The following is a 117,276-nucleotide window of genomic DNA, read 5'->3' on the forward strand; positions in this document are numbered from 1 at the left end:
AAGGTTTTCTTTTTTACCTACATTACCCTTTTGGTATTTGTGAAGTTGCAAATTACAGTATAAAGCGAATCAACCCATGAAGGGTATAATATCAATTATAGTGTGTTTGTGTGTGTGTGTCTATTGAGTTTTACATTAACATTCTGTTCTTGTCTAAAAATGAGGAGGGGGAAGATAAAAATCTTAATGAACAGAAATCTGCAATGATTTCCATAATTTTCTTCTTTAAGACATAATGTCTGTGAGTGCCCTGGTCTGGCTAGAGAGATCACAAAACCCCAATGGATTCTATCTTTTTACTGCAACTCAATGAAAGGCTTTGGCAGTGGCGTAGAGCTTCAACCCTTAATAAGCAAGTCAAGAGGCCTATCCATCATGCTTTAAAGGGTGTTTAATAGTAGGATAAGTTTGTGTATTTGCCCTGAAACTCTTAATTGAAATTGTTAACATTATTTACAAGTGTCAAGCAGCTATAATGATTAGAATCTGCATCACCCACTTAAATCATTAATCTGGAAATTTCTTTTTCTCAAGTACAGATCACTGGAAAAACTGTTGGACCCCCTCTAAATACACAGTCTTTTATACACTTCATTTATTGAGAGTGTTCCAGATCACAAAGATAATGCCTATTTATTTCCATATGTCAGTGGCTACTGAAAGAAGGGAAAAAGACGGTGGGAGGAGGCAAGTGACAGATATTCTATAGAGCTAATACTGTGTTAAAGTGATTTCTTATAAATGTGTCCTTTTAAAGACATTGATACAATTCTCATCTTATTTATGCAGGGCAAGTCAATATAAGTAGATTTTTTGCAACTGCTTTACTGTGTCAATTTGAAACTTCTGCCTACATATCAATGTTTCTGTTTTTCAACCACTGTTCTACCATTCTTAAATTTATGGTTAAAGAATGTCAAATATTTTGCACATGGTGAAATGCACTAAACTTCAGATGCATTTCTGTGCAGTACTTCCCCAGTAAATGAAATGAAGATGCAACTAAAATGACTTGGTATGTATGAAGTTAATGTGCCAATCTTTCAAATTAATCAATAAGAAACAATAAAAGCTTTGAAAATATATGTCACAACTATATAACATAAGACTCCCAGTTTTGAATAAATATGTTTCTGCAAATTTTCTTTGGAGAAAAAGCTTTAAAAGCACCACTCCATTAAACCTATGCATGATTTTTGTCTGCTCTGGAGTAGTGGTATTTTAACCAAAAATTTAAAATCCAGCATATTAAATTGAAGGTTTGAGTATTCTTCCCTTATTTGAAATCAGCTGATCTAAAGCATGGAATATGCAAGAACTGAGCACCAGGAGTGGTAATGCTGTAAGAAGAAGAAATACCGTATTTTTCGCACCATAAAATGCACTTTTCCCCCACAAAACAGGGGGGTGGAAAGTCTGTGCGTCTTATGGAGCGAAGAAAACAGATTATATTTTCCTGTTTTCTTCTCCTAAAAAATTGGTGCGTCTTATGGAAAGGTGCGTCTTATGGAGCGAAAAATACGGTACATGTTTGCCATACCATGTGACCTTGACCCTCAGATTCCACTAGGATGCATGTATCACTATTAAGTACAATGCTTTCTGTATACCCTGTTTCCCCAAAAACAAGACAGGGTCTTGTATTATTTTTTGCTCCAAAAACACATTAGGGATTATTTTCAGGGGATGCTTTATTTTTTTCATGTACAATCTACGTTTATTCAAATACAGTCACGTCATCTTCTGGTTCCCGCACAATGTTGGAGGGTGGGGTTTCATTTAAGCGGGGCTTATTGTTGGGGTAGGTCTTACATTATTTTCAGGGGATGCTTTTTTTCCATGTACAATCTACATTTATTCAAATACAGTCGCCTCATCTTCTGATTGCTGCACAATGGTGGAGGGTGGGGTTTCCCTTAGTAATTTAGGGGGCGGCGCTCATCCCCGTTTCCAAGCCGTAGAGCCAGCGTTTGTCCGAAGACAATCTTCTGTGGTCACATGACCAGTGCGACTCAGACACGGAACGCTGTTACCTTCCCACCGAAGTGGTCCCTATTTATCTACTTGCATTTGCATGCTTTCGAACCGCTAGGTTGGCGGGAGCTGGGACAAGCGACGGGCGCTCACTCCATTGCGTGGATTTGATCTTACGACTGCTTGGTCTTCTGACCCTGCAGCACAGGCTTCTGCGGTTTAGCCCACAGCGCCACCACGTCCCCGTGGGGTTTCCCTTAGCTGGGGCTTATTTTGGGGGTTGGGCTTATATTACAAGCATCCTGAAAAATCATACTAGGGCTTATTTTCAGGTTAGGTCTTATTTTCAGGGAAACAGGGTAGATTGATGGCAGAAATGTTGTATGTTATCCTACAAGCTTGAGAGCAATTAATGAATTAGAAATTAATTAATTGGACTTTTTTCAGTGAAAAAATTATTAAATGAGGATAATGCATTTAAACATGCTAGGAATGTTCGAATTTTCCAGAGTTTTCTCATGTGATTAGAATTAAATTAAGTTGCTATCCTCCAGCAAAGGCAATCTGGGCATAGATCACTTTTACACTGTGGCCTACTGGTCAAAGCACAGCAGGTGAGGCCAATCTGATCTACCTCTCATTCCATCCCTCACATTTCATCCATCTGGAAATGTGGCCTGATTATAGAAGGGCAACACACACTCTTCACTGGATAAGAGCTCAGAAACTACTGATCACTTGTGTGAATTTACTGGGGCAATGAGTTTACAGTACTGTATTATATGCACTGTCATTAAAAGAGAGAAAACAACTCTTGATATGCTATAGCACAGACCATAATTCTGTTCTAGTAATACAGTCTTTAACTCTCTGAGCAACCTGCCATACCAACATGACTGTGTCCTTGGGATATTCCCCACACCCATTGCTTGATATCAGTTGTTCCCAGCCTTGGGTAACCTGGATGTTCTTGGACTGCAATTCCCAGAAGTCTTTGCTACCAGCTGTGCTGGCTGGGGTTTCTGAGAGTTGCAGTCCAAGAACACCTATCTGGCTTACCCATGTTCTCCATGGTTGATGTCAAAAAAAGCTACATATGGAAGCGACATGTCTCAAGACACTGCAAGTGAGTGTGCATTTGTTCAAAAACCCGATGCATTCTAATCCAACAATGTTGTAAGACCTTCTTCAAGGGGAAAAGCCATCTACAGAAATTGCTGGTGTATCTTCTCCTTACTGGCAGAACTAAATGGCTCTGTCCATTTCTAATCGTCAGTAACTACATGCTGCAAAGACTTAATTGGTCAAAAGAGTGGGCTTGGTTATTTTTTTCTGGTCTGCTAAACTTTGATGTTTTAGAAGTGATTTGTTATTAGAAGGGGCACTGAGTGGCTGCAAAGAAGACCTTGTTGACAATGCCAATGCTATGTTCTAACATGCTGACAAGCATCCAAAACTAATGGGCATCAAATCTGTTATAAATTCAGCAGGATCATCTTCATTTAAAGATAATGTGCAAAAATGTGAACAAAGCACATTTACTGTTATTTGCCATTTAGTCACAACAAGCCTTTTGGCACGTAGAGGTAAGGTTCACAGATATAAAACCAAGGCTTAACAATGCAGGAAATACGGCACTTGATTAGCTGAGCCACAGGAGTTTATTTTCACCATCCTCTCCCATTTATTGTGCAATATCTGACCAAAGGAAGCCAGGAAAATTGAAAGAAATCCATAAATAGGAAGCAAGGTCGCCTCCCTTCTTACATCCAAGTGACTCTGAGCTTTGCTGCAAGGCAGACATTGACCAAAGCTGGTAGACTATGTGTGGTGGTTAAAATCATGACTAGAATGATCAAGAAAGCTCAAGGCTTTGCACAATTAACATGCCTCCTTGGAACATGAAGCTATTGGGCAAAAGGACAATTTCACCCTTCCCAGAAAGAGACAAAGGCATACATATGGCTGCTGAAACAAAGGGAAAAGCTTGATTTGAATTGGTACCCTTAAGTCTACAGTTGTGAGCCAAAAAAATGTAATTCTGTATGAGACGCATAGTCATGACTTTTGAGTGGGCTGTAATCTATTAATTACAATTAAAAGACAGTTTTCATGCACTGTTGTTATGGCACCCTTCAATAAAGGCCTCTGTACGCAGCACAGCTGTTTCATTAGTACAAGGTTATTTTACTCAAAATCAACCTGTACAGGAACTCTTTATTTAAAACAGGGTGGCCAGCTTTGGTGTATCTGGCAGCCAATTTTCCCTCCCCAGGAATCTCCAGGAGTGCGCAGCCTAACCAAGAGGAAAAAATTAACTTGGAAGTGCCTAGAAGTCTACTTTCAGTTCTGAGAAAAATGTTAAATGATGTAGTGAGGTCCTGTGTCTTGTTTAAAAGGCAAGTTGGTATTCCTGAAAGCTTCTGGAAACCGAAATTCACTGCCCCTCCCTTCCCCCCCCAACAAAAAAGAAGGTCAGGTGAGACCAGGGGGCACAGAATCAAATTTGGGAAAGGGTGCACTTTGTTCAATTTAAAAGGATGGGATTATTCAAATAACAAGCGAATACTGTGCTTTAAACTACCATTTCAATATATTATGCCAATTCGTAGTTCAACAATACACACATATATTATGGATTATGCTACCTGAAAGAGGTGACACTCTGACCCAGCTGTTAAGTGGGAAAGTGAGAAGTCAGTTTTTGGTTGTCCATATTACACACATGGGCATCGTTCTTGCGATCTAACAAGAAATCATACATGAATGTTTTCTATATTGATCTTACAAATGACTCAACTCTGAAATACACAGAGCTCACCTCTGCCTGCAGGGACATTTCCCACTCCAACCCAGCAAGCTTCACTCCAATGCAAGAAACAGTTCTGGCCTACAATTGCTGCCATACACAGATCCATCCTCTCTGCTGAAATAAATGGAGGAAGCTCCATGTGTGCAAGAAGGTCCGGGTGGTCAGAGGTCCTGGAGCAGAGTTTTGATCAGTCAATAACAAGTAGTACCGGTTTTATTATGTCTCAAGTCCATAACTAAAAGCAGCGGTTGCAGATAAACTCCTGTTGAGTTCAGTATCTGTAATGATTGTGGGCGAGCTCTTGACTTACAATGAGTGGAACCTCTAAATGCCCATAGAACTCTGTTGGTCTTGCAGTTTGTAAGTGCTCATAACCTATCGCTTTCTCAAGAAACAGAACTATTTTCTCCTTTTAATAATAACTTATTTGAGTTTTCAAGTCTTAGCTACGGAAAATCTGCACCATTTCTTTCTGGCCATTTTTGTATAATGCCTATATGGTGCATGCTTTAAAAAATAAAAACAAAACATCCACAATCTGCCATGTCTCCAAGATTCTCCACAACCTCCGCAAACAAGAGGAGGCCTTAAAGTGCATTAGGTAGCTGTATATTTGCCAAGCTACAAAAGGATGCCAAAATTACACCTTTGCTCTCAACAGGGTACACATAAATCCATCAAATGGTAGTTGCAACCAAATCCCACTAATGAAAACTAATGGACCCAACGAATTTCACTGGTTCATAGGCTGGGTTTCCATTACTTTAGCATTATGATGGCCATTTCCATCTGGTTACTTCTCATACAGCTCTCGTATTCTCTGTAAGGGGGAAATGCGCAGAATCTAAAGAGAAGCAGGTATGCCAGAGAGTTACAATAGTTACACAGTTGGCCTAGGGCTAGAGAGAGCTAGACTGAAATTGCAGCCAGCCACTAAGTTCACCAAGTGGCCCTTGGCCACTCAGGTCTGAACCATTTTGTTTGGGTGCTATAAGGATAATACAATGGGGAGCATAGAATCTATAGTGTCAATCCTGAGCTACCTTTGAATGAGGGGATATGTAATGCTATAAAAAAAACTGGAGAGGGGGAGAGGGGTTAACAGAGGTCCTGTACACTCTCTCCACCATATATAGTTTCTTAACTATCTAGAAAATGTTGCGGAAAAGCAACAGTTGTACTGCTACAATAACATAGATGACTCCAAAGGCCCACTTGAGTCCTTCTGTTAACAATATGCACAGCTGTCCTACAAGCACAACTCTCCAGTGATGGCAGGGCTCCCACTGTGAAAACAACTTCATGGCACAAAACTCCCCCGCATGAACGGAGAAAGTGGGAGAAGGCTGGAGGAGAATTATGAAGAGGCGCTAGCTATTCAAGACTGAGCATTCCCTTGAGAGCATCTGGATGGAAACTGAAGTGATAAATGCATGGAATAACAAAGCAAACTGAAGCCATCGCAGCTAACTTTTGCTGGACCGTGCCCAGCTTCCTTGTTTATGTCAGTGTCATATTTACTTTTAACACAGAGGATTGTCGAAAATTTTCACTCCTCTAGAAAATGTGCATGCCTACAGGATAAAGTGAGAAAGTGAGAGCTCGTTGGCATCCTTCGTTTCTTTCTACAGCAATTCAGCTGGAGCTCTAACCAGAGCTCCACACAAATGCCACTGGAGCACATGGCGCATGCCGCCCACCCAGTGGTGCTTCCTAGATTGTCCCCTAAATTCATAGGTTACACAAGTGAATAGAGCCTAGAGCAGCCAAAGAATGTAGCTCAATTCCAGCTTTAGACATCACCACAAAAATGCACGTAGTTTGCCTTAAAAAATATCTGATGCTTGTTGTGCTGTTCTGCTCAAATGTTCAGCTCCAAGGAGCATGCTGTTCATTTTCGTCAAGACATGAGTACTAAGCTACGATAAATAAAATATACATTACTGAACAATTCAGGGTTCTTTCGTAACCACATCTACATTTAAAAATTCACCATCTTTTTTCAAATATGTGAGAAAATGTAGTAGTCTAAACATGAAGATTCCAAAGTAAAATTTTCATTACCTTGCACAAGCCCGACAATAAAATGAGAAGCTCTGAATCGGAGAGCCCAGCTTCCCACAGTTTGACAGGTAGGCAGCTATTTTTTTTAAGTATTTTCTATCAAAAGACCATTTGATTTTTTTCCCCTCTGTTAAATTTTACTTTTTACACTTTCTTGTGCAATGGCCACAGCCACTTTAGCTCGAAAGAAGAAATAAAACATTAACAACAGTCTGTCCCCTTACCTCCAATGAGGAGAAGGAAAAAAAGTGGTTCCAGAGAATCCAGTTAAAATAGTGTGTATTTAAATAAGAGATTCAGCCCTAAAATAATTTAAACAGGTACCGTTTCCATGACAGACGATTTGATACACTCTTCATGCAGTCTGCTCTTTTCTGAAAGGCTGAGTGCGTTCTCCACGGGGTGCTCTGGGAGGTGACTGCCCCCGTTCAAAGCAGAAACAAATCCATCTGGAGAAGGACTTTTCAAGTAGGAGGGAAGGTCCACTTGGGAATGTCTTGGCCTATGCTCAGAGTATAAACTATGACATGGAACAGCGTTCTCGCTTTCTGAAGATGAGCAGCAGACGATGACAGATGGGTTTGAAGAAGGATAAAGGGGGCTGCTGTAGCTTTCCTCTGATTGCCGCGTATAGTCAACAAACTGTTCCGAAGCTGCACTGTAAGGCACCAGAGCAAGATTACCATTCTTAACAGTATCCCTTTCGGAGTAAGTCTCACGAAGCTGATTAGGAGTGCCCGGGCTGTGGTTGTCTATTTGGTAATAAAGTGACGATGTATTGGTGTAGTAAGGGGATGCCTTTGCATGGCTTTCATGCATGGTGGCGCTATCAGAATAGCAAAGGACAGAAGGAAGAGCTTGGACTATGTCGGCATGAGTACCCAATCCTTCCACAAATTCATCCACTTTTTCTTCTTCATCCTCATCCTCATCATCTTCCTCCTCCTCCTCTTCTTCTTCTTCCTCCTCCTCTTCCTCCTCTTCATCTTCATCTGTTTCACTGGGTGCCAAACTCTGGGTGCTAGAATCCGTAACTCCACTACAAAAGCTACTCGCATCTTCCTCTTCCTCTTCCTCCTCCCCCGGACAGCCCAAATCGTCAGCAGATGGCAAGTGCATCACAGGACCCCGAGGTTCTGCTTCCATTTCAAAGCCGTCTGGAACAGCATATTCAAGCGGGTGGGTGGTGGGGCCCATTGCACTGCTGTGAGCACTCAACTCGCTGTGGCAACCATTTAGCGCAGAAACTTGCTGCTCTCTGCTTTTCTCCAACTCAAGCTTCATTATGGTGTGCAAAAAGTGAGTCCGAACACGAATGGGGTTAAATTCAATTCTACCTGCTGTATTGCTACATCCCTCTTTAGTGCAACCGCATGGGAAAGACATACGATCCACCTTTAGAAAAGAGACCATGGATTAACTTGTGGGGTCAGAAGAATGTTAGCAAGATGCAAAATGGACAATAAAACAAAGATGTTTATCTAGGAACAGGGTCTTGGAAATCTGACTGGCGGGTGCTCTCATTCATGCATTCATATAAATGATCACTGGTCAACACCAAACATTTATCTGCCTGAAATAAATCCAGAGCAGAGAGGTCATTGGAAAGAATGGCTTTTAAAATTAAAAGCTCTGTTAAAGGGCCAAATCATACCAGTCATCATCTTAGCAACTGGAAGGTGATAAAATGTTACCGTCTTCAAAGAAGCATTCCTGCCATGTAGGTGGGTGAGCACAGCCAACCTGCAGAACAACCCAACTGTTTACTTCCCAGTGACCAACCACCAAATAAAGCTAATTTGCAACTTCTGAACTCATGGAAACCTCCTGCTAGAAAAAGCAGTGCCCTTTCCTTCTTAGGGAAGTTCTCCTTCTAATTGTGAAATTGTTATCTCATACAGTTTGGTCCAAAGACACTGAAAGGATTACAGACATAGGACAGCCAACTGCTTATCTTTAACAAATAATGAGTACGCTCTTTTTTGAAACTTGAATTCCCATTCCTTGCCCTACTGGGTCTAAGTGCAGTTCTGTGATCTAAGCACTATACAGTATTCTTAAATACACTGCTGTTGACCTATTGTTGTTAACCTAACCCAAAGGAGGAGCAATTCCTAACCATCAGAATTGCTAGCTGGAGGCGTTTAGGACTGGGACACAGTTGCAGAGCAGCTTTACCATTAAGGGCATCCACGGAAAATTCTACAGAAGAATTCCACATACGGGAGAAAGATGGGGGCCCAAGGGATCCAAAGCTCCTTGTTTTTAACCCCCAAGAGGCTTCTGCTTCAGAATCCTCAACCACAAGTGGCACGGCTAATCCCTCTCTACCCCCCAACTCAGTCATTTTCAATGGGGAGAGGCATTCATAATGACAACAGGCTGCTGAATTGAAATAGCCCAGTAAAGCTGGCATCTATCTCCTAAACCAAAGAAATATTTATTTTGGTTTAGGGTGTGTGTGTGTGTGTGTGTGTGTGTGTGTGTGTGTGTGTGTGTGTGTGTGTGTGTGTGTGTGTGTGTGTGTGTGTGTGTGTGTGTGTGTGTGTGTGTGTGTGTGTGTGTGTGTGTGTGTGTGTACACACACACACACACACACACAGAGTACATATACATACACACACACACACACACACACACACACATATAAAGAAGGCAAGAAAATTGTGGCACTTTAAAGACTAACTGCTATATTTTAAGGTGAGCTTAATATTCAGATGAGTGCAGGTTGAGGATGTTGCTGGGACTGGGAAGCTACCCTCCTACTTGTCTGTCTACCTGTCTACTCATCTATGTCGCTAAGCTCTCACCTGGCATTTTATGCCTGCAAGGCTACAAGTACAGGTTTCCGGGTCACAGAAGACTCGACAGTCACATCCACAGTCCTCCCTCGAAAGGCGGATGGCTCGCAGCTCGTGTTTTTCTTCCACGTCAATCTTCTTGACTCCGGAGGCTCTTAAGAGGGCCCTTCGCTTTTTTGTTGGCAGAGGTTGCAGAAAGAAGTACTCGTCCACCTCTGTGTTGTCGAGATCTATATCGTCATCAGAAATGTCATCCAATGTCAAAGTGTTTGCTTCCTCAGATTCCACGGTGCCATTTTTAGTCATCTGTAATAGACAAGACAGCAAAGAAGTGTCAGAGCTACATGGAGAAGTACAGGCATTCTTGGCTTTAAAAAATCTCTGAAAGAAACAAAGCCGCCTACTTGGAGTTGGAAAAAAAAAGCAGCAGCAAAAGGCCTGTTGCTTATATAAGGCCCATAGCACTTAAAGCACTCTCTGAGCGGTTGTACAACTATACAGTCTACACATTGCACCACCACCCCACAAGCTGGGTACTCAATTTCCTGACATCAGAAGGATGGAAAACTGAGTCAACCTCGAGCCAGCTACCTGAGATTGAATCTGGGTTGTGAGCAGAGTTTTGGCTGCAGTGCTGCAGTTTAACCACTGCACTCCACCATGCATGTATAGTGTTTCTTATTTAAATGGATCCCAAATAGGTTTACAGACACAATATATAGGTAAAGATTAAGGTTCCCCTTCACAATTTGTCCAGTTGTGTCCGACTCTAGGGGGCGGTGCTCATCTGTTTCCAACCCATAGAGCTAGCATTTGTCCGAAGGCAATCTTCCGTGGTCCAGCGTGACTAGACACGGAACGCCGTTTACCTTCCCACCATGATGGTGCCTATTTATCTACTTGCATTTTGCATGCTTTTGAACTGCTAGGTTGGCGGGAGCTGGGACAAGTGACGGGAGCTCACTCCGTCGCGTGGATTTGATCTTATGACTGCAGGTCTTCTGACCTTGCAACACAGGGGCTTCTGCAGTTTAACCTGCAGTGCCACCACAATATATACAAGCCAATAAATCCCATTAGGCTGGGGATTGTCAGAGCAAAACCTCTTCCATAAGTGCATCTCATGCACTAGGCTGGGGTCTGGCCTACAACTGGGGGAGATCATTCCATTGTGTGAGGACCACCATGGGAGAAACCTATCTCTCTGCCACGGTCCAGCAGACATCCATAAAATTATAATATTGAAAGCAGGGCCTTTCCTGGCGGTTATGGTGAGGCAGCAGGAGTTTTGTGTGGGGAAAAGATTCTTTGGCATCCTGGCATTGTGTTGAAGCTCTGCTTCTGAACAACCCTTTGAACCTGGTTCTTCAGCGAAGATTGTATGAACGTGTCACACATGGGCTTCGTAATTTCATAAACACATACACTCTTCAACCTGAAAATGGAGAGCCCCCCCCCCAATTTATATAGTCCATGGTATGTTGACTCAGAGATAGTTCTGTCAGTTGTATATGTATACACAGACATTCCATTGGAAGGGTCACAGAAACTACTGCACTTTTTCTAGTCTGCAATTGTTTTCCATTCTGGAGCCAGATAAGTTTATTTGACAGTTATGCTCTCAAGGGCAGCCACAGAAAGTCCACAGGTTTCCCACTGGCAAACACAAATAAAATATAGTGGGATTTGGTGAATGAAATGAAAAGCTTGCATATTAAACTCAGTCCTCTCAAATGTCAGTGCTTATAAAGTAAAAACATAGGAACAATGTAACAGCAGTCTCAGAGAACCCTAAAAGATCTTTCTAGCATGGGATTAAGGTGACAGAACCCCTCACACAACCCAGTGAGTATGTGCAGAGAATGCTGACAGGCTCTCTCTCTCTCTCTGTGTATGTATGTGTAATAAGAGTATCCTGCACAAAAAGCACATTAGACTGCAGCACTGGGATAACTAGACTATGCCAGACATGTTTCTTTGATTTTTCAAGAGTCAGAAACTCTTTCCATGACTAAACATCTTCAGTACTACCCTTGTATTGCCATCAAAACATACATAAAATACTTTCAATTCAAACCAGAAACAGACTGAAATTCATGTTAGAGAGAGGTGACTAAGGCTGTCATTCAGGTTTGTAAAATTAAGCTTCAGAAGGAATCCTACGCTTAATTCCTGAAGACCAATCACTCACCAAAGCAAGCTAATCAGCATATTCCTGGAGGTGAGAGAGGCTCCTAATTTGGCATTCAGATTAATCCTTTTATTAATTAAGGATTTTCTCCTAATTATGAGTTATTTATAATGTCTGTTTTAGCTTCACGGATGATCCAGCAAGGTGTTTTTTTCCACATGCCACACATTATGCACTCAGTAGGGGAGTTCCCAAATCATCCATGGTAAGCGAGAGATTATAAAATGACTAACTTGGAACAGCCCCTTTCATAACAACTTTGCTTCTAGCATTACCAAGTGGGTGACTCCAAGGGATATATACAGCCCACTCTGCTGTTCACTGTGACAGCACTGCTTCTTCTAGAATGGGATACAGTGTTTGTTTGTTTGTTTGTTTGTCTGTCTGTAATACAGCTTTCCAATTCCTGACTGGCCATACCCGCTGGTGGAAGGTGTAGCCCAAGGCCTAAAGCCATGGAGGACCCATAAATTCACTTGCCAAAAGGTGAGCCAACATTTATGTAAATCCCACTGATGAATGGGTCTACTCTAGTTGGCACTACCAACTGGATTCAGCCCTCCCACCAATAACTTCTCCAAAATAAGTCCAGGGACAAACTTGGAATCATTTCTGATCATATTCCATTTGAAAAGCATTTCCAAAATTAGCGTTTCTTCTTTTACCACCACCACCACCACTAATACTACTACTTTTTCTTCAACCAAGCATGCCTCTGTAGATGTTACTCCATATTACCCTGTTTCAGAGCAAGCGAGAGCCTACTTCCTTAAAGAAAAAGAGAGGTCAAAATCACTATCTTGAGAACATTTGATGCCTAGCCCACTTGTTCTGTCCTATTTATATTCTGATCAAACTGGGGGCTTCAATGGACTGGAACAAATTCCCATCATTTCTGCCTAGCAGGAAGGAAGCTGTCCCCTTAAAGAGCTCAGGTGGAACCCTATTTAAAAAATTGGATGTGTTAATGTGAGAAGACAGGAAGATGCCAGCTTGTTTGAAGAAACTCAGCGGCAGCCATATCAGAAGCAGAGACAGATCCTTGCCAAGGACATAAAGTACCAATTCCACTGTTTGTGCCTTCTGATCCTGCAGTGGGAATGACAGGGGACCCATTGTTTCATTTTTACCTTGAGTTTTAAAGAGTTCAACTTCTCTTCCCTGAGATGCTCTCGTAACATCTCTTGGTGAAGCCTTTCCTGTTCCATCGCAAACTCCCCAAGGGTGTATTGTCGCACGCTGTTGTGGCGAGTGGACATGCCAAGGGTGCTCCCTCCTTGGCTGGGGACACTCGTGAACCCTTGCCGTCTTGTAAAGTAGTACACAGTGACACAGTTGAAATGGACATTTTTTGTCCTCTTCCGCTTCTCTTGTTTCAGAATCGAGGATGCTAGAAGAAAAGCAAGGGATACACATCAGCAAAGCTATTCTCCTCATTTCACAGATTCTTAGACCACAATCTGTCCTCTAGGCTAGCTTGCTTTAAGGCTCTTCTGCACAGGAAATGGGGTGGTGGCGGTAGGAATGGATCAATGGGGGTGGGTAGGAAGGAACAACAAGCAGCTGTTTAAACCAATGTCGTGTTTCTTTAAAAAAAAAAAAACACCAAAAAATCAGGTACAGTACTGAAAACTCTAAAAAGAAAACAAAGGGACTGAGTGAATGCATGTAAAAATAACTAAAAACATCACATATTCTTAAGTGGGAACAAAATCTATGTTGCCTTTTAGGCTGGTCCGAAGAGTTAGCAAAAAAATTGTTGTAGGTTTTCTAGGCTATTTAGCCGTGTTCTGGAGGTTTTTCTTCCTAACATTTCACCAATCTCTGTGGTTGGCATCTTCAGAGGACAGACAAAGTTCTAGCTCCTGTCCTCTGAAGATGCCAGGCACAGAGACTGGCGAAACATTAGGAAGAAAAACCTCCAGAGCATGGCCAAACAGCCCGGAAAACCCACAACAACCCTTCGAGAATACATGGTTAGCAAAAAGCTCGGTCACACATCCACCATCATTACATATACAGTATTCCCTTGAATAACCATTCATTTGTAAATTGCCTTCATGTAATACCATGTTTGCAGGGAAATGTGCAGATAGGAGAGCACTTAATATAGAGTTTGACCTTTGTTAGCTGCTTCACTTGAATTCACTGTAATCAAAAGATAAATTGCTGGGTTTTAGGGTTATACACAGACCAAGCTCATTTACACATACATACGTTTGACAAAACGAACCACAAAGAAACGCTTGCTGCCATTACATCACGTCAGATATCCTATTGATTATCCCCTCATCAGATAAGAACATAACAAGCAGGCTTGACCACTAAATCACATACTGACAGAGGTCACAAATGATGTTGTTTCTGATATGCAGATGGAGGAGACAGAACCAATCATATGGAATCAGCCCTAGGGATTAATTTAAGCATCAAAATATAGCAGCAGCAAAGAAAGCGACAGGGATGGGGGTGAGGAGACATATCTAAACCGGACCACCGTGCCTTTCTTTGCACCATTAGGAGAAACAGGATCTTTCTTTACGCACCTGAGAATTGGGTAAAGGTCTATAAAACCAGGAGGTGCAATTTGGGGGGTAACTTAAGAGCCAGCAATATCCATGTTAGAATGTAAGTGCTGATCAGCCAACATCCCAAAGCCATATCATGGTACTGAATGCAAGAACCACAGGGTTTGCTCCTGAACGACTCTGGATTAATTACCTAGAATAAGGCCAATTCAGGGCCAGTCCCACTCTTAGGCAAAGTGACCACCTCCGAAAACAGTATGCTCGGAGCAACAAATTACACTGTTCCTACATTTGGAGCCCCCTGGTCCCAGGACTACCACTTGGACTGCTGCCACCAATAGCATGCAACCTCACTCGTGTGACTCCCATGTTGCTGCTGCCACAGCCATTCGTGTGACTGCACGGTCTCCTCTGGCTACCACTGTCCCTCCTCCACTAGCATAGTGGCTCGAAATGGTTTAGCAGTATATCAGTATATCAATATAGCGCAAAACCTGTTATCATTACATTACACCTCACTGAAAGTAACGATTTTTGGAGGCACAGGGTCACACACATACACCCCAAAATAGTTCTATATCTATTTCAGGCTACCATTGCACAGAGCTCTTGAGTCAACCTCCTTTTCAACAAACATGTAGGCTTGAAACGGTTCAGCTTATGTCAGCATAGGGAACCACCTTAATCCCCATCAAAGCCATTATTATGTTTAAAATACATTTTTCAGATACAGTGGACCCTTGACTTACAGACGGCTTGACTTACAGACTTTTTGAGTTACAGACGTCTCTGGCCGCAAAATTTAGGTTTGACTTGCAGACTGAGATTTGACTTACAGACCAGAAAAAAACCAAAATGGAACAAAAACGGCCTGTTACGGGATTAATCGGTTTTCAATGCACTGTAGGTCAATGGAGACTTGACTTACAGACTTTTTGACTTGAGAACCGCCTTCCAATACGGATTAAGTTCTCAAGTCAAGACCCCACTGTATGTGGTTTTCCCCCAGTTGTTACTGTACATGTATTTTTTGCTTCCACTGTTGATTCAAAATCCTACCCCTGCCTCCTCAAAACTTAAATAGCCGTTATATTGCTGAAATGACTTATGAATATATCAGTAGAACACAAACACCTTTAGTGAATATATGACTGCCCACTGATCTAGCATTAGAACCGTTACAGATCCTTTAAAAAAAGTAAAAGGATCAGTTTAGTGGCAGTGCAAACCAATAGGAAGGAAGAAGCAAAAGCGTCCTCTTTCATACCAAGCCTCACTGTAGACCTCTTGGTCTATGTTCTCAAGATACACACACACCAATGTTCTAGAGGGATGGAAAAATTGTTCACGCAACACAGTTCCAAACAAACATAAAAAGCAAGGGGAAACGAGTAAAATAAGCTTAACTGCTTATCTAGAACAGTGGTTCTTAACCTTTTTGAAAGAAACGCCCCCTTGAGCCATTGAGGAAGTTATCATCGCCCCCCTCCCCATGGTGATTTTATTTATTTATTTATTTATTTATTTATTTATTTATTTATTTATTTATTTATTTATTTATTTATTTATTTATTTGTTTGTTTGTTTGTTTGTTTGTTTGTTTATTTATTTATTTAAGACACTTAAATCCAATGACCCCTGAAAACAAAATTCAATTCCAAGAAAATGAAATGCCCCCCAAAAGTAACATTTAATAATTTAGTTGCAAGCGAATTTTAAGACGCAAAAAGAAATACAGTATAAAAAGGGCATAAAAACAAATCGCAATACAGGAACTAAAAATTTCAAGACAAAAACTCTGGAACTAAATTAAGATTGGAGGAAAATATATTTTCATGCACACTGTAAAAAGGCTGCAGCCATCTTCACAGGTTTGGCTTGCTCCAGCGCCCCCCTACCGCCCCCCTTCTGCTCCAGCGCCCCCACACCGCCCCTTTTCGTTCTACTGCCCCCCCTGAAAAATGGAATTGCCCCCTGGGGGGCATTATCGCCCACGTTAAGAACCACTGATCCAGAAGACACTTGCCCTGGGAAGAAAGACCTGTTTTCACTGGTCAGATTATCACAGGTTGTCTCTTATGGCGCACCTTCAACATGCATCAGCCCACCTCCATGATGTGTTAGAATAGTGGCCCCCAAGCTTTTCCCAACCGCAGACTGGTGGGGGGGTGTTCACTCAAGGAGGCGGGGATGCACTCACTCACATGCGCAGGGGGCATGCTTGTCAGGGCGGGGGTTGGGGACCCCTGTGTTAGAACACACTGGAACAGCTAGCATGTGAGCAAGTAATGCTAACAGTCTAGACGAGGCCACCACAAAGTCAAGTTATTAAACAAACAGAAAATGAACCACCTTTGTCTTGTACATCCCTTTGTCCCTTCATCCGCTGCCTGCTAATGGGACATGTACTACAACTGTTACAACAGAAACCAACCCACTAGAGGCATGGTTTCCCCCCATCTCTCATGTCATTGATATTCTAGGACATCCTTAAGTCAACGAAAGGCTCCTTTCAGTAATGCCTACTTAGTATCACCACTTACACATCATCCACACACAAAAAAGACAAAAGGGGAGAAAGATTTGCATAAAACATGAAGATTTACAAATATTGGCTGGTAGTTGAAATGGAACTATATAATCTCTATGGGACACGCTGTAACCAAGCAGCTGAGGTGCCTGCCCAATACTGGTGGGCAACTTTTGCTGTAAAAATTATGGTTCCTTGGTGTTGTATTTGGACTAGATAGTTTATCAACGTGAGAAGGAGGTCTTCAAATAGGAGAATATCCTCTGTTCCACCTTCAAATAAAGGTCTGTCCTTTAAGCACACCCACCCACCATGTTTTGAAATAGGACCACATGTTTCAATGTTCTCTTTAAATACCACACTCTTTAGAGCTATCCAGAGATGGCTCATCTTGGAAAGTGATGTGCCTTTGCTTATTCCCCACAGGAGCAAGTTGCAGTTGGCCTGCAGCGCAAAAGTATGAGCCACACACAGAGAGGAGCTGCTTGATTCCTAAAGAGAGGGCAGCCGTCTGCTTGTTCCACTGGAAAACAGCAGTCAGATGCTGAGAAAACTAGATGATGAATTATGGCTGCATGATTCAAATGCGATAGCTGCACAGGTATGAGGGGCAAAGGAATGTAACTATCAGAAAAAAAGGGAGGACCGAAAAGATCGGTAAAGATGCTGACAGTCTTTGTAACACAGAGCCATACTTTTTAACAGCAGGTGTGCAATAGGAGGCCCACTGCTGGCTGAAACTCTTTCAGGCAATTAGTCTTTGGCCTTCAGCCCCTTCTGCCTGCCACACCTCCACAGGGAGTGATATCCAGTGTGCACGGGCAGGTTTAAACCCATTAGGTTATGGAGGGAAAGGTTTTCTGATTGCTCTGTAAAAGAATTCACAGAGATCAATATATATCAGAAAGCCACAGTTGCCAAGCTAGGAGGTGAGGAATGTGGCAGATCTTCAGAAGCTGCCGGGGGCTCCTCAAGGAGAGGATGCTCAGAGGTGGGTAAATGCCCTGAAGACTCATCTCCACTCCGAGGCATTCGTCTAACCCAGCAATGGCGACCCTATGGCCAAACCTGAGCAGGCGCCTGCAGCCGCAGTGCTGGCACTTCAACAGGCGGTGGGCCAGGATCCAGAGCAGCTGGCGATGGTAGCAGATCCAGAGTGGGGTCTCAAGGCACCTCCGTGCCTGGGATTCCCCCTTCCTCCGCCACTTCCAGTTCCGCCACTGCAGTCCATCACCCACTGTTTTTTTCCCCCCGGGTTTGGGCACTCGGGCCCAAAAAGGTTCGCCGTCACTGATCTAACTCATCATCCCTATCATTTGTTCTAGGGAAGGAGAAAGGTGCTGCTTTGCGTATGGTTGCGTATAATTTATCTGCAAGACACACAGAATCTTCTACAGGAAAGAAGTAATATATATTTTAAAAATCCAAAACCCCCAACATAATCGTAACAATATCACCACCATCGTCATCATAAACAGCAGCAGCAGCATCAACAACTGCCATTTCCACGAATCTCTCCTAGGAGTTTGTATGTATTCTCAGGCAACAAAAAGGTACTAAGGCCCAACCAGTAGGTCTCCAACCAGCTCCCTGAGCAAACCTGAGTGTCCAACCTTGGACATCTTCCAGACTTCTCTGCAACATATACTGTAAATGTTTCATGGCAGATACTAAGAAACTCCTTGTCAGAATAGGAAGAGGGCCCTTAAAGGCAGGAAGGGTGAAGACTGCAAACAGCACAAGAATCCCTTCAGAAAAATTCAGCATCACAGCCTCAAATATCAGTGTATGAAATTTCTACTCCTCTTTGGCCCCTTCAGCACCTCAGTTCCCTGTGATGCGTCTCTAGAGAGTACAGCATGGACAGGAAAGATGCTCTAGATACTGACAAATCACAGTTTCCAAAAACTCCCTTCCTCCCTCCCTCCTACTGTGTGACGAGAGCTACCTGGGTGACTTAACAGTATTAAAACTTTAGCTTTAAAGCTTTAAAACAGTGTATTAAAACAAAATTTAAAACAAGACCAAGAACCATTTTTCAAAAAGAACATGACTGATTACATCTAAATGCATGTGGAACAAAACAAAACAAAAAAGAAAAGAAAATAACATCCTGCCTGGAATTAAATAAAGATCACACTATGTGCATGCCCCCCCCCCGGCTGCTCCCAGACCTTCCACGTCACTGCCTTCCATATCTGGATCCACCAGTGCAGACCGAGCATGCTTCTCAACAACAGTATTTTTTTTAAACTCGAGTCCATTTGTAAAACAGGAAAATTATGAATGGGAAAATAAAGCTTCTCTTCTAAACTGGAACCAAACACAGTTTATTTACTTGTCCCTTTACTTACTTCTCCCAGCTCCGTCCTTGTCAAACCATCTCCTGTCCCTCCATTAACTGCAAGGCCCGCTTGAGATATGCTAAAGAAGGGGGGTCGCAAAAAGGATGGTTCATATTTATGCTTGGCTGTTTGAAAGGGGGAGCTACCCCTCCTTCCCTCTCCTTCTGCTAGAACGGGGTGGGTGGGGTTTGAGATGGGAGGTCATCTCCCAACGACTGAGCCAGGCCAAAGGGTTTTCGGGTTGAACCTCTTCTTGGCCCTCACTCTTGCAGCTCCTTCTTCTTCTCTCACCTCTCTTTGTCATCCCAAAAAAGAGGGCTTGTGGGGTGGTTTTGGAACTCTGAACGCAACCAGCTCCCCAGTCCCAGGGTCCTCATGTTCCACACACTCCAAGCCCTATAGAACAGGGGTCATCAACCCCCGGTCCGCGGCCCGGTGCCGGTCCGTGGGCTAGCCGGAACTGGGCCGCGGACATGGATCTCCACCCCCCCACTCGCCCACCCAGGGGGCGTGTCGCGCTTGCAGAAGGGCGAATTGAGATCCGGTGGAGGCAGCGGCGGTCACTAGCCTTGATTCCTCACCTTCCCTGCAACCAGCGGCGGCTCAGCCTCTGCACCTACCAGCAGGTGGGGTGGACTGAGTGTGCCTGGCAGCAGTCGCTGTTCCCTGCCATACTGCCTGGCCCCCAGCCGCAAGGAGCTGAGCTGCCGTCAGTTGCAGGGAAGGCAAGGAGTTCAGGCACACTTGCCTAAGAACAAGTGTTGTTCAAGAAAGACCTGTCTTCTGCAGAAACATACATGGAACAGGGCTGCAAGGGAAGGGTTGAAATATCTGCCTGCCACAGTAACGGACCGTGCCTGGCAGGTATTGTGGTTGTTCTGGATTCCAGGTCTCAAGGATGACAAGGTTCATGGGGAAGCATTTGCATCTTGTTTTCCTAGAACCTGGTCTTTACTGAAGGAAAAAGGTGCTCTCCTTTCCTTCCCAGTTGCTCCCAGACAGCCTTGTCATACATGCCAGATGAGGCTTGTCAGAGTGCTCTGGGGGCTGCCCAGGGGAAGTGAGCAGTCTCCTTTCCTTGAGTCTTGTGTGATTACTTTTTTTGCTGCCATCTCTGCAAGGGAGGAGGAGGGAAAGAAAGAGCTCAGTCAAAGAGAGCAACAAAGGAGATAGAGCCAGGAATGGAGAAATGGTTTGTTCTCCTTGCCCCATCCCTTTGCCACAGTAGAGTCAGTGTGACTGAAGGACATGACACCTTTTCTGGTAAGCCCCCGCAGACACTTCTGTGACGGGCTAGCCACCCACCCAGCCAGAAGCCAGGAGGAGGAAGCAGGCCTTGACATCCCACTGCCGCTCCAGGGCTGCCACCTCGGCGGCGTACTCAGCAAAAAGGGTTCGGAAGCCCTTGTCCTGGAAGGCCTGGCTCAGGCGCACTGCCTGTCAGCTCGAGGTCCTCCAGGATCGTGCGGGCCACCATGTCAAAGGTGCCTCCCCTCCACTCAAGGCTGGGTTTGCCCAAGAGGTAGGCGTGTCATGCACGTGCACGAGGGGCGTGTCATGCTTGCACACAATCTTGACACGCCCCTCTGCAAGCACAACATGCCCACCTCCAAGCATGACAGCAAACCTGTAAGGGCGGGGTGACCCCGCCCCCCCCAACCGGTCCACACACAGAGCCTGCATGCCCCAACCGGTCCCCGGTCCGAAAAACGTTGGGGACCACTGCTATAGAATATCCATTATCTTCAGCTGAACATAATGTGTATTGTACTAATCTAAACAAACAATGGTTAAAGCAGGGACCACTGTGATGACCTCCGCCTTTCCCATGAACCGGAGCAATTGGGAGGGTTGTGAGGTCTCAGTTTCAAGAAACTACTTTCTACGTCTCAGACTTTGGCCCCGAAACATCAGGAAATGAAATACTGCCATCGTGGCAGCTGACATTTTGGTGTTCATTCTCAGGATTTCCAAACATGCCCTTCAGAAACACCTTTCTCCTCCCCCACCATTATTTTGCAGGCATTAGAGCCGCCGCCGCAGCAGTTACTCTTGCTGCTAGAATTTTACATCCGTCTGAGAGACTGTCAGAAAGACTCCACTGAACTCGCTCCGCTGTGCTCAAGGGCCCACCCTGCAGCACTCCAAACGTTGGTCCCCTGCAACATCGCATGAGCCTGCCCTTAGGCTTCAGGCCTTGGCCCTAAAAACCCAGAGAATGGATTGTTACCCACCTGGCAACCCTAGCAACCAGCGCTCCTTCAGAGGTAGGGCCAAGACGCTCACTCCCGACCACAGCGAACGTCTAGGCACATTGCCCGAATCGGAAGCACCCACAAGCTACAGACCTGGTGCATCAGAGAAGTGAACCCTTCGGTCCAGAAAAAGCTACACTCACAATCACGACTTAGCTTGCTTACTGTCACATAACACCTCCCTACGGCCTGAACTGAGCCTCAGCCTGCTTGCGCAAATCCAAGACATAACTAAAGATGTAACAACAGCTCTACATAAAATTAGTACAAAAGTATACTGATCTTCATATATATTATTTTGAAACTTCCAAGACAGGTAAAATTCTGTTCTTTTGTGCAAAGAACTGAAATCCCTTCCTAAGTCAGTATACTGCTGCCATAAGGCTTTCTTGCAACAGGAAGCAGATTTCTTTTTAATATATAGGTTTCATTTATACCTCCAGGTGGCCTGTTTCATTAGCTTCATAAATAACTGAGTACAATGTCTCAGAGGGACTGTATTACTTTATGGGCATTATTTCATGGCTTTTTATTTTTAATTGCAACCTGGAATAGTGTTATTATATCTCTGCCCCAATTCAGCAAGGGACTACCATGTGAGGAAACAGGTTTCTTAGTGCACAGATGTGTCCATGTTACTGTTAAGAGTGAGAAATTCATCCTCAGAGTGACTTTTAATATCCCCTTGTGAGGCAGATTCTCTATTATGAATGGCTCCACAATTTGCAGAGATGAAGTCATTCTGATTAATTACCAGGCAAGTTGGGAGCACAGGAATTTTAAGCAAACACACAGAGAGAGAGAGAGCACAGGACATGCTTGGAACATGACAACTGCCTCCCTACATAAAAAAGCCTGAGGGTGGCCTTTCTCTAGAGAGAACTGGGCTCTTGAACATGCACAAGGTCCTTGCAATTCCACCACAAGGTTCAACATGATGCTACTACACATGGTCTGTGTATGCATGTAAGTTGCATGCTTAAACTCTGCTCCTCTGACATATCTGGTCATTAATGCAGCTTTATCTCTAGATTTTGTAGTCCCTTCATATCAGTGAAGAATGTTAAAAGAAACACTGAGAGCAAACTTCTCACTCTCACTCACTAGCAACATAGAGCCACATCATCCATGTACTCAGAAGCCTGGGTCCTTCCATGCTTGATTCCATGGTGAACTTCTCTCTCTCTCTCTCTCTCTCTCTCTCCCCATACCTATTAAAATTGTCCTTTAATAGCCTGTCCATATAATTTGGCCAACTTTGCAACTAGGGGTGCCACTATACATCAAAGTAGTCCTGGTTTTGTGTTGGGTTTGGCACAATTGAAATCAAATTTAAAATCTCCAGTTATACGACCTATAGCTAAGCTTGCATATTTTTTGGCCAAGAAGTAGGTTTTTTTAAATGCTCACTTGGCTGTTATTTTGAATCCATTCTGGTTGCACTTTAAAATAGTTTCTGTGGGGTTTGCCAAATACAATGGGCTTTGGATTACAGGATATGCTGCCATTCAAACTCTTCCCTCCTCCCCCATCTGTTTCTATTTTAGCACTTAATCAATCTAGCACTATGCCATTTCAAAACTGAATATTAAAAATTAAATATTAAAAGCACAATTTACTAGATATGATTCTTAAAGGGCAGAGGAAAGAGTTGTAAGAGTAGTTGTCTTGTAGGTTGCTGATGCTTGCTTCGGTGAATAAAAGTTGCTGAGTCCGGCGTCAGCTGTCTCAAGGCAGGCAAGCTCCACCTTAAGAATGGGGTGAAGAATTAAGTTCCCAGTACAGAGCAAAAAACAGGAAAATGGGGGCTCAGAACATCAAAGTGCCAATGTACCACACAGTTTACCATCAGATTAAAAGAAGTTCCCTATAGATGCACATACGGACACAAAAAATGTGATATTAAATCGATTTCTAGAAACCCGAACCAGATCCTGATTCAATTCAACAGTGCAGTTGTGCCCTAACTCTACAAAAGCTATTATCTTGCAAAGCCCTTCGCTACCTGGTCTGCCCTACACAGGTATCTGTCACAAATGAACAACCTAAATAAACACAGAGTAAACCCCTATTTCTGAGAAAGATGCCTATGTGGGAGTTTAAGCACCAGGGAGATCCTGAAATAGGTTTAATACTGTGAAGCTCCTTGCTTAGGTAAACTGTATCATGTTTTCCGAAAAATACATTTGGGAATTCCACAGGCAGGAGGGATGGATTCTTGGCTAAGTTAAAAATAACCCTATGCTGGAAAAGTATGTTTGCCTCATTTACACAAATCTGAGCAAAAATGACATGCCGAGCCTTCTAATCGTTTTCAAGCACCCTTTTCACTAAGTTACTCAGTTACTAAACACAAATAAATTGAGCTTCAGCTGGCTGAGATCCAAAGAGTAAGCACTTCCTTCTGCAGTCCCAGATACTGTATCTCCCTCATGTCAGAGGCAAGTTCAAATAAATGTGAGCCATATGGTTCCCACAGCAGAGGACCTGTAGGTATACAACTGAGAAGGCAAAGTAATCCAGTTACCACCTACATGTCAGAAATGTCTTCAGGAGAGTATAACACAGAGTGGACTGTTTATTTAAAAGATGATCCTTGTGGCAGACAACCCTGCTATTCTTAAAGCCACTTACCCATTCTGTTTCTATATATTCTCAGCACTACATTGAAAAATTATAGTAAAAAAAGGCTGAACTCCATTCTCCACTCATTCTGTAGATTTTCCACATAGTAGTCATCAAGTATAATGACACAGAACAATCAGATATAATACATTTTAGTAATACAGGTCAAGACATCACTTTAAAAAAATAACAAAAAGAAGACCTGCTTAGTAATCATCTGAGAAAAGAAAAGCCGTGGTAAAGAGGAACATGCTAAGAGTACAATCAGGCAATGATACAGAATCGCATCAGATCACACTGGAAAGGCTCGCTTTGCTGGGAGCAATCTCTCTTAAAGTTACTTTTCTATTCACACATGAATCACTCCAGCCCAGTTGCAAAAAAATAAAAATTAAAAAATTAAAAAGTAGTCCTGCTGCTGGACCAAAAAAGGTTAGGACTGGGTTTGGAGCAGGAGCAGGCTGTTAGATTATTTCCTGTACATGGCCTAATCAACAGCTTGCATAAGACCGTGCCACAAGTGGTCCAAAATACAAGCTGTACAGTATATCCATCTGAGTGCATTCTGAGACACACATCATATACTAATTAAAAATAAATTCTAAGCAACAACACAAATGTTAAAGGGGGTGTCTGTTCTTCATTTTTCTTCCTTGCATACTGTACTGGTAAATGGATGCCTTAGACATGAATGTCCATCCTTGCACCCTTCATATACTTTAGTGGCACCAGGGTAAGGAAATCTGCTTCACACTAAGGGTCCCTCTAGCCCCTGGTCAATCTACTTATGATCTCAGGCAAACACTTCTGAAAAATACTGACTGACTCAAAAATGCAAAGGACTGCACTGGATTTTCTATCGTCAAGAGTATACACTGAGGTATATATAGCTTGAGGACAATAAACCTTTTATTTGAAACCTTACCGAATCACATTTGGGCAGACCCTATACTGACATAATAACAATATCTGCATGCCATCAAGCCGGTTCTTACAGTGACCCTTTCTTTCCATGGTTTTCTAAGTAGAGAATGCTCAGAGGTGATTGACCATTCCTTCTTTCTGGAGCTACCCTGGGACTGTGCAGCTCATTCGAGGCCACAAAGGCTGGCTCTACTCATAGAAGGCACAGTGGGGAATTGAACTCCCAACATCTGGCTCCACAGCCAGATACCTAACTCATTGAGCTATCCAGCCAGGTACAAATACACATCCTAAATTACAGAAGCTGTTGCAAGAGGAGGTGTTCCTAGACCTATGTTATAAGGGTAGAGATGGGCACTTACTGCAATTCAATGCGGTTTGGCAAATCGCCCCCGCAGGTGTTGTGCGAGTGATCCGGATTCCACGCCCCACCTTCTCCCGTGGGTGCCCCATCAGAAGCAGCACCATGAGCTTCCCTGCCCCACATCCTCCTTTGAGTGGGTATCTGCAGGGGGAGGCATGGTGCAGAATCCAGATCACCTGTGTAACACCTGCAGGCCAAATCCATTGAAGCCCACCAAACTGCAATAAGTGCCCATCCTTACCTAAAAGCACCAAACTTTTGATTGTAATTTATTGACACAGCCATCACAATCGAAAGCTGATACCCAGAGGCAGAGGAAATGTACCACTGTAGTCAACCGTACGGGAAGGCTGGCACACAGAGCAGGACATTTATGAATGAGAGAACAGGGATTTGCAAATGGGCTATGAGGAATATGGAAGAACAAAATAAAGAGAAGGATTCCACTATATAGTAAATAGGTATATTGGGGGCCTCTATTGATTCTAGCTGTTTCACATTCACTACGCTATCAAGGGCATTAGTCATCTCCTGCCCAATGTACAAAATCAAAACCACTCATTCATATTACTGTACTTTCTAATGCTGCCCAATCTTGTATATATTTACTCAGGATAGAATCTGACTGAGTTCGGTGGGACTGTCTCAAACGTGTGTGCACAGGATTGCAAACTAATTCCAAAAATCAAATAGGCTGCAGTCACAATGCAACATGTAGTCTGAGGGGTGGGGGTGACTCACCCTAAAATTTAGCAATGAGGCAGGACCCCTCCTCAGACTAGGAGCCATGCCACCTCTTGTTATATTGCTTATTTTTAATCCTACAGTGAATATTTCATCTGCAAAGAGCTTGCCACTACGCTAGTCAGTCTTTACAGGAATTCTGGGTGACATTCAACTACTGTATCTTGAATGCAGTCACTCCAGCAAGCCTAGCCCTTTTTCTGCTTTGCATTAGAATAAACTGTGCAAGTGCAGGAGCTGAATGAGCGTCTGCAATCAATAATAACCCAGGTAGAAAAGGCTTATGACTGGAAATGTCATTCATATAAAACAATGGTGTTGAGTCAGTGATTTGGGAGGTTTCAGTGTTTCCATACAGGACTGAATTCGTTCTTTAAGGAACAACTGCATAGCCTGCATATGCCGTTACCCCCAGTCCTTATTTTGCATAGTCTAGTGGTTTTAATCTAAGGAACACAGGAAGTTGCATTACTATGAATCAGGCCATCGGTCGATCGTCGACAACAATTGGTCAGTGGCCTTGCAGGGACTGCACCAGAAAGCTTGGTCAGCACTATCTGGAAAAGCTAGGTCAAACCTGGGCCTCTCTGCTTGACGTGGGAGCATGGGGCTATAGCCCCTGCAGATCAGTTTAGGCCATGAACCAGTTACACATCTTCCAAGGCAAGGAAAACTCCTCTCAATGCTCATTTATACATGTAAAATGCAGACTAGAATACTGTAATAGGCCGTTGTCACTGAAGATGGCTCAGAAACTTCACCCAGTTTAGAATATGGCTGCCGGAGCGCCAACCACATAACACATATTTTAAAGTCAAAGGTACGTGATACCTTTAGAAGACCACTAAAATCACATACAGTACACATGCTAGCTTTTGACCTGTACAGGCCCTTGTCAATGTGGTCTAGCGAAAAGGAAAAGGGAAAAAAAGTTGAAAAAAATCTCAGCTGATATTCATGTCAGGTCTCTTTCTTAAAAGTGAGCTTCAAAATGCAGGCTGCAAATGCTAGTCAGAAGGGCAGGTTTCAGTTCCAGCCCCAATGGCCATGGACTGGATTGTCTCCCTCAACTCACCAGGTATTCAGCATTTGCTCCCTCCTGCACTGCAGTGCCTTACACTGAAACCACCGGAGTGGAATTTGAAACCTACACTCCTGACTTACATCAGTGACTCATGGGAAAAGTCAGTTTGCATCTGCGGTCAATGCTGGATGTAGCCATAAACCTATGTGGGCAGAATTTACAGAAATGAACTGCTCTTTCTCTTTCTATTCTGCCCACATAACATTAAGATGAGATCTGATTGTGTAAAACTAGTCTGTAGGCCTGATTAATAAGTTTTAATAGAAAATAAACTTATAATGATCAAAGAAAATAAAGAAATGCTAATCTATATTCCTTCAAAATAAAACAAAAGGTTGCGAACCACCTTACAAGTAATTTACTGTAGGCTAAGGTTTTTTCTTTTTCTTTTTTTGGTTCTTAGGTCAAGGCTCCGTTCTCAAGTTGAAGCACCTTTTTGCGAACGGAGCCATTCTTAACTCGAATCGTTCTTATGTAGGGATGTTCTCAAGTCGAGGTGCCACTGTATTGTTACTGCTACTAAATAAAAAAAATCCAGATGCTTCAGGCTATACTCGGACGGCATTAAAAGTGACAGTAAGTGGGCTATCTAAATATACAGTAGTTATGGCCTACTGGCTTCAAATCCTCTATTTTTAATAAGGATTTCTGTTTTGTCTTGGTACTTTCTAATAAGATGCTCTGGAAAGAAGCAATAATATCTGGTCACACAGTCCTTCCCCCATCAGTATCAGTCCTTTGGAGCAATCTTTCAACTGCACCCTTTTATTTTTCTCATTATTTTCTTATTTTAACCCCCTCTTGTATCTCTTCTTGTCTGCTTTCCTCCTCCTTGAGACTATATGTGTTGTGCCAGGTTAAATAAACTAAAGCTTAACGCTTCCTAGGAGTCCTACATAACTTTATGCTCTGGGAAAAATCAGATGCCTGTGTTCATCACTGCTGTCATTATCCCAATAAAGAGTTAATTCCAGAATAAAACCAAACAATCATTATATCAAAATTTCATCAGAGTAATACAGTATAAATCTTTTCGGTGTTGCAATAATTCCAGGAAACATCAGCTTGTTGATGCAAGCTTTATTTATCTACATTGTGTCGCTGTTATGAGGATTTGAATATCTTTTGTGCTTGTGATCTATCTCCCAATATTTATAGCTCTTTTTAAGTTGGTTTCACTTCCCCCTGCCTGTTAATATTCTCTCATCCAGGATCTGCAAGTTCTAAGTTGAACACATTCTTTCAATAGGAAATTCTATTGTTCCTGCAGATCCTGCAGTTCTAGAGATTTGGAATTCCATATTTGGCTATTATGTTTTTTGTCACTGTTTTGACTATCAATTTTTGTGGGATCTGGAGCTCTAGTCGTCTATAACTATAAGCACCTAACTCAACAAGACCTTATGACATCCAGGGTCTAGGGCACTAGACCACTTCAAGATTAGACTATTATGATCACCATTAGGGTGTACTATAAGATCTACAAACACCATTTTTATATTTTGATGTTGCAACATAAACAATGATATTCATTACAAAATATTTTCAATTCAATCCTTAGTTTACTTCCATGCAAAACCGGCAGGTGTGAATGAAATTCTTCAAAGTAATATCATTTCAGTGGTCTGATTGTTTTGAAACAACCAATGTAAACTATTTCCAAACTCTACTTTTAAACATGCTTTCATTTTCAGAGCATTTTTTTTGCCCTATTACTTGTTATGGTTAAAATATTCAAAAGTGACAATGTTTGCCTTCATTATTCAAAACAGTAATATGAAGGTTGCAATCCTGCCTCATGTCACAACTGAATCAATGGAACTTGTGGAGGAGTTATTGCTGTCTGCGCTGGCTGTCCTTCTCTCTTTGCACTGAAGATTTTCATGCTGAATCTAATTATCATTATTGTGTTTTCATTCGTTTTGCACAGTGACTGCAAAATATATTTTAGAAAACAGCAATAAATCCCAAAAATCTGGATAAAATCAATGGTAGAGCAGACTCATTGAATCAATTGTTGAGTCAACACATATATAAACCCCATGCATTCAGTGAAGATACTTACAGTTGGAACCACCAATTGGATTCACCTCTCATTAATTAGTGAACTGGCAGGATGAAGAGTGACTGGGTTGTTTTCACTTCTTCTAAATGAGAAATACTTTATTCAGCACTATTAGGTGCATGGATGGGATCACAGGTCAAAAAATATATTTCAGCAGGACTTATTTCAAAAGTATCTAATATTACTTTTATTTTGTTTTATCAGAGAACTCTTCTTTAGTATGAGGACTCTAAAGCCTCCACAAAACACTTAAGAGTTCTGGCGCTGTCTGAGAGTCTAGTGAAATGGAAGGGACCAGGTCAGGGAGAACGAAGCGCTCCAGTGTGTGCTTTATGCAGGCTGCATTTCACATTCCGAGTCTGAGACACAGCCTGCTTTGAAATGCATTCACCACATGGGTTCATGTCGCTTGAGTGCCTCAGGTTTGTAGCTACTTCCCAGGAGGGAAAATATCTCTCCACTGTCTGGTTTAATAACCAGATGAGGCTCCCATTCAAGGCCTTTTCTGAAGCTGTAACAGCTTTGCTTTTGTACTAGGCAGGCTCCTGGCTCAGCGCCAACTCCTTCCCCTCCAACCTCCTCACCAAGGTTATTTCCTAACAGCCAGAGTAGGAGGATATAAAGACAGATTATTTATTTATCTCCTGTGCAGTCGATTTGAAACCCGGGATATGTTGCCTCTTGCACAGCGCATGCACAAGGGTTCTAAGGTTACAGAAACTCACTGTGTTGTTATATTTTTGACTTCCCTTTTTTTTAAATATTTTTGCCAGTGTTGATAGATGCTCTTGTAGTACTGTATAAATTTTAGCGAGGTTGGACATTTGCATATTGGACCTCATTTCTTCACTTCTAAGAGACTTAATTTCTGGAATGACTATCCATAGGATGTACTGCACATACATTCTTCATTTCAAATGTCTGTTTTCTTATATGTTGTAGTATATGACATAGTATCTCAAACGGGGCGGAGTGGCAGGGAACTAGACTAGCTTCTTTCTGCAAATGATGCAAATTCTTGTTGCTCTGTGCTTCTGGTTGTACTAGGATACTATTTGGGTTCCCTCCCCCCCCAGTTAAATTAGCACCAGAATTTGATCAAACTTAGAAATAAGCTTGCAGCCACACATTGTTTCTTACAAAGATAGGAAACAGCGCTGTACAGTGTGCAGTTGCATACTGGAGACACAGAGACAGGTAGACGGAGAACACGGTTGTATTTGTATGGTGGGGGGAAGTGTGAAAATGAATAGTCAATGAACAATAAAAACATTCTGCTTAAAAACATTTGCAAATGAGGTGAATTTAAGCTTGGGCATTAAAATGAATCTGTTATTGATTGTGCACAGAAGCATGGTCTCCCTCCCTCTCTTTACATATAAACCACAAATATTATTATTTCGGCCAGTTTAACCAATTCAAAATGGTACATTTCTGCCACTCTCAAGCAAACCTTCATCTCTACAAAATAGCCACACTGTGATATGCAAATTCTTCTCTGGAACAAACAAGTTTGAGAGCAATTTCTGCATCCATCAGCTGTTATGTTAAGAGCACCATGAACAAAACCATTTCTAAAAATTACGGTTTTCCTTTAGAAGGAACATGTAAACAATTCTACACAGCTGATGCATTTTTTTTTAAAAAAAGGACAATATAACATTTTTTCATGATATAAACTGAAAACACAGTTGGTATGCAATGCAATGCTTTTAACATACAAACAACACTTCCACAGTATGAGTATTGTGCTGAATCTTCCTACCATGTACTGTAATGTCAGAAACTATCTAATAATCTTTAAACTTCAGCCTACCTGCCACTGCACAAGTAAACAGTGATGATTATTTATAACAGTATATGAATCTCCAGGTGTCCAAATATGCCAAACTAATACATCATAAAGCCATGTACTGCTATACATACAGCCATGAATAATCACCCTGTGCATAATACACTTGGCAGTACAGAATTTATTCACTTCATTTAGCAATTTATGTCTAGTGTTTATAATGAAGTGCAATATAAGATACATAAACTACCAGAAAAATCTCAAAATAAAAACCCAGAATCTAGTAAACTTGATCACTGGATGAATCCAGGCAGGGGCTGTATCACACTTAGGGATATTTGTTTGGAAACAGGAAATACTGCTGGGGAATGGACAATCTAAAAAATACACATCTTTATACTCCATGGAACAATCTGAGAATTAGTAGTAGGTTTCCCTCCCATAAGCAGGGCTTGAAAAATGGACTTGTCCACTCGTCTGTGGCGAGTGAAAAATGCTGCTAGACAAGTCACAGCTCCCTGCCTGCCTGCCTCCCTTCCCTCCACCTCTCTCTCTTTCTCTCTAATCCTGCAGTCCTTCCATCCCCCCTCCCATTGCAAAAGGAAAACTGCCCTCTTCTTGCAAGAAGAGAGTTCAAGCAGCACATAGAGATATAAGCTCTGCAGGAGAATGTAGAGTAGTCCCATGTTGGAGAATATGAAGATTCCCTGCTCCCAATTTCAATCTAACGAGGACACATCCTGAGGGAACCGTGGCTCCTTCAGAGGCCGGGAGCTCTTGCTTTCAGTTTTGTTTTTGCTGGAGACATTCAAAAGAAAGGCATTCAAAATATATGCTTCATGACCCCAGAGGCACACAGGTAGTAAAGCAACTACTACAGATGGCATATTAACATCTGTGTCAATATTTGATACTTTCACATGGCCATAAATGTCCTTGGAAAGTTTTGGTAAAAAGGAAGTAACCGTACTTGTATCTCATTACAAAGACCTGTTGCAACACAAGGACAAAGAAGACATAACTCAGAAAGCCCTAGATGGATGGTATGAATTCAAAATATATGCAAACGGTATGTCATCAGTGGATTTACTGGGAAAGGCAATGAACCACCATGGGAGTAGGTTTCCTGTTCTTCTGAAGCTCCTTAAAATTGCCTTGTTCTACCATTTTCTACAGTTAGCTATGAAAGGGGTTTTGGCCAGATGAATCTGATCAAAAATAAATTCAGGTCGTGTTTAGGGATTGAAAGCTTAGATGACCTTATGATGGTGAATCTAAATGGACCTCCACTACCATAGTTTAACCCTACTAAAGCCATTGATAAATAAATGGTACTTCAGTGCTAAAACTACCAGCCATGTTCAAGGACGCAAGTGCAACACCTCTGACAGCAGTGCATTTTCTCCTAAGAAGACACAGGCGAGTACTATGTACGTAATACAATTTATTTTGGGTTTGTACGCATTGTTACTTAGAAATAAAAGTGAACAAGTGCCTAGTTTAAATTTATTAACATAAATTGCAAGGTTATAGCCCGGTCATGCTGACTGGTGAAATTTCTGACTGACTGGTGAGAAAGTCTAAAATTTTCCAAGCCTTGCCCATATGAAAGCAGCAACCATATCCCAATCACAGTTCCACCCTTTGGATGTCCTGCCCTCAATGCAAATTTTCAGTGATGGGTGTAATGTGAACTGCACTGGGCATCTCCTTCCATTGCAAGCCTATCCTCCTTTCTCATTCTTCCTTTATCTCTTTTCTATTCATTTCTACTTCCTTTTGCAGCTGGACCTCCTGCCCTCTCCTGAATGCCTGTCCCCCGGAATAGTGGATCTCTTTCCTTGCACCAGGAAAATGGACATGACTGATTATTAATGATCTTAAATGTATTATCAGGTATTTGCCTGCCCTTTGTTTATTTGTGTCCTCTTTTTTTCCTCCCTACCACTACTCCTCAACTTGATTAGCAGTTTGTCCTCCTTCCACAGGGGTGGGAGAACAATGAAGTTAAACAGGATCAAGATGTAGGTTGTTGCTAAATTGGCATGACAGTTGAGTGAGAAGTGGTTAACTGATGAAACAAGGAGTCAGCTTCTGGGATTTTCCCTTGCTTGGTGTCTCTTTGTGAATGGCAGTGAGCACAAGAGGGTATCCTGCAGACCATCTTGACTCCTGCCATTGGTGTCAATATTCAGGCTGCCCTTTGCTAGGTAAAGTTTGGCATCCTTTGTCCTGCTGGCAATGCAAGCTTGATATCAAACAGCAATATTGGGCCATTTCCTGGCATTTTTATTCATGGATGCAGAAGCATAATATCCCACATTCATAAACTGGAGGCTTTATCAAGAACTGAATTTCCTAGCCTTTTAAAACAGATGTATAAGTATAGAGACACTACACACAAATTCCAACAGCAACTTCCCTTATGTAGACTTGCCCAGTGCTAGAGGATCCCAGCAGATGGGCACATGATCTATAATAATAGTTGCTGGAAAAGGGCAGAACTAAGAACACCTGGGATGTTGCTGCACTTCCCCTGTGCCAAAATATTTTGAATGACTGTTTTGGACTTAATGAAGCTGTGAAGCAAAAGTGTGAGTGAGTGCAACACATTCATCAGAGAAATATACCTTTAACCTCTCAGGTGAATTAAAGTTGCCATGCCCACTCCACAGAATGAAGACTAGAAAACTATCTTCCAGTTTCTGAACCCTTGCTCTACAAACATCTTGCTTGCATGTTTTCCAAAAGACACTCCCTCATCATTTGAAACACACACAAAAACGCGAGGGCTGAGTTAGCAGGGTCAAAAATCATCCATACTATGTAAAAGACAGACAATGAAAAAAAGAAGGGGGGGGGTCAACTTATTTGAAATGTTGTGTTGGAGGTAGCTAAAAAAGCAGCTAAAAAGGCAAATAAATGGGAGCTCAGTCAAATCAAGTCTGAACTCCCACCAGAGCAAAAATAGAGGTTATCCTACTTTGCGCATAAAATGAGAATATAGAATTGACCAGGAAAGTCAATATTGCTGGAAAGACCTACCACGAGATGGATTGATTCCTCTTTGGCCAGGGAGGAATTAAAAACAAAGGAATCCACAGCTGTTGGTTTTCCAGATCTGAGTGGAATTTACTGGGAAACACAATATTGCTAAGAAGCGGGGGCAGTAGGAAGAGAGAACAACCTATCATGAAATGCTGTTGATTTGCAAGACCTGAGCAGAGCTGTTAACAACAGGACATTTGGGAGGCCATTAACTCCTATAGTCAACATATATCAGAAGTGACTTGATGGCACATAACATCTTTGGAAGTTTTTAAAAATTACAGTATTTTTATCAAGCAATTCTATAGTGACAAGATGGGTGGAACAACATCTGGGAGGTAATACTTTGCCTACCTGTGGTCTACATTTGATTGGCAGTGTCTCTCCAGGGTTTCAAAGTAGGATCTTTCCCAGCTCTGCCTGGAGATGCCCAGAACTGAAATTTGGATCTTCTCATACCAAGTATATGCTCTGCCATTGGTTTATGGTTGCCCCCCTTTCCCATCCATGCTATCACACAGACACATTTCTTTCCATTCTTCTAATGCTAATTAGAGAAACACCACAATCAATACTGGATCTTTCATAGCATCATACTGAAATATATCTGTCCATATATCAGGCAAAAACAAAACAAACCAAAAAAACAAGAATGTTGTGGCACCTTAAAGACTAATTGCTATATTTTAATGTGAGCTTTCATGGAGAAGTCCACTTCCTTTATGAAGTCCATGAAAGTTCACACTGAAATGCAACAGTAAGTCTTTAAGTTCCACAACTTGTTTGTCATCTTTTTTTTTTTTTTTTTTTTTTGGCCTGATATACTAGCATGGATTAACACGGTTACCTCTTCTAAAACTGCTTCTGCGTCTGTCAATAAATTCCTACTCTTCAATTGTCCTAATAAGTAGAAAGAAGCAATCTCAGATTTCAGACATAGCAGTGAAGACTAGGAATGACTGGCCTATGTTAGCATCATAGGATTTTTCAGAGCCAAATGCATGAACTCAAACTTGCTGGTTAATAGCCAATGTCTATAGCTTATAATGACGTGACAACAAGTCATTATAAACTATAAACATTATACAGTGGTGCCTCGCTAGACACCCCGGATGACAGTTTTTTTGCTAGACATTGACTTTTTGTGATCACTATAGCGATTCGCAAGACAGTGATTCCTATGGGGGAATTTTGCTGGACAATGTTTGGTCCCTGCTTCGCAAACCGATTTTCACTAGATAACGATTTTGACAGCTCCCTCCGCGCTCGCAAAACGGGTGTTTTCAGGACCTAAGCTTTGCAAAAACAGCAATTTAGACAGCTGATCGGCGGTTCGCAAAGCAGACGATTCTTCCCCACTGGAACGCATTAAACAGGTTTCAATGCATTCCAATGGGAAATGCTTTTCGCTAGACAATGATTTCGCTAAACAGCTATTTTAGTGGAACAGATTATCATCGTCTAGCGAGGCACCACTGTAAACTACTGGGTTATAGCCAGGGTCTGCTTTCCATTAATAGAGGAGTTATGCTCATAGGAAATGCCTCTACTCTATTCTGTAGGCCGGCAAAGTTTCCCTCTTTTTCACACACCTTAAGTAACCCCATTCACCAGGACCCCAAATCTCTCTATGTAGCATTTTCAGGGGGTTGAAGGTCTACTGTGAGGATGAAAGAGAAATCAACTTTGTTTGTGATAACCCAAGCTGTATGCAATCCAAATTCAATGCATGGTATATGACATATTTGTCCCATCCCCTATGGATCTGATACATCATGTTATTATTAAGGCTATGTTGGCAGAAACAACTTTGGGGATATGCAGCAATGCAATTATTTTTTAATCAAGGAGGTTATTTCAAGGCAATACAAAATATGGAAATCAATAATGCTACTATACACTATCTATTATCTGAAAAACAACACAACGGTCACCTTATGTGACCTGTTCATCTTTTGTCATACTGTTGTATACATTTTCTACTTATTTTATGATTTCTACATCATTAATTTTTTACCTGCTTTTCTGTACAGCATGCTGAAAGCAATCTACAAATTTAACAATATAATTCAAAACATAACAAAACTATTTTTTTAAAAAACCATTAGATTAAAGCATTTTAAAATGCATTTGGGGAGAAAAGCGTATTTTCTACAGAGCAATCCATCAACAGCCAGAGCACACATATCAGTTAAAAACAAAAGATAGATAGATAGATAGATAGATAGATAGATAGATAGATAGATAGATAGATAGATAGATAGATAGATAGATAGATAGATAGATAGATAGATAGATAGATAGATAGATAGATAGATAGATAGATAGATAGATAGATAGATAGATAGATAGATAGATAGATAGATAGATAGATAGATATAGACAGACAGACAGACAGACAGACAGACAGACAGACTAAAGATTAAAAAACCATTGTGGCACTGCTACATCAAAATATAGCAATTAGTATTTAAGGTGCCACAACATTTTTGTCTTCTTAATTTTTTATTTTTCTTTTGTTTTGGCCTTACTGTATATGTTAGCACAGACTAACATGATTACCTGTTCTAGAGGCACACCAAAGCAAAAAAGTCAAGTGCCCTGCAAAAGACAAGCAACATCAAAGGCAGGCCAATTTCTCCTGTGAAGGCATTCCATACACTAAATCATACAACTACACAAGAAACCTTTCCCTGATATCTATTTGCCCTATATTTCACAGTTATGTGGCACAGAACACTGGTTCTTAACCTTGGGTTACTCAGGAGTTTTGGACTGCAACTCCCAGAAGCCTTCACCACAAGCTGTGCTGACTGGGGTTTCTGGGAGTTGCAGTTCAAAAGCATTTGAGTAACAAAGGTTAAGAACCACTGGCATAGAACAGAGTTCTCTCCATTCCTGTTCTTAATGATCTGGCAGGTGCAAAAACAACAGAGGCAGTTCTTAAAATACCCCAATCCTGGAAAATGCACTGGTCTAAAAATTAAAAACAATTTAGGGCTACCTCTGACATTTAGTCCCACCACTAAGTCCTTTGTATGACAGAAAGGAGAACTAGGCTTTGCACCTTCAAAACCACAAAACCAACATCAGGTTGTTTACACGCGGGCCGACTTCTCAGGCAAGACATGGTATTCATCACGGGGGAAAAATGTTACCTCGGGACCAGCCACTCTATTTACAAATAAGAATGCATTTTAAACACCAGCTATCAGTGAATTTAGCCAAGAAAGGGCCAAAACACACTGGCACAGAGCATGGCTGCTATTTGGCCAACGTACTTACGGGTAAAATGATTTGAAGTAGATGGATTGACACTATCACCACTGTCAGCACTTTCACTGCTGGAGACCTCGTCCTCTGATTCCCGCACAGAAGAGCAGGGCGAGGAGCCATCAACTTCGTCAAATTTCCTCTTTAAAATCCCACTCATAGCTGCAGCGCTGTCACATGTACCTGCAACAGAAACAGGGGCAATGAAGCACGGAACCATTTGTCTGCAGACAGTCTTAACCAAGGTCTTTAGGAGCCATTCTGGGTTGAGTTTTCATGCCACAGAAGCCTCCGTTTATCAAGATTAACATCCAGAGAAAAACAGAAAAGCAGCTTTAATATCTGGCTCCAAAGAACCACCTACAGGATACCTCTTGGCCCCCACAGCTATTCAGAAAACTTAAGGAATCTGAAGAAAAATCCAGATGTTGAAGGATTAACTGGAAAAGATATAACTTTAGCAAAAGGATGAGAAATCTTCTGATCTCCTTAAAAACATGATAAAACCATCAAAATGAACACAGTTGTTGAATGCTCCTAAAATTCAGCCACAAAAGAAATGGATCCATGAGACATGGTGGGGAGAGTTATATTGCATCCCCTGTTGCCTCACTGCTTTATAGATTTCAATAAAACTTATATGGCAGGATGATCAAGAGTTTTGAAATGGGTGGGGGGAGGTTGCAAATACAGGGGTGAGTGGGAGGGGTACACTTTCTCAAGGTCTACATGTCTAGGAAAACTCAGCCCACTCCATTACTGTAAGGACAAAATCGTGGCTGACTTATAGAAGATGCGTCAGGTCATTTATGAAAACTCTGGTCTCCCTGTCTATCTCTACCTTCCCTGCTTCCCCGAAAATAAGACCTAACCTGAAAATAAGCCCTAGTAGGATTTTTCAGGATGCTCCTAATATAAGCCCTACCCCAAAAATAAGCCCCAGTGAAGTGAAACCCTGCCCTCCACTATTGTGCAGCAACGAGAAGATGACATGACTGTGTTTGAATAAATGTAGATTGTTGTGCATAAAAAAAAATAAAACATCCCCTGAAAATAAGCCCTAATGCATTTTTGGAGCAAAAAAAAAAAAAGACCCTGTTTTATGTTTGGGGAAACATGGTAGTTCTCAGTTTTATTAGATCTGCTTGAGAGATTCACAAGGAAATGGCGAAGTGCTGGATAGCTCAGTGTTTAAGGTCTCCGGCTGTGGAGCCAGAGGTTGAGAGTTCAATTCCCCAATTGTGCCCGTCATGACAGAGGCTGGACTCAAGGATCCACAGGCTCCCTTCCAGCTGTGCAGTTCTAAGAGTCTAGTCTGAAAGATGGTGACCCAGGCCCTTCTCCAGAACAGAAATGAAGTGCTGGTGCAATTAAACTAGGATTTGTAGTTCAAGCTTCCTCAAATACTACAGCCCCCAAGTTCCTTGTACCCAGACAAGGGTAATCTGTTAGTAGAATGGACCAAGCACCATAATGAACACGGCGAGGCACTGATCTCAAAGGCAGTGAAGCTAGTTCTTGTAATGAACAGCCCTACAATGTTTATTTATTTAAATTATTTTATCCCACTTTTCTCCTTAAAAAGAACCCAATTCAGCAACGTATGTGAGTCCATTTGTATTTAGCATATTAAAAGATACTCCATAGGCATTTGTGGCAAGAAATAAAAACCAGCCATCAAAAGCATTCATTTCCTCCCACCCCCAAAAAAAAACAGATAATCTCTTTATTCAGCTTAGACAGTAAGCTGAGACAGTACACTAGCTCTGATTAACCAAATATTACAAAACTCTGAGCAAACTTTGTAGGAACCTTCTTCATGCTAGAGGTTACATTAAACCAAAGAAGCAAGGGAACCACAGTAGAAAAGATACCACTGGTGTCACTGATAATTTCAGGAACACTGAAGGGAAGTTTCAGAATTAAACAATAAACTTTTCCTTTATATGGTTCCCACTACCTGTGCCGGCCAGGATTTTTTGGCAGTTTTAGTTCAAGAACATCTGGGGACCCAGAGCTGGGAACCACTGGTGTATGAGATTTTATGTATCTGTATGTAAAGGATGGGACCATGATATATGAGGAGCTGGACCATCTCACATGGATGCTTGGTCCCCTGCAAAATGCACATCCAGTAGCGGTTACTCATTTTTCAAGCTGGGTACCACAGCACACAATCAGGCCGCAGGAAACAACAAATACTGTATTTTTTGCACCATAAGACTCACTTTTTTCCCACAAAACAGGGGTGTGGAAAGTCTGTGCGTCTTATGGAGCGAAGAAAACAGATTATATTTTCCTGTTTTCTTCTCCTAAAAAATTGGTGCGTCTTATGGAAAGGTGCGTCTTATGGAGCGAAAAATACGGTACTTCTCCAAGGCCATCTGGTGCCCTACAGCAATTTTGAATGACACTTCCCATTATTTCTCACCATTGGCCACGGCAGCTGTGGTTGATGGGAGCTTCAGTCCAAAACTTACACAGGGACCCAGGTTATGAAATGCTGCTCTATACATTGTATAATTTCAATTGTTGTGAGCCACTCTGAATCCCCTATGGGGAGAAAGGCAGCATATAAATAATAGAAATAAATAAAATAAATAAAATAAATAAATACTGAATTACTCTTTCACTGAAAGACCAGAAGCAAGCAGGTTCTTTTAAGAACTTGTAGGTTTCAGCTGTACAACGTGCTTGGGTGAAAAGGTGCTCCCTTTGAGTTGAAACCTGCTTGTGTAGAAACGTTCATGCTTGCCTTAAAAATCTGCTTGTTTTTCTTTAAAAACTGCTTCTTTTGGGTTAAACCGTGCTTGGGTGAAAAGGTGCTCCCTTTGAGTTGAAACCTGCTTGTCTGGGAAGCCTTTCAGACCAGCGCCGATCAGCTGTTAGGTAGGGAGAGGGGAGGGGGCAGAGCGGAGAAGAGCACAAAATGGCTGCCGGCTGCCTTTTAGCTGTTTGGGGCTCTTTTTTGACTTTTCTGGGGTCTACCAAGGCACTGTGAAGAGCTGGGCTCAGTCTATAGTACCTGGTAAGTGACTTTCTTTTAATTTTTTAAAAGTTTCTGACCTTTTTTCCCCATAAGAATGCATTAATTAATTTTCAACGCATTCTTATGAGAAATTTGGATTTGACTTGTAAACTTTTCAACTAGTTCTGGGCATCTAATAGAGAATGTATTTCCAAAGGGTGTTGCAGCAAGGAAACTAACTGTGCCTCAATACTTGTCATCAGAGCGTTTCTCCCAGAAATCAGCTATTCATTCCACCAGCTCCTCTCAATCCATGTCTCTAAGTTATTTATATTTATGATGTAATTACTCTTGAGTATCACCGTATTGCTTTTGTCTCTATGTTTGTTATGTGAGGTTTTGAGGGTTTTAAATTTTAACCTCCAAACCATCCAGAGAAGTGCTTGCATTAACAGGACAGAGAAAGAAAGAAAGAAAGAAAGAAAGAAAGAAAGAAAGAAAGAAAGAAAGAAAGAAAGAAAGAAAGAAAGAAAGAAAGGAAAGAAAAGGAAAGAAAAGAAAAGAAAAGAAAAGAAAAGAAAAGATCCTTAGGAGTAAATGGATAACTTTCGCAAGAAGATGTGCATTGTGCAGTAATAAAAGATCCTGATATTATCTTATTTTAGATGTTAGTACTGCATAAATGAAATCATCATTCATTCACTTAAGCAGTGGCAATACTATGCACCACAATCAACGTTCCATTTAAGGTGTGCACCAGCAATGGAGTCGGGGTCGATGCCTCTTTACTTCTGAGTTCCTCACCCCAGCCCCACACAGATGGACAAGGCTCCTGCACAGCAGGGATGACATTTAGAGGGAACGTTGACTACAATGCCTTGGAATTGCTTTTTTCCTTTACCTTACTCATCCATTTGTAGCCCTGCCATGCTGTTTTGTGCTCTTACTTGGCAAAACATATGAGCACAACCTATGACAGGAAGTTGTGAGTGAAAAGAGAGCCCCACCCACATTGAGCATCATTATGATCTCACAGCATGGTGAATTCAGATTATGACCAAGTGACTAGAATTCATTCCCCAGTGGAATCTTTTTCTCTCTCTCTTAAATAGCCATTTTCTACTGCACTGTTAATAAGGATTGTGGAGTGTTGTAAAAGCTGTGTTATGTGTTCCCTATATCTTGCCCAGCCAAGAGTTGGGAACCAAACGGTTCTGGGAACAGGAAAGCCAGACAGCCCTAATCTTTTCTGAAAACAGGAACCTTGAATCCTCTTGCTTCCAAATGTACATCTCAATTGTCTATTTGCTGGGTAAACCTAATTCAACTGCAATTTGACACTGTTTAAGAATGTCTGGCTTTGGTTTCAGCTTTGAACAAATATATGATTAGTTGCCAGATGTGAATAAATTATCATATCTAATAAATTTTGTTTTTTAAAATTCTCTATATACCTGATAAGAAACAACATCCTGTGGCTTGAAAATGACACTGACCCAATAAAAATCAATGTATTTTCTTGACCTATTTATACAAACAGCTGAGAGTGAACCTAGCAATTCTCATATCTTGTCCAACTCTGTATGTCATAGAATCACTGCAGAGGATCAAAAGACTAGAAGGTGCTGAAAACTAAAGATCATGAAGTTACCCGGTACTGTGCAGAAATTGCTGATGATTAACCTTCAGAACCCAGAACACAGGGAACAGATGCACATGGTGTGTGATACTGAACTATTAAGTTACTGGTAACCAGACATCAAAAGAAAGCATTCCTTAACTGCTAAGAAAGCCTAGTTGTCACAATAACTTTTCACACCCCCTACAGTTTACAAATTCATTTGCTTTGCTTTGCTTTGTGATTGGTCTTTGGAATGCAAATATAGCTTCCATTTAAAAGCATGATGAAGGGCTGCCTGATCCATGTCTTAGGACAGTGGTAGCGAACCTTTTGGGGTTTGTGTGCCCAAACTGAAAACAAACAAACAAACAAACCCAGCAGGCAGCGTGCCGTTGTGGCGGAACCAGACATGGTGGTGGTGGAACTGGAAGTGCCAGCGGAAGGGGGAATCCCGGGCACGGAGGTGCCTCGAGACCCCACTCCGGATCCGCCGCCAGCACCAGCTGCTCTGGATTCGCCTGTCGAAGTGCCAGCACCGCAGCTGCAGCCGCCTTCTCAGGTTTGGCTGCACGGGGGGGGGGGGGAGCTATCCGGTGACTTTTGGCTCACATGCCTGCATAAAGGGCTCTGCGTGCCAGCTGTGGCACGTGTGCCATAGCTTCGCCATCGCTATCTTAGGACTACTGACCGACAAGTTTCTAATCACCATCTATACACAATGTACACTTTGGCTACTGAGAGAACCTGTGCACAGTACATCGCCTAAATAATCACCAACAGCTTTCTGAAGACAGAATTACACTGACCAGAGAGGGTCTTACATATGCAGAGAGGGGACACATAAAAAGTATATTTTGTTCACTGTTTCCCTATTCTGCTTGGACTGACTGGCCTTTAGCCACTGAAGGCCTCTTCCTGTACTACAGGAGGAAAGGGTGGAAGAAATACAGAAAACAAAGTTCTCAGAGTGTGAGTGAGTTCAACTTTGGAAAAACCCCATTCCCCTTTTTGTTCCCCAAAAAGTGGTGACAGACCTTCTTCATAAACACTTCTTTTATCTTCAAACACGTGAGAACCATGAACGACAACTTCAGTTGGACCAACAAGTCCCTCATTTTCTTTACATTTAGCATAGCTACCCTTTAACTTAGGCAGCACGAAAGAGTTCACCATCGGGGGTTCACTCCAAACCATTTGCAATCTGTGTGTTTTCTCATGGGCCTCCTCCAACTGGGACATATGGTACCGCAACAGGGGTGCTGAGCCCCATCTCCCTCTGTGGGAGTTTCTGGATGCGACATCACCAGCTGTTTGCCCCCCCCTTCTTCCACTGATCTTCCTTCTTGGGATAGACATATACTGTCCCGTCCACTGGTTCTGCTTCCCCCAGCTGCACTGCCAGCCCTTCCTTTCTTTGCCTTTTCAGCTCTTCTCCCTCTTTTCCTACCTTACTCCCCTCTCAGGTCTCACGTTGTGATATTGCTGTCTCCCTTAAAGTTCATTTTAACATGCTCTCCTGTCTAGGGATCTTCCATTTCTAACCAACCCCATCCTAGAGAAATGTCTTCTTCCGTCACCTTCTTTCCTTTCTTTTTCTCCTCCTCCTTTTCTACCTCAGTCTCCTAGTCTAGCACTCTTTTCCCTTCTTCCTTCTCCTCCGCCCCTATCAACAGATATCCCTCGACTATTGGCTCCTCCCCTTACTCTTGCTCCTTTTCTCCTCTACTCTCAGTTGGGCCACTGCTGGTCTCAGCGTATACACTGTCTCCTATCCCTCTGTTGTGGGCTCTGAAAGGGGATGGCTCACCCTCCACTTTTCTGTTGGGAAGAGGTTCCTCCTCATACAGAACAGCCCCAAACCACTTGGCTCTCTCTCTCTTCCATAAATGGTCACCTTTAAAAAAAAAAAATATTAGGTTATTTCTATCCTGCCCACATAGTCCAAAATATGGTGTGTGCAAGTTGTCCATTATGATAAAACACTTCAATAGTAAAACAAAATTGAAAAACCAAAAAGGCATGACAGACCGCTGTTATGCTGGGAAAACAATATTTCTTTTTTAAAAAAGCAACGCGGGCCAAAGATCTGGCAAATAAAAAGACATCGGGAAAAGGGACCCCATTTCAGTGGCTTAGGACACAGTTTGAATGCAGAGGTTCTGCAAAAGGGTTGTTTCGAAATTGGATACTGTATAGTGAGCAAATCCACTAAATTGTAGATTGGGAGGAGATGGACATGATTTCTTCCCTAATTCTCAGTGCTTAAGGTGAAGTAAGTCAGGTTGAGAGAAAGTGGAATGGTCATGGTCACCCGGAGAACTTCACAGCTCAGTAAGTACTCTAGCCTGGATAACTCAGTCCAACGCTGTACCCATTACACCACACTGTCCATCATGCCCTTCCCACCCCCAGGCTACTCTTTCCCTTTTCCCATCCTGGCAAAACAAGGTCTTGCCAGGATGGGAAAGCATAAAGAGCTTTGCACACAGCTGAGTTACAAGCAGAAACATAGATGTAAATACAGTGGTGCCTCGCATAGCGAGGTTAATCCGTTCCGGATTAACCTTCGCTATGCTGAAGCATCGTTAAACGGTACAGAAAAGCCCATTAGAACGCATTAAACATGGTTTAATGCGTTCCAAATGGGCCAAATACTCACCGTTCAACGAAGCTTCGTAATGGCCGGCAGCCATTTTCGCGCCCTCGCCTCGCTTAACGAGGGCGCGAAAACGCTGCGGGCGGCCATTTTGGGCCATTTCCGGCCATTTCTGCGCTTCCGGCGGCCATTTTGGCCGCCGAACAGCTGATTGTCGGGCTTCGTTTTGCGAAGATCGGTAAGCGAAACGCTTACCGGTCTTCGCAAAGCGAATTGAGCCCTATTCAAAAGACGTTAAGCGATTGCATTAGCGATCCGAAAAAACGGATCGCTATGCGATTTCGTCGTTATGCGGTGCGCTCGTTAAGCGAGGCACCACTGTATAATGTTATTATTTTTCTCATGACAATGATCTGACTCCACTCCCACATAAGTAGAAACTACCATTCACACTTGTCGAAAATCAGTCATGACAGCTGCTTTGTGTTTGGGTGAAAAGTGGTTCCCTGGGTGAAAAACGGAGTCAGCTTCTGGGATTATCCCTTGCTTGGTGTCACTACATGAACAGTAGTGAGCACAAGAGGGTGTCTTGTAGACCACCTTGACTGCTGCCACTGGTGTTGTTAACATTCAGTTTGCTCTTTGCTATGTAAAGCCTGGCATCCTTTTTCTTGTTGGCAATGCAGGCAAGATACTCTGCAGCAATATTGGGCCATTTCCTGGTGTTTTGAATCATGGGTACAGAAGCACAATATCCCCCATTCATAAAATGGAGGGTTTTTAGTTTTTATTTTTATTTAAGAACTGGAGCTATTCAAAATTAGGCAACATTAGTTCATATTACATTGTGTCTGAGGAACACTAAGATATACTGCATATGTAAATCAGGTGGTTTGCCTATTGATGTGATTGTACAATCTATCTGGATAGTGCCATCATACAGTTTTATCATTAGGTGGTACTAGATGTAGCTATATGTGGGTAGACTCAGAGGTTTTTTTTCTATTCTGCGCTTGTCTGAGAAACACTATTACGTTCCTGTCAAGCTTCCTGACTTGACAAGTGTTTTCTTTAAGTTTTGCAATGACACAATCATTTGCCTTTATAATTACCATGACAATACTATAGACGCCAGTATTCTGATAACAAAAGATTGCCTTGCAAATAGGCCTAATGCAATAAATAAGCTAAACTACATACCATGAAATGCATTTTGACCATGAGGAGTAATTCCTGCTCAGTACAATCAGTCTGTATAATGTATTTCAATATGAAATTGGAATACACCTAATCCTTTAAGCATCCAGCTAAGCATCGACTACTTGGCCTCCTGAATCAGTCCACACAGTATATTATAAATGGGGGAAGGGACTCTTTGGTGACTGCATTATTGACTATTTTATGTTTAGATTTGAGATTTCCCAACTCCACCTTAAATTTCTTTAACTTATTACTGCAATTGGTTCATTAACGGTTGCTGTAACAGGCACCTGGAATGCCAACATTGCAACTTTTTTCTTAATATTTTACAGAACAATTATGTGCATCAATTTTTTTTATCAATCTATTTCACATTTTAAAAGACAGCAGCTCCAAACATCTACTTGCCCCTATAATTGTCAGGAACATCAATGGAAAAGTAAACTAACAAATTTAGTGGATCTGTTTTAGTAGCCTCAAAAGCAGTACCTTCAGTGCTAATTGTATTTCAATTGTATTTTAATTCTATTTTAATCATTTTATCTTTTATTGTATTGAACTTTAATTGTTGTGAGCCGCCCAGAGATCTCTGGGTAGATTGGGCGGCATAGAAATAAAATAAAATAAAATAAAATAAAATAAAATAAATAAATAAATAAAATAATACATTAAGATGCAAGCAAATGTAGGCTCGCATGATAAAATACCACAGGATTTGCTGCAGTTATATTATCCATTGATTGAAAGGGTTTTTTTTTTTTCCTATCGCATGATGCAAAGGTCAGTTCAAATTGACCTGGCCTTTTTGGCTCCCAATGCAGCTTTTTTTCTCTGCCACTGGAAACTTCTCCTTTTTCAAATTTTCCCCATGTGATCAGTTGATTCATTCCTGTAAATATGTGGAGGTGTGTCTGTGGGTGGTGTTTCAGTGACACAGACAGTTGGGGCGTGATGTTCAGGGACATAAAAATGTCCAACCCTACACTCTCCCCCATCCACTCGTCCTCCAATTTTTATTTTATTTTTTAAAAAATGTAGACAAAACAGAAACAACCCAGAGCATATAAAAATGTTCCTGTGATGTGTGGTATTTTTGTACACGTTAAGAACATCTTTGAAATGCTGACACCTTTTCTGGAACACTGTGCAACTCTTTCAAAACCAAGAAATTTGACAGCAAAGCATGAAAGGATCAGCAGAGGTCTGACCAAGTAAAGAAAGTAAAGAAAGGGGACTGTGGGCTAAAATGCAAATTGCATCATATCAAATGTGAGTACAGAACTCCTAAATCAATCTGTGATTACTGACTGCAAGGTCAGCCATAATACCAGGCTGTGAATTAAACCAGTATAGTTGCAGCCTTATATCATCATTGTAAGCATGTTTCTTAAGATTACATTCTGTGATGAATCTCTCCTCTGAAACAAACAAAACATTTAATGTGATAGCACACAGGTGAGTGTAACATTGATTGGCTGAAATCCAGTAAGTAAAATCACAACTAGAGTAGACCCACTGAATCAGTGGAGATTTGGTGAATTAACACTTATGAAAGTTCCACCGACTGAATGCGCCTACTCTAGCTGCAACTTACTACTGGATTTCAGCCAACAGTTTATACATGAACTAGACAGCCTGATTCTGATCTTTGGATCCAATTAAAACAGTAGTTTTCTAACACAGCCTGGGGTAACAGAAAGTCAGAAAGGTACATTGTTTGGCCCATCCTTCTGGAGTAAGACCTAGGATTTGCTTCTGAAATTGCAATCTGATGGAAGGGGAAAAGGAGTCAAAGAATGAATTTCTTGCCATGATATGTATGTACCATGATGTAACATCTGGTTGGCTAGCAACATGTGCGATATATGGCACCAGGTTGCTTCTGCATTACAACAATCCTATAGGGCTTTCAATGTAAGTGAGATACAGTGGTGCCTCGCTTAACGATTTTAATTGGTTCCAAAAAATTCATCGCTATGGGAAAACATCACTAAGCAAAACGCATTTTCCCACAGTGATGCATTGAAAACCGGATAATCCGTTCCAATGGGAACGGATTGCCGTCCTTAAGCGAAAATTGCCATAGGAAACATCGCTAAGCGAAACACGGTTCCCCCATTGGAATGCATTGAAACCTTTTCAATGCATTTCAATAGGGGAGAAAAAAAATCACCAAAAATTCAAAAAGAGTCAGAACGAAGCCAAATTTGGTTAACAAAGGGTTTATTAAGTGCACTAATGATTTCAAGCACTCTAAACCCTTTTTAAACAATTTAACACCCTTTAAAAATAGCAAAAACGGAGCTGTCCAAAACATCGCTAAGCGAAACAGGGGGACCTAAACTGTCATCGCTAAGCAAAGCAAGGTCCCGAACATCGCTATGCGAAATTCCCCCACTGAAAACATCGCTAAACGGAGCGCAAGATCACTCCTAAAACCTCATCGCTAAGCGAATACATTGTTAAACGAGGCAATCGCTAAGCGAGGCACCACTGTATTTAAGGAGTGGTTTTACCAGCTCCCCACCAACAACACCATGGGTGAGTTTTCATGATGGAGCATTCAAACCCTGGTTCTACACCAACATTCTATCTGCTACCACACCATACTGGGTACCACGTACTGCATAGTACTGTTAACAGTTGGGCACTATATGGCGCTCTCTTCTCCAGCACAGGGCAACAATTAACTTGAACACAGCCATTCAATCGGACCTTAACCAGAAGAACAATGCAGATTTTATATACATATATGGAAAAAAGAGATTTAGATGATACACATTAAACATTCTAAAACAATAAACTCAATTTTATAACTGTCTGACACAGAGCCCATTGTATTTTATATGTACCACAACCAGTCAAATTCCAATTGAAGCTATAAGTGGAAATAATTTGGTTGGTATTTTGTTACTGATCAAACCCAAACATAATCTAAAGTTAAAATCAAAGATTTAGTTGAGACCAAGTAAAGGTGGAGCAACCTAAGCTCAAATTCTGGAAAGTGACTAATGCACGGTTTTACAAACGTGATATAAATAATGTTCACAATCTGTTGCTTCAAAGCCAAGAAATGGGAGTTGAAGGAACATTGGTGGGAATGAGGAAGGGGGCCAAAGAAGGGAGAATACTGGAAGGAAGAAGGACAAAAGAAGGCTAAAAGTCAAGCCAAGGGTAAAGGTATAAATTAGCACTGCCTGTGGCAAGAACCAATTAGTGCTGGACAATTCAGCTTTTACAATATGCTTTCATTGTCTGCCTTGCTTCCTGGTTACATGATGTACCCCAGTCAGCAAATATCTCTGCTCAACAATCTGTAAAACCAGTAAAAAATTATAAGCACTTACTTAAGCCATTAGAATTCGTTCTCAAGGCATGCTCAGGAGAGGCAGCAATGGTGGTATCTGCAATGATGCCACAGCAATACTTCCATGTAGTGGAAAAACGATCTGTAAAACTTTTCCCATCCTGGCAGCTAGAAAGAGCTGCTGCTACTCATTTCAATAGGCAAGTGCTGAATATTTCTATATTTGTACAGATCACTCTATCCATTTAGATTATATATTTATTTTACAAACAAATAAGTATCACAAACAGGTTTGCAATATAACCTACAAATCACTACGCTGGAACACCGTAATTTTTCACTAAATTAGGGATTCTTTAGAAATTACTCCACCCCTGAGTTCTGTTCATTATTAAATCCAGAACAGGTCTCCAGTTTGTGCTTTTCCTCCTTAATTTCAACACACTGCAAAGAACCAGGAAGTCCTAAACTGGAAGCAGGTGAAATTATTTGTAACAAGGTTCCACAGGAACCAAGAGGACTTAAGTTCATCGTGTTGACTATGAATGTTTGAGGAATTTGATTTTTATAAATTCTGACATGACGTGATCTGGTTCTCATGCAAACTGACTGCCCTCATCTGTATTTTTTGAGTGAATGTACAGCAAAACCTATTTACATATTGACTTTCATGTTTCCTAGATATTCCAGTATAGGTAAAGGTTCCCCTTGACAATTTTTGTCCAGTTGTATTCGACTCTAGGGGGCGGTGCTCATCCTCATTTCCAAGCCATAGAGTCAGCGTTTTGTCCGAAGACAGTTTCCGTGGTCACGTGGCCAGTGCGACTAGACACGGAACGCTGTTACCTTCCCACCGAGGTGGTCCCTATTTATCTACTCGCATTTTTACATGCTTTCGAATTGCTAGATTGGCAGGAGCTGGGACAAGTGATGGAAGCTCACTCCATCACGTGGATTCGATCTTACGACTCCTGGTCTTCTGGCCTTGCAGCACAGAGGCTTATGCGGTTTAAGCTGCAGCACCACCATGTCCCTATTTGCATTCCACATAATGTAATGTAATATATTGTAAATATAATGTACAGTAATTATAAATATATTATATTATATTATATATTATATTATATTATATATTATATAATATTATATTATATTATATAATATAATATAATATTATATTATATTATATTATATTATATTATATTATATTATATTATTGGGACGTGGTGGCGCTGTGGGCTAAACCGCAGAAGCCTGTGCTGCAGGGTCAGAAGACCAAGCAGTCGTAAGATCGAATCCACGCGACGGAGTGAGCGCCCGTTGTTTGTCCCAGCTCCCGCCAACCTAGCGGTTCGAAAGCATGCAAATGCGAGTAGATAAATAGGTACCATCTCGGTGGGAAGGTAAACAGCGTTCTGTGTCTAAATCACACTGGCCATGTGACCACGGAAAGATTGTCTTCAGACAAAACGCTGGCTCTATGGCTTGAAGAGCGGGATGAGCGCCACTCCCTAGAGTCGGACACGACTGGACAAAAATTGTCAAGGGGAACCTTTACCTTTACTATACAGTGGACCCTTGACTTACAGACGGCTTGACTTACAGACTTTTTGAGTTACAGACTTCTCTGGCCGCAAAATTTAGGTTTGACTTGCAGACTGAGATTTGACCTACAGACCAGAAAAAAAACAAAATGGAACAAAAACGGCCTGTTACGGGATTACAGTCAACCCTCGACTTACAAACGGCTCGAGTTACAAACATTTCGATTTACAAACCACTCTGATAGAAAAATATTGACTCGACTTGCACACTTAGATTCGAGTTACAAACCAAAAAAAACGTGTTTGAGGTGGGAAAAGCATGAAGTTTGAACTTTCAGTTAACCGTTGGCCAGTGAAGAGGGTGCTTATCTGCTTCCTTCTCTTCCCAGCGTTTTGAGAGTGGATTTGGAGACAGTCTTCAGACTGCCTGGTACTGCCTGGTACTGCTGGTATTGCCTGGTACAGTGCGGTACGGACTGTATTTTTATTTTTTGGCGCTTTTTTAATTTTTGATTTTTGGATTTTTAAAAGGTGTTCCCTCCCTCCCTTGCTGCCCTCCCTTTCCCCAAAAGGTGCTTGTATTGGCTTGTCTTGATTTAAAAGGTGCTTTTCAAGGTGATCTGTTGTCTGAAACGTGCTTGGTTTTTTCCAGAAGGTACTTGTCTTGGCTGAAAATGTGCTTTTCAGGGTGTTCTGTTGAAAAGGTGTCTGTTCCCTCCTTCTCTCCCTCATTTCTTTCCTCTTTTTTTAACCTAAGTCATCTTAGGTTAAAAGGAAAAAAAGAAAAAAATTCTGCCCCTAGTGGTAGGAACGGATTAACCGGCTTTGCCTTAGTTCCTATGGGAAATGCCCCTCAACCTAAGAACCAAAAACAGCCAGAACAGATTAATTGGATTTCAGTGCATTCCTATGGGAAATGCTGATTCGACTTACAAACTTTTCGACTTACAAACTGCCTTCCAATACGGATTAAGTTTGTAAGTCGAGACCCCACTGTAATCGGTTTTCAATGCACTGCAGGTCAATGGAGACTTGACTTACAGACTTTTTGACTTGAGAACCGCCTTCCAATACGGATTAAGTTCTCAAGTCAAGACCCCACTGTATTATATTATTATTTTAGCATACACCTATCCTGGAATATAATGTAATACAGTGGTGCCTCGCATAACGAGCGCACCGTATAACGACGAATCCGCATAGCGATCCCTTCTCCGGGATCGCTAATGTGGAGGCATAGTGTCCGTCCCTATGCAAAAAACTCGCTTACCGAAGACGGGCCGAAGACAGGTGCCAGGAAGGAGCCGCCACCGCCGCCGCGAGAGTGATGCGGGGCCGCGCTGGCCGGGAAGAGGAAGGCAGGCTGCAAGGCAGGCAGGCGAAGGGAGGGAAGCCGCGCGCTCGTGCGTCCTCCCCCCCACTTTTCCTCTTCCTCCTCGTCCTTCTCCTGACACCCCCAGGGACGAAGGCAGGCTGCGAGGCAGGCAGGCGAAGGGAGGGAAGCCGCGCGCTCGTGCGTCCTCCCACCCACTTTCCCTCTTCTCCTCCTCTTAAAATGGCCGCTGGACGCCCGAAATGGCCGCACGCAGCGTTTCCACGCCCTCCCCTTGCTTACCGAGGGCGCAAAAATGGCTGCCGCTATGGAGGAAACTTCGCTGAACGGTAAGTTTAGGGCCAATTGGAATGCATTAAACGACGTTTAATGCGTTCCAATGGGCTTTTACGTTCCGTTTAGCGACGATTTCACATAGCGAGGGTTAATCCGGAACGGATTAACCTCGCTATGCGGGGCACCACTGTACATTACATTATATTACATTATATTTACAATATAATGTATATTTATATATATATATTTATGCATATTCCAGTATAGGTGTCTGCTAAAAGAAAAAAGAAGAAAAAGGAGGGGGGAAAGTGAGGAAAATGTGTTTTAAAAGCTATTCTGGGAGAAAATACACTGGAAAATAGGTATTTTCAAACATATGTAAATACGAATGTCCATTCAGATCAGTACATCATTTCAGTATACTGTATTGCACAATGCAAGGGAATGGACTTACAAACAAGCATATGAAGAAAAAACAGAGGCTAAATACAGCTCAATTTATTCATAATGAGTAATGTAAAGCTTTTTATGATAATCTCAATTGATATAAGTGTGACTCACTTAGTCTGAACACCCCTACCTCCTTGTTAATTTGAACATGTGATATCTCTTCAATCTGGGTACTGACCCTGCTTACACAGGGCCTACAGGCTGTTTACAAAAACAAGAACAAAAAAACATAGAGTTGATACCTCTGAAAACAATGGAGTTTTATTTGGCTGAGGTGGAAGAGAAAATAGCTCCCTCTTCTTTTCTCCCTGTTTATTATTCTGTATACTTCTCTTCAAAAGAAAATAGAGACAAAAGCAAAGCAGAAACCTAAGAGCATGTTTTTAAAAGGGGCAAAAGATAAAGAAGTGAAAGAATCTGAAAAACAGGGAAAACTATGACTTGAAAAGGTTCACAGAGCAGATTATTAAAGTAATCATTACTAGGCTGCAGTCATTATCAGGAAAGGTATTGCTACCCGGTTAAGCTTAAATATGTATGATTGCCAGAAGAAACGCATTGTTTGTGTTCTCCTGCATATTCATTCTACTTAAGAGTCCAACATTGCTACAGCAGTGGGTTTCCTTTTTAAAAGAAAATATACAGTACTGCAATGGTACCATGGTGCACATAATACACTACTACACCCACACATACACACGATGTCTCACCATGTTCAAGTGGCAACCTTAAAGTGCAATCTGTCTTAACTATATAATTGGTTCTGAGCAAAGACAAAAGATGTTTGACAGCTGACAAACAGGAAACCAATTCCTCTCTCAGAAAAGCTTTCTTGACCCCATGACAGATTACACCTGACTACATTCAGTACAATTGGCCATCTGGTCTTTTCTTGGGATGGACCCTTAAAACTTATCTGGTTATCATAAGCACCTTTTCAGAGCAGGGGCATCCTTATTCACAGAAAATATATTTATCCCTATCTCTGTGGGATGCATCTTTCTACTTAACCTGCAGGTGTGCTTCTGGCCAGCAACTTTACAACAAAGCACTAATTTTGAAGTGGAGTGCATAGAAAAAAATAAGAGAAATCAGAATGAACAACAGTATCCATGTAACCAATGCACCTACAATTTTGCTTAATTATGTCACACATTTCACTTTATATTGGATATAATTTCTTTGGGAAGCTCTTTGGAGCTCTTTGGAACTGAAAAGGTATTCTAAAAATAGAAAGTGTTGATTCTGTCTCAGAAAGAACACTGCTATGAATTTGTAATAACATTGGAGATGGTCTTGCATAACACTACCCTTTTTTTTAAACCAAAAAAGGGCCATTGAATTTACAGTATTTATTTTTCCCATTCTAAGCATTTAACAAACTCATTCACATTTCATATTGAAATCTATCATACTTGATTTACACAAAGATGATAATTAAGAGAACATTGGCCATGATCAAGTTGCCTGCCTGTTATTTTAGTTTCATGAAGCAGATTTTCTTAATGTTGTAAAATTGTGGAAATAAATAGCTGTAGATCTTCACACATGCACGCATCTTTTTTTTTTTAAGGTACTTCACAATTTCCGTAGCTGAATGTTCTCAAGAGAGTCAACATTTTTCTAACCCACCCACCCACCTGTATCTTCCAAGGCTTGAACATGCCTTATGCTCTCACTCTTATATTCAGATACAGCCAATTCATATACAGTATTGCAGATACATATATAGTGGGTCTCTTATACATACAGTACTAGAGTTAATCTTACCAATGGATCATAGGAGGTTGCAATGCCCATTAAAGGAATTAAATTCATGGACAGAAGATAAAAGTGACAGGAGGATTCCAATTAAAAGAAGCAGAAGAAGTGTGTGGCTTGCCAAATTCACAAAACACAAATGGCAATTGAAGTCACAAGGTACAATAATGAAATGTACTGTATATATTTAGTGCCATACTAACATAAAGCACTGGCAGAGCATACCTAGGCTTCCAGGGATAGCATTGTGATAGCCAAAGGAAATACTGAAATCTCTCTAAGGACGGAAAGCTCCAACATCAGAGAGGATCTAACCTTAAACCTGTGCTTTCTGCCCCTCTAGGAAGAGATGTGGTTGTGTCTTCTGTACCATAGGGGTTGGGGGCGGGGGTAGAATCTTTGGGTAGAAAAGGGTGGAATCCCCCTAGCCCTGGATCACGTCTGCATTTCCTAGGAAAAGTTACAGTAGCATAGGAATTGCTGCAACACATTTCCCTTCCATTGCAAATAACAGGAAGGGGAGAGTGTTCAAAAAATTCAAAAACAAAATGGAGGAAGGATGAAAACACAACTCCTTCCTCACTTCTTGCCTAACTGGAAGGGATTCGCCAGGATTCTGAATATGTCTAGCATTCCAGACATGGAGCACGCGGACGTCAAAAGACAGGACTTGCCCTCTAAAATCTTATTTTAATTTCTGTTCCTTTTTGACTTATTAGCTGCCCCCTCAAAAAAAAAAAACAAAAAAAAAACCAGCAACTGTCTCAAGTAAGTATTGAATCTTGTAATTTCTGTGGGATTTAAGTGGTTTGAAACTTCTGAAGAACAGAACACAGGTTTCAGGGTCGGCTCCTCCAAACAGTATGAACTAGCATTACCCCTCTAAGCCAGTATTGATTTATTGATTTATTCACACCTTTCTCCTCAACATGACCCCTTGCCCAGTGGTGTCGACTGGGGGACATGGACTTCATATATGCATATACAGACATGGTTCATGAACAAACATTTCTACATAGTTCCGACACCTTCACGTACCTCAGCACACACAGGGAAAGATTTTAAACTCCCCCAAGTCCACTGATACGCATGAGTTGTTAGAGTGTGTCTGCATGTGTGTGCATACACGTTTAAGTTAAATCTAGTAATCACCAACAAGACCGTCACTCCCAGCACTCAATAGTGTAGTTTCTACTAATGGTGGGGAAACAGCAATCAGAGATCAAATGAGAGAGTAAAGGGAATGGGCGTTCTCTGACTTTAGGTTGTGCTTCCTCCAGCAACAGGATTCCAATCCAAGTAACCTTGTGTTAACCTTCCAGTGACCAGTTTTTTTAAAAAAAGCATGGCTTCCTGCAAAATATGGAAGTGAGGAAGAGCATGGCCTATGACAAACAGATGCCTTTCACTTTTTGATAGAGCATACCTTTAGATACATGCTAAGCGTATCATGCGCTTTGTCTTTCAGAAGCAGAAGTATGGGGCAGAACTATCTGTTGCTAGTTATATCTACCAAAAGTACCATTTTTCCTGCCACCGCTAATGGTAGGAAAACAGCCAAGGAGCAACTGTGATGCAGCACAGTCGTCTTCAGGGACTGCACAAGACCACGGAGGGATTCATGTGGCCCTAAGAATGCAGGCTGTACACCCCTGCTCTAAAACATTAGCAACAATGTCAGACAAAACCAAAGTATCTCTTCAGCAGTAATATATAGAGTGGCCTTTTAGGCCAGATGGGCGGGGAATGAATGAATGAATGAATGAATGAATGAATGAATGAATGAATAAAAGACTTCCAATGAAGAAACGAATAAGTGCCCATGATTTTTAAAGTTTATTTTTCCCAAACTTCCACACATATAAGGAAGAGTGTATTCCTAATTACGGAAACCTTTCTTTGCCCTAAGATGATATAAATCAGAGTCATATCACTTATGATTCTCAGAGTGCAGAGATCATCCCTCCCACCCCCTGTGGAAACGTCACTGCTTAGAAAAGCCTATAAAGCAGGGATGGTTTAGTTCAAGAAGCTGAGGGAGAAGCAATATTCAGGTCCTCAAGATCCTCTGAAGATGCTGGTCCACCTACCTCCCCAACAAAACTGGATGTAGCTAGAAATCCACTTCCAGGTATATAAAATTTCATTGTTGGGAATAAGATAAAATTGGGTGCAAGGGATCCTAAATTTCATTCTAAGCAAATTTGCCACTAAATTAACATTTTTTACTGTATTTTTTTTTCCTGAAGCGGGGTGGGTGGGTGTAGGAGTCTGATGGTATCTAAGAAAATAAAAAACATCCTGAGAACGATGTGTGACCTCTGGCATGCACAATTCCCACCCTCCTTCTGAAGGGGCAAGGCACATGTATGTTTCTATTAATCATTTTCTAGAAGTCCCCTTTCAGATCATTTCAAAGTTTCCAAGATGCTGTACTCCAAGACCACCTCCAGCTCAAAACTGTTTATGCCAAGCTGTCCTTCTGAAACATTTCTTGGCTGCACTGTGCTACCATTTTGAGTTTCTCTACATTCAGAGCCTTTACTTGAACACCAAGTTTGTAGTCTGCTGTTAAACACGCTGAAATGAGACAGCACGATTGCCAAAAGGATCATTTCAGTGGTTTATTTTGCTATTTCCAGAGTCATCCTTAAATCAGCAGTAGGGAAGAAGGAAGTGTTGCTAAAGAGATAGTACAGTGGATGCATAATTAAAATAATGAACCAGACTACAAATATAATAAAAATCAGGGAAGGGAGGGGACAGATTTAACAAAAAAACAAAAAAAACCAAAAAAAAAAACCACTACCATGCAATGCACAATTTTACTTCCAGTTTTCATAGTTCATTAACTGTAATTACAATGGTATGCATTTGTTCTATCTTTTTTAATGAAACCTTAAAATTAAATACAGTAGATGCTTTTAATACTGGAAAGCTCTTGGAGTATGCCAAACAAAAGTCTCACAGGTGTAATATGATGTGCTGATACTTATTTAATTGTGATTTATTATACTAAATGCACCTGCTTGGAACAAAGGTTCCCGAACCCCTTCAGCTGTTCTGAAGGCTGGGTCTGTACTAGCCAGGATGATACCCAGAGAGCATAACGACGGATTTGCAAGGCATCAGGCTGGCAGTCGCATCCCTTCCCCTCCAGCCCCCCCCCCCAACACGTGACCTGCATTACCAAAACTGCTTTGCCTATAATCTCTTATAGCCAAACCTGGGGGGGGGGTTGTTTATAACTCAGTAGCCCAGTGCTCCGCATCCAGTGGGGGGGGGCGGTGTTGGTGGACAACAACCTGTACACCCTCAAGGACATGTACACTGATTCTCAAATTTTATCTCTTTTTAAATTTCAATTCCTGGGGGAATGCAATCCTACACAGATGCAATGCGATCCATATAACTCCATGAAAGCCCACGCTTGCAACGGCCGCGGTCCCATCCTGACAGGGCCTCGCGTGTGACCACTGAAAGACGTCGAGCGACACAACGCCGAAATCTCACCCATCTCGCCCCAGCCTGCTAACAGCGCGCCTCCAATTTCCAGCACAAAGCAATACACACAAACACACACACACACAGAGAGAGAGAGAGATGGCGATGGAGCTCCCCAAGGGAACCCAGAGCATCTTCCACAACACACCACTCGCCACAAGCCCGCCATCGCGTGCGGTCCTCCTTACCTGCGCTCTCCAGACGCCGGAGGGGCTTTGCAAGATGCAGCAGAAAAACTCGCCCGCCTCATGGTGTGCCTGCAAGAAAGCTCCTTGCAGCCGCCTCTGTAGTCCTCTCACACACACCGTCGGCCGTTACAGCATTCCACCAGCTCTCTGACCTCTGAACTCCCTTCTCTCTCCTCCCCCCCCCGCAACACACACTCACACCAACACACACACACAAAAACACCGCGGCTGGCTGGGTAGCTAGCTCCCCGCCTCAGCCCGCCCTGCCTGCCTGCCCGCCTCTGCAGTCAGCGCTTCTCTGCTGGTCTGCTTGGCATAAATCAGGCTGGCAGAGGCCTTGCCAGCCGCTCCAGGGAGAAGGCGGCTGCTGGCCAGAGAAGGAAAGGGGGGGGGACTGCATTCAGGTTTCTGAGGCAAGATACCTGAATCACACACACACACACACACACACACACACACACACACACACACACACACATACACACAAACAGAGTGAGTCACAAATCCACACACACACACACACAGAGACAGAGAGAGAGTGAGTCACAAATCCCTTTCCTCCCTGAGGAGGAGAGAGCCCTTAGGGGCACTGGATTTCTGAATCTCTCTCTTTCTCTGGTGATGCACCTCTCTCATGTTTGCACGAAGCGCTCGTGTGACTGGGTGTGTCACAAAAATGACAACTAACAAGGGGCCAATTTTATTTTATTTTTTAAATTTGGCCGGAGCTTTACTTGCCCGTTCTGCGGGAGAACCCACCGCCAGGCTACAGCGCCTGGTTTCCAAGGTGACCACAATACTCAAATATGGTATTTAAAGCCAGGGAGGAAAGGGATTTGTGGATCAGGCCTCAAAATGCAGCCTGCCGGATGTTTTAAAATAATAGTGATTCTGACCATCGTAATAGTGAGAGATATTTGTTGGAATTGCCTTTCCCTTGTCCAGACTTTTGTTGCCAACAGCTAGCCATGGCAGAAGGATGGTGGTGGTGGTGGTGGTGGTGGTGGTGGTGGTGGTGTGTGTGTGTGTGTGTGTGTGTGTGTGTGTGTGTGTGTGTGTGTTGCGTTGCATGACAGTCAAATGATACCAAAAAGGAGAGAAATGGAGGAAGTGGTAGTCTTGTTTTCACATCAGTGCAACCATTTAACAACCACTACCAAAATAACAACATTCAGCTCTTAGAATCTGAGCCTGCATTCTGTGTAGGGTCAAAAGAGCAAAGAGGAAGGGGAGGGAAGATATTAAGTCAGGAAGTGAACGTTTTCATTTTATTTGTTAGGAAAAGTGATTTATGGTTGCTTTATTTCCTGCTTTCACCCATTTTGCTTCCTGCAGGATACATCAGCAGTGTTCAAATACAGTACACTGCTTCCTTGTTGCTGTAATGCATATTAAAGATTAACTGCTCCATTTATTTCAAGATGGGGAAGCATATGTATTGCATAACTTTCCAAAAGGCTGAGCAGCTGACTATAATCCTGTTACAAAGCAAATTTCCCAAAATTAAATATGAAAAAGTAGCTAAAATGTTCCTTCTTATAGATTGGCAATGAAAATGCTTGAGACCTTTCTTTCAGAAAAAGGAACAAAAAGAAGAAACAATAAAGAGAAGAAAAATACAAAGGAGAGAATATCAGATGTGTTATTTTTAAGGGTTGGTGGGATGTGTTGAATGCAATCTAATTGTGTGTGTTTGTGAGTGTGTGTGTGTACATATACATCTCTCTTTGCTTCACTGCCCCCAAAATATATCACAAAAGACAGTGCTAAAAATAATTATAATCATATGCATACTAATTACCATTCCAATGTATACCATTTATCATTTAAAAACATAAAAGAAAATTGCTATAATTGAAACCACATGGTACTCTCCCGAAATAATGAGCTTGACAAGTCATCAGCATAATAGGTTGTTGTTATTATATTAAAATAAGACTGCATTTCAGAACTGGCTCTGATCAGTCATAGGACTGATTATAATGAATGGATGTTCCATTACCCATGGCTCTATAACAAGCCTGGTTGCAGAGATTTAAGTCCCCCACCAAAAAAAAAAAAATTCCTCCCCCCCAAAACACCCTGTACATTCACAGATTACACACTCTTTTTAGCTAATCATTCAGCTCATGTGCATCAAGCAAGCCACACCTTACTGTATTCAGCAGTAACAACAAATGTTAGCCGTCCTGAATGCTACAGCCAAAGCACAGAGTCACATTCAAAACATTTACATCCTTAAATAATTTGAAACAAACAAAAACTAACCTGTTCAAAGCGTTGTTTTTTCCAAGCCATGCGTTGTCCTAGTAATTATGCACCCACACTGGTTGTCACTTTGTAATTCTGTGACGCATTATCTGCCTTCCTGGCTCCCACAGAATCTTCTTAAATTTCCCAGCCCTATGTTTTATTGCCGGTACCATATGCTTTATTGTTCAGCGACAAGAGCTACACTCTGCACAAAGAGTCATTACCTACTGCTTGCTTAGCAGCTTCGGTCTCTCTGACGCTGCCTATGTGATCACATGGGAGTTTTGTCTGATAAAACTGGTCATACTACTGATTTCACTCTGCATGGATTTTTTTTAATCAGCTAAGAGTCTGCTATGAGGAAAGATCAACAAATAATAAAGCTGCTTTAAGTCATTAACACAACACAAATTATGGAAATCCCTTCACAACCTCTTTCCATGCCCATTACAAATCCCTTCAGAACGTCCTTTACGAAACAACGGATTCATTAGAGATTTGAAAATGTGATTAATATTTTTTGCATGAAGGCTAATGACAATATCACAGTATACTATATTTATGCCAGCTGTAATTTCCATTTTTGCAGTTACCAATAAAAAAAGGGAAAATGGCATCTTGCCAGTAAATTTATTATACATTTTTAAGTTGCTAATATTATTCAAAAGAGATTTGATTGCAATCCTAAGCAAACATACTCAGAAGTAGTGAGGCTTATGTCTGAATAACAAAACTAATAAGAATTACATTAAAGAAAGCTTTATTCGGTCCCAAAGGTTTCGACCATACTTTTTTCATTATGTTATAATAAGAATGAGTTAAGTTTACTCAGCTAAGGCTACAATGCTATCTGTACTGATCTGGTTGTAATCCCACTGAACTCAGAGGGGCTACCTTCTGAGTAGATGTTCACAGGATTATGCTGTAACTAAAATCTTCCATCTTGGATAAAACTAAATATCACTTGTGAATGGAATCTCACACCAAATATATATTTATAAAATAACTTTGAACTACAGTATTCTGATTTTAACAGTGTACATTCAGATTTTAAGATTTATAAATGGAAATAATTTTTTAAAATTTCTTTCTGCTTATTCATTGCCTTGAAGTTTGGATATTGACAAATACTTCCTTACAATAAATCTATAATAAATCAGATAGCCTTAAAAGTTTTTTCATCATTCTTAGTTATTTTACTTCTTTGAAAGTAACACAAGTGACTGTAACCAGAAAATGCTATGTCATCTTCAAGAGAGAGAAAAAAACAAGTATTTTTTACTGGAAAAAAATGTGATGTACACAATTTGTGTAATTACCAAAGCTGTATATCTGTTTTGCTCTGAAAACCAGCCCTGCCTAAATAATAGAATGTTCTGTCACTCCCAGCGTAAAACTCTACTGGTTCATGATAAAATAGTCACTGATGTAATAATAGTTCTTAGAATGACATTGAGATTTTCAAAATAAACAAATGACAAATAGTAATGTCATTTACTTATTAACATTTTGCAAATGAAAAAACCTACTTGTTACCCTCTTCACTGTTTCACTGATTAGCATAAGTAATTGATAGCTTGTTGCTTATTAACTGTTGCAAGTTGAGAGAGAGAGATTGAGAGATTGACTTTAATAGATTCAGGATTGGACTCTAACAAAGGCCCTGTGCTATGCAGGTCCACTTCTACAATCCATACCAGATCTTCACTACACAGCACAACTGAACCTGCCATGGGAAAAAAGAAAGCTGGCAAAGATTAATGGACACTCCCGATTTAAAATTATAAAGGAATGAATAAAAAGATGGAAATGGTTATACGTTGGCTATCCATTCCAGTAATTATAAAAACCTCTAATTGCATTCCAATGATGCTAAATATAAGATATGAGTTCTGCTCTAGTCCTGCAGGTAAGAGAAGGAAGTTAAGCTGCTGTTGAATTATCTCTAAATTCCAGTTCTAATTAGTATTTCTTTTACACCCAAACAATATAGGTAAAATAGATATTAATCGCTTTAAGTTCCACCATTTTGGTGAAAACCCATAATAAAGCACCAAATGAGCAGATGGTCCAAGGTAGGAATATGTGAGGGGAAAGATTGTAGCCTTATATATTAATGAGTAAAAAAATAAAAGTCAACTAGGTATCTTTTAAATTAAGAGCTTCTTTAATTAATAGTGATGCTTTATAAAAAGAAGAATATCACAGAATACAAAGACAGGTAGCCATTTTGCTGCAGCAGACAGAATCAGTAGCAAAATAAAATGCTAGCAAATGGAGGAAGATGAAAATACTGTAGAAGAGAAAAATGGCAATGAAGTGGCCATTATTACACACTGTGGGGAGATTATGATTGACAGAAGGCTGGACAGGCATGTAGCTAGAGTATGCTGTAAAAAACTGAATAAACTATTAAATACACTAACCATAAAAATCCAGTTTGAAAGATAAACAATTGGCTTTATTGGACAAACTCTGAATTTCCTCACTTGTATCCAAATTCTTAAAACAAATTCTACTGGAAAGGAAAGAGTACTATGCCATGAAGGAAAAAATATTGTATTTCTAGATAGTCTTGGTGAAGGGGGAGTATTGTTTTGTAATATTGTGTTATTTTTGTGTTTTTAAGGTTATCTTGCTTAGTCATGTCTCATTTTTTTTAATTGGTTGTTATAAAATAAAAAAGATTTTTAAAAAATATTCTTACAGGATACACTGGGGTTGGTTTACTTGAGAACATAGATACCATGAGGATTTTTGTGTTCTTTTTAATATGACAGAATCTGTCCAGAATTTGAGTGTCAACAAATACAGCAAATATGTTTTTGTAAACATCTCCTGGAAACCTACTGGTTTTCAAGCAAGGCTTCTGTAGACAATTAGCTGTGGTTCATTGGAACTAATTGATGAGATATCAGGGGAGATCTCAATTGTGCTGTGAGGCACATGACCAGGCATGTGACTGAAGCATGTCCTGGCACCTCATCAGTTAGCTTCTATTAGCTGTGTCAAGTTATGCAAAGCTTATACAAACATCAGTGGTGAAGGAGTTTAGTTTTAAAACAGAAAATTTGCAAGGACAGGATTAAGGTGTGTAAACTTCTGAATAATGTCGAGAACATGGAGAAAATATATATCTTCTCCCTCTCTCTTAATAGCAGAGCTTGAGGCTTCTCTAGGTACTGTAGGTTGTTTCTTCATTAACACATTTTTGTGGAAATTTTAAAAAAAGATTGGAAAAAGCAGTGTAAAAGCATGGGAGACTTACACATGGAAGACAATGGTCTTCGGAATCCTATGTATGCAGTGTGGGTGATTGCACAATAAAAGCCTCATCTGGAAGTATCTGCAATGAAGCTGGTACTTGCTTTAGATTCAGGACATACAAAAAAAAATCTTCATATTGCATAATTACTTTGTGGAATTCACCATCATAAGATGGAGATGCTTTAAAGTGATTTAAATGGCATTAAAAGGGAACTAAACTTTTTTAGGGACAGAAGATGCATCAGTAGTTAACTCTGGATTACTCTGCTGATATACATCTGTGCATAAATTAGGAATATATATGGAATAATTCTCAAAATTTTAGTCATTCCAGATTGCATGAGCTCTTTATCAGGTTGGCAAAAGACATGAGCTAAAACACATGTTCAAATGAATTTAGCAGACTGCTGGATAGCTCAGTGGTTTAGGGATCTGACTCAGGAGCCAGAGGCTGGGAGTTCGATTCCCCCACTGTGCCTCCCTGACAGAGGCCGGACTCAAATATCCGTAAGGTCCTTTCCAGCTCTGCAATTCTAAGATGAGGAGGAGGATTCCTGCTCTTACGTATTCTCTCTAGTGATACATTCTCTTTTGTCATTAGATATGAAAAGAAAGCCGTTAGATATGAAAAGAAAGCAATTGTTTCAGTGTTAATTGTACTTTTGCTTTTACTTGGTTTTCACAGTCATACATCTTTCACCATTTAAGGGAGTGCTGCTTCTAAGTACTGAATCAGCATCTAGTACACTGAGACACACTGTTTAATTTTTATTTATTTATTTATTTATTTGATTTTTACCCTGCCCCTCTAGACCATGTCTACTTTAAAAGGTGAACAGGGGGGAATGATGCTTCATTAGTAATGAAAATGTTTTGATTGCAGACTCAGTTTGGCATAAATGGTAATATAAGTTTTCTCTTTTATAGTATAAATACTTCTAATAGAAAGGGCTTTTTGATACTACTTTTAGAGTCCACGTTTTATTTATTGATAGTATTTACCATATTTTTCTGTTTATAAAATGACCCAATGTATAAGACGACCCCCCTTTTCTAACCCCCAAATTAGAAAATGTGCACGATCGCACCCCTTTGATCCTGAAGCCCTTTCACAGGCTGCGTTACCCTGTGGCTTTGCAAAAGGCAGGGAAAGTGGCTGTCTTCCATGTATAAAACGACCCTCAATTTTTTTGTCTAATTATTTAAGTAAAAACTGTCACTTTATACACAGAAAAAATGGTACTATTTCTGGTATCAGTATATTCATTGGTAGCTCACTGCCCAATGGAATTGCTCAGCTTGGCATTTTGGGATGATCTCCCCTCACTGGGCTAAAGATTGCCCTTGAATATACTTCTGTAATTTTGATGGTTTAATATAGCTTTACAGTATATACTCATGATATAAAGAAATGTGCTGTGTCCTCGTGTGTGTTTATGCTTTGTGACGTGTTTTTAACAATGGCAGAAATACTTCTTCCTGCAGTAGTTCACTTAATAATTTATCTTTATTACAGATTACTTCTGAAGAAGGACTAAGATTAGCATGACAGCATAAATGCAACATTTCTTTTCAAGTGCTGTATACCTGTTAGTATTTGTTGATAATGCAGGAGGAGGAGGAAGAACAAAATCACGTGGGTGGCTACCGCCTTCATTCCCTGCTTAGATTGATCCTTTTGTCTAATTCAGACTTATTTCCAGGATGGCTGTGAACACCACTGTCTCAAAACCTGAAGCTAAAGCTCAAATGTCCCTTGCTGTTTTATAGCATTAAGCTTCAAGGAGACATTTTGCTTCCCCCAGTGGGCACAACTTTGTAACATATGTATGGAAGAGAAAGGAGCAGAGGCTCCCTGAATGTCCATAACTGTGAAGAACCAGGGGAGGAAATGTTACAGCTGTTTGCCCCAATCCTGCTTGCCAGAAGTCAGTTACAAGGCAGGACCCTTCCTGTGCAATGGCGAATCTATGGCACGCGTGCCACAGCTAGCACACAGAACCCTTTCTGCTGGCACGCGAGCCATAAGCCACCAGATCACTACTCCGCACTTCGGCAGGCAGATCTGGAGCAGCCGGTGCTGGCAGCGGATCTGGAGTGGGGTCTCAAGGCACCTCCATGCCAGGATCCCCCCTTCCGCTGCCACTTCTGGTTCCACTGCTGCTGCTTCCAGTTCCACCACTGCCGCGGCGCACTGACCACTGAACCACCACCACCCCGGTTTGGACATGCAAGCCCAAAAAGGTTCGCCACCACTGCCCTAGACCTTACCAAGCATGGTGGAGATCTTCTGCCAGACCTTCCTTTCCATCTTTCTTGTGGCAAGAGAAAAAGAGGCTTCCTTATGGCTTGGTCATTTGAGCTGTTAGGATGCGGGAAGATACAGCTTGAGGGAGGAAGGGTATTGTGATTATCATTTTATAGCTAAAAGGGCAAAGGTATCACTTATTTAACCAGGCATGCATGGAGTAAGGATGTAATGGATCCTCACAAATTTTCTGGTCTTGGGCAGAGCAGAGTGTCTTACACATTACAGTAATATGTTTCGTTGAAAAATGAGAATTTGCTGTGAGACTTTTCATTCCTCGATGAGAGTGAAAAGACTGGCACTGGTTTCATCAGCAACAGCGGACACACACAAAGTGCAAAGACCTTGCACAGAAAATGTATTATGCATTAAAATCTTGCATTTTGCACAAAATACAAGGTTTTCGGCATTACACATATTTGCCTAAAACTCATGTCTGTGGCTTTTGAAGCAACGAAGCAGAGAGCTGGCTTACATGTGCCATCATCTCATCAACAAACACACTCACAGAGGTGCATTAGAAAATGCTATCGGGGGCGGGGAGCTTATGGCAAATTAATCAAACTCCATCCGTTATGCTATCATCTTCCAGTAAGTAAATAAAAAACTCCTTTGTGCTCCCCCCCCCACTTGCCTGGAAGTGCCTCCTGTTTTGTTTTTTTCAATCAGCTGTTGCTAAATACTGCACTTCCCACAATAAGTAGACATGTACCAGAACACTAACTGAATGGAGTGTCAACCAAGCAGCCTGACCATATTGAAGAGGGAATATAAGGATTGCTAAATTCTGATACATTACATTCAAAGCAACATATAATAGCTGCCTGGAATAATAGCCTCCTACTAGTAATCACAGGGGATGAACAAAGTATCCCATCCTTAAGACACTAAATATTCATCTCGGAATGCCAGTTGAATTAGTGCAGTACAGTACTGCTATCAAAACACTGGGTTGAGACTTGGTCCTCAGCAAATGGGAAACTAAAGCCCATTTATTATGTCAAAAACTGGAAAGACACTGTATTTGATAACCTGGGGAAGTACACAGCTTTCACAAACAGGCACTTTCCATATCGATAGACCTGGGAAACAACACACAACAAAATCTTGAGGATACAGTAGTGGTTAAATGCCACACATCAGCATCAGAATGTTCCATACACTCCATACACTGTTTACAGAATCACAACTGATTCACTGTTTCAGCGACGTCTCTCCAGCACAAAATAATTAGGGCATAACGCCCCCATCTGCTCCATGCCATCCTTCATCTTGGCATATCCACACTTTACAGAAGCATTGCAATATTCTTCTCTTGTGTAAAAGTTGCTATAAAGAGCATCAGCTAAGGGATTTGTTCCTGTGCTGTCATGATACATAAGTGATAAGCAACCTCAACTGGGCCTCAAGAGTAGAACAATTTCTTTGATAAGAAGGAAATGGTAAACACTTCTAACATACATCAGTTTAGAGGATTAAAGCACTGCAAGCAATCATTTGTCAAATTCAGCGAAGTCTGCATATTACCTGCAGCATGGCATTTTTATTTTCTACATTTCTTTCTCCTGATCACATTTCCGAAAGTGTAAAATGTGACTTTAAAAAATGTTAAGTTGCTAAGGAAGAAATGAGCTTGTTGCCAAGCTTTACGTAAGCTCCTTTTTATATATATGTTGATTGAAGAAGAAGGCAGGGCGCCAACCTCTGTTGCTCTCACAATTTGTTATAATATGGGAAACAAAATGCTACTTCCATCTACCCTACTGAGGAACTAGGCTTAGAGGCAAAGCAATTCCTTTCTTTGCCATCAACTTCTTCCTTCTCTATAGCTTTCTGACCAGAGAGGCAGAGTGTTTACTTACACTTAACACACACATAACTAAATTCCGTTCAGAGTCTATACCTCTCCTTTAAATGGTTTCAAGTCTCTCAACTATTTCCTCTTCCCCACCCCCAGACTTGCAGTATTGCTAACTTTTCCTTTTTCACTACATGCCTGGTACATTACTGAAAGAATCCTGCACACTCAGAGAGTCAGTGCTAGTAGCTTGGACAGAACCAATACTTTATACAAGCAGCAGAAGAATGCACTCACACTATCTGTGTGTGTGTGTGTGTGGGGGTGTTTCTGGACCGGTCACTGTCTCTCATTCTAACATACTACAAAAGGTATTTACAAGGGAGTTTAATACATAAACAAAGCACAAACATCCAGAATGGCCTTTGGTATTCTTCAGTGATATCCTGTGCTGGCCTCCTACTACCACTACTGTACCAAGGTCTACCTTAACATTGCCGGTCAAAAGCCATGATGGAGGTAATGGCTATTTTGCAATAAGAAAAAAAAGGGGGGGATATGGGAGAATTAGAAATGGAATAGAATGAAATCTGGAATCCTATAAAACTCCACAAGTGTGGTAGAACAGTTGCATAATGAAACACTTCCCTGGAAGCACCCTATGAATGAATCTGTTAACTGTGGGCTCACCCACACAGTGGTGTTGCTTCCAGTTGTTCTGGGTCATTTTGGTATTATTTTGTTCCAGATTTAAATACACTGAAGTAGTATTTACTGCATGCCCACACATGGGGAGGATATTTAATGCTGGGGTTAGGGTGGGTTCTCCTACCTGTCCATGCACATCTGGAATTGTTCTCGGATGTCTCTCTCGCAAGACATTCTGCCCAACCCTTCTGCCTATCTTCTCCACCTTCTCCCTGCCTACGTCTCTCTCTCTCTCTCTCTCTCTCCTCCCTCCCTTCCTTGCTTTACCTGTTCATGGGGCACGGAGGGATGGAGATTGGTCTTTTTACTCCAGCAGAAAACATTTGTAAGGAAACAGTATCAAATGAAACACACCATTGAAGTGTGTGGATCAGCACAAAACAACACAGCACTAGGGTCCACAAGAGCAATCCTCCATTGGAGCAAAGCAGAACAATGGCAGCAACATCAAAAACCTAGAAAAGAAAAGAAAAGAAAAGAAAAGAAAAGAAAAGAAAAGAAAAGGGTTCTGTCCTGTTTTGACTCTGTTGACACTAGTTTCAACTTTGCATTGTGTGGACACTGAGATGCAGTAACACACAGCGTGTGTGCAAGGAAAGTTATACAAATGCTCAGTGTGGAAGAATTCTCACTCATAGTAATCAAACTGAAACTGTCCAATATGAAACTAATATCCCTGATCAGGACTGGACGTTGGTTTAACTAGGCCACTGCGCTGTGTTAAGCACCTTATCACAATTTATCTATTTTTAATTGCTTTGTGTGCTTTGAAGTGCAGATTCACAGTGCAATGAGTAGACCTGAATACAGGTACCTGTTAAGGAATTGTTGGTCCAGCATGACAATTCACAAAACTGAGCGGGGAGGGGGAGCCTTGAAGACTGCAATTTTCAGATTACTTTCTCAAGGAAGTGCCCCACTGAAAATGTGCCTTGATGTTTGTAATACTGTATAAGGATATATTGCTCTCAAAGCAATTTTCTGTTTCTCACTGGGCAAAGTTAACTATCTTTGTGGGGAAAGAGGGATGCCTCTCTGTGGGAGGAAAAATTCACACGTTGAAGAAGAATACACCTGCATCAAGATCTGAAAAGAAAGCGAGTTTGTGATATAAAATAAGATGTGATTGATTCCATTCATAGTTTTATTCAATAAAGCAGGTTAGGCCAACTACCCTCTCTCAGACTTGTATTCCCAGTAGGAGACAGAAATGGTGCCTTTATTCTACATTGCTAGCATCAGCAGCTGTATTATTACTCATTGTCAACATTTTATCATCTCATTTCTACTCCTGAGCATAGCAGGAGAATAAGGGACAAAAAGACACTGCTCCGTAAGGTTTGCAGATATCTAGGTCTGTTCCATAAACTCCAAAACAGCTCTTCTCTACCAAGTGTCCTGACTTCAGATTCTACCGAAAACAAACATTGCAAATGCCTCCTGATGCAAAACATCTGAGGAATTTCAATGGGAACCAAAAACAATTTTGAAACCATTTGCCTCGGGGTTCCTACAGATTTCCAACCTTTTGTTTTAATTTGTGTTTCCAAGTTTTTTTGGAAGCTCATGGGAATATGAGAAATAACGAGGAGAGGAGATAGCAGGAGAAGAGAAATGAAATTTAATCTTAATTATATCATTAATTCCATATTTTTATAATGTGTCTTTGTTGCTGCTTTTATGTAGGTACCAGAATTTTATTTATTTAAGTAGCTATAAGAACATCTGCATGTTATTTTGGTATGCTGGCCTATGTCTAGGGAAAACAGAACCACGCTTGAACAAGACTATGCTTAACAATCTCTCACTCGCTCGCTGTCTTTTTAAAAGATATGACTTCAGATCTTATTATACTATAGGATAATAGGCATTTCATCTCAATCTGGTAGCTTCGCCCACACATCTTCATATGAGGCTGCCTTTAAAAGCTGAAGAGAAGATATTATGTTCTCAGAAGTACGCCTAGGAACTTTTCTCAGGTTTTTCAGCTCATCACTGTACATAATAGTCTCTCAGCTGCTGGGCTGGAAGGAGGGAAGATTTCCCTTTAACAATATGTTCCTTTTACATTGTCAATATCAATTCCCACCTTCCAATGGAAGACAAAATCAATCCAAGTTCTTACTCGTGTTGCTGTTTCTGTGTCAGTGCCACAAATAACTGAAGGCCTGTAAAATGTTCTATAATGGGAAGGCTTTGCGTGAAAGATTACTATAACCACATCCATCGCTCCTTGTTTCTTTGACCTTCCCTTCTTCCTACCCTTCCTCCAAGTTCTGCCTGCTCTCCATCATCACCATGAACAGACCTGCCACCCACTTCTTGTTTAATCTGTCTCTTTCTCCTCCAGCTCTTTCTTTGTTTGCTCTCATTCTTCAGACCCTACTCATCATATTCCCCACTCACAGCAGACTTCCATTGTTTTGTTGTCTGTTCACCATCACCAGAACGGCAAAGGAGACAAGCCTTAAGGGGGAAAAAAATCACATTTTCAGAAAACGAATGTATAACTAAGGCTAAGTGTGTTAATAGTACTAATCACACATTTGTCCCATTTATATTGTGTGCAAATCTCCCCTCTGTTGGTTTTTCAATGCTAAATTTTAGAATTTAAGTGACAACAATGGTATGTATGGGTAGGCATCGGAAACATGACTGTGGAAAGCAGTTATGGTAGTGGGATAGAAACCCCAGGGCCCTTGCTAGCTTTAAGGTTGTAGGGGAGGGTTCAATTGTAGGAATCCTTCCCTTCTTAAAAGCAGCTCCAGGATTTCAGACATAGAAGGATATGTTTTAAACTGTTTACTACCCATCATGCAAGCAATCCATGAAATAGGATAAAAAGAGCGAAAGAAGCAACCACCACTTCACTCTGTCAAAAATGTCTCCATTAGAAATGTTGACCATTCTTGTTCAATTTCACAAAAAAGAATTTCTCTTCAAAAAGAATGTCAAAAGAAGATAAATTCTGGAGAAATTCCCACGAGTTCTTGTCCTTACTTTACTGATGAGGAGTGTGTGAGAGTGTCTTGTCTTTCATTCTACTGTCATCTCTGTAGCAGCCAGCTGACTCTAGTTTCCCATCTCTCCCTGGGAAGATGTTGCAAGCGAAATCCTTCCATGGGGATTTTCCAGGCAGGACATGTGGGAACCAAGGAAGTGGCAGAGTGATAAAAAGATTCATAACAGATCAGAGGACTAGTGATTATTTAAAAGTATTTTTAACTGTAGCTTTAAATATTGTTATTTGTTTGTTTGTTTAAATGGCTTCTCCATTTTGGCTTTATTTTTGTAAAATAAATCATGACACGGTGTAATATGTCATGTGTTGTTGTTCATCTGAGGTTGTATTTACCTAATTTTCAGACCTGAAAAGGACCAATGATTTTTATTATGTCCTGATAAATAAAACCATAGAATTCAAAGAGGGTGTATTTTCTGTTTCACATGACTGTACACTTGAATATTAGTACATGCATCGGGTTTTTTCTCACATGCATCAAATGGGCAACTATGGGACATGGCAGCATGTACTGTCTTGGTCTCTCTGAATTGGAAGGATCTTTATGTGAAATACCATGAGATAAAGCAGCTGTTATCTTTTGAACTCACCAACATGTCTTAGACTCTTTGTGTTCCATTTTAATATGGTCTAAAAACTGCAAAAGGAATCTGAAGAAAATATGTGTGATATCCTTGGTACCCTCTATATTTAAATCTTATTAGTAGTATCAACCTTTATAAAACAGGCTTGCTAGTGATCAAATCTCTTTTCAACAGCTTATAGGCTTTGCTTTCCAAACTTCTGGTGGTGCTGGCAGTTGCGAGAACAGTAAAATAGCAAGTCTGGAGCACTTATGTGTGCTAAGGCAATGTGAATATGTCAGAGCTTGTCGTTGACCTTGTGAAGAGCCATCTGGAAACAGATCCTTTATTAATGAAGCCAAAGGGGATTTTACAACTGACCTTAACCAAGCTGTTGAACAAGAATGGAAACCACATCTGGTACAGAATTATATACTGTATTTTGTCCAGGCAGCACCAATCAGGCGCTGGACAATCAGTACCCTAAGAATGTAAATTTGTTTTAGGTCTCCAATGAAAAGACAAGGACTGTGTAAAACGCACATATAATTAGCTATTTCTCCAAAAGAGAATATTTAAATTGTGTTACATCCTTACTACTGTGTTTTATTTATAGGAAGTTTGTACTAGTCTTCCCTAGAGCTTGGAAACATGACTTGTAAAAGCAACATGTTGTTCATTAGCCATTTTCTTTTATGCATAACAAACACAACTCTTGACATTACTCAGCAGTGTTCTGCTTACCAAACAATGACAACAAAACCACTATAAATAACCAAAATTCTCCCAATGCAGATGTCTCCAAAATGTACCATTTATGCAATACTGGCTGAAATCCAGCAGTGCAACTTAACACTGTGTCAGGTTGATGATGATGTCATCAGTCTTACGTAGTGTAAGCTGCGCTAATGGATTTCAGCCAATAAGTAAACCTTATACTGTACATTATGCAAACTCCCCACACATACAATTATCTCATTTTCATGTAGATGAATTTTCTTTGTTATTAATATTTTTTTTAAAGACTGACATCAGTATTTTTAACATGTCCATTTCAAACTCAGGCCTTCCCCCACCTGATGCATTTCAGCGGAGGAACTGGCTTTCTACTGTCATTGGCCACAGCCAGTTTGGCTGATGGTCCAGAATGCTGAGAGTTACAATCCAAAAAACTGGATAATGCCAGATTTGAAAAAGTGAATTATATATTGGCTTAGAATAGTTTTCAGCAAGGGGAGAGAATTCATGGAAAGAGTGTACAGATAGGTTTCATCCACATCCAGAAGGACAGAGGCACAGAGAAAAGGCTTAGCATGGGAAGGGATTTGGTGATTACTTCACTCCTGTCTTCTGAACTAGGAGGAGAAATTTCCACTTACCCAATGCAATCTTTGGAGCTCAGCCAATGAATAGCAGGAACCATAGTAAGTAAGGGCCTCTCCACATTGGCATATAGATATGATAGATGGATAGCTGAGGGTATGGTTTGGATCAAACAAAGACTGTGTCTACTTGTGTTTCTAGTTAGATTGAGACATCCTTCTCCTTTAAGAGTTGCCACATACCCTTCTGGCCCAGTGGTAATGCATGCATTCTTTTTGGCACACAGACAATCAGGGGAAGCACCTGGCTTTGCTCTCCTGCCAGCTCCAGGTTCTCCAGCCAGTATCACTGTCACCGAGGGGCTACCCTTCCACAGAGGCATCCACCTGCTGGAGACAGGCGTCATGGATAACATGCTACAAGTGAGTAAGTGAAAGACTGAGCAAGTGCCAGTGTCCTTGGCAGCAGCAATGGTGAGGGATCACCCATTCTGTCCTTCTCCTGCATGCCCCAAGTCTTTTTTTCCTATGCTTTGCTTTCCTGCTCCCCTCCTCTTTTCTCCTCCTCTGTTTTTTTCTTTCCTCCTTCCTTCCCCAATTCTTTCTATCTTCTATTTCCCTGCCTGTCTGTCCGTCTCCTCTCCTGGCAATTTTACCTGATGCCTTCTCCTGACTGCTCTTCCATCCTCTTTGATCCTGTCAAATTCCATTTTATTTCCTTCCCCATCCAAACAACATCCCCTTTGCCTTCCCCATCTTGCTCCTTTCTCTCCTAGACCGTTTCCCCTCCCCATTCCCCCTCCTTTCCAACTGTCCTCTTCCTTATTTGCTGTTTCTACTTTGACAGCTGATTGGGCTACAAGGGGTAGTTTGCTATGGGGACCGGAGGTGTGTATCAAATGTCACATCACTTCCTCCCTCCAGCAATGACCTCACCAGCCCCTTTGTAGCCTGATACACCCCACACCCAAAAAAAACAATCTGGACACACCGTCAGTTAATTATTTCTGAGAGAAATAATTGCAGCTTTCTAGTGATTACACTAGAAAGTAGGCCTTAGCATCTGGCTGTTTGTTTGGATAGTTGGTTGTTGTTTTTAGGCAAAGACAATTAATGAGAGCCAATTTCTCATCTCCTATGACTGGAAACCACTGCCTGCCCCACCGAGCTAATAATAACGGTGGAAACTAAGAACCACTTGTTTGTTATGGTGGTCTCGTGCACATGAAGAAACAGTAAAATTATGTGTACACATGCTAAAAACAAGAAAAGCTTTTAAGACAGTTCAAACTGCTTACATCCTTTACCACAGATAATTTCTCCCTACACAGCTGTAGAAATTACTGTGTACTCCATGGGAAAGAGTAATGAGGACTACCTGTCAAACCACACCATTATTTTTGCAACACAAAGTGAGCCTTCCCTCGGCCACCTAGCAACCTTCTGCTTGCACAGCTCTATGTGCTGAATACCAACATTCAAGAAAAGAATGAATGCAGGACCCATGCTGACCTTTCCTGCCAGCTGGTGTTGACCTTTCTGACCTCATTAGAGTTCTAGGTATGGAAGCCTAAATAAAGAGTTGTTGATACACTTGAGGATAGATTAGAGTTTAGACGAAACAAGGATTTGCCAGGCTAGGACCCTAGTTATACATTTTGTTGCAACACCGAGTTACTCTGTTTTTCATCAGACAGTTCAGGAGACGCCCTTTCTTCCATTTCATATCTACAGAGAACCACGGGACAAAGGAGACCGAGGACACAACCCTCTTCAATTAGAACAGGTCCCTTTACTTTAACAAGAATCCCTCAAAGTATATGGATTGTGGATTGATACCTAAGATTCACACTGGAATCAGTCAAAGAATAGCTACCATTATAGGCTCTACTTGTTTATGCAGAGCCATGTGTGAACCTTTGGCCGATTTATTAGTTGTTTCCTTATTAGGCAAACGTAATGGAAAGCATCAGATATGTCTGCATTGTGATGCCAATGAAACGAGTGCATCTCCTCTTACAATGCAGGTGCTGCTTTTGAATGGTCTGCTTCTTGCCACTATATCATACCATGTATTATACTAAGTCTACTCAGAAATAAGCTTAAGTAAGCTCAGAGAGATTTGTTCCCAGGTAAGCATGAATAGAATTCTAGTCTTTGTTCAGCACAATGTAGAACTGTGGGAGTGTAGGAAACGAAGAGCTTTTTTTTGAAAAAGGACTGCATTACTTTTTTTCCACTTTGGTTAGACAGCTGTTTCTTGGGATAATAAGGAATCCCACATCTGAAAGTTGAAGACTATTTTATTCAGCCTTCTAAATTAAGCTAGTATTTGATTGCCTCTGTTCTATCCATCTGTATTACTTAGAATGGACCAGGTTAAAAAAAAGGGACATAGATTTGTCATGATTAACTTGTCTTGTTGATTTAAACTGACCTAATCTAAGTTTGATCTGTCTATATCTGGATCCAGCATGTTGTTTTCAATTCATATGATGTTGATTATTGCAAATCTTTCATCCTGAGCACTGAATTCTGTTTTAATAAGTGCATAATAAAGAAAGACAAAGCAAGAGTATTAGGGCACCTTAAGGACTTATTTATTTATTTTACTGGTGCTTTCACGGATAACTATCAGATGTACACAATGTAATATTTAACCACACCATATTTATGGTGGGCGTGGGTCAGAACCAAGTGAAGAGGGATAGAGGCATAGATAATGAATTTTAAAAAGGCAATGTTTTATTAACACAGGTGATGAACTTGCAGAGTGGTCATCACATAAACATCTCAGTAACAAATAAACTAATGTCAATTGCCTACCATGTAGGCACAGGGCTATCTTTGACGTGCACAGAATTTTCTTCATGAAAACATAATTGTTTTCTCCTGAATTTGCCTCTGCAGTCAAGAGTTTTGTCAAAGAAATAATTTATGAGCCCTGGACTTTATTTGAGCCTTGAGGTACACACTGGAATTTATGAGTGGAACCCATTTCAGCTATCTCATTTACAAATCTCCCACTGGAATCCCTCTTTACTAGAACAGCCACTTTGAGAACAGCAATAGGGTCCTGAAAGGCTGTCATATTCTGAAACAGGCTTTTGTATTTTGCCATTTTCCATGTCGGGTTTGTGTCCACTGGATGTCCTGCACCAAGATTGTCCTGTTTGTCCCATGTAGAACGACAAAGTATGTCACAGATCACATTAGCAGATGCACAAGTGAGCCTCTCGTGCTCTCAGTGACTTTATTGGTAACTGCACTGCTAAAGGAGACACAGAGCTTTATCTGTAGCAGAGTCTTGTTCTTGTCTCCATATTGGGTGGCCTACTGTGTGTCAGGAGTTGTTGTTGGGGGGGGGCATAATCTGAAAGTGACCACATACATGCTGCTCAAATCCCAAAAGTGGGAAATATGTTCTTTTTTATTTTCTTTGCTGAAGGTCATTGACATTATGTGTGCGTTGTCTCACTTGGGAGCTGTAGGTAAGTATCAACGGTGTTCTACCATTTTTGGGGAGATTGTTCTGTAGCAGATTGTTCTTGGGTATGACTTTTCTTCTGTCAATTTTTTCCCATTTTATTTCAGTAGTCCTTGTAGTTGAATTGTACATCCCATCTGTAGATCTGGGCAGATGCAGTTGAATTAGAAAGTCAACTGTGTTGGAAACTAGAAGCATGTAAATACATATAACCATTAGTGGGTTTCCAACATAAAGAGCGTGGATATGTCTATTTCCCAGTGGCATCCAGAAAGTATAGGGTGAAAGTTACTAAAGTTCTGGTGGGATTTTCCAAGTGATTCATTTCCTTGGGTTCAATAAATAATAAATAATCAACCTGATTATATAAAATCAGTATATCTCAGGCAGAGATACGTTTCAACATACTGTACTGCTACAGTATGTCTCCTCATAACAACCTAAGGAAAACTAGCGAGCTCATTCAAACCTCTTCTGGCAGCATAAAGGTCTTTAAAATCCCATGCCTTTGTATTTATTCATGTTATTCAAACGGTAGTCCCTTCACAATAACCTTCTACAGTCTAAAGGTGGGATGATATTGGCCTTGCCAGCTGCAAGGTTAGGGACCTTATGATGGTTCCCATTCAGCTGTCCTCCCTGCAGAAGCAGGATTAAATGACACTGTGGTATAAAACAGCTGAGTCTCATCTTTGTGACATCCTTCATTGTTGATACACAGGCATAAATAAATAAGGCACCTGATGTTCATCATACGGTCACAGACCCTTAAAGGACAAGCTTGCAACCTGTACATTCATATTTTGCTCTCAACTCATGGACTATTTTTGAAGCATCTACTTTCACTGTGGACTTTGCTTCCTTGTTTTATCTTTTAAAGGTTCAGTGGTGGAGGGAGGTTCTTCCACTGTGTGACGAGGGGGGGGGGAGGGAAGGGAAGTAAAATTATAATCACCTAGCAATTACCCCCTTTTATGTGGAGCAAAGACAGCACCTGTATAATTAACAACACTCCGCATCTTTCAAAGACACAAGATTTCCTCTTAGTCCCCTGATGTGACACCAGGAAAGGAAGAGCAGGGGAGTGGGAGAAAGGAGGAGTGAAATCAAGGCCCAGCACTTACAATGTTGACGGACTGACTTTGAAAATCAAAAATCATCTCATGCCTCATAGAATGCCTGTGATGGCCCTTACTCCCTGATTAACATACAGTGGGGTCTTGACTTAAGAACCGCTCTCATAGGAAAATATTGACTTGACTTAAGTACTTAGATTTGAGTTAAGAACTGAAAAAACCCACGTGGGAGGCAGGGAAAGTGCAAAATGTGAACTTTCAGTTAACTGTTGGCCAGTGAAAAGGGTGCCTGTCTGCTTCCTCACTCCTCCCAGCGTTTAGAGAGTGGATTGGGAGACAGTCTTCGGACTGCCTGGTACTGGACTGCCTGGACTGTATTTTCCCTGCCTTCCCTGAACCTTTCTTGACCTAAAACAAAAAGAAACAAAATATCCCCCTCTAGTGGTCGAAGGCGGAATAGCAGCTTCCCATTAGTTTCTATGGACGGAAAAGAGCAGATACGGATCAAACGGTTTTCAATGCATTCCTATGGGAAATGCAGATTTGACTTGAGAACTTTTTGACTTGAGAACTGCCTTCCAATACAGATTAAGTTCTCAAGTCAAGACCCCACTGTACTGTACTGTACTATTAAAACAGTGATTGGTGTGGACGTTCCTGAAGAAAGCCAATCCATGGGGAAAATAAAACAGAGTCCAAAGAATTGCCATGCACCGCGAAGGGAATGTTCACCATCCCATGCAAAGTGGGAATTATCTCTGTGGGCGAAGAAGGAAAGTTCTTTGGGTGGGCAAAAGATTTGACAAGCATTCTAAGATTCAGGGCAAACTCTTTTTGCAAAACAAACAAACAAAAACCACCCAAAAAACACATTCATTGACGGTCGTCTTGCACTTTAGGAGATCAATGTATTTTTCTGTCTTCAGCATCTCCTGACTTCAATAGTTGTCAAAACTGAACTAGCACTGCATCATCCAATAAAGCAAAACTCCTGCTAAGAAGACCAGGGCATTGACCTGGTGGAGAAGAACGTCAGGGTCTGGTTTGCAGGATTCAACATGAAACAGAATACTTCTGCTCAGCTAGCCATCCCATAGGTTTAGAATGATGACAAGAGGGTGGCAGTAAGAGATAACAATTTAAAAAAAAAGTACCATGGTTAAATGGCCACAGTAACAAAGCTCACACTACTGAACTCTCACATATTCAGAGAAAAGCAAAAAGTATAATACTCAGTTGTTCCTTTGTTTGATGGAAGTTAAGCCTTTTTCCCCTAAAAAGAGCAGATCATCTAAGAACACAGTTACACTAGGGGGAAAACTCTGTATTCGAATTGGGTTAAACATGTTTCAAACCAATTTTTTAAAGATGACTATGTGATGCATGTGGGAACATAGATTGTTTTGACAGGGAATTGTGTTATTTAGATCAGAGGTATTTTACTCTTCTGTCAGAAGGTCATGTATTTTAACTCGGATGTCATATTGATTTATTTTGAATCATTTTGCCATATGTGAACACCTCTGTCAATATAAATTGTGTCTGTGGAGTTTGTTACTCACTGGGCTGCCTTCTGTGAGCTCTCTGTCTCTGTCTCTGTCTCTCTGTCTCTCTGTCTCTGTGTGTGTGTGTGTGTGTGTGTGTGTGTACACACACATGCATATATGAGTGTGTGTGCCTTCCTTTGCAAGCCTAGTCATGTTTCTGGTCTGTTTTAGCTCCAGCTCCTTGTCACCTTCTTTCCCAAGCCTAGAAGTGGGATGTTTCTGGCTGGCACTTCGCTGGTTCCCCTTCCTTCTCTTATCCAGCTTCTGCATGCAGGCTTCTCTGCTCAATTTCAACCCAGGCTGTGTCCTTTCTTCACAAGCCTAGTTAATAATGTCTTTGGTTAGTTTGAGCCCTGCTGTGCCTCTCCCTCTCCTTCTCCACCCCCACTGCCTGTATGTTCATTTCTGTCTGTCTGTCTCTTTGTGTGTGTCTGTGTCCACTGCAGGGAAACCTGTTTTAAAAAAAATGTTCTGTTGTTCCGTTCTAGCAATATACCAGATTGCAAGAAATAGGGGAAATTTTAGTAAAAATAACACCACAGCAGCAACAGCTACGAGTGGCTGTGGGAGGCAGTCAGTGTGAGTGCAGGCGTAGGCCAAAGCCTCAAATGCAACCATTCTACAAGCTCATGTAGCCCCCTTGACTGATATACAGGACAGCTTAAACCTACAGTATTCTCAAGAGACACACGCCAACTCAAAAGCTATGTGACTACCATGTCAGTTTAAACCAAATTCAAAAACCCTGATCCATCATCCAATTTATTTCATTAGCATGACTCCACCCTGAGCAAGGATAACTCCACACAACTAAAGGAACCATTCAAGAAAGGTCTTCCTAGGCCTTTGAGTAAAGTATCCACCCTCCAGACAATGAATGAGCAAGTTTCAAATAAGCACCATAAAGATCTTCATTAGAGGTGTGCAGATTTGTGTTTTCGGTTTATAATTCCCAGAATCTTGGAAAAGTAACTTCCTTTATTACAGTTCCAAGAATTCAATGAGTTGTAGTTTGCCTCCACGGACTGGTTTAGCATTAGGTGATGTGTGTGTGTCCGTGTGTGCGTGGGAGAGGCCGTGGGAGGGGCTATGCATGCATGGCAGGGGCCATGTGTGTGCGGGAGGGGCATGCATGTGTCTGCGCATGCGAGGGGGCAGGAGATTTGTCTCCACAGCCTGGTGCTGGCAAGGCCATGGACCGGGACTGGTCCACAGACCAGGGGTCGGGGACCCCTGGATTAGACTACACAACACAGCTTTCAGCCAAATACACAAGATACTGCATCCATAATTAGGCACTGATAACGTGCTTAATCTCTAGTCAGGGAGCAAGTGAAGACAAGAGTTCTGGACTGGGGGTCAAAATAACATCTGCTTTCTGTCCCATCCTGTAGTCTTCAACTGCCAGTCTCCTCCTTCCATAATAAAAGACTTATCTTTGTAAGGACATGGTAGTAATGGGAAACAGCAGGGAATCTCAATCCACAACCGGTGTTGATTTGGCGTAATAGATTTATTACATTTTATTATAGGTTTGTGTTGTAAAAGTTTAAGGATTTCAGTGGCGGGCAGGTGCTGCACAGTGGGTGTTTTTTATGCAGCATGTTCGCAACTCCAGTCTTTGTGAGGAATGGCCAAATATGCGTAAAGTTTCTTTCAGACGACAGTTCCTGGAATCAGAGCTGGTGCAAGCTTTCCCACCACCTCAGGCGGGAGGAGAAGTCCTGCCTGCCACGGCCCTTCTGCCAGTGGTCTTGCAACGCTCACTGTGAGAGAGGAGGCAGTGGTGGTGCCTTTCTCCCCGCTGCTGCCCACTGCCATTATTTAAGCACTCCTTGGCCAGCTCTGGATATCTTGGCCCCAGATTCTGTGGAACACAGCACTATGGGAAGGCCCGTTCCAATCCCCCAATGGGGATGATTCCTAGAACCAGCCAAAGAATGGCCATGTGGTGGTGGTGGTGGGAAATGAGAAGGAGAAGGAAGCCAGCAGCAGCAGCCATCAAATCCCTCCCTCCGGGGGGGGGGGGGAAGGCGTGTTTGGCTCTGCTGCCAGTAATATGATTTTGCATTTCAGTATATTTTAACAACATTTAGAGTGCACCTTACTACTTCCTGAAGGATGGGAAACGTTACTTTGATGATGGCTTTGACACAGAAGGCCCTAAACAGTTTGGGACCTCCCTCGATACCTGACAGAATGCCTCCTCCTGAGGAGATCTGCCTGACCTATTCGATCTTCCCTGGTGGGGAGGTTGAAGCCACTGACCCCGAGAGAGGCCCAGAAAGAGAAGAGGAGACATCAGGCCTTCTTAGCAGTCGCCCCCTCATCTCAGGAACAATCTCCCACCTGAAATCTGACTGGCCCCTTCACGGGGAATTTTCAAACGATCTTTGAGAACATGACATTTTTAAACAGGCTTTTCCGGAATTTACATCTGAATAATGCCTTGAACTCTTCAGTGTTTATTTCTGTTCGCCCATTTTAACTCTTAAGCTGTTTATGACTAACTACAGTATGTTGATTTTATTTATGGTGTTTGTTGCATTTTTTATTTTGATTTTGTGTCTGATTTTGCATAATTGAGTTCTATATCCATTACTGATGGTTATAGAAGACACACACACACACACACTCTCTCTCTCTCTCTCTCTCTCTCTCTCTCTCTCTCTCTCTCTCTCTCTCTCTCTCTCTCTCTCTCTCTCTCTCTCTCTTTCGGGACTGTATTTGCCTCAGTTAGGCTAACGGTTGAGCTAACCTTTCCTGGAATACAACCTGCTGTGAGACCTCATGCTGACTGGAGAACACTGGGAACGTAGGGTCTAAAAATTTGAGAGTACTGTAATTTTTCTCACCCTTGAGGAAAGAGTAAGCTGCATTCAAATTTTTGTTAAAATGTACTAAAGTTCAAAATCACATTACTTTTACAATCATTTAAAAAAGTGTGCGACAAAGTCATTGTCCTTTTAATAGTCGTAAAACGCTTATAAAACATCTTTGAGAGGCTCATGATCTCTTACAGTTTATTCAGTATTCTAAATTATTCAATACAGTATTGATTAATTTTTGAAAAGGTTTTTAAGAGCACTTGGAAGCCAACCATGGTATTTATTATTATCCTTGGTCCAGTAAAGCAGTAGTTCCAAAATACTTTGAATAAATCAGCTGAATACTACGTAGTCTCTAAGGTTCTGAACAATCTTGTGATTCAAAGAGCAGTAGGCAGCTTAAGTAATACGTTTATGTAAATGTATTACATAAACAACACTCCTCAGTTATTTTTAAAATCTAACTTTAAATTTCACAAATAGGATTTCCCAACACAAGACAGCTTGGCTAACTTTTGTGATTGAAGGAGAGTTCTGTTCATGGAAGTCTGCCTTGAAATTCTGCCAGGTGCAGTTCCCTTGGCAGTGGTGTGGCCCATCATGCAGGGAAGAGGAAGTGAAGGGGAAATATACCAGCAATCCTTTCTCTTTCTGAAGAACAAGACCAATGTAGGATGACAAACAAGGCATCACTTGCTGCTATAAAGGATGGTTAGACATCCAGTAAAATAGGCAGGATGTCTCTGCATTGATTGATGGGAACTAATGTACCTGTGAGACAGAAGGCATAGTTGTATCAATGCTCTTCATGTCATCCTCTTAGCAAGCTCCCCATCAGTAACTGACCAGTGGTCAGAATACTGGACTAGATAGGCCTTGGGTCTGATACATCATGCCTTTTCTTGTTTTCCCGTGTTCTTCTGATCCAAGTGATTATTCCAGTAATTCACAAATGACACACATGTGTCCAACTACAGTCAAGTTTGGGTATAAATCTTCCCAAAGATCCCCTTAGAAATAAATTTAATCTTTCTCTCCATTCCTGTTACATTTAGTAAGAGACCTTTTACTTGGACATCCTGATATGTGTAGATGTTTTCACATATTTATTTATTTATTTATTTATTTATTTAATTTATATGCCGCCCACACTACCCAAAGGTCTCTGGGCGGCTTACAGCATTTAAAATACAATAAAGATATGTACAATTAAAATACAATTAAAATATATATAAAATTGCCATCAGACCCACAGCTAATATTATTTCAGTTAAAAGCCTTCTGGAACAGGAAGGTTTTGACCTGGCGCCGAAATGTCATCAGTGTCAGCGCCAGATGAATCTCAGTCGGGAGGGCATTCCATAGTCTGGTGGCAGCTGCCGAAAAGGCCCTTTGTCTTCAAGCTGTCCCTCTTACCTCCTTGAGGGACGGCTCTTTCAAAAGGGCCCCCTGGCTAGATCTTAACTGCCGGGTAGGCTCATATGGAAGGAGGCGGTCCTTCAGGTATCCAGGGCCCAAGCCGTTTAGGGCTTTATATGTCAAAACAAGCACTTTGAATTGGGCCCAGGCAGCAACTAGTAATCAATGTAAATTAAACAGAGTCGGTTTGATATGTTCCCTGGCGGCCACACCACTCACCAGCCGCGCCGCTCGATTCTGAACCAGTTGTAGTCGCCGGACCGTCTTCAAAGGCAGCCCCACGTAAAGCGCATTGCAGTAATCTATACGGGATGTTACCAGTGCATGTGTAACTGTCATGAGAGTCCGCTCGTCCAGGTAGGGCCGTAGCTGGTATAGTTTCCGCAGCTGGAGGAAGGCGCCCCTGGCCACCGAGTCCACCTGGGCTTCCAGTGTTAGACTGGGGTCCAGGAGCACCCCCAAGCTGCGGACCCTGTCCCTTAGGGGGAGTGTAACCCCATTCAGGGCAGGGAGATGGCCCTCCAGCCTGTCTGGCAAAGCACCCACTAACAGCACATATGTTTGCAAGAAACCCAGCACACAATTTCTATTCATGACTTCTTAAGTGTGCAAGAACAATCCGCAAAGGACATTTGTGAAAGTGAGTTATAATGCATTAAGAACAGAGCAATCAATTTCATTGTGGTACTTTGTGAAACAAAAAGAAATGGAGAATGGCTTGGAGCTGGTATTCCCATGAGTGCAACACCAGTCACCGAGGTGCAGAAGGAAAGGGGCAAGAGAAAAGTTTGGCTGGTTCATTCGCCACCATCACTACCCCTCAAAAGCTGCTCTGGACATTGGGAAATCCCTCAGAAGAGTATGGGAGGTGGTTTAGCAGATCAGGAGCAATCACCCAGAATTGCTACTTCTCTACCCCTCTGGATGTCAGTCCCTGTTGTGACCAGAAACAGCCTTCCCTTTACAAAAGGAACACTGCAGCCAACTCAATATGTGTCCAGAAGTAAATCAATTTCTGCATTTGAATGAACATTTGTACACAAACTTTCTGCTACACACACTCCCAGCTCTCATTAAAATGTACAGAAAACGTTGGACTGTTTACAGGTACTGTATTACTAAAGCGCACCGATGCCTTTTGGACATTTTGAGTCCCACTGCAATATGCTCTTGCTGGCAGATATTGGTGTAAAAAGCAATGTCTTTCATTACAAACTATCTCTAGTTGTCTTCAGGTAGAGGGAGTGGTTGGACGTCTTCATGATGATTAATCATTGGCCTGTTTCCCCCTCCCCCATCTTTATTTCCTCCTCCCCCGCTTTTATCCCCCACCCCCAGTATTCAGGGCTGGGCGGCCACTATTATAATTTTCCTGCATTGCACTCCTTACAGCATCATCCTAGGGCATTGTGGGAAACTTAAATGGCTGCCCCCACTAGTCCTAATTAGAGAAGCCGTGCTGATACAGAGCAAGAAGCAACAGAAAGTGGTTGCACTGGGTTCAAAAATGGAGAGGTCCAGTATTGCACCCCTGCCTTGGGTCTGGAGCTAGTTCTGAGTGAGGGACAATAAATGCCTCAGACATTCAGCAAGAGCACTCGCCTGTTTCCTCTGCTACGCTCTGCAACACCTCCCTTGTCAGTATCTCCCACTTGCCTCTAAAATGCTTGTGGTCTTCCTGGTTTTTGTACCAAAGGCTCCATGACATTCTTTCATTTTTGGTCACGGTAGTAGAAGCAGCAGCGATGGCTGAATGCCAGCTAATGACGTTGCTACTGTAAAGAAAGCTTCTCATATGCTCAAGTTTTTCTGCAGAGCCTGGGAAATTAGTAGATGCGGTTTGCTGTCTGCCGTCAACAGGAATTCATATTTATACAGCGTCTTTGCAATTATGGTACTGATTAATGATAAGTGCCCCGCTGTCTGCAATCTATTCCTTTGAGGGAGCCACACTTTATGTTCGAAAAATGTTTTATACCTCTTAGTGATGCATTATTATTCTTTGCAGATCAAAGATCATGGTTGTCATGGAAACTGCAAAAAGTAGAAAGCCAGTCATGACATAGCAATGGCATAATGGGGAAGATCTGCTGGGAAATCACTCACTAGCCTGGGGTTTTGTGTTGGAAATGCTTGGGTGAATTTAAGTGGAAAGCCAAGTTGTTTCTGAGATCTGAAAGCACAGTAGTATTAAACACAAAATATCAGTCGCTGTTACAGTCAACATGCTGGACTATCGGCAGTGCAGCTGTTTCATTTTCCTGTTTTATTTTTTTCACCACATGGTTTTCACAAACACTTAGGTTTTGTGAACATGAGCTTCTAAAACCCTCAGCAAGCTTATCTGGGAACAGAGCACCTCACATCCTAGCTGAACATTCATTCCCTTGCATTAGGTGTGGCAAATGTTAAAACATGGGCCGCCCCGAGTAGACATGGTCTAGAGGGGCGGGGTAAAAATCCAATAAATAAATAAATAAATATTGTGGGTTAACTTGGGAAATAATAATGATTTGAAACATAGAAATACAGTATGTCGATCCCACTTGCAGATTGCAGCAATTTGTTTGTTTGTTTATCCTGCCCAGCTAGCAGCTAGGCTACTACTCTTGTGGCTAACAAGAACAAAGTCATAAACAACAATAGCAAATTATATACCTTTCCATTAACACTAAGGCAAATATGGACCAGAAATAAGAACGCTAGACAATTAAATTCTTGACTGAATTACCAGCAAGGAGAAAAAAATTGCAATATGTGCCTTTCTGACGTCTGATTTCAAGACAAAAAAAGTGTTTTTTTTTCCTAATATTTCCTTTAAAACCTTAAAATATTTTATAATATTTTTCTGATGTTTACTTTAAAACCTCACAGCAGAACATTCAGGCATTATATCAGACATTGAGACATTTGTATATTGAGCCTAAACTCTGTCATTCTAGTGTTAGCATAGCATTGTTTCCCCCGCTCTTTGGGATAATGAAAACCTTCCTTTTCCTTTAATTTGTAGGCCAAAATCCAATGGAGGCTAAGCCTGAGCACTGAAGGAAGGTGTTGATCCTCCTTTCTGCTTCATTCCACTGCATCATTCCTTGCATTGTTCCAATCCTGAGGTTCTGGACCTCATCCATTATTTCTACAGATCCATGAGGACATGAGGCAAAGGGCAACAATCCATTAAGAAAGAGTTAATCAATCAATTAATTAATTGCATACTATATATTTTTAGAAGAAAGGCTAGAATGGCTGTGAAAGGATATTTAACATTTACGGGTTTATTCAATTGCAGAGAATAATTCAAAACCTGCCCTCCCCCAGGGAAAAAAATTGGTTTTACTCAATTAGGGGAAAGACTGAAATCCCCATGACTACATATGATTAAAAAATTGAAGTGCCACCTGTGTTCAGACACTAAGATATCCATATTAACTGGATGATTAATTAATTAACGAGTTACCAGCATGGCAAATATCTGCTCACAAAACCTATATAGCTAATAGGTTTACTCTAAATAAGTCATTATTCTGCAATCTGCATCCCATTGAACCAACAACAATACTTATTGTTATACTGGCTAATTACACTCATCCTTCTTTTTACATTTTGGCTAATCCCAGAAAATTCTTCACTCTGGTAACAATGTCTGAGTTTCAAATGCAGTGGCTGCCTGCTTGTCCTATACAGGACTCTTTCAATAGAAATATGTATGTAGGTGGTTCTAAATATCCTACAGTGAAAACATGGTCACAAATATTACATGGAAATAACCGGGCCTCTTTCACTTTGTTACTTACAACGGTCTGGAGTGGACAGGTTGACACTCTCGCCACCGTCAGCGCTTTTGCCGCTAGAAACTTCATCCTGTGACTCCCACACAGAGAATATTGAGGAACCGCCAACTCCTTCAAACTCGCTCATTAAAATTCCACTCATAGCTCCCGCATTGTCACACGTACCTGTCAGAGGAACAGGAGAAATGAAGCATGAAAACATTTGACCGCTGACCATGTTATCAAGATCTCCAGAGTCATGGCAGGAAACTGGCAAAGTTGTGGATTTTTCGAACACTTTGGGCTTCTGCCTGGATCCTGATACTTTTAGCATCCGTCAGACAGAATTAAGAACACCCTTTACAGAATCCCCTCCTTCACTCCATGGAATGAAATGAAATGTGGATGCCATTTATATTTATCCTCTCAAGAGAAACAAGCTGTTGTAGGGCCAGGCTCAGAGACACTTGTGCCATTAGCAAGCAATAGCCTTTTTAGTGGCAGAAGGACTTGGGTGACGCTGGCACCCTTCATAAAAGTGCTTTGCATAAAAAAGATCATACTTCACTGCCCCACATCTGTAGCTCAGTGACCAAGCTGGAGAGCGGGTGCCTCACCATCAAATGTCAGAGGAGACTATTCCTGCTTGGTCTAGATAGTGCTGGGAAAGTCCCCTCTCTAGAACCCTGAAGAGCTGCTAACAAGCCTGCCAATTTAATTGGAAGTCTAGTTACCAAAGGCCACACTAGCAGGTCTCCAAAGCTCCAATATCCCATCCACGGTATGCCCGTAACGCACAATTACTCTGTCAAAACATCGTTTCTAGTCCCTTACCAGGTAATTCCACAGTGGCGTAGTCCCACTCTAAAGGGTTAGTAAAGTTTTCAACCAAATAGTCCTGTTTAAACTTGGTTCTTATACTCTCTGTCTGAGAGTGTTTAAATTATTCTGATTTCAATTATTTTGATTTCAATTATTTTGTATCTATCTTAATATTAGGCTATCCAGGGAGTATCTGTTATGGGGTGTCTATATCAGTATAGTAACTAAATATAAATGAACACATCGCAAAAGAGAAGTTGGTTTTTAATGTACCACATCTATTTCCTTGAGTGAAATAACTCTCATACCTGACTTGAGGAAATATACTACCCTGTTTCCCCGAAAATAGGGCAGGGTCTTATATTAATTTTTGCTCCAAAAATGCATTAGGGCTTATTTTCAGGGGATGTTTTATTTTTTTCATGTACATTCAGCTACATACATTTACATACAATCATGTCATCTTCTGGTTGCTGCACAATGGTGGAGGGCAGGGTTTCACTTAACTGGGACTTATTCAGGGGTTAGAGCTTATATTACAAGCATCCCGAAAAATCCTACTAGGGCTTATTTTCAGGTTAGGTCTTATTTTCGGGGAAACAAGGTATATATATTTCCTCAGGTCACAAAAACCAAATGACTGCTGATTTTACACACTTTTGAACCATTCACAGTTCCCTACCACAATTTCTCTTCCAAGCCTAGGCCACAAATACAAGGAGACGAGATAATTTGGGGATTTGTGTACACTGAAGAGAGTGGTGTCTAGCTCCGCCTCCTCTTTTCTTGTAGTGAGGAGTTGGAAGGGGAGGAGTCTTGCTTGTGGGTGGGCTCTAGACACAAGCAAGACATTTCTGCTTTTCCAATGCATTGCTTGTGTATGGAAAGTGACAATGGAGGGGAGGGGATAGGGCTAGGCACTTCCCATGGAGGGTGCACATAAACCCAGAAGCTACTGTGCCTGAAGAGGGCTAATGAGGTGGAAGAATCCTTAAATAGTGTTCTTCAGACAGCAGACACAATAAACTCTATTTTAATGCTTCCTGATACCCCCACCTGACCATCTTCTCTTGCTATCCAAAGTGGTACTGCCCTATCTACTCCAAGGTTTAAAGTAACAAACCACATGTAGCAACCTGTGTCTTAGTATTTTGCCAGGTGGGGAGGATAACAAGGCTGTAATGCATTTGCACTTAAAAATCAATGCAAGGCTCAGGAACCAAATTATCTAAATTAATAGTGGGCTATGTCTTCTGGTTACTTTCAAACATTACTTTCTGAGAGACAGGATTTTCTCAAGTCCTTTTTCATTTTTTTATAAATGAAAAGGTTTTAAAAAGTAACAGAAAATTGTTATAATGCAATCGCCAGTGCAACAATTAAGGCAACAAGTTACTTTTTCAATGCAGCAATGGGTAACAACATCTTACATTTATTTTTCAAACATGGTGGCCAAAATTCTATTGTGTTTCTAGGCTAATGTAATGTAATCACTATGAAATTTTTTACAAGTAAAGAACTTAGTGTAGGCATTTGCTGTTGTGTGGCAGGTCACACAACTTGATGCACAAGAGCAAATGCCTACACTGCTTTCTTCATTTCTGGCCAATTCATCACCAAGATTTTATCAGTTGAATAAAACTTGTAGGCATAACTGATAGGGCTTTTGGCAACATTGGGAACAAAATACTTTTGTTCTTCATAAAATAATTAATGGATATAAACTGGACATTAGGAATGGCAACCTATTTCTAATCATTTTAATTTACCTGGAAACTCTGCACAAGATTTGAAAGTTGTCATTCAGGAGAAGAAAAATTACAGAACAAGAACCTGTAGAAAAACAGTTGAAATAAAATGTATACATATGTTCAAAACCTATCTCAATGGACTAAATATAAGACAAGGTATTTTAGGCTATGTTGTTATTGTTTAGTCATTAAATCATGTCTGACTCTTCGTGACCCCATGGACCAGAGCATGCCAGGCCCTCCTGTCTTCCACTGCCTCCCGGAGTTTGGTCAAATTCATGTTGGTAGCTTCGATGACACTGTCCAACCATCTCGTCCTCTGTCGTCCCCTTCTCCTCTTCACACTTTCCCAACATCAGGGTCTTTTCCAGGGAGTCTTCTCTTCTCATGAAATGGCCAAAGTATGGGAGCATCAGGATCTGTCCTTCCAGTGAGCAATCACGGTTGATTTCCTTCAAAAAGGATAGTTTTGTTCTCCTTGCAGTCCAGGGGACTCTCAAGCGTCTCCTCCAGCACCACAGTTCAAAAGCATCAATTCTTCAGCGGTCAGCCTTCATTATGGTTCAGCTCTCACTTCCATACATCACTACTGGAAAAACCATAGCTTTAACTATGCGGATCTTTGTCAGCAAGGTGATGTCTGCTTTTTAAGATGCTGTCTAGATTTGTCATTGCTTTCCTCCCAAGAAGCAGGCATCTTTTAATTTCGTGGCTGCAGTGATCATGGAGCCAAGAAAGTAAAATCTGTCACTACCTCCACATCTTCCCCTTCTATTTGCCAAGAGGTGATGGGACCATTTTAGGCTATAATCAAATGTATAATACAGTGGTGCCTCGCATAGCGATGATAATTGGTGCAGCAAAAATCGCTGCAAGCGATTTCATCGCTATGCGATATTAAAAAGCCCATAGGAATACATTGAAACCCCTTCAATGTGTTCCTATGGACTTCAGACTCACCTTTAAGCGAAAATCCTCCATACGGCAGCCATTTTCGCTGCCTAGTAAGTGAGGAATCCGTCCCAGAAAACAGCGGGTGGCCATTTTGTTAAGCTGGCGGCCATTTTGGAACTGCCGATCAGTTGTTAAAAAATCATCACTTTGCGATGATCGGTAAGCAAAACAGGGTATCGATCATCGCAAATTGATTTTTCCCATTTAAAACATCGCAATGCGATCGCAAAAGCGATCACAAAAAGTTCGTCGGTATGCGATTTCATCATTAAGTGGGACACCCGTTAAGCGAGGCACCACTGTATTGTGTTGTATCTGTTGTATTCCCAGCTATATTTCTTTTCTAACTAACCAGTGCCACCTCATGAGCCCTATTGGTGATTAGATTAGATCTCTTTAATGTGTTGTTCCTGCTCGATAGCTATAGCCTGGAATTATTTTAGTCACCACTAATTGTCATTGCTTAGAGCAGTGATCCTCAGCGTTGGCCCTCCAGATGTTGTTGAACTACAACTCCCAAAAGCCTTCGCCACCACCTCTGCTGGCCAGGATTTCTGGGAGTTGAAGTCCAAGAACATCTGGAGGCCCAAGGTTGGGGACCACTGGCTTAGAGAACAAAGCTTCCTGGGAGGGGAACTGAATAGGTGTCTTTAAGGCCATTGCTAGAGCAAAACAGTCTCTGTTTTGGGGCCACGTGTAAATATATAAATATTTGCCATATAGCCCCACTCTTATGTCTGAGGAGGTGGACTTGTTTATATTTGACCTCAAAATATAGTATTTATTTATTTATTTATTTATTTATTTATTTATTTATTTATTTATTTATTTATTTATTTATTTATTTATTCAGTTTATATGCCGCCCACACTACCCAGAGGTCTCTGGGCGGCTTACAATAATTAAAATTCAATACAGTAAAAGATAAAATAATTAAAATACAATTAAAATACAATTAAAATTGCCATCAGACCCACAGCTAATATTATTTCAATTAAAAGCCTTCTGGAACAGGAAGGTTTTGACCTGGCGCCGAAATGTCATCAGCGTCGGCGCCAGACGATTCTCAGTCGGGAGGGCATTCCATAGTCTGGGGGCAGCTGCCGAAAAGGCCCTTTGTCTACAAACCGTCCCTCTTACCTCCTTAAGGGACGGCTCTTTCAAAAGGGCCCCCTGCCTAGATCTTAACTGCCGGGTAGGTTCATATGGAAGGAGGCGGTCTTTCAGGTATCCAGGGCCCAAGCCGTTTAGGGCTTTATATATCAAAACAAGCACTTTGAATTGGGCCCGGGCAGCAACTGGTAGCCAATGTAACTTATACAGAATCGGCTTGATATGTTCCCTGGCGGCTGCACCACTCACCAGCCGCGCAGCTCGATTCTGGACCAGTTGCAGTCGTCGGACCGTCTTCAAAGGCAGCCCCACATAAAGCGCACTGCAGTAATCTATGCGGGATGTTACCAGTGCATGTGTGACTGTCACGAGACTCTGCTCGTCCAGGTAGGGCCGTAGCTGGTATAATTTCCGCAGCTGAAGGAAGGCGCCCCTGGCCACCGAGTCCACCTGGGCTTCCAGTGTTAGACTGGGGTCCAGGAGCACCCCCAAGCTGCGGACCCTGTCCCTTAGGGGAGTGTAACCCCATTCAGGGCGGGGAAATGGCCCTCCAGCCTGTCCGGTGAAGCACCCACTAACAGCACTTCCTTCTTGTCTGGATTGAGTTTCAATTTATTAACCCTCATCCAGTTCATTATCAGGTCCAGACACGAGTTCAGCACAGAAACTGCCTCACCTGGATTGGTGGAAAACGAGAGGTAGAGCTGAGTATCGTCAGCATATTGCTGACTCCTCAGCCCAAACCTCCTGATGACCTCTCCCAGCGGTTTCATGTAGATGTTGAACAGCATGGGGGACAGTATTGAGCCCTGAGGAACCCCATGACATAACTGCCATGGGGCAGAGCAACTGTCCCCCAGCACCACCCTCTGGACACGGTCAGCCAGGAAGGAGCGGAACCACCGTAAAACGGTGCCCCCAACTCCCAACCCAGCCAGCCTGTCCAGAAGGACACCATGGTCGATGGTGTCGAAAGCTGCTGAGAGGTCCAGGAGTATCAACAGAGTCACACTCCCCCTGTCTCTCTCCTGGCAAAGGTCATCGTACAGGGCGACCAAGGCAGTCTCTGTACCAAAACCCGGCCTGAAACCCGATTGAAATGGATCCAGAAAATCCGTTTCATCCAGCAGCGCCTGGAGTTGCCCGGTCACAACCCGCTCCAACACCTTGCCCAAATAAGGGAGGTTCACCACTGGTCAGTAGTTGACCACCAGCCTTGGGTCCAGGTTAGGCTTTTTAAGGAGTGGTCGAATTACCGCCTCTTTCAAGGCGGTAGGGACCACTCCCTCTCTCAGAGAGGCGTTCACGGCCTCCTGGACCCAGGTGCGAACCCCCCTGGCTGATCTTCCAATTAGCCAGGATGGGCAAGGGTCGAGCGGAGTGGTGGTAGAACGGACAGATCCAAGCACCCTGTCCACATCATCAGGTCTCAAAAATTGAAACTCATCCATTAATGCTGGACCTAAGCACGGCGCACTGGACACATCCTCTGATTCTGCAGTAACTGTGGAGTCCAACCCACTGCGAATCTGAGCGATTTTTCCCTCAAAATGTATGGCAAACTCATCACAGCGAGCTGATGAGCAGTCCGGGACCTCCACCGGATTTCCCGGTTGATGAAGATCCCGGACCACCCGAAACAGCTCTGCTGGACAACATTCTGAGGAAGCAATATGGCTGGAGAAATATTGCCGTTTCGCCAGCCGTATTGCCACGAAATAGGCCCGATAATGGGCTCTAAGTCGTGTTCGATTGGACTCCCAGCGGGATTTCCTCCACCTGCACTCCAGCCGTCTCCCCTCTCGCATCATCGCCCGCAGTTCAGAAGTATACCAAGGAGCTGTCTGGGCTCGGCGAACAGGGAGAGGGCGCTTAGGTGCAATCGTGTCAACCGCCCGGGTCATCTCCCTATTCCATAGGGTGACCTGAGCTTCGACAGGAGCGCCGACCATATCAGACGGATAATCCCCCAGAGCATTCAGGAATCCATCTGGATCCATTAGTCTCCGAGGGCGGATCATCTTAATAGATCCCCCACCCTTGCAGAGGGAAGAAGAAGCTAATAGACTGAACTTGACCAGGAAGTGGTCTGACCATGACAATGGGGTAACGACCAGCCCCTCCACATCCAAACCACCATCTTCCAGTCCCGTTGAGAAAACCAGGTCCAAGGTGTGGCCCTTCTCATGCGTCGGGCCGATGACACATTGAGACAGCCCCATGGTTGTCATGGTGGCCATGAAGTCCTGAGCCACCCCAGTCAAGGCAGCCTCGGCATGGATGTTGAAGTCCCCCAGCACCAACAGCCTGGGAGTCCTCAACACCAGGTCCGAGACTACCTCCGTCAGCTCAGGCAGGGAGACTGTTGGTACGCAGCAGGATGGACGGTACACCAACAGAATCCCCAATCTGCCTTGTAAACCCAATACACAATACAGGCCCTCAAGACCTCCCCTCAAAGGGACAGGAAGCCTGGTCAAGGAGATAGAACTCCTATAGACTATAGCAACTCCCCCTCCCCGACCCTCCGAGCGACCTTGGTGCTGGACCGAGTACCCAGGCGGACACAACTGGGAGAGGGGAACACCACCCTCCTCTCCCACCCAGGTCTCAGTAATGCACGCCAGGTCAGCAGCCTCATCCAGAATTACATCATGGATGAGGGCAGTTTTATTTTGTACTGACCTGGCATTCATCAACAGCACCGTGTGGCTCAAGGGTTTGCTGATATGGTCGCCTGATACCATCTGTTTGGGGGCAGGACTAGAAGAGGGGATAGATGTAAGATATCTAACCTCTCTTCTCCTACGCGGGCATGTTCTACTCCCACCGCCATTCCTTCCCCTACCCAGCACCACCTCAATGGCTGCCCCCTCCAACGCCCTCCCCCCTTCCTGTTCTATTAGATCCGCTGTGGCTCTCTTCTTAATTGATGGCAATTAATAACAATTTAAAAACATTTAAAACATATATAAAATAAAACTTTTCTAAAGCCCCTTCTCTCCCTCCCAGCCATGTAGCTCATGCTGAGAGGGGGATGAGGCAGCCGGAAACAGCAGGGCCTAATCCTGCAAGCACAAGGGAAGGCTGAGCCAGCTCCCTTGAGAAAGAGCTGGCATCCAACAGGGGCCCGACCACAGTTCCACTGCCTCTCACCCAGTGGGCTGTGGCCGGCAGATGGTCTCTGGTTCCCTCTGTAAGCAGGCACGCTCGTCCGGTCAGGTCCCAAGGGAAGCTCCGGCTAAAAGCTTTCTCTCCCCCTGGGCCAGGTGGCCGGTGTTGGTATTCTTTGAGGTGCCACAACATTTTTGTTTTCTTTATTTCTTATTTTTCTTTTCTCTTAGCACAGGCTAACATGGCTACCTCTTCCAAAATAGTTTTTAAAACACACTTTCCAAAATACCTTTAAATGCTCAAATTTCCAAGCTCTGAATCTATGGCACTCTTCTCTTTGATTTTTTCATTCGTTATGCTCCAGTCTTAAATAGCCTCTTCCCCACCTTCTCAGATGCCTAGTCAAATTCACATGCCTTTGGAAATAGGCAAAAGGAAAGAAACCCAGACCAGGGAGTTCTTGCCCTCCCTTCCAAAAGGGGTTTCCAATTGCTTGAGGAAGATGTTGTGCAGAATGTTGCTTGTGTTTTACTAATTTAAATGGTAAAGTACCTTCAAATGAAGCCTTGACAGAAGGGTGGTGTGCAAATGCAGTTAAAAGCAAGCAAAAGATATGTCAGCTACAACAGCCCAGTTCAGAAGTGGATCAGTGGGAGTAGCCACATGCAAAGCAAAATACTAGCTTAACCTTACAGATGCTACAGAACATACAATGGATTCTACTGCTATAAGAAATGGAGACAACATCTCCCTGTTTGCTCTCTTTTAGAACAGTGGTTCCCAAACTTGGGTCCCCAGATGTTCTTGGACTATAACTCCCAGAAATCCTGGCCAGCACAGCTAGTGGTGAAGTTTTAGTCCAAGAATATCTGGGGACCCAAACAGGGGAACTACTATTCTTGAATGAAGTTGAGCAAGAGCATGCTGAGTATTATCATCCTCTGAGGTCAACATAAGCAACTTGTTCCCTTCTAGATGATGTGGAACTGCCCATCACGTCTAGCTGAGGGGAGATGTTCCCCTTCCCTCTGCTAGATGGTAATTTGCACATAATCCTGCCTTAACTGAACTGGAAGCAAGAGAAGAGGACCGACTGAAGTTTCATATCTACAAGCATAATTATATCATTGATTCTAGTCGTGGATGTTTCAAGTGGGCTGTCCAAGGCAGAAAGGATCTGCAATTGTTGCTTCTATGCCACTGAACTTATGCTTCCGAGTTGATTTTGCAACAAATTTCTTGTTTTATAGTCATACTATAAATATAATATTTTATTAATACTGGGGAGAGAAGACTGATGCAAATTTATTCTAGCTGTACAGTCAAAGCAGCATCATGATCACAGCAATTATCATAAAAGTCAGCTGTTCCACTTAAAGAACATACTTATGTATGTGCCTTCCGAGGCAAGTCCTACTGTATGCTCTCAGGAAATAGTTTATAAGATTGCAGGCTTAGAATATGCAGTCCAATAAAACTGCAATGCCTCCCTTTCAGTACTAGATTAAGTAACTTGTGTATTGCACCAACACAATGTTATTAGAAAACATAACAGACTTTTGCAATCAAGATTGGCCACAGTTACTGAGTTTACTGGCGTGTTTTGTTTTCTACATAAAATTTAGAGTGCAAAATATTTTTTTCAGGGGAAAAAACATCTGTGTGAAACAACACTGTATCCAAGCAAATCTTTAATTTCGCTAGATAAAGATATTTATGCTTTCATTGAGCAATCATTATTGACAATAACATTAATGGCTACTGGTTCTGCTCAGTGTCAATTGTTTTCTTGATATATGGGCCAAAAATTGGTTTTTACCATGTATGATTTCATGTTGTAGTTAGATCTCTCCCATATTCATGCAGGTCAGTAGAATAATGTCAAATAATAAAGCGAACCAAAAATATAGCAAACGACACACAAATATTTAGTTCGTCAACTGTTTTAAGCATACCAGAATAAATTATTTTACACATTCCTGAGTGCCACTTGTCTGTAGCTTGTGAGAGCTGCTGGCACAGAGCTAATTATAACCCAGCTGATGTCTCTTGGCATCACATTCCCCGAGTAAAATAATTGTGCAGCATGGATGCAAGGCAGAAATGCTAATGAAGACAGCAGACAAAGAACTGCATGTTTATACTGGAGGCAGTGACGGGAGAAACCACATCACTTTGTCTGAACAACTCAAGCAGTGAGACATGTCAAGTTGTTCTTGTATCTTCGGCAAGAGTTGTGACTGTCACAATAAAGAACAAAACACAAAAACAAAAAAAAGGAAAGGAAAGAAGGAGACGGAGAGAAGAGCAAGAAATATATGGTAAGGAATCCCTTGGGTCTTGGGATGAAGTGTGTTAAAAATAATTTATCTCCCTAATGTTTAAATAAATCTCTTCCATAAGAACAAGGTTCTTCATAAAACTAATGTTCCCCTGCAAAGTATGCCATCCTAAATGAAAATTATTTCCATAGCAAAAAAGATGGAAATACGGGAACTAACGCTCTGTAGATTGACCATAGGAGAGGAGTCAAAATGAGCCAATAGACTTTGAAGGAGAAAATGAAAATGCTACTATCTTTTTCAAAATATGATGATGGGCTGGGAAGAAAATGTTTGTGTCCAATGAACAACACAAGAACTAGATCCAAACCTATCTGACATCTCCATGAAGTGATAATGGAGACAATTAAAAAAGGGGGAATGTCTTCCAAATTATAGCCTTGATCTCATCCCGTAGAAGTAGAAATCAGGAAAATAAAGAATGGAGGAAAGGGGAAAAGGTTCATTTGACTCATGGTTTGAAGTGGACTAATTTATCACTCTGAAACCAATGCCCGAGCCAAAGCTGAGTTGCCTTTGGAAATTTGCACTTTTCCAAATGTTGTAACCGAGTTTTACGATCAAAAAATGCATGCAAAATGCATGCAAAAAAACACACACATTAGAATAATTGCTTGTAAAAATAACTCTATTTGGTATTTATTTATTTATTTATTTATTTATTTATTTATTTATTTATTTATTTATTTATTTATTTATTTATTTATTTATTTATTTATTTAACCCCGCCCCTCTAGACCATGTCTACTCGGTAAAACTACATGGTAAAACTACATAAGAAAACACACACATTAGGAAAAGCATACAACCAGTATCAAAGCACCAGATAAAATGGACAAAAGTGGATGAAATTTCGCAAGGGCAACCGTAAATCAACAAGGAAACCATCGCCACCATCAGCCGTTTCCTTATTTGTATTCAACTTTTGCACAAGGTTGTGGGTTAAACTGCTTATAACATATCACATGAAGAATGATACAACAATTTAAAAATCGTAACAGAAGATATTACAAACAACGCAAACTAGAATTCAGTTTGTGTGGCTATGCTGTGGAACTCCAATGTTGTCATCAGCCATAGCTTCGCCATGAATGTTTGGGGGGAATTAAAAGCTTCCTATTGCTCTTTGTCATATTAATCACTGCATGTGGAAATGAGGGGCTAAACATCTTGGTTTCAGTGCAGCTGCAAAGCAGAGATGCATCCACTGAAAGGGAGGCATGGCAGATGGAAGAGAGGTCTTGAACACTTCTTCCATCCACCACTTTTGTCCACCATAATTCCCCCAGACAAGATTCTAGATAGGCTGTACTTTCAGCCAACAAAAATATATCTGGGACACGGTAGTTTAGAAAGCAGAAGGAGCAGGTGGGGAAATCTTTGGTGGTCCTTTCCTGCTTATCACTCTTCTGCTTTAAATCACTTCACTGCAGCTTTCTTAGATTAGGCATCCTTCAGTCTCCAGAGACTATGGTAACGTGCTCTGTATGGAGGACTTGTTCCGTGTCTAGTGTGGCTGAGAAGGCCAATTCGACAATTCCTTCCACACTGAAGACAAATACAATCTGTCCCCTGTCCAGCTCTTTGATTTTGCTGCTTTCATAACTGCCTCTTTGCCTCAGCCTGCTGAACAAGTGCCTCTTCAAAATGGGAAAGGCTATGATGCACCGTCTGCCTCCAAGCTGAAAGCTCAGATGTCAACGTTTCCCATCTGTTGAGGTCCATTCCTAAGACCTTCAGATCCCGCTTGCAGATATCTTGGTATCGTAACTGTGGTCTCCCTCTGAGGCGATTTCCCTGCACTAATTCTTCATACAGGAGATCTTTTGGAATCCGACCATCAGCCATTCTCACGACATGCCCAAGCCAACATAGACGTAGCTGTTTCAGCAATGTATACATGCTAAAAATTCCAGCTCATTCTAGGACTACTCTATTTGGAATTACGTATGTCATGCCAGGTGACACCAAAAATGCATCAGAGACAACGCATATGGAATGTGTTCAGGTTCCTCTCCTGTTGTGCACAAAAGGTCCAGGACTCGCTGCAGTACAGGAGTGTACTCAGGATACAGGCTCTATAGACCTGGATCTTGGTATATGCCATCAACTTCTTATTAAACCATACTCTCTTGTTGCAGAAATATCAGTTTGCCCATTTTTAAAGCTGCAGTCAGAGAGTATGACTGCAACTTTACATATGGGCAAACTGATATTTCTGCAACATATTCTAAGACACCAGTCACATGTCCACCACATTTCATTAGGGTGAAATGTGTTCTTGAAAGGGAGAATGACACAACTTGCAAAAGCTACTTTTTATTTACAATTCCCAGAATCTTGCCAGACTGGGGAAAGGGGAATTGTCATCCAAAAAGTAACTTTCCCAAGCATTGATTCTGATCTGTGAGCCAATGCCAGGATGGGTAGTGATGAGCAGTACTCTTAGTATAAAAACATTCCAGAAAATCCTTTTAATAAACCATGCAGAAGAAAAGGCAGGAGGGCAGCTCCCTCTCATAGAGGTTACTACTTTGCCTTGGCTCTGATAATTGCTTCCCACAAAAAGAAAAAAAAGATGCTTCTGTGTAGAATTTATTATGTGCTTCTCTTCTGAGCAAGTTTGTTTTCAAAAATCCAGACTCCTGACCCAATAACATTTTAGCCAGCAACCAACCTTTGAGGAATAAAGCCAGCACAGCACACACGAGAGGGAGTGCAGCAAAATTAGATCAGTCGAGCGCCTCTCCCTCCCTCGCCTTGGACTATGCCACTGCTGACAGACACATATTTTTCTGGAAGGAAAAGACCACATGGATTGGCGTGAGGTAACCGAAAACAGGAGAGAGAAGCCTGGCTCCGTGACATCTGATGCCAGGATCGTTCATGCGACATTTGGGCCAAGCAAACCTCCTACCTTGCTCTGCTCCATTCCAGTTGGCAATACTCCATGTTTCTAATGCGTGCCCTGTATTACCCCTCCTCCAAGGGCTCACCAAGTTGTCTGTGTGATTCACAGGCACGCTCAGGTCACCTCCTCAGCGCAGAGACTTCCAAGAGTGTAACAAGCACAACGCGAAAAAGAGGATGAAGCATTTCACACACAGCTCCAAGTGCACATTTGCTCACCGATGCAAACGGTGCACTGCCTTCTAGTAATCAGAAAAGGGCAGGGATGTTCAAAAGGGTGAGGAAAAGGCGCACATTTGTTGTGGCCAGAATGAGCAAAAGTAAAATGTAAGGTAGGGGCAAAGAGCCTGTTCTGTTCTTAATTTTTTAAAACCTGTCATGACACCGCACACACACATACACACACACACACACACACCGTATGTTACATATTGTACTCAGTGCATAATGTTTTTACAGCCGTCAAATCAAATGAAATACTCTGAATAATCGTAAAATAATTATTCATGACAAATTGTGAGGCGAAAGAAAAATATATTATGATTTCCTCCCAAATATTTAAATTATTCTACAATATTTATGTTGTGATAAATTAAATGAATAAAATGGATTATTGCTGACTTCCCAAAGGTATGTTTACTTTGTTACTCACTAGTCTTTCTCTTAATAAAAACAGTCCACAGACCGTCATAAAAAATATAACACAATAAATGATTTTTTAAAAAACAGAAAGTCAATGATTTGATACTCCTGATGAATTAAGGCTGTGACCCTTTATATGTCTATCTGGAAATCAGCCCACAGGCACGTTGGCTCTTAGGTCTCAGTAAATGAGTATAAGATTCTTCAGGAGCAGAGATGGGCATGAACCAGAAAACCAGCGGTTCATGGTGGTTTGTGCCTACTAACAAACCACACACACCACAAACTATCACGAACCTTCCCCAAAAAACCAAGTTTGTTTTTCAGGTTCATGCCGGAGAGGGGGGAAACTAGGCCAAGAGGAAAAATGTTTAATGCTTCATTTCATTTTGGCAAAATGAGATCCCCTGAACAAAACTACACACACACAAAAATGAACCAAGTCAGTTCAATTTCTTTTTTTTTCTGATTGGTGGCTCAGTTCATGCTCATCTCTATTCAGAAAGTTGTCTTGTATCCAGTGATGTAATTCCACCAATACAAAGCTTCTATTCCTTGTGGCAGTGCCATCTTCATCCTTGCTCCCCTGCCAAATCCAAATTTTGAACAACTCACTCCCCCTTCTTTAGCCTGGGGGCTGCTTGTACCAGTTGTTCATTTCTCCACCTACTAATAGAACATCACCACCTTTTCCCCCCACTAGCCTGACTAAACCAATGGCTGAAATCCAGTGGTATGTTTCAACTAGAACAGGTACATTGAATCAGTGGGGATTTGGTGAGTTAGCTTCTCTGTATGTTCCACTGTTTCAATTGACAAACTCTAGTTACAACCTACTGCAGTCGTGTCCCGCCTTATGATTACCCTACATTATGATGAATCCGCTTCACAATGACGTTTTTGTGATCGGTTTTGCGATCGTGAAACGATTGTCTAAATAGAAGCTGTGCAATAGAATTCCATAGTTTCCATAGAAAGGCATAGTTTGAAAACCATCTTCTCCCTTTTTCTAGGATATGGTCACATCATCTATTAGGTCCCCTCCCTCAAGACAATTTTAAGGAAGAGAAACTTTGCAAGCAAATTTCTGAAAGAGTGAATGAGTCACAGCTTGATATTTCAGTTGTCCTCAGATGCACTACAGGAATATTACACACAAGATAAGATATCTAGAAGCAAATTGTGTTTGCCTGTGATCATAAATGAGCTATTTTGTATATTAACATTATTAACAGTTGAATGCATGAACCAGATGTTACATTTCAAGAATGCTGTGAAATGCTGGGTTACTCAACAGCTATTACTCAGACAATAATTCTGTGTCTTGAAAAGTTGTAGCTTGGAAATGATGTGAACATTAATTCTTTGCTCTTACTTCCTGCTCGGAAAGAAAGCTCCCAGCTAGCACTGCGGCAGGAACAGGAAGCTTGGCCTAACTAAGCCCCAAAGCTTTTTCATTTAGGCCTTTTCACTAAGTACATCACGTGTAGGTATACTACTGGTATCTGTTAAAATAGGTAGAACAAAGAAAATGGAGAACAGTGATATCTGTAGTCCAGAAAATCCTGAAGGCCCATCCTTATGGTTACAAGGCTGCAGCCTTTGGCCAATGACACCATAAGACCGTAAGAACATGTCAGGGTGCAACTAGACAGCCTTTTGTCCTGTTATTTGGTTTGCTCTAGAGACAAGTTGGTTCGCTCTTTTCCCAGGCAACTACATGATGTGAGTGACAGCGTGAACCAGCTGGTCTACTGGGCATTCCTACCTGCATCTTTTTTGGCTTCTTGTCAGGGGCTACGTACTCTCTTTTAGTTGCAGGTAGGATCACTCTATGTCGTTTCAGTTCCAGAGATTTCTTTCTTTCTTAAAGGGAGATGGGCCAAATCGGGACACTTGAGGTCTGGTGTAGTTTCCTGACCTAAAACCTCCTAATCCTTGCATGTAGAAGTAAAGATCACAACAAATGGCCTACTACTCATAACAACCTTAAGTGACCTTATTTAGCCTGATCTGTTGTTGTTGATGTTTAGTCATTAAGCTGTCTCCGACTCTTCGTGACCCCACGGACCAGAGCACGCCAGGCCCTCCTGTCTTCCACTGCCTCCCGGAGTTTGGTCAAATTCATGGTGGTCGCTTCGGTGACATTGTCCGACCATCTCGTCCTCTGTCGTCCCCTCCTCCTCTTGCCTTCACATTTTCCCAACATCAGGGTCTTTTCCAGGGAGTCGTCTCTTCTCACGAGATGGCCAAAGTATTGGAGCCTCAGCTTCAGGATCTGTTCTTCCAGTGAGCACTCAGGCTTGATTTCCATCAAAATGGACAGATTTGTTCTCTTTGCAGTCAATGGGACTCTCAAGAGCCTCCTCCAGCACCACAATTCAAAAGCATCAATTTTTTGGCGGTCAGCTTTCTTTATGGTCCAGCTCTCACTTCCATACATCACCACTGGAAAAACCATAGCTTTGACTATGCAGACCTTTGTTGGCAAGGTGATGTCTCTGTTTTTTAAGATGTTGTCTAGGTTTGTCATCGCTTTCCTCCCAAGAAGCAGATGTATTTTAATTTCGTGGCTGCTGTCCCCATCTGCAGTGACCATGGATCCCAGGAAGATAAAATGTGTCTCTGCCTCCATATCTTCCCCTTCTATTTCCCAGGAGGTGATGGGGCCAGTGGCCATAAACTTAACTTTTTTGATGTTGAGCTTCAGACCATTTTTTGCACGCTCCTCTTTCACCCTCATTAAGAGGTTCTTTAATTCTCCCTCACTTTCTGCCATCAGAGTGGTATCATCGGCATATCTGAGGTTTTGATATTTCTTCCCGCAATCTTAATTCCAGTTTGGGATTCCTCCAGTCCGGCCTTTCGCATGATGTATTCTGCATAGAAGTTAAATAAGCAGGGAGACAATATACAGCCTTGTTGTACTCCTTTCCTAATTTTGAACCAATCAGTTGTTCCATATCCAATTCTAACTGTTGCTTCCTGTCCCACATAGAGATTTCTCAGGAGATAAATAAGGTGGTCAGGCATTCCCATTTCTTTAAGGACTTGCCATAGTTTGTTGTGGTCCACACAGTCAAAGGCTTTTGTGTAGTCAATGAAACAGAAGGAGATGTTTTTCTTGAACTCTCTGGCTTGCTCCATAATCCAGTGCATGTCTAGTTCCTCTGCCCCTTCGAAATCCAGCTTGTACTTCTGGGAGTTCTCGGTCCACATACTGCTGAAGCCTACCTTGTAGGATTTTGAGCATAACCTTGCTAGTGTGTGAAATGAGTGAGCCTGAGCTAGCCCACTCCAATTTGGCCGTTTAGCTCTCAGATTCATGAACCATCTAGCCCAGTACTGGTGACTCTGACAGGCAATGGCTTGCTGGGGTTTGGGGCAGGATTCTTTCCTTCCTCTGTCTATACCTACCTAACAATTCTGGGGATTGAACCTGGGACCTTTTGCATGCAAAACATGAGAATTCCACTGTGATTCCTCCTGGCTCTGTTGTTGATCCTCTTGTTCTCCAGCAGTGCAGGGACCAGCCTAGTGAACTCAAAACTTTGCTCAAATGTGCCAAGAATTCAAATGCTTTGTGGGATGATTGGTCACCATACAATAAAAAGAAATGCAATACTGAGACTTCTGAATTCCATACCCTCTGAATTCTCCAGCATGGCTATCTGTTATTTTTGCTAGATTTTAACAGGCTTTTGACTAATGTGGCATCTGTAGGGTTGCAAAGGAGGGACTCTCTCTCTCTCTCTCTCTCTCTCTCTCTCTCTCTCTCTCTCTCTCTCACACACACACACACACACACACACACACACACACACACACACACACACACACACACACACACACACACACACACACAAAGGCATACACACACACAAAGGAGAGGGAGCACACAAGGCACACCAGTGAATGGCAAACACCACACAGAAAACTTACACAACAGAGGCATTCATACATGTCAAAACAATTCAAAATAAATCAATCTAACATCCAAGTTAAAATAGACAACCCTCTGGCAGAAGAGTACAATATCTTGCTTCCGATCTAAACAACATGATTCCATGTTAAAACAATCCATGCTTCCATGTGAGTCGTGTAGTCATATTCTAAATATGCGGGGTAACTGTCTAGCGAGGCACCACTGTAGATTAAAAGTTTTCTGAAGAGGATACACATACCGACTCAAAAACCATGTGACTATCACATGACTTAAAAATGAAATCACCCACCCACCTGATCCCTTACCCAATTTATTTCATTGGTATAACTGCGCTCTTAGATAACTCAATTACAAGCAACAATATAGTCTAGGGAAAAATTGGCAGGGCAATAGAACAAATAATTATCTGTACTTTTTAATCAGAAACATTTAAATAAAATGCATTGTTATTTAGAACTGAATCATGGATAGAAAATTAAGTAATGTTCATAATACAGTTAAGATGTAAAAAAAACAGTAGCATGCTGGGTGCATGTCAACAGCAAATCATATAACATAGAAAGTTATGAAACAGTATTCTGCACCATACACACAGTTCAACAAGGAAAAACAAGCTAGCATTTCTATATAGAAGAAACTCGCGGACCCTTTCAATCATGGCATAGATTTTTTCAAAGATAAAACCAGTATAATCTGTATAATTCTGAGCACTATAGTCCTGTCTGTCCTGAAATCTGTAACATAGCCCTCATTTATTTGAAATGATTTTGCATACTAAATGCATTCCAGAGGAAATGTTGTATCTAACAAGTGAAGACATATTCAAATAATATTAACTAAAAGTTAGAACACAATTACCATAATATACAGGAAAATCAGGCAAAATTCTGCATCACAGTCAACAACCTGGATTTCCCACAATGACCCTCCAGATGTTCCAGGGAAACCCACAAGTGACACACACTGACAACAGTGCAACACACAATACTATGAGTGGTATTCTGCCACCGAGCATCCTCTTTAAATATTTATAAAATTATTTAAGAATTGTGTCTTTTGAGATCAAGGGGACTAACAGATATAAAAAATTATTGTAGTCCCAAATAGCAATAAGGGAAGTAAAAACAGCAGGAAAAGAAATAACAAAAATCTTCCATTATAATAAGTCAACAGCCATCCAAACTATAAAGCCAACGCTAGCAGAACTCCGCAGAATTGGGGGGGGGGTCACTAGCAGCATTAAGGCATGGCATGGCACCCAAGCTTTTCTGAAAATATTTTTTTAAAGAAAAAATTCATCATGTAACACAGACCTTGGCAAAGTGCGGCCCGAGAGCCACATATGACCCGCGAGCCGCTCCTGTCCGGCCCGCGGATAGTTTTGAACATCAAAACCATTTATAGCTTTTTTTTTTTCTAAAGTTGATCAGTTGGTTATCTTTAACATACTGGAAAAACCTCTTTAGTATTTGTGAAGATTAACAAGTTTAAAATAAAAACAACCATAACATCACTGTTTCATTTTATGTTTTAGTAAAGTTGGTTCGGCCCCCGAACACAGTTCAGATTTTTCATATGGCCCCCCCCTATAGAAATTAATTGCCCACCCCTGATGTAACATTTGGGTGATGACAAGGGGGTGTTCCAAATATTATATAAAAATGCATAGAAGGCTCTTTTAAAGTCTCTTTCAACCTAAAGAGATGATGGGTAGTCTGTGGCTAAAATCCAGTACATAGTCAAGTGTGAGCATAACCCCACTGAAATCCGTGGGTTTCACTATGATTTAATGTGCCAATTTGCTGGATTTCAGCGAAGATGCCTTGATATAAAGGCCTGAGTCCAACTGCTGGGCCCAGCCAGAGAAGAGCCATTAAATCACTGGGAGTTATCTAAGCCTTGGTCACCGTTTGGTAACAGATCCAATGGGTCTCCCGTAACTGGGGCTAGCCAGTTGTGACTTTAGACCAAAAGTCACAACGTCTTCAGAAACGCAGAAAAGGCAATGACTGTTTTCCCACAGGAATTAAAAGTGTGAACCTTAAGCATTCTGAAAAAAAAAAAAACACGTATTTTTCTATCCTTTGTACAGACCAAATTCATACCCCCCACACACACACACAGTGCCTCAGGCTTTATTTTGCTCATGCCGAAATGAAAGGGGGTGGGTTGCATTATAGGAGCAACCCAGGAATCCCAACGGGAAAGCTGCAAAGTATTTCTCCCCATTTGCGAGCCACCTGCTTTCCTCACGATTGCTTTGAAACCTTTTTATCTATCACCCTCCCACACAAACACGTTCCCTACCCCCGGTAGAGATTGGAGCCAAAGAGGCCCGTGGGCATATCTCCATCCCACAAGGCCGATGAAAGCTTGCCAACAGCAATGAAAGGTAAGGCTGGATAAGAAATTACAGTCTGCTGTGTTCGCTCAGAAGAACCGTCGTTATTAAGAGAACTTTCAAAATTAGTGTGCCAAAGTCTATCCAGAGTAGCTCCTTCTTCTCGCTCTCTCGATTCTTTGTTATTCTAAGAGGGGCTACATGGATATTTTTAGCCACGGAAGGGCAAATCCATCTGCAGCAGAAGGTTTCCAAGGAAACGGAATAATTGAAATATGTGTTGAACTAAGATCTCTTTCTACCAATTTCTCTTGATTACTGGAGTGCCTAGGTTCACCACATACTATTCCCGCACGTCCCCTTTTGTTGTGATTGGGCTTGCAGGGGGCGGGCTGTGGTAGAGACATGGAAAGGAGAAGAGAAAAAATGGGGAGGTAGTTCCTTGCCTAACTCAGAAATTACTGGTGATAATCCAAAATTAGCGATTGTTCCAAGAAATGGAAGGGAGAGGAGAAAAAATGGGGAGGTGGTTCCTTGGCTAACTCAGAAATTACTGGTGATAACCCAAATTTAGCAATGTGATGGATGCTCACAAACATTTCCATTTTGTGTAATTGTTTTTAGTCCCACATTGTCAAGACTACCCACCTATCCTAGTGAAACATCCCAGCTTCCCCCCCCCCCCAAAAAAAACCACACTCAGCTCCAGTTTTCCCTTTTATTAGTGAATTCTGGTTGTTTTGGATTTATATTCTACATGGGAAATTGCCAAACTCCATACAACTCAATGCCATTTCTTGTGAATCCTGTGCAGGACATGTGTCATTCTACACAGGAATTGTTACACTCCTACACAGGTTTGTTTTTCTTCTACCCTTCTAAGTGAATCTTCTGCAAGAATGGTGCCATTCTGTCCAGAAATTGCAATAATCTTGTGTAGCTTGTTGTTTCTTCCAGGAACTATCCCCCTCCAATCTTCTGAGAAATTCCACAAGATTTCTGAGTGTATAAAAATATCTTAACACAGAGCAATCTCACTGCAAGGAGAGAAAAACACTCTGCCTCCTATCTCTCCTAGGATGCGAGACTGAGGCATGCACTTCCCTCCACTGAATACTGGTCAGTGACCTGACTGGGCAATTACAGTAGTGACCTGAGATTTGCAGGCTCTCTTGGATGAGACCAGTGCCCTCGATCTGGTCCAGTCGGGCTTCAGGCTGTGCCATGGCATGGAAACAACATTAGTCGCCCTGCTTGATGACCTTTTGAGGGAGGCTGACGGGGGCAAAATGTCCTTGTTGGCTCTCCTTGATAGCTCAGCTGCCTTTGATACCATTGACCACAGCATCCTCCTGGGGAGGCTCTCTGAATTGAGGATTAGTGGCCTAGCTCTTGCTTGGCTCCAATCCTTTTTTGGAGGACTGTTCCCAGACAGTCCAGCTTGGAGAGAATGTATCAGCCATGTGGCTCCTCAATTGTGGGTGCCACAGGGATCAATCATCTCTCCAATGCTGTTTGATATCTATATGAGGCCGCTAGGTGGGGTAATCAGGGGCTGTGGCACTTCATGTCATCAGTATGCTGATGACACACAGCTCTATATCTCCTTTTATCCAACAGCAGTGGATGCCGTTGTGTTCCTTGAGCGCTGCCTGGAGGCCATACAGCAATGGATGCAGGAGAATGGATTGATGTTGAACTGGGACAAGACAGAGGTCCTGAGGGTGGACGCCCCTTCTATCAGTGGTTTGGGAAGCTCACTCTCTTTTGGGGTGTAACTCTCACCACAAAGAGTGTGGTCCACAGCTTGGGGGTCCATCTTAACCCAGAGCTTACCATGGAGTCCCAGGTGGCATCTAAGGTCTGCTCCGCCCATTTACATCTTCGGTGGATTGCCCAGCTGTGCTCCTACCTTGATGTTGGGTTGCTCACCACTCTGGTCCATGAACTCGTAGTCTTGAGATTAGACTACTGCAATGCTCTCTGTGTGGGGCTGAGTTTGAGACTGATGTGGAAGCTACAAATGGTCCAGAACACGGCCACCAGATTATTAACTGGGGTGAAAAGACACCAACATATTTCCCCCACTCTGGTGGCCTTACACTGGTTACCCATTTTTCTTCCACATTGATTTCAAGATACTAATGCTTACATTTTAAAGCCCTAAACAGTTTAGGGCCTCAATACCTGGCAGAGCGCCTTTCCCTACCTAGCTCTACTTGTGTCCCTTGATCAAGCCAGACCAGAAGGTGAAGGGGCTTAACTCCGAGAGACGTCTGGAAGGAGAGAACAAGAAACTGGATCTTCTCAGCAGTGGCCCCTCATCTTTAGAACACCTTACCCCCAGAGATTTGACTGGCACCCTCGCTGGGAATTTTAAAAAACAAGTTGAAGACTTGGTTCTTCTGGCAGGCCTTCCTCCTCTCCCATTACATAACTTCTTCATCCCATCTTGGATCCTGTTTTCTTTACTGATTTTTCTGCTCTTATCATCAACACTATTTTAATGCTGTTTTTATCTTTATATTTTGTAAGTCACCCAGATTAGATTTTAAAATCCAGATGGGCGGGGTAAAAATGGAATGTATGTATGAATGAATGAATGAATGAATGAATGAATGAATGAATAGGCAACCTGAGGTGGTCATCCCTTACCAAGACAGGGTTATGCTGCCTTGACCAGTTGTACCAGGTTCAACAGACATGGTAAATACAGTACATCCGTTTCTCCACAGCATGTGCCCATCTATACCTCTATGAGCAAGCTGGGAGTTGGCTAGTCCCTAGATAATTAACAATATAAACGAGGTCAAGTGTTCCCTGTTTCGAATTCTTCATCTTACTGAAGCCATGCTGGGCCTGGATGTTACCCGTCACATGATTTCATTTAGGTTGCTGGGTTGGTAGCATTCCTTCCCCCACCCTGCAGTTTCAGGGCCAGAGTCTGAGACCTGGGAGCAGGCCTTTGTGATTTCAGTAGGTCTACTCTAAGTCTTGATCCAACTCACTGTCAAATCCGCTCACAAGTGTAAGCCTTGCACCTTGTTGGTGTTCTCTCCTGTGTAACAGATGCAGGCTTAGCATTTACCATTCGTGCATCATTCTAGGATGGAACAGTCTGTTCTGACAAAGCAGCCACAAGGTTATTCTCTGCTACCAGGATCACGCCACTCCATTCAAGCAGAACAACCAGGCATGTTTTCCATGGGCAATGTTGTCTACAAGGCATGAGATGTACAACATGTGCTCCACCGAAAGCTCTCTTGGTATGTACCTGTTTAACTTGTTATTCACATAGAAGACATTTTCCATTGCCGTTTTGATTTTGATGCATTTACATAGGAACATACTGAACCATACCATGAAAGAAAAAGAGGCCTTCAGTGCTGCACTTGTTGTGCTCCCAGTTCACTGCTGCAGGGAGTTTTCTGAATTACAACAGAGTATTTTGAATTTTCTCAAATGCGAGGCAGCACGAATCAATATTTCAAGTGGCCAAGGAAGATCAGCAAAGGTGGGCATCACAGAAGAAGATTGTATCAGTAACCTAGTGTGGGTTGCCAGCACCCGGCGAAAGACAAATATTGTGCCCCCACAAGGTTGCCTTGGGAAACAGCCAGGGGGGGGGAGCTCAGCTTGGCTCCAGCAGAGCCCCTTCCCTGCACCACCCCCTCTATGTGGCCCAGCCACCTACTTTGTTTACACTACGGAAGGGAGGCCAGGCTGCTCCAGGCCGGCCTTTACCCTCTGGGCCACCCTCTCCAGGTGGCCATTGCCAAACCCCCACCACCACCATTGCCTGCCCAGGGGGGCAAACAGAGCAAATGAGGCAGCTGCAGACAGGAGAGGGGAGATGGGAAGAGGCGAAGCTCATGCGCTTTCTTGCTTGCTGTGCGCTCCACCTTGCCCGATGGCTCCTTGGCAGGGCTGAAATTTTGCCCCGCTAAGAATTTTGCACCCAGGGCCACCGCCTCTGTGGCCCTACTCATTCTACACCAGCGGTTTGTATTCATTTGGTCCTTTGTATGATTATCTCTTCAGTTTAAGATTCTGCTCTGAATAAAGCCAGAGGAAATACCAAGAGTTGACAGTTCTACTGAGATAAGCTATCTAGGTCAGTGTATGACCTGGTTGTCCTCATCGCAGGACGACAATATAGTTTCAGATACTGAAGCAGTGCTGTTAATTGCAGCACACACAGTTAGTGCTTTGTTGGCTTTAAAAAAAAACAAGCAGCATTAAAGTAGGTACACAGGTATTTCTGGAACCAGTTTAGAATACTGGAATATCTTAACCTAGAATATTAGAACCTGTGCTTTCCCATCCAGTATCAACCCTAGGTTATCTGTTTAACCATTCAACATCTTGCTCTTCAAATGGGGAGAGAAGGGGACATACTTATCCAAAAAAAGACCAGTAAAAGTTGTTTTCTCCGTTCAAGGGCACATTTTTGGAGTAGCCATCCAAATAAAGAGCCTGTGTTTGGACTGAAAGCCCTATCAGCTGAACTCTCTTCTCTCATAAGCTTCAGGGAATGATTCTGTTCGCCTCTACGATGCAATGGTTTTTACACTCGAGCTTTGCTTTGCATGGGGTCACCTTGCCATTTGTGCACTGCAGCTGCCCCACTTTCACTTCAGAGTGCTAGGTCAGCACTCCGATCCAAAAGTTCCCAGAGGGATTTGCAAGCAAAACTAATTTCCCCGTACACATGGATAGCTCAGTGGTTTAGGCATCTGGCTGTGGAGCCAGGGGTTGGGAGTTCGATCCCCCACTGTAACTCCTTGATGGGAGCTGGACTCGATGATCCCTAGGATCCCTTCCAGCTCTGCAGTTCTAAGATGATGATGATGGATTGCTTATTGGAAAAACTGGGTGCAGAGGAAAGACAAATTGTCACTCTGTTTCAAAGCTACTAGTATTAGCACCACACACATAGGTTATACAAAATATATACTGTACAGAAGCTTGATTCTGGTTTGTTTGTTTTTCAATTAAAAAAATAGCACAGTCCATACTCCTGGACTTGGGCAGCCAAAAGGATCCGCTCTTCCCTCTCTCCCTCCTCCTCCCTGATTGGAATTACCTGCAATCAGGATCCTGTTCTTTCAGCTCCGTCAAGGCAGACTGAAAGCCTTACTGTGTTGTCCCCTGGTCACTGAACAGTGGTCAGCCAATCAGAGACAAGACATCCCCGCATCCTCTGGATTCTCTCCCTCTGCCTCTGTTCCCTGCAAACAACACGGGGAGAAAGGGAGGAGAGAGTGAGGAAGGAAGAAAAGAAAAGAAAGAGCAGAAGAACACAGACAACTATGCTGCAACCAGAAATGGAAAGGCAGGGGGTGCTTTCTGTAGTGTGAAGCTGGTCAAACCAACGATTATTCTCTAAATGTAAAGCCATGATTTTTTCTCTCCACCTCAAGAAACAGTTTGGAAGAAGACAGGAGGTGCAGTTATGAATTAAGAAAGCTGGGGGCTATCCTTTTGGATGAAGATTTTTAATAAACCTAACATTACTATTAATTCAGCGCACGAGGCACCAGTTTCCATGAGCTGCTGACAGTTCCCTCAGTCAAAGGTTCTGTTCTTCCTGCCATTTCAGCCAACCAAATGTAATGGCTGGCATCCTTTCAATATTTACACATGTGCAACTGTGGCAGCTGATGTGGTGATCTGGCAATATATATCACCATCAGAGCACCACAGCAGCTTCTACAGTTGGCAGTTTGTGCACAGATAAACAGAATATGGGCCAGCGTTTTTTTGGAAAGTACTATTACTACTACTACTACATTGTTGCTGTCATCATCGTTGCTGTCATCATCATTATGATTCTTTAAATGATATAGGAATTACTATTGCTGCTATTATTAATTGAATACTTTTAAACTATCTCTCTCCCAAAGATGCCAAGGTGCAATGCAAGATTCCATGATGGTCTTGTAGTTTTAAAATGCAGTCAAAAAGAAAATGCAATGAAGGCATTAAACGCCTCAGAAGGCAGGAAATCTAAAAACAACAGCAACGCCATAACAGCTAATCTGTTTGGCCAAATAAAGAAGGTTCATTTTGCTGCTGTCAAATTAATGCTGATCTGTGTAACAAAAATACAGTGTTCCATAAACAAGGTGACATAACAGAGAATGGCCTTTCCCTTGCAAATACAATGTATGAGAGGTATCATGAGATGTATGTTATTATTTTTCCCTTGAGTGGGTTGCTCTTGGCTTGACGCAATAGGTGCTTTCACATGGAGAGCAACAAGTCAGCTGGTTAATCCCCATGTGGGTCAAAATAGATGAGACTTTTTAAATTTTAATTATAATTGGCTCTGCAGTGTTCTTTAGACAATGAAAGAGATCTCACTGTCCTAGCATGAGTTTCTTTCTCACCTCCACATTTTGAAAATAGCATGCTTTATTTGTGTGAGGAGGACAGCAACACAGATGATGGTCTGTCAACCTTTGACCCAGTCTCCCAGGGACCCCAAAGGCAAGGTCATTGGGAAGGAGAATGTGATACACTCTCCTGGGACAGTAAGACACAAATGGCTGCCTACATGGTGATGTCTGTTATAGGCATGGGACCACCATATCCTCAGGACCAGTATGTGCTGTTTCACTTATCCGCACTCTGAAAATATTAAAAATATTAAAAGAAAATCCAGAAAGACTATTTTAACACGTATTGCCAGACCTGACCACTAGAGGGGGCCAGATACCATGGTATGGCTATTTGTTAATGAAGAATACATAGCATGGTCTCTGGTGCCATCTACTGGCCATTTATGGTAATACATGTAAAATATTTGTTGGTTTATTTTTTTTTCATTTTACTATGATATGTCTAGGTACTATTATTCATGATTTTCCAAGAGTATCCAGGGTTGGCTTGGAACCAAACCACAATGGATATGGGAGTCTTACTTCTAAGAGGGAGAGGAAGGTGGATGATGGATATAAGGGCAGCTTTGCCACCAAAAACAGAGGGGACCACAAAGAATGAGGAGAATCGTGGGGAATTGGGCTGAATGTTCCCCTGAAAAAGAACCAGATGGGATTACATCTATAATAAAGAAGATCCCTGGAAGGGGAGGTTAGTGCAAAGGGGGAAGGTGAGAAGGGAGAGAATCCCAAGGTCCCACCTAAATCCTTTTACTGGCAGGGGGAGAAAGGAGGGAAGCAAGAAAAATTGGGAAGCTGGACCCCACCCCACCCCAGGAAACAGAGTCTGGCACAAGAGAGGAACCCACAAGTTGTTATAGAAAGAGGAAGTAAGGCAGCTGAAGGCCAGGAGCCATCATCAGTCCAGGAGCGAGAAATCCATCCTGTAGTTTGCACTCATTGCAGGCATGGAGTCAGGGGGAGTCAAGGCGGCCTGGGATGAGGGACTAGATCATTGCTGTGATCCAAGGGCTGGAAGAACATATTGGATGCTTCCCTTTGACCGAGAGACCCCTTGTGAGTGGAATGAGGGAGCCTGGAGTTGTGATACAAGAACTTGAACCAGCGAGAAGAACCAGGGATGTGGGAAGTGACTTGAAGACTTGTTCTGTTCACGTTCAACCCCTTCCAAGTTTAAGAAATCCTGTTTTGTTCAAAAACAGTAGTGTGTTGAGTATGGAGACAAGGATGGAAGAGGGACCACCTTCTCCCCAAGGAGGGTGTGGTGGGCCTCAGAGTTTGATAATCAGTCTTTGGGAAGTAAAGCATTGGCTTTATTTTACTGATTTAGTCAAATACCATGACTAGAGATTAAGCACATCAGCAGCAGCTAGTTATGGATGCAGTATTTTGTGTATTTGGCTCAATGCCATGTTGTGTAGTCTAATCCAGGGGTCCCCGCCCCCTGGTCCATGGACTGGTCCCAGTCTGTGGCCTTGCCAGGACTGGGCTGTAGAGGCAAATCTCCTCCCCCCCATGCGCAGAGGCATGCACACCCCTCCCACACACATACGGCCTCTGCCATTCATGCATGGCCCCTCCCACACATGCATGGCCCCTCCCACACACACATGGACACCCCCCGCCCTCACACTAAACCAGTCCCTGGAGGCAAAAAAGGTTGGGGTCCACTAGTAATCCATCTGAACCTGTGCCTCTTCCTTTGCTCACCTTAAATCTCTGACCCTGCAGATGTCATGACTTGGACATCAATCCAGCCTTCCCACTGCCTTTGAACATTGTTTTGTGGCTTGGGGAACATCTTGATATTTGAAATGTGAGCCCACGTTTTGTACATATTTCAGTGACTCTGATAAAGGCAGGGAACACTGTGGGACTTACATGCAAATAATAGGCATAGAACAACATACCATCATAGCACATTGAGTGGCAGTGTGGCAGAGTGGATAGAAAGTTAGACTAGGGCTCAGCAAACTTGCATTGAAATTCCTAGTTTGCTACAGAAATAAACTAGGAATAGTAATAGTAAACCACTCCTTGACTAGCTCAAAAACTCTACAAGGGTCATCATAACTCTGAAGTGGCATCTAGCAAGAACAACAGCTATACTCCACAGTTATAATCTTATTCAACATAGTAGTACCTACTGCGTAAACATGCATAGGTGATCGAGTTGGCTACCCATATACCAGTATGAATGTTCAAAATGCAAACACTGTATTTATCGCAGTGGATACATAATTGTTTAATATAGTGTCTTCATCTTTAGCTACAAAGAAGTAGGGGTCTCTTCCATCTGTATTGAAAGGGAAAACAGAAGTGAACATATCAATGTTTTTTTACAAACTCATCTGGTCTGCTCTATATGTAGGTAGATATGCACACTTTGCTGCAAGGTTTAATGTACAAAGCAGAGCTGTCTGTAATATAAATGGCAAATCACACAAGCCACAAATTAGGAGAATTAGGAGATATGCAAAGGTTAATTTGTCCAATATTAGGGATATACATAGGGAAGGAGGACAACTCCAAAATAGCTGAATGATCCTACAACAATTTTCCTGGGGATTATGCACAGTGTGTAAATAATCCTGACCCATAAATACATTTGTACCCCACAAGTTTATCTTATGGTTCATTCAAAAGTAAGATTTGTGGAAGATGATGGCAGTAGAATTTTAAATCTCAGAGAAAGTTTTAAAGGCTACTGGGATTATTTAGCAAATGGATATGTTCTTAATAACAATCAGTCTTCAAGGCGAAAAAAGGCTGAAGATTAGCCTAACACATTGCCCCCAAGCTCTCTTATGTCCAGTTATGAATGCAACAAGGGAGGTTGTTACAAACAGAATAAAAATAGCTCTCGCATCCTCTGCTCATGGGAACACTGCGGATCAATACATTTCCTGGCCTCTTTCTTCCCTCTCCTGTCTTTTACAGCTGAGAAGATCCAATTCAGTAGGAACAAGACTTAGACAGAGTTTGTCTTGCCCAGTTGCTTGGCTGCATTCACAGAATTTTACAGTGAGTCCAGATGTTGTCATCTTCCATTTGCAACCCTCCCAAGTTTGACTTCCACTTCCTTGGCCTTTTTTCTTGCCACGGAAAACCCGTTAAAATGGAATAGGTGTGATCTGGTGGTGGTTTTAAGATATTAAAGACGTCTTCTCTGATCCCACATTCTCAAAGGCTTTCCCAGGTAGAAATAAATCCCTAGAAAGTCTCGGAATCCGAAAAGGGTGAAAGGAAACTTTAAATTAAATTAAATTAAATTTTAACTTCCCAGGCTGATGACAATATTGGCATTTATGCAAGAAGACTGATAAAAAACATTTCTAGGATAAGTTGCAATTCAATGTTACTATAAATGCTTGCATACAGTTCTAATAAACTTACAGGATT

General features: G+C 41.9%; 1 protein-coding gene across 3 annotated transcripts; it reads right to left on the bottom strand.

Moving 5' to 3' along the window:
- Positions 1-1,690: 1,690 nt before the first annotated feature.
- Positions 1,691-88,907, bottom strand: CSRNP3 (cysteine and serine rich nuclear protein 3). Of its 3 annotated transcripts, none has more exons than XM_078394627.1 (5): positions 87,560-88,907; positions 37,432-37,602; positions 12,973-13,232; positions 9,661-9,957; positions 1,691-8,245 (listed from the first exon to the last, which is right to left on the bottom strand). In XM_078394627.1, the coding sequence occupies exons 1-5, from the start codon at positions 87,867-87,869 to the stop codon at positions 7,163-7,165; spliced, it is 2,121 nt and encodes a 706-aa protein (XP_078250753.1). In that variant the 5' UTR covers positions 87,870-88,907; the 3' UTR covers positions 1,691-7,162. The 3 variants fall into 3 exon arrangements, with proteins under 3 accessions (XP_078250753.1, XP_020645085.2, XP_020645086.2); XM_020789426.3 differs by lacking the exon at positions 87,560-88,907 and adding an exon at positions 60,436-60,893; XM_020789427.3 differs by lacking the exon at positions 87,560-88,907 and adding an exon at positions 58,168-58,388.
- Between the last annotated feature and the right edge of the window lie 28,369 nt (positions 88,908-117,276).

The sequence above is a fragment of the Pogona vitticeps genome, chromosome 1 (genome assembly GCF_051106095.1).
Source record: "Pogona vitticeps strain Pit_001003342236 chromosome 1, PviZW2.1, whole genome shotgun sequence".
Taxonomy (NCBI): Eukaryota; Metazoa; Chordata; class Lepidosauria; order Squamata; family Agamidae; genus Pogona; species Pogona vitticeps.

Excerpts from the sequence above, each read along its gene's own strand:
- CSRNP3 (XM_078394627.1), bottom strand. The coding sequence starts at position 87,869 with ATGCTAAAAGTATCAGGATCCAGGCAGAAGCCCAAAGTGTTCGAAAAA. Across the intron at positions 13,233-37,431 it reads TACTTCAAATCATTTTACCC|CATCCTCGATTCTGAAACAA; the intron begins GTAAGTACGTTG and ends CTTTTCTTCTAG. Across the intron at positions 9,958-12,972 it reads TGAACTCTTTAAAACTCAAG|ATGACTAAAAATGGCACCGT; the intron begins GTAAAAATGAAA and ends TGTCTATTACAG.